This window comes from Bombina bombina, chromosome 1 (assembly GCF_027579735.1).
Source record: "Bombina bombina isolate aBomBom1 chromosome 1, aBomBom1.pri, whole genome shotgun sequence".
NCBI classification, from domain to species: Eukaryota; Metazoa; Chordata; class Amphibia; order Anura; family Bombinatoridae; genus Bombina; species Bombina bombina.
In genome coordinates this window covers 1,555,021,290-1,555,162,313 of record NC_069499.1, presented here as the reverse complement: position 1 = coordinate 1,555,162,313, position 141,024 = coordinate 1,555,021,290, and the positions used below count along the sequence as shown (strand labels likewise).

Here is a 141,024-nt window from a genome sequence, read left to right as displayed (position 1 = left end):
TCTCACGCGTCCTATCTTTAGTTAGGTGCAAGAGAATGACTGGATATGACGTAGAGGGGAGGAGCTATATAGCAGCTCTGCTTGGGTGATCCTCTTGCACTTCCTGTTAGGGAGGAGTTATAATCCCATAAGTAATGGATGACCCGTGGACTGACTACACTTAACAGGAGAAATAATAATACATTGTTTTTATATATATGTGAGCGGCCAGAGCGCAGGGTATTAGACTGTCACGGCTACAGTATAGCGCATCTGCATTACAACTGATGAATTAAACTCATCTAAACTATCAATAACATTACAAATTTGTTTATACAAAGAAGAAATGGGGGACCTACAGGAATAATATGCTTAAAGGGACATGAAACACATTTTCTCTTAAGATTCAGAAATCACATGCAATGTTAAACAATTTACTTCTATTATCTGGTTTGTTTTGATATCTTGGAATCCTGTGTTTAAAAGCTATCCTAGGTAGGCTCAGGAGCTTCTGATTGGTGGCTGCATATAAATGCCTCATGTTATTGGCTCACCCATTTGCATTGCTGTTTCTTCAACAAAGGTTACCAATAGGATGAAGCAAATTAGATAATAGCAATAAACTGAAAAGTTGTTTCAAAAATTGCATTCTCTATCTGAACCATGAAATAAACATTTGGGTTTTTATATCCCTTTAAAAGGGATACAAAACCCAATTTTTTTTCTTTCATGATTTAGATAGAACATGTGATTATAAACAACTTTAATTTATTTCTGTTCTCTTGGTATCTTTTGTTAAAAAGCAGTGATGTAAGCTCAGGAGCCAGCCCATTTCTGGAGCACTATTCGGCACAATTTAGCAAGATTGTAATCCATTTGCAAGAACACTAGAGGGCAGCACTATTTCCTGTCATGTAGTGCTCCAGATACTATCTAGGTATCTCATCAACACAGAATATCATGGGAACAAAATTTTATTTTATAATAGATGTAAAATTGGAAACTTTTTTTAAAATTGTATGCGCTAAACCACGAAAGAAAAGGTTTGTGTTTTAGATTTCTAAGTCATTCCAATACCAAACTTGATATATACATCTTGCTTACGATTTCAACTTTGATTTCATAAATGTTTCCATGAAATTTAAGGACTATTTTTAATGGAATAATATAAATTAACAATTTGCAGTAAGTTTTTAAAACACCCATTTGGATATGAACAGTTAATACAAATTTTTATGCGTAATATGAATCCGGTTTTAACAGCGTACATTAAATAGGTTTTGAAAATGCTTAGTTTATCGAGTTTTTTCCTGCTTGTATATATCTTGCTATTGCACAGCTCAAAGTATAAAATGTGTCTTTAGATCATAGTGTCAGACTTTATAGCACTCACTGATTATTTTTAGATCATATTGAGCAGAGAGCATTCTATCATCCAGTCCAATGACCTGCACTCACCTTATTGCTAAGAGCGCCACCAAATACGATGTTAACTAAAGGTCTAACGCCAAAAAAATAAACCCACAACTCTTTTATATGAGAAAAACAAAATTTATGTTTACCTGATGAATTTCTTTCCGGATATGGAGAGTCCACGACGTCATTCCAATTACTAGTGGGAATATTACGCCTGGCTAGCAGGAGGAGGCAAAGAGCACCACAGCAAAGCTGGTAGGTGTCACTCCCCTACCCATAGTCCCCAGTCATTCGACCGAAGGGAAATGGAAAAACATAATTTATGTAAGAACTTACCGGATAAATTCATTTCTTTCATATTAGCAAGAGTCCATGAGCTAGTGACGTATGGGATATACATTCCTACCAGGAGGGGCAAAGTTTCCCAAACCTCAAAATGCCTATAAATACACCCCTCACCACACCCACAAATCAGTTTAACGAATAGCCAAGAAGTGGGGTGATAAGAAAAAAGTGCGAAGCATAAATATAAGGAATTGGAATAATTGTGCTTTATACAAAATAATCATAACCACCACAAAAAAAGGGTGGGCCTCATGGACTCTTGCTAATATGAAAGAAATGAATTTATCAGGTAAGTTCTTACATAAATTATGTTTTCTTTCATGTAATTAGCAAGAGTCCATGAGCTAGTGACGTATGGGATAATGACTACCCAAGATGTGGATCTTCCACGCAAGAGTCACTAGAGAGGGAGGGATAAAATAAAGACAGCCAATTCCGCTGAAAATAATCCACACCCAAAACAAAGTTTAAATCTTATAATGAAAAAAACTGAAATTATAAGCAGAAGAATCAAACTGAAACAGCTGCCTGAAGTACTTTTCTACCAAAAACTGCTTCAGAAGAAGAAAACACATCAAAATGGTAGAATTTAGTAAAAGTATGCAAAGAAGACCAAGTTGCTGCTTTGCAAATCTGATCAACCGAAGCTTCATTCCTAAACGCCCAGGAAGTAGAAACTGACCTAGTAGAATGAGCTGTAATCCTTTGAGGCGGAGTCTTACCCGACTCGACATAAGCATGATGAATTAAAGATTTCAACCAAGATGCCAAAGAAATGGCAGAAGCCTTCTGACCTTTCCAAGAACCGGAAAAGATAACAAATAGACTAGAAGTCTTTCGGAAATTCTTAGTAGCTTCAACATAATATTTCAAAGCTCTAACTACATCCAAAGAATGCAATGATTTCTCCTTAGAATTCTTAGGATTAGGACATAATGAAGGAACCACAATTTCTCTACTAATGTTGTTAGAATTCACAACCTTAGGTAAAAATTTAAAAGAAGTTTGCAACACCGCCTTATCCTGATGAAAAATCAGAAAAGGAGACTCACAAGAAAGAGCAGATAATTCAGAAACTCTTCTGGCAGAAGAGATGGCCAAAAGGAACAAAACTTTCCAAGAAAGTAATTTAATGTCCAAAGAATGCATAGGTTCAAACGGAGGAGCTTGAAGAGCCCCCAGAACCAAATTCAAACTCCAAGGAGGAGAAATTGACTTAATGACAGGTTTTATACGAACCAAAGCTTGAACAAAACAATGAATATCAGGAAGATTAGCAATCTTTCTGTGAAAAAGAACAGAAAGAGCAGAGATTTGTCCTTTCAAGGAACTTGCAGACAAACCTTTGTCCAAACCATCCTGAAGAAACTGTAAAATTCTCGGAATTCTAAAAGAATGCCAGGAAAAATGATGAGAAAGACACCAAGAAATATAAGTCTTCCAGACTCTATAATATATCTCCCTAGATACGGATTTAAGAGCCTGTAACATAGTATTAATCACAGAGTCAGAGAAACCTCTTTGACTAAGAATAAAGTGTTCAATCTCCATACCTTTAAATTTAAGGATTTGAGATCCTGATGGAAAAAAGGACCTTGAGACAGAAGGTCTGGTCTTAACGGAAGAGTCCACGGTTGGCAAGAGACCATCCGGACAAGATCCGCATAAAAAAACCTGTGAGGCCATGCTGGAGCCACCAGCAGAACAAACGAGCATTCCTTCAGAATCTTGGAGATTACTCTTGGAAGAAGAACTAGAGGCGGAAAGATATAGGCAGGATGATACTTCCAAGGAAGTGACAACGCATCCACTGCTTCCGCTTGAGGATCCCTGGATCTGGACAGATACCTGGGAAGTTTCTTGTTTAGATGAGAAGCCATCAGATCTATTTCTGGAAGACCCCACATTTGAACAATCTGAAGAAATACCTCTGGGTGAAGAGACCATTCGCCCGGATGTAACGTTTGGCGACTGAGATAATCCGCTTCCCAATTGTCTATACCTGGGATATGAACCGCAGAAACTAGACAGGAGCTGGATTCCGCCCATACCAGAATTCGAGATACTTCTTTCATAGCCAGAGGACTGTGAGTCCCTCCTTGATGATTGATGTATGCCACAGTTGTGACATTGTCTGTCTGAAAACAAATGAACGATTCTCTCTTTAGAAGAGGCCAAGACTGAAGAGCTCTGAAAATTGCACGGAGTTCCAAAATATTGATCGGTAATCTCACCTCCTGAGATTCCCAAACCCCTTGGGCTGTCAGAGACCCCCACACAGCTCCCCAACCGGTAAGACTTGCATCTGTTGAAATTACAGTCCAGGTCGGAAGAACAAAAGAAGCCCCCTGAACTAAACGATGGTGATCTGTCCACCACGTCAGAGAGTGTCGTACAATCGGTTTTAAAGATATTAATTGAGATATCTTTGTGTAATCCCTGCACCACTGGTTCAGCATACAGAGCTGAAGAGGCCGCATGTGATAACGAGCAAAGGGGATCGCGTCCGATGCAGCAGTCATAAGACCTAGAATTTCCATGCATAAGGCTACCGAAGGGAATGATTGTGACTGAAGGTTTTGACAAGCTGATATCAATTTTAGACGTCTCTTGTCTGTCAAAGATAGAGTCATGGACACTGAATCTATCTGGAAACCTAAAAAGGTTACTTGAGTCTGAGGAATCAAAGAACTTTTTGGTAAATTGATCCTCCAACCATGATGTTGAAGAAACAACACAAGTCGATTCGTATGAGATTCTGCTAAATGTGAAGACTGAGCAAGTACCAAGATATCGTCCAAATAAGGAAATACCACAATACCCTGTTCTCTGATTACAGACAGAAGGGAACCGAGAACCTTCGTAAAAATTCTTGGAGCTGTAGCTAGGCCAAACGGCAGAGTCACAAACTGGTAATGCTTGTCTAGGAAAGAGAATCTCAGAAACTGATAGTGATCTGGATGAATCGGAATATGCAGATATGCATCCTGTAAATCTATTGTAGACATATAATGCCCTTGCTGAACAAAAGGCAGGATAGTCCTTACAGTTACCATTTTGAATGTTGGTATCCTTACAAAACGATTCAATATTTTTAGATCCAGAACTGGTCTGAAGGAATTCTCCTTCTTTGGTACAATGAAGAGATTTGAATAAAACCCCAGTCCCTGTTCCAGAACTGGAACTGGCATAATTACTCCAGCCAACTCTAGATCTGAAACACATTTCAGAAATGCTTGAGCCTTCACTGGGTTTACTGGGACACGGGAAAGAAAAAATCTCTTTGCAGGAGGCCTTATCTTGAAGCCAATTCTGTACCCTTCTGAAACAATGTTCTGAATCCAAAGATTGTGAACGGAATTGATCCAAATTTCTTTGAAAAAACGTAATCTGCCCCCTACCAGCTGAGCTGGAATGAGGGCCGCACCTTCATGTGGACTTAGGAGCTGGCTTTGATTTTCTAAAAGTCTTGGATTTATTCCAGACTGGAGATGGTTTCCAAACTGATACCGCTCCTGAGGATGAAGGATCAGGTTTTTGTTCCTTGTTGTGACGAAAGGAACGAAAACGATTATTAGACCTAAATTTACCTTTAGATTTTTTATCCTGTGGTAAAAAAGTTCCTTTCCCTCCAGTAACAGTTGAGATAATAGAATCCAACTGAGAACCAAACAATTTATTACCATGGAAAGAAAGGGAAAGCAGAGTAGACTTAGAAGACATATCAGCATTCCAAGTTTTAAGCCATAAAGCTCTTCTAGCTAAAATAGCTAGAGACATATACCTGACATCAACTCTAATGATATCAAAGATGGCATCACAAATAAAATTATTAGCATGTTGAAGAATAATAATGCTATGAGAATTATGAACTGTTACTTGTTGCGCTAAAGCTTCTAACCAAAAAGTTGAAGCTGCCGCAACATCCGCTAAAGATATAGCAGGTCTAAGAAGATTACCTGAACACAAGTAAGCTTTTCTTAGAAAGGATTCAATTTTCCTATCTAAAGGATCCTTAAAGGAAGTACCATCTGCCGTAGGAATAGTAGTACGCTTAGCAAGAGTAGAGACAGCCCCATCAACCTTAGGGATTTTGTCCCAAAACTCTAATCTGTCAGATGGCACAGGATATAATTGCTTAAAACGTTTAGAAGGAGTAAATGAATTACCCAAATTATTCCATTCCCTGGAAATTACTTCAGAAATAGCACTAGGGACAGGAAAAACTTCTGGAATAACTACAGGAGATTTAAAAACCTTATCTAAACGTTTAGATTTAGTATCAAGAGGACCAAAATCCTCAATTTCTAATGCAATTAGGACTTCTTTAAGTAAAGAATAAATAAATTCCATTTTAAATAAATATGAAGATTTATCAGCATCAACCTCTGAGACAGAATCCTCTGAACCAGAAGAACCATTATCAGAATCAGAATGATGATGTTCATTTAAAAATTCATCTGAAAAATGAGAAGTTTAAAAAAGACTTTTTACGTTTACTAGAAGGAGGAATAACAGACATAGCCTTCTTAATGGATTTAGAAACAAAATCTCTTATGTTATCAGGAACACTCTGAGTATTAGATGTTGACGGAACAGCAACAGGTAATGTAACAGTACTAAAGGAAATTTTATCTGCATTAACAAGTTTGTCATGACAAACAGTACAAACAACAGCTGGAGGAACAGATACCATAAGTTTACAGCAGATACACTTAGCTTTGGTAGCTCCAGCACCAGGCAGCGATTTTCCAGAAGTATCTTCTGACTCAGTTTCAACGTGGGACATCTTGCAATATGTAATAGAAAAAACAACATATAAAGCAAAATTGATCAAATTCCTTAAATGACAGTTTCAGGAATGGGAAAAAAATGCCAGTGAACAAGCTTCTAGCAACCAGAAGCAATAAATAATGAGACTTAAATAATGTGGAGACAATAGTGATGCCCATATTTTTTAGCGCCAAAAATGCCGCCCACATTATTTGGCGCCTAAATGCTTTTGGCGCCAAAAATGACGCCACATCCGGAACGCCGACACTTTTGGCGCAAAAGAACGTCAAAAATGACGCAACTTCCGGCGACACGTATGATGCCGGAAACAGAAAAAAATTTTGCGCCAAAAAAGTCAGCGCCAAGAATGACGCAATAAAATGAAGCATTTTCAGCCCCCGCGAGCCTAATAGCCCACAGGTGAAAAAGTCAAATTTTAAGGTAAGAAAAAAATGGATTTATTCATATGCATTATCCCAAATATGAAACTGACTGTCTGAAATAAGGAATGTTGAACATCCTGAGTCAAGGCAAATAAATGTTTGAATACATATATTTAGAACTTTATAAAAAAAAGTGCCCAACCATAGCTTAGAGTGTCACAGAAAATAAGACTTACTTACCCCAGGACACTCATGTACATGTTGTAGAAAGCCAAACCAGTACTGAAACGAAAATCAGCAGAGGTAATGGTATATAAATAAGAGTATATCGTCGATCTGAAAAGGGAGGTAAGAGATGAATCTCTACGACCGATAACAGAGAACCTATGAAATAGACCCCGTAGAAGGAGATCATTGAATTCAAATAGGCAATACTCTCCTCACATCCCTCTGACATTCACTGCACGCTGAGAGGAAAACCGGGCTCCAACCTGCTGCGGAGCGCATATCAACGTAGAATCTAGCACAAACTTACTTCACCAGTTTGTAAAACTGATTTGTGGGTGTGGTGAGGGGTGTATTTATAGGCATTTTGAGGTTTGGGAAACTTTGCCCCTCCTGGTAGGAATGTTTATCCCATACGTCACTAGCTCATGGACTCTTGCTAATTAAATGAAAGAAAAGTAATAACAAGGTGTAGAGGTGCCTTAGGTTTAGTCAAAAATAACGGTCTTAATTAAGGGTGGGGTCGTGGACTCTCCATATCCGGAAAGAAATGTATCAGGTAAGCATTAATTTTGTTTTCTTTCCTAAGATATGGAGAGTCCACAACGTCATTCCAAATACTAAAGGGAACCAATACCCAAGTTAGAGGACACAATGAACAGGGAGGGAGAACAAGACAGGCAGACGTAAACAGAAGGCACCACCGCTTGAAGAACCTTTCTCCCAAAAGAATCCTCAGCTGAGGCAAAAGTATCAAATTTGGAAAAAAGTATGCAGAGGACCAAGTTGCAGCCTTGCAAATCTGTTCCACAGAAGCTTCATTTTTGAAAGCCCAAGAAGGAGACAGCCCTTGTGGAATGAGCTGTAATTTTCTCAGGAGGCTGCTGACCAGCAGTCTCATAAGCAAAACGAATTATACTTCTCAACCAGAATGAAAGAAGTAGCAGTAGCCTTCTGACCTTTATACTTTCCTGAGAAACAAACAAACAGGGCAGAAGACTGGCGAAAACCCTTAGTCGCCTGTAGGTAGAATTTAAGAGCATGCACAACATCCAAGTTATGCAACAGACGTTCCTTATGAGAAGGAGGATTAGGACAGAAAGAAGGAACAATAATTTCCTGATTAATATTTTTATCCAAAACAACTTTAGGGAGAAACCCCAATTTAGTATGAAGAACCGCCTTATCCACATGAATGATAAGGTAAGGCGAATCACACTGCAAAAGTGGAGAGTTCCGAAACTCTCTGAACAAAGGAGATAGCAATAAGAAACAAAACCTTTCAAGATAGCAACTTAATTTCTATGGAATGCATTGGCTCAAACAGAGCCTGCTGCAAAACTTTAGGAACAAGATTAAGGCTCCAAGGAGGAGCAACAGGTTTAAACACAGGCCTGATTCTGACCAGGGCTTGACAAAAAGATTGCACATCTGGCACATCCGTCAGACGCTTATGTAAAAGAATAGATAATGCAGAAATCTGACCTTTCAGAGAACAGACTGACAATTTCTCCAGACCTTCCTGGAGAGAAGACAAAATTCTAGGAATCCTGACCCTACCCCAAGAGAAGCCCTTTGAGTTACACCAATAAAGGTATTTATGCCATACCTTATGGTAAATGTTACGAGTTACAGGCTTGCAAGCCTGCAGCATGGTCTTAATGACTGACTCAGAAAACTCACACTTAGCCAGAACTAATGGTTAAATCTCCAAGCAGTCAGCTTCAGAGAAACAAGATTTGGATGGAGGAATGGACCCTAAGTTAGAAGGTCCTTCCTCAGAGGTAACCTCCAAGGTGGTAGAGATGACATCTTCACTAGGTCTGCATACCAGATCCTGCGAGGTCATGCAGGAGCTATTAGAATCACCTATGCTCTCTCCTGTTTGATACGAGCAATGACTCGTGGAAGGAGCGCAAACAAATATGCTAGACCCAAATACCCAAGGAACCGTCAGAGCATCTATCAAAGCGGCCTGCGGATCTCTTGACCTTGAACCGTACCTTGGCATTCTGCTGAGACGCCATCAGATCCAACTCCAGTACCCCCCCCCCCCACTTGAGGGTTAACCAAAAGAACACCTCCGGATGGAGAGCCCACTCTCTGGGATGAAGCGTCTGTCTGCTCAGGAAATCTGCTTCCCAGTTGTCCACTCCTGGAATGTGGATGGCAAAAAGATAATTGTGAGCTTCCGCCCACTGAGTAATCCGAGTCACCTCCTTCATGGCTAAAGAACTCAGATTTCTTCTCTGGTGGTTGATGTAAGCCACTGAGGTGATGTTGTCCGACTGGAACCTGATAAACCGGGCTAAGGACAATTGAGGCCAATCCATCAAAGCATTGTAAATCGCTTTCAACTCCAAGATATTTATGGAGAGAGCAGACTCCTCCCGAGTCCATAGTCCCTGCACCTTTAACGAGTCCCAGACTGCTCCCCAGCCAAGCCTGCTGGCGTCCGTGGTCACAATCACCCAGAAAGGTCTCCGGAAACATGTGCCCCGAGACAGATGGTCCTGAGTAAGCCACTACGGGAGAGTCTGTCGACTGGTCTAGATCTATCCTCAGACAGATCCGAATGGTCTCCGTTCCATTGTCTGAGCATGCATAACTGCAGAGCACTCAAATGAAATCGAGCAAAAGGAATGATGCCCATGGAAGCGACAATCAGACCAATTATCTTTATACTTTGAGCCACTGATGGCCGAACAGTAGACTGTAGAGATAGGCAAGAGGAGAGAATTTTGGATATTCTGACCTGCATCCAAATTTTTTTTTATAGATATGGAGTCTATTATGGTCCCTAAAAAATACCCTTGTAGCTGAAACAAGGGAACTCTGTTTCCAGATTCACTTTCCATCCGTGGGAATGTAGAAAAGTCCTGGTAGGGCGCCACTGCCATACCCAGAAACCTGATCACTGTCAAAAGAGCCCCCAGAACCTTTGAGAAAATTCTGGGAGCTGTGGCAAGGCCAAACGGAAAGTGCTTGCCTAGAAAAGCAAATCTCAGGAATTTGTGATGATCCCTGTGGATGGGAACATGAAGATATGCGTCCTTCGGGTCTATAGTCATCATGAACTGACCCCTCTTGGACCAAAGGAAGAATGGAACGAATGGTTTCCATTTTGATGAACGGTAGGTACCCTGAGAATTTTGTTGACACACTTCAGGTCTAAAATGGGTCGAAAAGTTGCCTCTCTTTTGGGAACCACAAACAGATTTGAATAAAATCCAAGACCCTGTTTCCTTACTGGAACAATCACTCCCAGGGAGGAAAGGTCCTGAACGCAGTTCAAGAATGCCTCTCTTTTTACCTGATCTGCAGATAGTCTTGAGAGGTGGAATCTGCCCCTGGGAGGGAAAGATTTGAATTCTATTTTGTAACCCTGAGATACTATGTCCACAGCCTAAGGATCTGGGACATCTCGTATCCACGCTTGACAAAACAGGGAAACTCTGCCCCCCACTTAAACCGATCCTGGAACGGGGGAAGATCCTTCATGCTGACTTAGATTCAGCTGAGGGTTTCTTTGGTTGCTTCCCCTTGTTCCAAGACTGATTGGGCTTCCAAGAAGACTTGGACTGCTCCTGGAAGAGGAAGACTTTTGTCCTTTGAAGTTACGAAAGGAATGAAAATGTCCTTTAGGTCTGTTCTTCTTGTCTTGAGGTAAAAAGACCCTTTTCTACCCGTAATATCAGAAATTATTTCTGCCAGACCAGGTCCAAACAAGGTTTTACCTTTGTAAGGAAGAGCAAGAAGCCTGGACTTGGAGGTAACAACAGCTGACGAAGACATTAGCCACAATGCCCGGCGGGCTAGGACAGTGAAACCAGACATCTTGGCTCCCAGTCTAATAACTTGCATGTTGGCATCAGAAATAAAGGAATTGGCTAGTTTGAGAGCCTTAATCCTATCGCTCTCAACTCCAAGATGTTTATGGGGAGAGCAGACTCGTCCATAGTCCCTGGCCCTTTAACAAGTCCCAGACTGCGATAACAAGATCTCTGTATGAGATTTTGCTTGTTGAAAAGATGGCACCTGAACCATTATGTCGTCCAGGGAGGGCGTCACTGCAATACCCTGAGAACTGATCACTGTCAAAAGAGCCCCCAAAACCTTTGAGAAAATTCTGGGAGCTGTGGCAACATCAGCTGACCAAGACTTTAGCCACAATGCCCAATGGGCTAGGACAGTGAAACCAGACATCTTGGCTCCCAGTCTAATAACTTGCATGTTAGCATCAGAAAAACATAATTTATGCTTACCTGATAAATTCCTTTCTTCTGTTGTGCGATCAGTCCACGGGTCATCATTACTTCTGGGATATAACTCCTCCCCAACAGGAAATGCAAGAGGATTCACCCAGCAGAGCTGATATAGCTCCTCCCCTCTACGTCAGTCCCAGTCATTCGACCAAGAATCAACGAGAAAGGAGTAACCAAGGGTGAAGTGGTGACTGGAGTATAATTTTAAAAGATATTTACCTGCCTTAAAAAACAGGGCGGGCCGTGGACTGATCGCACAACAGAAGAAAGGAATTTATCAGGTAAGCATAAATTATGTTTTCTTCTGTTATGTGCGATCAGTCCACGGGTCATCATTACTTCTGGGATACCAATACCAAAGCAAAAGTACACGGATGACGGGAGGGATAGGCAGGCTCATTATACAGAAGGAACCACTGCCTGAAGAACCTTTCTCCCAAAAATAGCCTCCGAAGAAGCAAAAGTGTCAAATTTGTAAAATTTGGAAAAAGTATGAAGCGAAGACCAAGTTGCAGCCTTGCAAATCTGTTCAACAGAGGCCTCATTCTTAAAGGCCCAAGTGGAAGCCACAGCTCTAGTGGAGTGAGCTGTAATTCTTTCAGGAGGCTGCTGTCCAGCAGTCTCATAGGCTAAACGTATTATGCTACGAAGCCAGAAAGAGAGAGAGGTAGCAGAAGCTTTTTGACCTCTCCTCTGTCCAGAATAAACGACAAACAGGGAAGAAGTTTGTCGAAAATTTTTAGTTGCCTGCAAGTAGAACTTGAGGGCACGAACTACATCCAGATTGTGTAGAAGACGTTCCTTCTTTGAAGAAGGATTTGGACACAAGGATGGAACAACAATCTCTTGATTGATATTCCTGTTAGTAACTACCTTAGGTAAGAACCCAGGTTTAGTACGCAGAACTACCTTATCTGAGTGAAAAATCAGATAAGGAGAATCACAATGTAATGCTGATAACTCAGAGACTCTTCGAGCCGAGGAAATAGCCATTAAAAACAGAACTTTCCAAGATAACAATTTTATATCAATGGAATGAAGGGGTTCAAATGGAACCCCTTGTAAAACGTTAAGAACTAAGTTTAAACTCCATGGCGGAGCAACGGCTTTAAACACAGGCTTGATCCTAGCTAAAGCTTGACAAAAAGCCTGGACGTCTGGATTTTCTGACAGACGTCTGTGTAACAAGATGGACAGAGCTGAAATCTGTCCCTTTAATGAACTAGCCGATAAACCCTTTTCTAAACCTTCTTGTAGAAAAGACAATATCCTAGGGATCCTAACCTTACTCCAGGAGTAACGTTTGGATTCGCACCAGTATAGGTATTTGCGCCATATTTTATGGTAAATCTTTCTGGTAACAGGCTTCCTAGCCTGGATCAGGGTATCAATAACCGACTCAGAAAAACCACGCTTTGATAAAATCAAGCGTTCAATTTCCAAGCAGTCAGTTTCAGAGAAGTTAGATTTTGATGTTTGAATGGACCCTGTATCAGAAGGTCCTGTCTCAGAGGTAGAGACCAAGGTGGACAGGATGACATGTCCACTAGATCTGCATACCAAGTCCTGCGTGGCCATGCAGGCGCTATTAGAATCACAGATGCTCTCTCTTGTTTGATTTTCGCAATCAATCGAGGAAGCAGCGGGAAGGGTGGAAACACATAAGCCATCCCGAAGTTCCAAGGTGCTGTCAAAGCATCTATCAGAACCGCTCCCGGATCCCTGGATCTGGACCCGTAGTGAGGAAGTTTGGCGTTCTGGCGAGACGCCATGAGATCTATCTCTGGTTTGCCCCAACGTCGAAGTATTTGGGCAAAAATCTCCGGATGAAGTTCCCACTCTCCCGGATGAAAAGTCTGGCGACTCAAGAAATCCGCCTCCCAGTTCTCCACTCCCGGGATGTGGATTGCAGACAGGTGGCAAGAGTGAGACTCTGCCCAGCGAATTATCTTTGATACTTCCATCATTGCTAGGGAGCTTCTTGTCCCTCCCTGATGGTTGATGTAAGCTACAGTCGTGATATTGTCCGACTGAAACCTGATGAACCCCTGAGTTGTTAATTGGGGCCAAGCTAGAAGGGCATTGAGGACTGCCCTCAATTCCAGAATGTTTATTGGAAGGAGACTCTCCTCCTGATTCCATAATCCCTGAGTCTTCAGAGAATTCCAGACAGCGCCCCAACCTAGCAGGCTGGCGTCTGTTGTTACGATTGTCCAGTCTGGCCTGCTGAATGGCATCCCCCTGGACAGGTGTGGCCGATAAAGCCACCATAGAAGAGAATTTCTGGTCTCTTGATTCAGATTCAGGGTAGGGGACAAATCTGAGTAATCCCCATTCCACTGACTTAGCATGCACAATTGCAGCGGTCTGAGGTGTAGGCGTGCAAAAGGTACTATGTCCATTGCCGCTACCATTAAGCCAATCACCTCCATGCATTGAGCTACTGACGGGTGTTGAATGGAATGAAGGACACGGCATGCATCCTGAAGCCTTGTTAACCTGTCTTCTGTCAGGTAAATCTTCATTTCTACAGAATCTATAAGAGTCCCCAAGAATGGAACTCTTGTGAGAGGAAAAAGAGAACTTTTCTTTTCGTTCACTTTCCATCCATGCGACCTTAGAAATGCCAGAACTAACTCTGTATGAGACTTGGCAGTTTGAAAGCTTGAAGCTTGTATTAGAATGTCGTCTAGGTACGGAGCTACCGAAATCCCTCGCGGTCTTAGTACCGCCAGAAGGGCACCCAGAACCTTTGTGAAGATTCTTGGGGCCGTAGCCAATCCGAATGGAAGAGCTACAAACTGGTAGTGCCTGTCTAGGAAGGCAAACCGTAGATACCGTTGATGATCTTTGTGAATCGGTATGTGAAGGTAAGCATCTTTTAAATCCACTGTGGTCATGTACTGACCCTTTTGGATCATAGGTAAGATTGTCCGAATAGTTTCCATTTTGAACGATGGAACTCTTAGGAATTTGTTTAGAATCTTTAAATCTAAGATTGGCCTGAAAGTTCCCTCTTTTTTGGGAACCACAAACAGGTTTGAGTAGAACCCTTGTCCTTGTTCCGACCGCGGAACTGGATGGATCACTCCCATTAATAACAGATCTTGTACACAGCGTAGAAACGCTTCTTTCTTTATCTGGTTTGTTGACAACCTTGACAGATGAAATCTCCCTTTTGGGGGAGATAATTTGAAGTCTAGAAGGTATCCCTGAGATATGATCTCCAGCGCCCAGGGATCCTGAACATCTCTTGCCCAGGCCTGAGCGAAGAGAGAAAGTCTGCCCCCCACTAGATCCGGTCCCGGATCGGGGGCTCTCGGTTCATGCTGTCTTTGGGGCAGCAGCAGGTTTCCTGGCCTGTTTGCCCTTATTCCAGGACTGGTTAGGTTTCCAGCCTTGCCTGTAACGAGCAACAGCTCCTTCCTGTTTTGGTGCAGTGGAGGTTGACGCTGCTCCAGGTTTGAAATTCCGAAAGGGACGAAAATTAGACTGTCTAGCCTTAGCTTTGGCTTTGTCTTGAGGTAGGGCGTGGCCCTTACCTCCTGTAATGTCAGCGATAATTTCTTTCAACCCGGGCCCAAATAAAGACTGCCCCTTGAAAGGTATATTAAGTAATTTAGACTTAGAAGTAACATCAGCTGACCAGGATTTTAGCCACAGTGCTCTACGTGCCTGTATGGCGAATCCAGAGTTCTTAGCCGTAAGTTTGGTTAAATGTACTACGGCCTCCGAAATGAATGAATTGGCTAGTTTAAGGACTCTAAGCCTGTCCATAATGTCGTCTAGCGTAGATGAACTAAGGTTCTCTTCCAGAGACTCAATCCAAAATGCTGCCGCAGCCGTAATCGGCGCGATACATGCAAGGGGTTGCAATATAAAACCTTGTTGAACAAACATTTTCTTAAGGTAACCCTCTAATTTTTTATCCATTGGATCTGAAAAAGCACAGCTATCCTCCACCGGGATAGTGGTACGCTTAGCTAAAGTAGAAACTGCTCCCTCCACCTTAGGGACCGTTTGCCATAAGTCCCGAGTAGTGGCGTCTATTGGAAACATCTTTCTAAATATTGGAGGGGGTGAGAACGGCACACCGGGTCTATCCCACTCCTTAGTAACAATTTCAGTTAATCTCTTAGGTATAGGAAAAACGTCAGTACTCGCCGGTACCCGCAAAGTATTTATCCAACCTACACATTTTCTCTGGTATTGCAATGGTGTTACAATCATTGAGAGCTGCTAAGACCTCCCCTAGTAATGCACGGAGGTTCTCCAATTTAAATTTAAAATTTGAAATATCTGAATCCAATCTGTTTGGATCAGAACCGTCACCCACAGAATGAAGCTCTCCGTCCTCATGCTCTGCAAGCTGTGACGCAGTATCAGACATGGCCCTAGTATTGTCAGCGCACTCTGTTCTCACCCCAGAGTGATCACGCTTGCCTCTTAGTTCTGGTAATTTAGACAAAACTTCAGTCATAACAGTAGCCATATCATGTAATGTTATCTGTAATGGCCGCCCAGATGTATTAGGCGCCATAATATCACGCACCTCCCGGGCGGGAGATGCAGGTACTGCCGCGTGAGGCGAGTTAGTCGGCATAACTCTCCCCTCGCAGTTTGGTGAAATTTGTTCACATTGTACAGATTGACTTTTATTTAAAGTAGCATCAATACAGTTAGTACATAAATTTCTATTGGGCTCCACCTTGGCATTGGAACAAATGACACAGATATCATTCTCTGAGTCAGACATGTTTAACACACTAGCAATAACTTGCAACCTGGTTATAATCTTTTTTAACAAAAACGTACTGTGCCTCAAAGAGGTACTTAAACGATTAAATGACAGTTGAGATAATGAACTGAAACAGTTATAGCATCAAGTTTAAAATAACACAACTTTTAGCAAAGGTTTGTTCCCATTAGTAAATAACTAAATTTGACATAAAAAGAGTAACGTTTTTATTCACAGTCAATAAAAATTCTCACAGCTCTGCTGAGAGAATGTACCTCCCTTCAAAGAAGTTTGAAGACCCCTGAGATCTGTCAGTGAACCGGATCATGCAGGAAATATAATAGTAGCTGACTGGAATTTTTTGATGCGTAGCAAAAGAGCGCCAAAAACGGCCCCTCCCTCTCACACACAGCAGTGAGGAGAAACGAAACTGTCACAATTTAAAGCATACAACTGCCAAGTGGAAAATAATGCCCAAACATTTATTTACTCAGTACCTCAGCAATGTAAACGATTCTACATTCCAGCAAAAACGTTTAACATGACAATATTTATTAAAAGGATTAGTGACCTTTAACAGAGTAGTTCCGGTGAAAAACCATTCCCAGAATACTGAAGTGTATACATACATGTCATTATAACGGTATAGCAGGATTTTTTCATCAATTCCATTCAGAAAATAAAAACTGCTACATACCTCAATGCAGATTCATCTGCCCGCTGTCCCCTGATCTGAAGCCTTTACCTCCCTCAGATGGCCGAGAACAGCTATATGATCTTAACTACTCCGGTTAAAATCATAGTAAAAAACTCTGGTAGATTCTTCTTCAAACTCTGCCAGAGAAGTAATAACACGCTCCGGTGCTATTGTAAAATAACAAACTTTTGATTGAAGTCATAAAAACTAAGTATAATCACCATAGTCCTCTCACACATCCTATCTAGTCGTTGGGTGCAAGAGAATGACTGGGACTGACGTAGAGGGGAGGAGCTATATCAGCTCTGCTGGGTGAATCCTCTTGCATTTCCTGTTGGGGAGGAGTTATATCCCAGAAGTAATGATGACCCGTGGACTGATCGCACATAACAGAAGAAAAAGGAATTGGCTAGTTTGAGAGCCTTAATCCTATCTTGGATCTCCAATAAACGGAGTCTCTACTAAAATAGATTCAGAAAAGGCATCGCCCCAATAAGATGCAGCACTTGCTACTGTGGCAATACAAACTGCAGGTTGCCACTTTAGACCCTGATGAACATACATCTTTTTCAAATAAGCCTCCAGCTTCTTGTCCATGGGATCCTTAAAGGAGCAGCTATCCTCTATAGGGATCGTAGTTATCTTAGCCAGAGTAGAAATAGCCCCTTCTATTTTAGGCATTGTGCGCCATGAATCTTTATTGCAGTCAGTAACAGGAAAGATCTTTTTAAAAACGGGAGAAGGGGAGAAAGGTATCCCTGGCTTCTCCCATTCCTGTGAAATAATCTCCGTCACACGGTCTGGAACAGGAAATACTTCCACAGAGGAAGGAACATCATAGTATTTATTAAGTTTACTAGATTTCTTAGGGTTGACAACAACAGTATCGGAGTAGTCCAAAGTAGCCAATACCTCCTTTAACAATACACAAAGGTGTTTAAGTTTAAATCTGAAGTTTACTTCTTCAGTATGAGATGAAGGAATTATGCTGTTCGAATCTGAAATTTCACCCTCAGAGACTTATGAGGGAGGACAAGCTGCGTAGCAGCAGACGGAACACCTTACACTCTGAATTTTTTTTAGATTTCCTCTTGCGCTTCCCCAACATGGGAAAAGCAGATAATGCCGCAGATATCGCAGAAGATATCTGTGCTGCAAAATCTGATGGCACAAAAACTTCTCCAGGAGGCTGAGAGAATTGCAGGGCACTATATGGTGTAACCATTGAGGCTTGGGACGTTTGTTGAGAAAGCTGTGGCATTGCCTGAACAGCATCATCCTGAGAAACATGAGGCTCAATAAGTTTATCTTTACATTTTAAAGTCTTTTGTAAACATGAGGAACAAAATTGCATAGGGAAAACAATTTGGGCCTCAAGAAACAATAAGCATTTATCCATAGGAGCAGTCAACTGATACATGTCCATGAGAAAAATAATGCCCAATTAATTGGAATAACCAGAAACTAAAATGACACTGCATCTTTAATCTTTTTTTTTTTTTTTTAACTTCCTCAGAAAAAGATCACAGAAAATTGATTAGTTTATTCGTTATCTTACAGATAAAACAGTACCTCTACACCTCAGATTGACTGAGGTGCCCTACTTGACCCTTTGATCTTAACATAGACCTCTCACCACCAAGAAAGAGCTGAATAAATGATCCGACATTCAGAAGCAGCTTAAAATGGCGACGCTCCGTTCAGGAACTAAGCAGGGTGAAAGGGGAGGGTCACGTGACCGGCAAAATATTTTTTTAAAAAATGCACAGTTGACAGAGCTAAATATAACGATCTTGCCCAAATAACGGTCCCAAAGTTTAAAAGTCTTATTTTTAATTCCTCAGACTAATTAAAACTTATATAGACAGCCTCAGGGGAAATATCCCAAAACGTATGAAAATGAACCCCTTAGTCTCACACATATACCAAGTGCCTGCACACAGCCAATTATAAAATCCTTTCTAAAGGATTTATACGTCTTAATAAATACTGTAGTAAAACTTCTCAGTGCAAGTCTCCATTGACACCTAGAAGACCAAAGGCACTTACCTGCAGGAAGACAGCTCACAACCTGTGAAAGGACACATACGCCTCCTTACAGAGACCTGTAGAAAAAATAAAGAACAGAGTATCCAACTCTGGCTTTTTATAACTAGGGCAGCGATATGTTAGGAAGTTGTGAGGTGGTCCTTACTTTGTTTCCTAACTGCTTAAAAGCCACCACTATTCTACTGAAGACATTGACGTGGACTAAGCTAATCCCAAATCCTTGCTTGCAGGAAAAAGAACCCAAAAAAGGAATACATTTCTTCCGACATCAATTGTCACCTCCTCCATTGACAGAGGCAAAGACAATGACTGGGGATTATGGGGTAGCTTTGCCTCCTCCTGCTAGCCAGGAGTGATATTCCCACTAGTAATTGGAATGACGTTGTGGACTCTCCATATCTTAGGAAAGAAATATTCAACTAAAATATTTAAGATTAAAATCAGAGGATTTACAGCAGGAAAAGTGAAGATTGGTGTGGTGGTCAGTGGCTTACTGTTAGTTTTAAGTAACAAGTTTCATATAAATTGAGCAGAGACATAATTTTAATTTATCAAGCCTGCAAAATTGTTTAAACATTAAATTAGCAGAAAAAAAAATATATATAAAAAAAATAATATATATAAATTCACATAGCACTATACACATTTCAAAAGCACCACAATTTTACAGCATTTTGGTTCCGAAAGATTCATTCCCAGCAGTTAAATACTGTACAAATCTGTCAGGCAATGACCATGTATATGGTTCATGCCTTGCTTTTAACCCCTTCTGCCCTGAGAAATTTCATGGAGATTAGCAAGGGTATAAGAAGAGGGAAATTAAGCACAAAATAACTACAGTTTTTCCAACTTCTGGAGCAGATAATGCACTTAAATAATTTGGTATAGGAGGGGGCAGGAGGGGAAATATTATCCATCAATATAATAACGTCCAGCTGCAGAGACATATCATCAGAATGTGCTGCAGAGGATTCTGTTACTTGCATAAAGGGAGTTTGGTGGTGGCAAGTTATTAATACCAAATATCTAATGATGTTCACATAGGAAAGTTAATTTTATTTTTTGTTTCCATGAAATTAACACAGGCCTGGATAGGTCGCAATATCAGGGGGAAAGGGGTTAAATATTTTTTTTCTTTAATAAATAAAAAGAGAAATCAGAGCATTTTATACATAGTTTAACCTCTTGAATGCCAAATCAATCACTCCATAACATCTGGTTCTCATAAGCATTTATAGTCACACAGCCTAGTCTAAAGGCCCACTCATGCGCTCATCTCTGCACCTTTTGTAAATAGTTTATTATGCATTATTTAAATATTACATACAGAAGAGATACGACAGGGATAGTAAGGGGGCAGGTCATAACCCTCCTCCTGTATTTATTTCACATTATTGATGAGGAGGAGGTGGGGATGGAAGTAAATTGTAAACATGCCTAAGTGTAAGGCAGCGTGTGGTGCGGTGGTGGCAGGAAAGGGTTAAGTAACAAGGCTTGGATACATGTAGCCTTGAGGTCCTGCATCTGCATGGCAGTGTGTCGCCTATACACATTATACAGTCATGTACACAAGTATGTGTGTAAGGTTGCGTAAGGATGATGCAAGTGACGCGATAGGTTCTGCTTAAATCAATGCACTAATATTCAGGATATGAAGATGTACCACTGTACGCTGTCCCTTTATGTCACTGTATTCACATAAAAATAAAGAGGTATAGCTGTCCACAGATCTGTAATCATTGTTGCCGATAGTAACCTGCATTTCACAGCACTCCTGGAAAAGAGACTGTTCTTTAACACAAGGACCTAAAAAACATAATTAAAGCTAGTATGTGCCAAGGCTACGCTTATAACCAGCTCATCCTTTTATGTGGAACACTTTCTTTTGAAAGCCCATATAAATTAACATGTCTGCAAAGTTCCGATTGAGACAAGGGTCAGATCTACTAAATTATGCTAAACTTCATTTAACGAGTGAGGGGTTAAAATTAGAGCCTATATGCTTTTTAAAAAGGGACATTCTAATGTAAAAATAAAATTGCTCTAATTAAATCACACTGAGTTTACTCACCAGCTTCAAAGCATGACACAGCTGGAAAGCCAATTAGGAATAGCATATGCACGTATCTACTAATCACAGAACTTTAGTGTGCTCTAACAAATGAAATAGTATGTTTTTATTAGAATGTCCATTTAAAGTGACAGTCCCCAGAATGAGCTTAAGATAACATTACGATAAACTGGTAGAAGGGTTTGGAGTTTACTAATTGGTGGTTCAGACATTTAGTATTTTTATTGGAGGCTTTTACATAGCTACACTATATTGCCTTTAACCACAAAAAAAGCCAAATAAACTGCTTTTAGTAATAAAATGAAAAACCTTTATGGTCGGGCCAAAAGCAGTGACTAAATCGTGAATTCAGGCTAAGTTAAATTTAATGCAGGTACTTAATAACAGACCTTAAACTGTTCCAATTTGTGTGTGTGTGGGGGGGTTCCTTACAGAAACTGCCCAATTTAACAGTAGCTTGTAGTGATTACATATTTTGTCTACATCTTTTCTTGCACTTTGCGTTACAACTAAAGAAGCACTTCATGATCCGTTCCCCTGCATCATACTGTGACGCAGTATAACAGACTTGCAGTAAAGGTTAAAGGGAGTTGCTCTACAGTACATCGCAGACCCCTTTAATTGAAAAAGGTACACAGGAATTCCTAGATCACTAGGAAGGGCAATGCAAAGCAAAACACTCCATCCCATAGCAGCAAGGCACGCTCCAAACCAAGATATTAGGAGCCAGGAAACCAAAAGGAAATAGCACAATAGGGATTTGGGGGACATTTCAGCCCTGATTACTAACAGAATTACAATCTTGTTCTGTCTCATTATCTACCGAAGAGGCTAAGTTTTGCAGGGTCCATTTGTACTAGACCCTATTTTGTGGGACCCTCCTGGCAGCTGAAAAGTTCAGGAGGTTTGTATAATATGCATGAGCTGGGGCAGATGGGAGTGGAATGCAGCACATGCCCCAAGCTGCTCTTTTCTTGTCCTTACAATGGAAGTGATAGTTTCCCTTCACGGGGCTCCAAGATGCCAGCTTCTAGCAGTGAGGCCCTGTAATGCCGTAGTACACCATGCATGCTTTTTATAAAGCCTTTCGACAAAGGAAAAAGGGGGAAGCCAATGTCAGGGTAGCCCCTTTTGTCAGGCAGGAAGCTACGATAGCTCTTTCTGCGTTTCTTTGGTTTAACGCTGGGCTGTCCTCCACCTACCGCTCCCCTGTGCTCCTCCACAGGGCTGCTTACAGCCATCATTCCCTTGCCTGTGCTCTCAGAGTCAGAGTATTGCTGGGTATCCCCAGGTGCCAGGGTTGAAGCACCACATCCTGAATCATCCAAGTCCTTAGAATCCAGAGTTGGATCCGGCGTGCAATCTGGCTCAGTGGGGCTGTAGGGTACAATGCATGGGTGGTCCTGGCCATTGGACAGCTCACCTCCCTTCTCTACTATCGAATTAGTCTCCAACCATGTTTCTATACGATGTACCAGACGCCAGCCATTAGCTTGGAAGTGTTCCCGGATCTCTTGTTCAAAGACCTCAACTGGCTTTCGCAGCAATTGTGTCATGGACTGAACTACACGGATCAATGCCATCTCATTGTAGCAGCGGCTATTCTCGTAGCCTTCCTGTAGGCCTCTGTCACTGTCGAAACCAGCTTCATTATAGTACGGTTCATTTACCAAAATCAGACCTGAGTAGGGGTGGAAAGAAGAGAATTTGATCAAGATAAAAGTGAACAACAACTGCACAATTCCAAACTGTGCAGCAGGTACCACTGAGAAAAGGGTAAAGTGATTGGGTCAAAAGTTAAACTAACCTTGAATAGAAATCAACACTTGGAGCAGACTGGACTTGCTGGTCCATCTTTCAGTGCCCTAAATGAGAAAAAAAAAATATTACATTAGATGAGGCCTCTGATTAAATATGCACTTACGATAACATTTTACATTCTGGAACATGCACAAGTATCTAATTCTGAAACAAAGCACACATATGTGAATTTAGCACATATCAAGTATCATGTGGAGTCCTCCTGTAGACCGGTCAATTAAACCCATACACCTCCCACTATCAAAAAAACTCTCAACACTTAGTACTGTAGTGCTAAAGCTGCGGACATTGTTATTTACAAACCGCAACCCTGCAGAACACAGCAATCTCATCCCAAGCTTCAGAGACCAATATAAAAAGGTCAATTTAAAATGCAGCCCTTATTAAGACTGGGATTTGTTTGGTCAGTATAAAATGAACCTGCTTTGGGTCTCTTGGTAAAGACAAAATGGGCAGTCTCATGACAGACGATCAGACAAAATGAGGCCAGTAGAGTAAATATTGCTTGCAAATGTATAATTTCTGAGTGATGAAGAAGTGGTTAAAAGGGCTCTTTCCACCTAAAGTTTTTAGTGGAGATTTCAATGAGTGACTATGTCTACACAAAACCAATGTTCACCAAAAGCTGCATGAGATTACCAAGGAGGATAACCACAACAATTTGAATGGCACAAGTCTAACAGTAACATTTACAATCAAGAGCACAAACCTCATTGCCCATTATAGAGATGCCATTCAATATGATGGCTGAAGCAGTAGAAGTTAGTAGAGAAATTGCATTTGCCACAACATCACCAGCAACTGGCATCCAAGTAATAAGTGGCACTGAAGGCTGAATGGCATCTTACCTTGCCTATCCAGGTGCCCAGCAGGCTAACGCACACTTTGCCATTGTCATAGAGGTTGGGATTGAGCCTCCCGCTGCACTGGGACAAGTAACGGAAGAGAGGAGGCACCGCAGGGTAGATGTTAGGGAGCTGGATGTCAAAGAGGAACAGTCCATCTTCATAAGGAGTTCTTGTGGACCCTTTAATAAACGCAGAGAAGAGATCCTAAAAAATTGGAGAGGGGAGATAAAAGATGCCCCCTATTATAGATGACTTGCCAGTGTGGTGCAGGAAAATGGCTACTTAAAAGCTTTGATTCAAAATATCTGTTCAATGCATTTTGAAAAAATAAAAATGAAACAGTGTACTAAATGAATATATTACAATACAACGATAGGATTATCATAAGTTTGTCATTAGTTTTGTTCACATCTACACAAGAGGCAGATAAAATATATAAAATGGAAGTTACCATACGGTCTTCAAAAGTCTTCACCATGATCCCGTCGGGCAGGGATGTCGCTAGCAGGGCCATTTCCTTGCGCACAGTGCTGAAGAACTTTTTGGCCTCTGGCGGCTGGAACTCCAGCTTCTTGAAGGCATGGCTCTCTAAGTAAGAAAACGGAGAGGTCAGGAACCTTGACCATGGCTGCAGGAATATGAAAACCACCTACCCAGTGTTTACATTTCCCCAAATGTGTTAAAAAATCCAAACCATAATATATGTATGCCTTGGGCGATTGTTTAAAGCTACTTTTATCACAAGCTTTTATAGTACCGGTAATTTGTTTCCTTCTGTGCCTCAGATTCTTTAACTTATAAATAGGACTTTTATGCAACCCCCCCCCAGAAGTCAGTATTCATTTTGAAACCCCAAAGCAATTGTGCAAGTGGCTTGTGTGTAGTGAAGTATACTGTAAGGTACTCTGGGTAAAGCTAAAAGAAGGCTGACTCTGCAAATCTATTTCTGCAGTGCCCCACTTGTGGGGCATGCAAAAATAGCGCAATCTCGCTATTTTGAGCGAGATCGCGGCAGAGAGAAACCCAGGACTGCAGCGACGTACAAGAGCACTGGATGGCAGCATTATTTCCTGTCATGTAGTGCTTCAGGCATGTGCATGCTACCTACCTAAGTATCTCTTCAACAAAGAATAACATGAGAATTAAATAAATTTGAAAAAAGAAGTAAATTGGAAACTTTTTAAAAATTGTATTCTCTATTTGAATTATGAAAGAAAAAATTTGGGTTTAATGTCCCTTTAAGCACTAGAGGCACTGTGCCAGTGTTAATGTAATTCAAGTTAATCAATTAAAACATTTATAAATATTGAAAGCAAACAAATATCAAAGCAGGTTGTGAAGAGAGGGCTATGTAGATCTGGGGCTAACTGGACAAATCATTTCTTCAGAAGAGATTTGCCTGGCATTTTGGGACTCGCCTGTCTTTTTGGGTGGGATCAATAGTAATATACTAGAGGAAAGATTTCTTATGTGAAAGGCATACGTGGGCTAGACAGTAGCATGAGTGGCTACCATAGGGCAAGCTCTTTTCAACCCCAGCTGAGTGCTTCCCTTTACTAGTTGTGATCTCTAGATAAAGCAGACTTCGCAACAGAGGAGACAATCATCTCCTGCCATTTTAGATTTGCCTCCTTTAAGATGATTCAGGTACAATTCTTTTTATATTCCAGTATTTATAAAAATAAGAGAATAAAGATTAACAAAAGGACACACAGACTCACCGGGTGCGGAGTCCAACACAGAGAAAACTTCCCCTTTGGCGCTTGTGAAGATGACCCCAGGTTTGCCCCCGCTCTGCTGGCACAGCACAGGTGTATCACTTGGCCACTCAGATCGCGCTTGAGCTTGTGATTCTGCCTTATCCTCTCTCTCTGCTTCAGGAGCAGATTCCATCTTTTCTTCTTCCACAATGGCTACGTTATCCAGAGTTTTCTTCAAATTTTCCTGCAGCTTTTTGATGTCATCAAGGAACTTTTTCTCCCGTGTGAATTTCTCTGGTTCAACAGTAGGGGAGGTTGGTGAACCAGTAAGCAGCTGTTCAACTGTCATGTTCTTAAGACTTTCCAGTATCTTGATAGCTTCTTTTAGCTCCTTGAAGCTCTTTGCAATTCCTTCTTTCCCAGCCACTTTCTCTGCTAATCCTGGAAGGGACAAGACCACAGCTGCTGCCGCTGTGGCATTCTGCTCTGCCTCATCTTCGGCTGGTTTCTGCGCCTGTTCTGCTGTGGTCGACTCACTTTGTGCCGCTGAGGCTTCATCCACTGAGGACTTCAGGAGTTCATCCTCTGTTAAAGCATTGTCCGTCTCCCAGCTGTCACTGTCATCCTCCCACTCATCTGAGGATGCGCCACTGGAGCTGCTGTCCACAGAGTCATAAAATGATTCTTCTAGTTCTGATTCCACATTGTACAGATGCTGAATGTGAAGAGAACACATGAAAACATCTGAGCGTGGGTAGGTGTGAGGTGCAAGCAAGGATATAAAGCCAGGAGTCACAAAGGAGGTAAAGATCACAACATACTGCAATAATGAACACTACAGTCAACATATCTAAAGAAAGAAAAAAAACGCACAACAAGTGGGAGAACACAACAGTATTAAAGTATATTACAGCTATAAAGAGACAACAAAATAAAAAATAAAAAAAGTGAATATAAAATACTTTTCTAAACCAATTTATTTAAAGGGACACTCAAGTCAAAATTAAACTTTCATGACTCAGAGAGAGCACACAATTTAAAAAATATGTTAAAATTCACTTCCATTATCTAATTTTGCACAATTTATTTATATTCACCTTTGAGGCACCAGCTCCTACTGAGCATGTGCACAAGTACACAGGGTGTATGTATACTAGTCTGTGATTGGCTGTCACATGGTACAGAGGGCTGGCAAATGGGAGGGAAACAAATTGCCAGAAAAAATAAATAAATCAGCGTTATTGCAGTCTTTTTATAATGCACTTGTTAATTATGCAATTCTACTTTAATTTAGTGGTCCTTTAATAAGGGTAAAGAGATCTACGCCTTAAAGGGACATGAAACCCAAAAAATGTATTTCATGATTCAGATAGAGAATACAATTTTAAAACAACTTTCCAATTTACTTTAATTATTTAATTTGCTTCCTTCTCTTGTTATCATTTGCTGAAATGTTTATCTAGACAAGCTCAGGAGCAGCAGAGAACCTAAATTCTAGCTGTTGATTGGTGGCTGCATATATATATTGAATGAGATTGGCTCACCCATGTGTTCAGTTAGAAACCATTAGTGCACTGCTGCTCCTTCAACACATGATACTAAGAGAATGAAGCAAATTAGGTAATAGAAGTAAATTAGAAAGTTGTTTAAAAACAGAATTTATGTTTACCTGATAAATTACTTTCTCCAACGGTGTGTCCGGTCCACGGCGTCATCCTTACTTGTGGGATATTATCTTCCCCAACAGGAAATGGCAAAGAGCCCAGCAAAGCTGGTCACATGATCCCTCCTAGGCTCCGCCTACCCCAGTCATTCGACCGACGTTAAGGAGGAATATTTGCATAGGAGAAACCATATGGTACCGTGGTGACTGTAGTTAAAGAAAAAAATTATCAGACCTGATTAAAAAAACCAGGGCGGGCCGTGGACCGGACACACCGTTGGAGAAAGTAATTTATCAGGTAAACATAAATTCTGTTTTCTCCAACATAGGTGTGTCCGGTCCACGGCGTCATCCTTACTTGTGGGAACCAATACCAAAGCTTTAGGACACGGATGAAGGGAGGGAGCAAATCAGGTCACCTAAATGGAAGGCACCACGGCTTGCAAAACCTTTCTCCCAAAAATAGCCTCAGAAGAAGCAAAAGTATCAAACTTGTAAAATTTGGTAAAAGTGTGCAGTGAAGACCAAGTCGCTGCCCTACATATCTGATCAACAGAAGCCTCGTTCTTGAAGGCCCATGTGGAAGCCACAGCCCTAGTGGAATGAGCTGTGATTCTTTCGGGAGGCTGCCGTCCGGCAGTCTCGTAAGCCAATCTGATGATGCTTTTAATCCAAAAAGAGAGAGAGGTAGAAGTTGCTTTTTGACCTCTCCTTTTACCGGAATAAACAACAAACAAGGAAGATGTTTGTCTAAAATCCTTTGTAGCATCTAAATAGAATTTTAGAGCGCGAACAACATCCAAATTGTGCAACAAACGTTCCTTCTTTGAAACTGGTTTCGGACACAGAGAAGGTACGATAATCTCCTGGTTAATGTTTTTGTTAGAAACAACTTTTGGAAGAAAACCAGGTTTAGTACGTAAAACCACCTTATCTGCATGGAACCCCAGATAAGGAGGAGAACACTGCAGAGCAGATAATTCTGAAACTCTTCTAGCAGAAGAAATTGCAACTAAAAACAAGACTTTCCAAGATAATAACTTAATATCAACGGAATGCAAGGGTTCAAACGGAACCCCCTGAAGAACTGAAAGAACTAAATTGAGACTCCAAGGAGGAGTCAAAGGTTTGTAAACAGGCTTAATTCTAACCAGAGCCTGAACAAAGGCTTGAACATCTGGCACAGCGGCCAGCTTTTTGTGAAGTAACACAGACAAGGCAGAAATCTGTCCCTTCAGGGAACTTGCAGATAATCCTTTTTCCAATCCTTCTTGAAGGAAGGATAGAATCCTAGGAATCTTAACCTTGTCCCAAGGGAATCCTTTAGATTCACACCAACAGATATATTTTTTCCAAATTTTGTGGTAAATCTTTCTAGTTACAGGCTTTCTGGCCTGAACAAGAGTATCGATAACAGAATCTGAGAATCCTCGCTTCGATAAGATCAAGCGTTCAATCTCCAAGCAGTCAGCTGGAGTGACACCAGATTCGGATGTTCGAACGGACCCTGAACAAGAAGGTCTCGTCTCAAAGGTAGCTTCCAAGGAGGAGCCGATGACATATTCACCAGATCTGCATACCAAGTCCTGCGTGGCCACGCAGGAGCTATCAAAATCACCGACGCCCTCTCCTGATTGATCCTGGCTACCAGCCTGGGGATGAGAGGAAACGGCGGGAACACATAAGCTAGTTTGAAGGTCCAAGGTGCTACTAGTGCATCCACTAGAGCCGCCTTGGGATCCCTGGATCTGGACCCGTAGCAAGGAACTTTGAAGTTCTGACGAGAGGCCATCAGATCCATGTCTGGAATGCCCCACAGCTGAGTGACTTGGGCAAAGATTTCCGGATGGAGTTCCCACTCCCCCGGATGCAATGTCTGACGACTCAGAAAATCCGCTTCCCAATTTTCCACTCCTGGGATGTGGATAGCAGACAGGTGGCAGGAGTGAGACTCCGCCCATAGAATGATTTTGGTCACTTCTTCCATCGCCAGGGAACTCCTTGTTCCCCCCTGATGGTTGATGTACGCAACAGTTGTCATGTTGTCTGATTGAAACCGTATGAACTTGGCCCTCGCTAGCTGAGGCCAAGCCTTGAGAGCATTGAATATCGCTCTCAGTTCCAGAATATTTATCGGTAGAAGAGATTCTTCCCGAGACCAAAGACCCTTAGCTTTCAGGGATCCCCAGACCGCGCCCCAGCCCATCAGACTGGCGTCGGTCGTGACAATGACCCACTCTGGTCTGCGGAATGTCATCCCTCGTGACAGGTTGTCCAGGGACAGCCACCAACGGAGTGAGTCTCTGGTCCTCCGATTTACTTGTATCTTCGGAGACAAGTCTGTATAGTCCCCATTCCACTGACTGAGCATGCACAGTTGTAATGGTCTTAGATGAATGCGTGCAAAAGGAACTATGTCCATTGCCGCTACCATCAACCCGATCACTTCCATGCACTGAGCTATGGAAGGAAGAGGAACGGAATGAAGTATCCGACAAGAGTCTAGAAGTTTTGTTTTTCTGGCCTCTGTCAGAAAAATCCTCATTTCTAAGGAGTCTATTATTGTTCCCAAGAAGGGAACCCTTGTTGACGGAGATAGAGAACTCTTTTCCACGTTCACTTTCCATCCGTGAGATCTGAGAAAGGCCAGGACAATGTCCGTGTGAGCCTTTGCTTGAGGAAAGGACGACGCTTGAATCAGAATGTCGTCCAAGTAAGGTACTACAGCAATGCCCCTTGGTCTTAGCACAGCTAGAAGGGACCCTAGTACCTTTGTGAAAATCCTTGGAGCAGTGGCTAATCCGAAAGGAAGCGCCACGAACTGGTAATGTTTGTCCAGGAATGCGAACCTCAGGAACCGATGATGTTCCTTGTGGATAGGAATATGTAGATACGCATCCTTTAAATCCACCGTGGTCATGAATTGACCTTCCTGGATGGAAGGAAGAATAGTTCGAATGGTTTCCATCTTGAACGATGGAACCTTGAGAAACTTGTTTAAGATCTTGAGATCTAAGATTGGTCTGAACGTTCCCTCTTTTTTTGGGAACTATGAACAGATTGGAGTAGAACCCCATCCCTTGTTCTCTTAATGGAACGGGATGAATCACTCCCATTTTTAACAGGTCTTCTACACAATGTAAGAATGCCTGTCTTTTTATGTGGTCTGAAGACAACTGAGACCTGTGGAACCTCCCCCTTGGGGGAAGTCCCTTGAATTCCAGAAGATAACCTTGGGAGACTATTTCTAGCGCCCAAGGATCCAGAACATCTCTTGCCCAAGCCTGAGCGAAGAGAGAGAGTCTGCCCCCCACCAGATCCGGTCCCGGATCGGGGGCCAACATTTCATGCTGTCTTGGTAGCAGTGGCAGGTTTCTTGGCCTGCTTTCCCTTGTTCCAGCCTTGCATTGATCTCCAAGCTGGCTTGGCTTGAGAAGTATTACCCTCTTGCTTAGAGGACGTAGCACTTTGGGCTGGTCCGTTTCTACGAAAGGGACGAAAAACAGAATTTATGTTTACCTGATAAATTTCTTTCTCCAACGGTGTGTCCGGTCCACGGCGTCATCCTTACTTGTGGGAAATTCTCTTCCCCAACAGGAAATGGCAAAGAGCCCAGCAAAGCTGGTCACATGATCCCTCCTAGGCTCCGCCTACCCCAGTCATTCGACCGACGTTAAGGAGGAATAATAGCATAGGAGAAACCATATGGTACCGTGGTGACTGTAGTTAAAGAAAATAAATTATCAGACCTGATTAAAAAAACCAGGGCGGGCCGTGGACCGGACACACCGTTGGAGAAAGAAATTTATCAGGTAAACATAAATTCTGTTTTCTCCAACATAGGTGTGTCCGGTCCACGGCGTCATCCTTACTTGTGGGAACCAATACCAAAGCTTTAGGACACGGATGAAGGGAGGGAGCAAATCAGGTCACCTAAATGGAAGGCACCACGGCTTGCAAAACCTTTCTCCCAAAAATAGCCTCAGAAGAAGCAAAAGTATCAAACTTGTAAAATTTGGTAAAAGTGTGCAGTGAAGACCAAGTCGCTGCCCTACATATCTGATCAACAGAAGCCTCGTTCTTGAAGGCCCATGTGGAAGCCACAGCCCTAGTGGAATGAGCCGTGATTCTTTCGGGAGGCTGCCGTCCGGCAGTCTCGTAAGCCAATCTGATGATGCTTTTAATCCAAAAAGAGAGAGAGGTAGAAGTTGCTTTTTGACCTCTCCTTTTACCTGAATAAACAACAAACAGGGAAGATGTTTGTCTAAAATCCTTTGTAGCATCTAAATAGAATTTTAGAGCGCGAACAACATCCAAATTGTGCAACAAGCGTTCCTTCTTTGAAACTGGTTTCGGACACAGAGAAGGTACGATAATCTCCTGGTTAATGTTTTTGTTAGAAACAACTTTTGGAAGAAAACCAGGTTTAGTACGTAAAACCACCTTATCTGCATGGAACACCAGATAAGGAGGAGAACACTGCAGAGCAGATAATTCTGAAACTCTTCTAGCAGAAGAAATTGCAACTAACAACAAAACTTTCCAAGATAATAACTTAATATCAACGGAATGTAAGGGTTCAAACGGAACCCCCTGAAGAACTGAAAGAACTAAATTGAGACTCCAAGGAGGAGTCAAAGGTTTGTAAACAGGCTTGATTCTAACCAGAGCCTGAACAAAGGCTTGAACATCTGGCACAGCTGCCAGTTTTTTGTGAAGTAACACCGACAAGGCAGAAATCTGTCCCTTCAGGGAACTTGCCGATAATCCTTTTTCCAATCCTTCTTGAAGGAAGGATAGAATCCTAGGAATCTTAACCTTGTCCCAAGGGAATCCTTTAGATTCACACCAACAGATATATTTTTTCCAAATTTTGTGGTAAATCTTTCTAGTTACAGGCTTTCTGGCCTGAACAAGAGTATCGATAACAGAATCTGAGAAACCTCGCTTCGATAAAATCAAGCGTTCAATCTCCAAGCAGTCAGCTGGAGTGAAACCAGATTCGGATGTTCGAACGGACCCTGAACAAGAAGGTCTCGTCTCAAAGGTAGCTTCCAAGGTGGAGCCGATGACATATTCACCAGATCTGCATACCAAGTCCTGCGTGGCCACGCAGGAGCTATCAAGATCACCGACGCCCTCTCCTGATTGATCCTGGCTACCAGCCTGGGGATGAGAGGAAACGGCGGGAACACATAAGCTAGTTTGAAGGTCCAAGGTGCTACTAGTGCATCCACTAGAGCCGCCTTGGGATCCCTGGATCTGGACCCGTAGCAAGGAACTTTGAAGTTCTGACGAGAGGCCATCAGATCCATGTCTGGAATGCCCCAAAGTTGAGTGACTTGGGCAAAGATTTCCGGATGGAGTTCCCACTCCCCCGGATGCAATGTCTGACGACTCAGAAAATCCGCTTCCCAATTTTCCACTCCCGGGATGTGGATAGCAGACAGGTGGCAGGAGTGAGACTCCGCCCATAGAATGATCTTGGTCACTTCTTCCATCGCTAGGGAACTCCTTGTTCCCCCCTGATGGTTGATGTACGCAACAGTCGTCATGTTGTCTGATTGAAACCGTATGAACTTGGTCCTCGCTAGCTGAGGCCAAGCCTTGAGAGCATTGAATATCGCTCTCAGTTCCAGAATATTTATCGGTAGAAGAGATTCTTCCCGAGACCAAAGACCCTGAGCTTTCAGGGATCCCCAGACCGCGCCCCAGCCCATCAGACTGGCGTCGGTCGTGACAATGACCCACTCTGGTCTGTGGAATGTCATCCCTCGTGACAGGTTGTCCAGGGACAGCCACCAACGGAGTGAGTCTCTGGTCCTCTGATTTACTTGTATCTTTGGAGACAAGTCTGTATAGTCCCCATTCCACTGACTGAGCATGCACAGTTGTAACGGTCTTAGATGAATGCGCGCAAAAGGAACTATGTCCATTGCCGCTACCATCAACCCGATCACTTCCATGCACTGAGCTACGGAAGGAAGAGGAACGGAATGAAGTATTCGACAAGAGTCCAGGAGCTTTGTCTTTCTGGCCTCTGTTAGAAAAATCCTCATTTCTGAGGAGTCTATAATTGTTCCCAAGAAGGGAACCCTTGTTGACGGGGATAGAGAACTCTTTTCCACGTTCACTTTCCAGCCGTGCGATCTGAGAAAGGCCAGGACGATGTCCGTGTGAGCCTTTGCTCGAGGGAGGGACGACGCTTGAATCAGAATGTCGTCCAGGTAAGGTACTACTGCAATGCCCCTTGGTCTTAGCACAGCTAGAAGGGACCCTAGTACCTTTGTGAAAATCCTTGGAGCAGTGGCTAATCCGAAAGGAAGCGCCACGAACTGGTAATGTTTGTCCAAGAATGCAAACCTTAGGAACCGATGATGTTCCTTGTGGATAGGAATATGTAGATACGCATCCTTTAAATCCACCGTGGTCATGAATTGACCTTCCTGGATGGAAGGAAGGATAGTTCGAATGGTTTCCATCTTGAAAGATGGGACCTTGAGAAATTTGTTTAAGATCTTGAGATCTAGGATTGGTCTGAATGTTCCCTCTTTTTTGGGAACTATGAACAGATTGGAGTAGAACCCCATCCCTTGTTCTCTCAATGGAACAGGATGAATCACTCCCATTTTTAACAGGTCTTCTACGCAAAGTAAGAACGCCTGTCTTTTTATGTGGTCTGAAGACAACTGAGACCTGTGGAACCTTCCCCTTGGGGGAAGTCCCTTGAATTCCAGAAGATAACCCTGGGAGACTATTTCTAGCGCCCAAGGATCCAGAACATCTCTTGCCCAAGCCTGAGCGAAGAGAGAGAGTCTGCCCCCCACCAGATCCGGTCCCGGATCGGGGGCCGATATTTCATGCTGTCTTGGTAGCAGTGGCAGGTTTCTTTGCCTGCTTCCCCTTGTTCCAGCCTTGCATTGGTCTCCAAGCTGGCTTGGCCTGAGAAGTATTACCTTCTTGCTTAGAGGACGTAGCACCTTGGGCTGGTCCGTTTTTACGAAAGGGACGAAAATTAGGTCTATTTTTTGCCTTGAAAGGCCGATCCTGAGGAAGGGCATGGCCCTTACCCCCAGTGATATCAGAGATAATCTCTTTCAAGTCAGGACCAAACAGCGTTTTCCCCTTGAAAGGAATGTTTAGTAGCTTGTTCTTGGAAGACGCATCAGCCGACCAAGATTTCAACCAAAGCGCTCTGCGCGCCACAATAGCAAACCCAGAATTCTTAGCCGCTAACTTAGCCAATTGCAAAGAGGCGTCTAGAGTGAAAGAATTAGCCAATTTGAGAGTATTGACTCTGTCCATAATCTCCTCATAAGGAGGCGAGTCACTATCGAGCACCTTAATCAGTTCATCAAACCAGAAATATGCGGCTGTAGTGACAGGGACAATGCATGAAATGGGTTGTAGAAGGTAACCCTGCTGAACAAACATCTTTTTAAGCAAACCTTCTAATTTTTTATCCATAGGATCTTTGAAAGCACAACTATCCTCTATGGGAATAGTGGTGCGTTTGTTTAAAGTAGAAACCGCTCCCTCGACCTTGGGGACTGACTGCCATAAGTCCTTTCTGGGGTCGACCATAGGAAACAATTTTTTAAATATGGGGGGAGGGACGAAAGGAATACCGGGCCTTTCCCATTCTTTATTAACAATGTCCGCCACCCGCTTGGGTATAGGAAAAGCTTCTGGGAGCCCCGGCACCTCTAGGAACTTGTCCATTTTACATAGTTTCTCTGGGATGACCAAATTTTCACAATCATCCAGAGTGGATAATACCTCCTTAAGCAAAATGCGGAGATGTTCCAATTTAAATTTAAAAGTAATCACATCAGATTCAGCCTGCTGAGAAATATTCCCTAAATCAGTAATTTCTCCCTCAGACAAAACCTCCCTGGTCCCCTCAGATTGGGTTAGGGGCCCTTCAGAGATATTAATATCAGCGTCGTCATGCTCTTCAGTAACTAAAACAGAGCATCCACGCTTACGCTGACAAGGGTTCATTTTGGCTAAAATGTTTTTGACAGAATTGTCCATTACAGCCGTTAATTGTTGCATAGTAAGGAGTATTGGCGCGCTAGATGTACTAGGGGCCTCCTGAGTGGGCAAGACTCGTGTAGACGAAGGAGGGAATGATGCAGTACCATGCTTACTCCCCTCACTTGAGGAATCATCTTGGGCATCATTATCATTATCACATAAATCACATTTATTTAAATGAATAGGAATTCTGGCTTCCCCACATTCAGAACACAGTCTATCTGGTAGTTCAGACATGTTAAACAGGCATAAACTTGATAAGAAAGTACAAAAAACGTTTTTAAATAAAACCGTTACTGTCACTTTAAATTTTAAACTGAACACACTTTATTACTGCAATTGCGAAAAAACATGAAGGAATTGTTCAAAATTCACAAAACTTTCACCACAGTGTCTTAAAGCCTTGAAAATATTGCACACCAGATTTGGAAGCTTTAACCCTTAAAATAACGGAACCGGAGCCGTTTTAAGCTTTAACCCCTTTACAGTCCCTGGTATCTGCTTTGCTGAGACCCAACCAAACCCAAGGGGAATACGATACCAAATGCCTTCAGAAGTCTTTTATAAGTATCAGAGCTCCTCTCACATGCGACTGCATGCCATGCCTCTCAAAAACAAGTGCGCAACACCGGCGCGAAAATGAGACTCTGCCTATGCTTTGGGAAAGCCCCTAAAGAATAAGGTGTCTAAAACAGTGCCTGCCGATATTATTATATCAAAATACCCAGAATAAATGATTCCTCAAGGCTAAATAAGAGTTAATATCAATCGATTTAGCCCAAAAAATGTCTACAGTCTAAATAAGCCCTTGTGAAGCCCTTATTTACAATCGTAATAAACATGGCTTACCGGATCCCATAGGGAAAATGACAGCTTCCAGCATTACATCGTCTTGTTAGAATGTGTCATACCTCAAGCAGCAAGGACTGCAAACTGTTCCCCCAACTGAAGTTAATGCTCTCAACAGTCCTGTGTGGAACAGCCATGGATTTTAGTTACGGTTGCTAAAATCATTTTCCTCATACAAACAGAATTCTTCATCTCTTTTCTGTTTCTGAGTAAATAGTACGTACCAGCACTATTTGAAAATAACAAACTCTTGATTGAATAATGAAAAACTACAGTTAAACACTAAAAAACTCTAAGCCATCTCCGTGGAGATGTTGCCTGTACAACGGCAAAGAGAATGACTGGGGTAGGCGGAGCCTAGGAGGGATCATGTGACCAGCTTTGCTGGGCTCTTTGCCATTTCCTGTTGGGGAAGAGAATTTCCCACAAGTAAGGATGACGCCGTGGACCGGACACACCTATGTTGGAGAAATTAGGTTTATTTTTTGCCTTGAAAGGCCGATCCTGAGGAAGGGCGTGGCCCTTACCCCCAGTGATATCCGAGATAATCTCTTTCAAGTCAGGGCCAAACAGCGTTTTCCCCTTGAAAGGAATGTTAAGTAGCTTGTTCTTGGAAGACGCATCAGCCGACCAAGATTTCAACCAAAGCGCTCTGCGCGCCACAATAGCAAACCCAGAATTCTTAGCCGCTAACCTAGCCAATTGCAAAGTGGCGTCTAGGGTGAAAGAATTAGCCAATTTGAGAGCATTGATTCTGTCCATAATCTCCTCATAAGGAGGAGAATCACTGTCGACCGCCTTTATCAGCTCATCGAACCAGAAACATGCGGCTGTAGCGACAGGGACAATGCATGAAATTGGTTGTAGAAGGAAACCCTGCTGAACAAACATCTTTTTAAGCAAACCTTCTAATTTTTTATCCATAGGATCTTTGAAAGCACAACTATCCTCTATGGGTATAGTGGTGCGTTTGTTTAAAGTGGAAACCGCTCCCTCGACCTTGGGGACTGTCTGCCATAAGTCCTTTCTGGGGTCGACCATAGGAAACAATTTTTTAAATATGGGGGGAGGGACGAAAGGAATACCGGGCCTTTCCCATTCTTTATTAACAATGTCCGCCACCCGCTTGGGTATAGGAAAAGCTTCTGGGAGCCCCGGCACCTCTAGGAACTTGTCCATTTTACATAGTTTCTCTGGGATGACCAACTTGTCACAATCATCCAGAGTGGATAATACCTCCTTAAGCAGAATGCGGAGATGTTCCAACTTAAATTTAAATGCAATCACATCAGGTTCAGCTTGTTGAGAAATGTTCCCTGAATCAGTAATTTCTCCCTCAGACAAAACCTCCCTGGCCCCATCAGACTGAGGTAGGGGCCCTTCAGAAATGTTAATATCAGCGTCGTCATGCTCTTCAGTATCTAAAACAGAGCAGTCGCGCTTACGCTGATAAGTGTTCATTTTGGCTAAAATGTTTTTGACAGAATTATCCATTACAGCCGTTAATTGTTGCATAGTAAGGGGTATTGGCGCGCTAGATGTACTAGGGGCCTCCTGAGTGGGCAAGACTCGTGTAGACGAAGGAGGGAATGATGGAGTACCATGCTTACTCCCCTCACTTGAGGAATCATCTTGGGCATCATTGTCATTGTCACATAAATCACATTTATTTAAATGAATAGGAATTCTGGCTTCCCCACATTCAGAACACAGTCTATCTGGTAGTTCAGACATGTTAAACAGGCATAAACTTGATAACAAGTACAAAAAACGTTTTAAAATAAAACCGTTACTGTCACTTTAAATTTTAAACTGAACACACTTTATTACTACAAATGCGAAAAAACATGAAGGAATTGTACAAAATTCACCAAATTTTCACCACAGTGTCTTAAAGCCTTAAAAGTATTGCACACCAAATTTGGAAGCTTTAACCCTTAAAATAACGGAACCGGAGCCGTTTTGAACTTTAACCCCTTTACAGTCCCTGGTATCTGCTTTGCTGAGACCCAACCAAGCCCCAAGGGGAATACGATACCCAATGACGCCTTCAGAAAGTCTTTTCTAAGTATCAGAGCTCCTCTCACATGCGACAGCATGCCATGCCTCTCAAAAACAAGTGCGCAACACCGGCGCGAAAATGAGGCTCTGCCTATGCTTTGGGAAAGCCCCTAAAGAATAAGGTGTCTAAAACAGTGCCTGCCGATATTATTATATCAAAATACCCAGATAAAATGATTCCTCAAGGCTAAATATGTGTTAATAATCAATCGATTTAGCCCAAAAAAAGTCTACAGTCTTAATAAGCCCTTTTTTGAAGCCCTTATTTACAATCGTAATAAACATGGCTTACCGGATCCCAGAGGGAAAATGACAGCTTCCAGCATTACATCGTCTTGTTAGAATGTGTCATACCTCAAGCAGCAAGAGACTGCTCACTGTTCCCCCAACTGAAGTTAATTGCTCTCAACAGTCCTGTGTGGAACAGCCATGGATTTTAGTGACGGTTGCTAAAATCATTTTCCTCATACAAACAGAAATCTTCATCTCTTTTCTGTTTCTGAGTAAATAGTACATACCAGCACTATTTCAAAATAACAAACTCTTGATTGAATAATAAAAACTACAGTTAAACACTAAAAAACTCTAAGCCATCTCCGTGGAGATGTTGCCTGTACAACGGCAAAGAGAATGACTGGGGTAGGCGGAGCCTAGGAGGGATCATGTGACCAGCTTTGCTGGGCTCTTTGCCATTTCCTGTTGGGGAAGAGAATATCCCACAAGTAAGGATGACGCCGTGGACCGGACACACCTATGTTGGAGAAATTGTATTCTCTATCTGAATCATGAAAGAAAAATTTTGGGTTTCATGTCCCTTTAAGTGACGGTAAATTTGACACGATAAAGTCAGGTATTCTGAAAGCTCCTGACCTAACTAGCACATCAATATGCTTTTTGCATTACAGAGTCAAATCTACTGTTAATAATGAACGTTTTTTGTCCTGCTCCGTTACTTGATGAAATGTAGCCTCTCTTACCGTTTTTCTATTTGGCTTATTTGACTGGCAGGTCTTTCAGCCAATCAGAGCCTCAAGTATGCATAATAAGTATTCACAGCACGGTCCCGTGCTTGTAACACTGTCTGCAAGAAGAACTGCGCATGCGCAACTCACTACGCTATTTGCGCAACAGAAACAGTGAGACTGCTTACTGTTAACAGTTGCGCAAAAAGCATATCAATATGCTAGTTAGGACAGGAACTTTCAGAATATGTGACTTTAAGGTGGCAAATTTACCATCACTTTTATGATCAATAGCAGCTGTGTCAGTTCCCCAACACTATCTAAAACCATGGAGCAACTAATTGTTTATGTTGCATCATGAAGAAAATACAGTCTAACAGCGAACCTTGGCACTCCAGATGTTTCAGAACTACATTTCCCATAATGCTTAGGCACTATGATGTCAAGCATATATATATATATATATCTATCCATATCCAAGCTAAGGTTACAAAAAATAAAAAAAAATTACAGAAAAAAACAAAAAGGTATCCAAAATAAAAAATGTAAAACTAAACAAAAATACCTAAAATAAACTATAAAATACACCTATAAAAAAAATAAACCCTAATCTAATACTAAAACTACCAATAGCCCTTTAAAATGGCCTTTTGTAGGGCATTGCCCCAAGTTAAACAGCTCTTTTACCTCTAAAAAATACTAAATCACCCCTAACAGTAAAATCCCCCACCCACCAAAGCCCCCAAAATAAAACTAACACTAAACCCCCCCCCAAAACTACTTATTGCCTCTAAAGGGGCATTTGAATGGGCATTGCACTTAAAAGGGCAATCAGCTCTTTTTCAAACTCAAAAAAAGCCTAATCTAAAACAAAAACCACCCCAAAAATTAAAATAAAGCCTAAACCTAAGCCCCAAATAGGTACTCACTGTTCCTGAAGTCCGGCAGAGAAGGTTTTCTTCCAGATGGATCTATCATCTATCTTCATCCGGAGCAAAGGTAGTGCGGAGCTGTCTTCCCGATGCCTGGATCCTCAGTGGCGGTCCTTGGCGGCATTGAGGCTCCACTTCATCCGATGTCAGTCGTAGACTGAAGATTGAATGCAAGGTACCGCAATCAATTTAGGGTACCTTGCATTCCTATTTGCTGACATTTTGAAATCAGCCAATAGGATTAGAGCTACTGAAATCCTATTGGCTGTTCAAATCAGTCAAGCTTTCATTAGCTCTCATTCTATTGGTCGATTTTAAAATATAGCCAATAGGAATGCAAGATACCCCAAAAAATATGGGGTACCTTGCATTCAATCTTCAAGTGCGGCGGACGATCTCATGAAAAGGAGCCTCCACGCCGCTGAGGAGCACCGCCGCCGAGGAACGCCACATCTGGGAAGACTGCTCCGCACCTCCTTTGCTGTGGATGAAGATAGAAGATGATGGACCCGCGTGGAAGAAGACCTTAGTCGACGAACTTCAGGAACCGGGAGTACCTATTTGGGGCTTAGTGTTAGGGTTTTTTTTTTTTTTTTTTAAAAATAGGGATTTGGGCGCTGTAAAAGAGCTGAATGCTTTTTAAGTGCAATGCCCATACAAATGCCCCTTTAGGGACAATGGGTAGTTTATGTTTTTTTAGCGTTAGGTTTTTTTTTTTTTTGGGGGGGAGTTTGGTTTATTTTTAATATAAAAGAGCCGATTTCTTAAGGCAATGCCTTACAAAAAGCACTTTAAGGGCTATTGGTAGTTTATTCTTAGATTAGGGGGTGTTTTTTTTTCATGGGGATTAGGTTTAATTTTTTTATTTTGGATACTGTGGTTTATTATTGTGTAATGTTTATTTTCTGTGATTTTAGATTAGTTTAAACTTAGTTTTCTTTATTTTAATTTATGTAATGGGGTTAATTTAGGGGGTGTTAGGTTAGGGGGCTTAGCGACATACATACACACATATATACACAAAAGCAGGCAACCAGCACTCTTTTTTACTTTATACAGCTGCCGGGGTGCGCTTACAAGCCTTAAATATTCACATAACAAAGAAGGCACTCTCCGTTTACATATGCCGTTTATTAATAAACGGCATATGTAAACGGAGAGTGCCTTCTTTGTTATGTGAATATATATATATATATATATATATATATATATATATATATATATATATATATATATATATATATATATATATATATATATATATATATATATATATATATATATATATATATATATATATATATATATATATATATATATATATCCATCCGGTTTTGGAGTGTAGTCCCCTTTCCGTGTTTTGTATGTTGCTGGGTGATTACATATACCTGTGCACCCCTCCCTTGTTCCCAGTTTGTCTGGCTTTGAGAGCCTGCATTGTGTGGCTGTGTTAGGGACTCAGGTGTTGGAAAGGACCTTGACGTGGTGCCTGAGCTTGTCCCATTTGGCCAGATGCGGTGACTAACCTTTCCATTTTAAATCTTAGCTGTGAGCTAGCTGGTGAGTGCTGGGTTTCCTTTATGTTTTGTATTTGTTTTGTAATCCCCCATGGTTCTTGCACCCACTCCTGTCTGGGGTTAACTGCCTATGACTCTGGTGACGGTACAGCTTTTTGTGAGTGCTATTTAGCACCCAGGGCTGGCATGTTGCTGGGTCATCGGATGTGTACCTGGTCCAGTTTTGGAGTGCAGTCCCCTTTCCGTGTTTTGTATGTTGCTGGGTGATTACATATACCTTTGTGCACCCATCCCTTGTTCCCAGTTTGTCTGGCTTTGAGAGCCTGCATTGTGTGACTGTGTTAGGGACTCAGGTGTTGGAAAGGACCTTGACGTGGTGCCTGAGCTTGTCCCATTTGGCCAGATGCGGTGAATAACCTTTCCATTTTAAATCTTAGCTGTGAGCTAGCTGGTGAGTGCTGGGTTTCCTTTGTGTGTTGTATTTGTTTTGTAACCCCCCCATGGTTCTTGCACCCACTCCTGTCTGGGGTTAATTGCCTATGACTCTGGTGACGGCACAACTTCCTGTGAGTACCCGTGAGCACCCAGGGGTGAGCATGTTGCAGGGTCATGGGATGTGTACCCGGTCCGGTATGAGAGTGCAGTCCCCTTCCGTGTTTTGTATTTGTCTAGGGTGATTACATAAGCCTGTGCACCCTTCCCTTGTTCCAAGCTTGCATTGTGTGGCTGTTTTAGGGTCCCAGGTATTGGAAAGGACCTTGACGTGGTACCTGGGCTTGTCCCATTTGGTCAGATGCGGTAACTAACCTTTCCATTTTTGCTTTTAAATCTTAGATAGAGATATATATATATATATATATATAGATATATATATAGATATATATATAGATATATATCATAATTTATGTAAGAACTTACCTGATAAATTCATTTCTTTCATATTAGCAAGAGTCCATGAGCTAGTGACGTATGGGATATACATTCCTACCAGGAGGGGCAAAGTTTCCCAAACCTTAAAATGCCTATAAATACACCCTTCACCACACCCACAATTCAGTTTAACGAATAGCCAAGAAGTGGGGTGATAAAAAAGTGCGAAAGCATATAAAATAAGGAATTGGAATAATTGTGCTTTATACAAAAAAAGCATTACCACCACAAAAAAGGGTGGGCCTCATGGACTCTTGCTAATATGAAAGAAATGAATTTATCAGGTAAGTTCTTACATAAATTATGTTTTCTTTCATGTAATTAGCAAGAGTCCATGAGCTAGTGACGTATGGGATAATGACTACCCAAGATGTGGATCTTTCCACACAAGAGTCACTAGAGAGGGAGGGATAAAATAAAGACAGCCAATTCCTGCTGAAAATAATCCACACCCAAAATAAAGTTTAATAAAAAACATAAGCAGAAGATTCAGACTGAAACTGCTGCCTGAAATACTTTTCTACCAAAAACTGCTTCAGAAGAAGAAAATACATCAAAATGGTAGAATTTAGTAAAAAAATATGCAAAGAGGACCAAGTTGCAACTTTGCAAATGTGATCAACCGAAGCTTCATTCCTAAACGCCCAGGAAGTAAAAACTGACCTGGTAGAAAGAGCTGTAATCCTCTGAGGCGGAGTTTTACCCAACTCAACATAGGCAAGATGAAATAAAGATTTCAACCAAGATGCCAAAGAAATGGCAGAAGCTTTCTGGCCTTTTCTAGAACCAGAAAAGATAACAAATAGACTAGAAGTCTTTCGGAAAGACTTAGTAGCTTCAACATAATATTTCAAAGCTCTAACAACATCCAAAGAATGCAATGATTTCTCCTTAGAATTCTTAGGATTAGGACATAATGAAGGAACCACAATTTTTCTACTAATGTTGTTGGAATTCACAACCTTAGGTAAAAATTCAAAAGAAGTTCGCAACACCGCCTTATCCTGATGAAAAATCAGAAAAGGAGACTCACAAGAAAGAGCAGATAACTCAGAAACTCTTCTGGCAGAAAAGATGGCCAAAAGGAACAAAACTTTCCAAGAAAGTAATTTAATGTCCAATGAATGCATAGGTTCAAACGGAGGAGCTTGAAGAGCCCCCAGAACCAAAATCAAACTCCAAGGAGGAGAAATTGACTTAATGACAGGTTTTATACGAACCAAAGCTTGTACAAAACAATGAATATCAGGAAGATTAGCAATCTTTCTGTGAAAAAGAACAGAAAGAGCAGAGATTTGTCCTTTCAAGGAACTTGCGGACAAACCCTTATCTAAACCATCCTGAAGAAACTGTAACATTCTCGGTATTCTAAAAGAATGCCAAGAAAAATGATGAGAAAGACACCAAGAAATATAAGTCTTCCAGACTCTATAATATATCTCTCTAGATACAGATTTACGAGCCTGTAACATAGTATTAATCACAGAGTCAGAGAAACCTCTTTGACCAAGAATCAAGCGTTCAATCTCCATACCTTAAAATTTAAGGATTTGAGATCCTGATGGAAAAAAGGACCTTGCGACAGAAGGTCTGGTCTTAACGGAAGAGTCCACGGCTGGCAAGAGGCCATCCGGACAAGATCCGCATACCAAACCTGTAAAGCCATGCCGGAGCTACCAGCAGAACAAACGAGCATTCCTTCAGAATCTTGGAGATTACTCTTGGAAGAAGAACTAGAGGCGGAAAGATATAGACAGGATGATACTTCCAAGGAAGTGATAATGCATCCACTGCCTCCGCCTAAGGATCCCGGGATCTGGACAGATATCTGGGAAGTTCCTTGTTTAGATGAGACGCCATCAGATCTATTTCTGGAAGTTCCCACATTTGAACAACCTGAAGAAATACCTTTGGGTGAAGAAACCATTCGCCCGGATGCAACGTTTGGCGACTTAGATAATCCGCTTCCCAATTGTCTACACCTGGGATATGAACCGCAGAGATTAGACAGGAGCTGGAATCCGCCCAAACCAAAAAAAAAATCGAGATATTTCTTTCATAGCCAGAGGACTGTGAGTCGCTCCTTGATGATGTATGCCACAGTTGTGACATTGTCTGTCTGAAAACAAATGAACGATTCTCTCTACAGAAGAGGCCAAAACTGAAGAGCTCTGAAAATTGCACGGAGTTCCAAAATATTTATCGGTAATCTCACCTCCTGAGATAACCAAACTCCTTGTGCCGACAGAGATCCCCACACAGCTCCCCAACCTGTGAGACTTGTATCTGTTGAAATTACAGTCCAGGTCGGAAGCACAAAAGAAGCCCCCTGAATTAAACGATGGTGATCTGTCCACCACTTTAGAGAGTGTCGAACAATCAGTTTTAAAGATATAAATTGAAATATCTTTGTGTAATCCTTGCACCATTGATTCAGCATACAGAGCTGAAGAGGTCGCATGTGAAAAACAAGCAAAGGGGATTGCGTCCAATGCAGTAGTCATAAGACCTAGAATTTCCATGCATAAGGTTACCGAAGGGAATGATTGTGACTGAAGGTTTCGACAAGCTGAAAACAATTGAATCTATCTGGAAACCCAGAAAGGTTACCCTTGACTGAGGAATCAATGAACTTTTTGGTAAATTGATCCTCCAACCATGATCTTGAAGAAACAACAGAAGTCGAATCGCATGAGATTCTTTGAATGAGAAGACTGAGCAAATACCAAGATAATCGTCCAAATAAGGAAATACAAAAACCCTATTCTCTGAATACAGAAAGAAGGGCACCGAGAATCTTTGAAAAAAATTCTTGGAACTGAGGCTAGGCCAAACAGTAGAGCCACAAAACTGGTAATGCTTGTCTAAAAAGAGAATCTCAAACACTAAAAGTGATCTGAATGAATCGGAATATGCAGATACACATCCTGCAAAACTATTGTAGACATAAAATGCCCTTGCTAAACAAAAGGCAGAATAGTCCTACAGTAACCATCTTGAATGTTGGTATACATAACGATTCAATATTGATAGATCCGGAACTGGTCTGAAGGAATTGACCTTCTTTGGTACAATGAAGAGATAAAATAAAACCCTAGCCCCTGTTCCAGAACTGGAACTGGCATAATTACTCCAGCCAACTCTAGATCTGAAACACATTTCAGAAATGCTGAGCCTTGCTGTGTTAACTGGGACACGGGAAGAAAAAAATCTCTTAGCAGGAGGCCTTAACTGAAGCCAATTCTGTACCTTTCTGAAACAATGTTCTGAAACCAGAGATTGAGAACGGAATTGATCCAAACTCCTTTGAATAAAACTTAATCTGCCCCATACCAGCTGAACTGGAAAAAAGGGCCGCACCTTCATGGGTACTTAGGAGCTGACTATAGGTTTCTATAAGGCTTGGATATATTCCAAACTGGAAATAGTTTCCAAACTGAAACCCCTCCTGAGGATGAAGGATCAGGCTTTTGTTCCTTATTATGAGAAAAAGAACGAAAAAATGATTATTACCCTGGAAAGAAAGGGAAAAACAAAGTTAACTTTAGAAGACATATCAGCATTCCAAGTTAAATCCATAAAGCTTTTCTAGCTAAAATAGCTAGAGACATACCTGATATCAACTCAAATGATATCAAAAGATGGTATCACCAATAAAATTATTAGCACGTTATAGAATAAAAATAATGCTATAAAATTATGATCTGTTACTTGTTGCACTAAAACTTCTAACCAAAAAGATGAAGCTGCAGCAACAACCGGTAAAAATATAGCAAGTCTAAGAAGATTACCTAAACATAAGTAAACTTTTCTTAGAAAGGATTCAATTTTCTTATCTAAAGGATCCTTAAATTTAGTACTATCTGCCGTAAGAATAGTAGTACATTTAAGCAGGAATAGAGACAGCCCCAAACCTTAGGGATTTTGTCCCAAAAAACTCTAATCTGTCAGATGGCACAGAATATAATTGCTTAAACGTTTAGAAGGAGTAAAAGAATTACCCAAATTATTCCATTCCCTGGAAATTACTTCAGAAAAAGCATCAGGGAGATTAAACACTTCTGGAATAAATACAGGAGATTTAAAAAAACCCTATTTAAACGTTTAGATTTAGTATCAAGAGGACCAGAATCCTCTATATCTAAAGCAATTAATACGTCTTTAAATAAAGAACGAATAAATTCCATCTTGAACAAATAAAAAGATTTAACAGCATCAACCTCTGAGACAGAAACTTCTGAACCAGAAGAACCATTATCAGTATCAGAACGATGATGTTCATTTAAAAATTCATCTGAAAAAAATTGAAGTTTTAAAAGACTTTTATGTAAACTAGAAGGAGAAATAACAGACATAGCCTTCTAAATGGATTTAAAAAATAAAATCTCTTATGTTTATCAGGAACACTCTGAAAATTAGATGTTGACGGAACAGCAACAGGTAATATAACAGTACTAAAGGAAATTTTATCTGCATTAATAAGTTTGTCATGACATGCAATACAAACAACAGCTGGAGAAACAGGTACCAAAAATTTATAGCAGATACACTTAGCTTGGTAGCTCCAGCCCCGGGCAGTGATTTTCCTCAAGTAACTTCTGACTCAGTTGCAACGTGGAACATCTTGCAATATGTAATAGAAAAAAAAACAACATATAAAGCAAATTGATCAAAATCCTTAAATGACAGTTTCAGGAATGGGAAAAAATGCCAGTGAACAAGCTTCTAGCAACCAGAAGCAATAAATAATGAGACTTAAATAATGTGGAGACAAAAGCGACGCCCATATTTTTTTAGCGCCAAACAAGACGCCCACATTATTTGGCGCCGAAATGCCTTTTTGCGCCAAAATGACGCCACATCCGGAACGCCGACATTTTTGGCGCAAAATAACGTCAAAAAAATGACGCAACTTCCGGCGACACGTATGGCGCCGGAAACGGAAAAGAATTTTTGCGCCAAAAAAATCCGCGCCAAGAATGACGCAATAAAATGAAGCATTTTCAGCCCCCGCGAGCCTAACAGCCCACAGGGAAAAAAAAAGAGTCAAATTTTTGAAGGTAAGAAAAAATGATTAATTCAAATGCATTATCCCAAATATGAAACTGACTGTCTGAAAAATAAGGAAAGTTGAACATTCTGAGTCAAGGCAAATAAATGTTTGAATACATATATTTAGAACTTTATAAACAAAGTGCCCAACCATAGCTTTAGAGTGTCACAGAAAATAAGATTTACTTACCCCAGGACACTCATCTACATGTTTGTAGAAAGCCAAACCAGTACTGAAACGAGAATCAGCAGAGGTAATGGTATATATAAGAGTATATCGTCGATCTGAAAAGGGAGGTAAGAGATGAATCTCTACGACCGATAACAGAGAACCTATGAAATAGACCCCGTAGAAGGAGATCACTGCATTCAAAATAGGCAATACTCTCCTCACATCCCTCTGACATTCACTGCACGCTGAGAGGAAAACCGGGCTCCAACTTGCTGCGGAGCGCATATCAACGTAGAATCTAGCACAAACTTACTTCACCACCTCCATCGGAGGCAAAGTTTGTAAAACTGAATTGTGGGTGTGGTGAGGGGTGTATTTATAGGCATTTTAAGGTTTGGAAAACTTTGCCCCTCCTGGTAGGAATGTATATCCCATACGTCACTAGCTCATGGACTCTTGCTAATTACATGAAAGAAATAGATAGATATATAGATATATAGATATATATATATAGATATATAGATATATAGATATATAGATATATAGATATATAGATATATAGATATATAGATATATATATATAGATATATATAGATATAGATATATATAGATATAGATATATATAGATATATAGATATAGATATATATATATATATATAGATATATATATATATAGATATATATATATAGATATATATATATAGATATATATATATAGATATATATATATAGATATATATATAGATATATATATATATAGATATATAGATATATAGATATATATATATATATATATATATATATATATATATATATATATATATATATATATATATATATATTTATTATTATCAGGTTATTATCAGGTATTTGTAGAGCGCCAACAGATTCTGCAGCGCTGTAAACATAGTCGGTGTACAGGATAGCTTTTGTAGGGGTCTAGTGGGTAGAGGGCCCTGCCGAGAGTTTCACTGTTGTAGTAGTTTCTTATGAAGCGATCTGTAAAAAGCTGGGCCCATAGGTTTACAATCTAAGGGGTTCAAGGGGAAAGCAATGGCGTTAGGTTAGTGTTGGTTGTAAGCATCCCTGAATAGTAAAGTTTTAGGGAGTGCTTGAAGCTGTTAAAACTAGGGGAGAGTCTTATGGAGCAAGGCAGGGAATTCCACAAGATGGGGGCCAGTCTGGAGAAGTCCTGTAAACGTGAATGTGAGGAAGTAACAAGAGAGGAGGAGATCTTGAGCTGATCGAAGGGGACGGGAGGGAGAGTATCTAGAGACAAGTTCTGAGATGTAGGGGGGAGCAGTGCAGTTGGGAGCTTTATATGTCAGGGTGAGGATTTTATGTTTAATCCTAGAGGCAAGTGGAAGCCAGTGAAGGGATTGGCAGAGAGGTGCAGCAGATGAAGAGCGACGAGTAAGGAAGATGAGTCTGGCAGAGGCATTCATTATGGATTGTAAAGGAGCTATGCTGCAGCTAGGTAGACCAGAGAGGACGGAATTGCAGTAGTTGAGGCGGGAAAGATTAAAATCTTGGTTGTATCTTGTGTAAGGAAATGTCTAATTTTAGCAATGTTTTTAAAGGTGGAAGCGGCAGGCTTTAGCCAAGGACTGGATGTGAGGAGTGAAGGAAAGATCTGAGTCAAGTGTGACCCCAAGATATCGGGCGAGCGGGGTAGGGGTAATGATGGAATAATCAACAGTTATAGAAATTTTGGGGGTGGAGACATTGGAAGAATGGGGAAAAATAAGGAGTTCAGTTTTGGAGAGATTTAGCTTAAGGTAGTGAGAGGACATCCATGATGAGATGTGAGAAAGACAGTTAGTGACACGGGTTAGTAAGGAAGGAGGTAGTTCTGGTGCAGAGAGGTAGATTTGGGTGTCATCGGCATACAAATGGTATTGAAACCCATGGGACTTTATTAAGGAACCTAGTGACGACGTGTAGATTGAGAAGAGAAGGGGACCAAGGACAGAGCCTTGAGGTACCCCAACAGAAAGTGGTAACGGGGCAGAGGATGCTCCAGAGAAAGCTACACAAAATGTACTGTTAGTCAGATAGGAAGAGAACCACAGGAGAGCTGTGTCACAGATGCCGAAGGATTGGAGGGTTTGGAGCAGAAGAGGGTGGTCTACAGTGTCAAAGGCTGCAGACAGCTCAAGGAGGATAAGCAGAGAGAAGTGGCCTTTGGAGAGATATATATATATATATATATATATATACATACATACATACATATATACACACACACACACACACAGCAGTTGTCTTTGTAAGGTGAGAGTGCAAATCCATTTTGTGACATACATACATATTTATATTTCTCAGAGTGAATCCACCCTCCTGGGCCAACTGTCTGGGTGCAAATATGGAGTGTATACGAAGCGAAGAAGATGCACTCACAAGACTTATTCAAACAGTGTGTCAAAAATGTATTGACGTTTCGGGGATTAAACAATCCCCTTCTCTGATGGAGGGGATGGTTAAATCCCTGAAACGTCAATACATTTTTGACACACTGTTTGTTTATTACATTAGATCTAGTATATATATATATATATATATATATATATATATATATATATATATATATATATATATATATATATATATATATATATATATATATATATATATATATATATATATATATATATATATATATATATATATATATATATATATATATATATATATCTCAATTGCGATTGGCTCACCCATGTGTTCAGTTAGAAAGCATTAACGCATTGCTGCTCATTCAAACGATACCAAGAGAATGAAACAAATTAGATAGAAAGTTGTTTAAAAATTGTATTCTCTATCTGAATCATGAAAGAAATTTTTTTTTTTTTTAACTACAAAAATCATCAGGTAAACTGCTCTAAAAGGATTGTGATCAACCCCAAAGTCAGGAAACGGAACCCAATCTTTTGATGTATTCTTGCTGTATAGATTTTATTACAGATGCTCAAGGCATGAATTATGTTCTGCTATATGGTACCTGTGGAAGGACTATGGACCTAGAGTTATCTGCCCAGATAACTTCCACCTTGCTGCTGACATCGACACGAGCAACTTGTCCCACAGACGGCTGCAAAACAGGTAAACAGATTAGATTTAAAGGGCTTTGCACCAAACCTCTAGATTTAATGACTTTGGTGTAATAAGGTTCCTACAGTGAGCTGACGGTACTCACCCGGCTGTCGTCAGAATTAGCTGTAGGTTCTGAGCTCCCAATGCATATTACTATGTCTGTTGATCTGAAGCGGAAATCTGGGTGGTCTGCTATATCATACACACTGACATCTTCCTCTTCTCCTATAACCTGAACGGGTGAAGCAAACATGGTTAGCTGGAGTAAGCTAAGGAAGATTTACACATGTTTACCTAGCACAACCATCAAATGTGCACATTCTGCTTATCACTCAGTTATCTTACAAATCCTCACCTATACCCTGGGACTGGGACAGCATGTGGAAGGGGTTACACTGCAGGTATCTCAAGGAGAGTTGCGGCACATGTACAAACACATCACTAGAATGCAATATTCCTATATAACTAATAACATTCTTGAGAATAACATGACCTACCCTTACTTACCAGTTTCTCTAATTCATTGTGAGCCCAGTAAGTCACCAATAAGAATCAAGCTTCTCAAATCTATCTTTACGCCAATAATAGCATGGCGAAAAATTCTTTCACTGCTAGGACTTAAGACTCATATCTCTAGATATCAAACAATCCTGGGAAATCCAGAATCCCAAGATGGCTCTCAGTCAAAAGTCTTTCAGACATGGAGAGAACTAGGATTGTGTAGGATTGTCCAGCTATTAGATTTGGAGAAATCCACAATTAAGACATTTAGTACACTGAGGCAGGAATTTAAACTAGAGAATAAATATCTCTATGCATACTTACAAACTAGACACTATGTTTATACACTTATTAAGGATTATGAGTGGAGTTGGAATTGGGGAGATCTGGAGAACTGGATTGCGATGGTTAAAAATGGATTCTTTTCAATATCCACGGGATATCAAATAATTTCTAGATTGAATGATTCCAACTTTAGAGAGATATCTCAGCAGTGGAGTAAGTTAACTTCGGGTGTAGAGATAAGTATTCCTCATATAAAAAGATCCATAGAATTGGTAAACCAAAGCACATTATCCTCAACTTGGATTGAATCCCATGTGAAATTGCTATACAGAACTTATTATACCCCAGAAAAGGGGTTTAAATGGGGTAACTTAGCATTTCAGTTGTGTCCAAAATGTTCCTACCTAAGGGCCAACTTGATACATATGATATGGAAGTGTCCTAAAATGTATCAGATTTGGCAGAAAGTTGCTTTCTGGGCATCTAAATCTTTGAAGCTTCCCATTGGGAACCTTAATATAAGACAGATAGTTTGTCTTTGGGATGAGGCACAAAACCTTCAACATAGGAAGTTAATTAATGCAATTATTCTGGCCGTCAGAAATCTGATATTTAGGAAATGGAAGGCAACAGATACTCCTAGTTTAGCAGAAGTTAAAAACTATTTGAAAAAACAATATGTACTTGAACAATATAATGTAGATATGAACAGTGAGCAAGATATTTGTGCGTATTTAAAAAATGGGCATCGTTTATTAAAGGTTTTCCTGTGAATGAGAGAGAATATCTTATTTTTCCCTTTAGAAATACTGAGATAGTTTTATTAGGGATTTGGAAGGTAGGGAGAAGTGGGCCAGAAGAGAGATGGTTATATCTCAGATTCTTCTTCTTTTTTTTTTTTCTTCCCCCCTCCCACCCACTATAGAGTAAAAGTCTGAGGTATAGGCCCCAAAGGTTTGGGCCTATAGGCAATAATGAAGTAACACAATTTAATTTAACAATGGCATCATGAGTAAATGTTTTGGGTACATTTTTCAACATGACATAATAGTATTGTATAGATGCCAGGCGCCCCTGTACGCCTCAGCTCGCCTGTGGCGGGGCGATATTACCCGCAGGTATTTGGTATTACACACGAGCGCAATTTTGCGCTCGCGTGCAATCCCGCCCCCTGCCCGCGCACAGCCAATTACGCGCGGGCAGGAGCTGTCAATCTCCTCAGTCGGACTCGACAGAGGAGATTGAATTTCGCCAGTTTAGAGGTGGCGAAGAGTTTAGGGAAGCAGCGGTCCGATGACCGCTGCTTGATAAATCACGGTCAGCAAGTTCTTGTGAGAACTTGCTGCCGTAGGGGCTTGATAAATCTAGCCCTTTTTGGGTTGTCTTCTAAAAAAAAATAAAAAATATATACATGTCAAGGGATATTCAGGGATACCTCACAAATATCAGTGTTCTAATGTAACTAGCGCAAATTTTGAAAAAATAAATGGTTTGGAAATAGCAAAGTGCTACTTGTATTTATTGCCCTATAACTTGCAAAACAAAAGCTAAGAGCATGTAAACATTGGGTATTTCTAAACTCAGAACAAAATGTAGAAACTATTTAGCATGGGTGTTTTTTGGTGGTTGTAGATGTGGAACAGATTTTGGGGGTCAAAGTTAGAAAAAGTGTTTTTCCCCAGTTTTTTTCCATCATATTTTATCATTTTTTTATGGTAAATTATAAGACATGATGAAAATAATGGTATCTCTAGAAAGTCCATTTAATGGTGAGAAACACAGTATATAATATGTGTGGGTACAGTAAATGAGTAAGAGGAAAATTACAGCTAAACAAAGACACAGCAGAAATGTAAAAATAGCCCTGGTCTTTAAGGGAAAGAAATTGAAAAATGGCCTTGTCCTTAAGGGGTTAAGGTATAAAAGAGAACCAAGTGTGTATATGTTGAGACATGACTAAGGGCTGATTGTAGGCCCGAAACGTTGTCCGTTATACTTTGGACCCTGCCATGAAACTAAGCTCTATTTTTAATAAAATTTGGCACCTGGAACGCATTTATTTTCTTGTGTACAATCTCAAGGTGGCTGAACCAGGGTTCCGTGCTCTACACAAAGTGCTGTTTTCCAAACCATTTGAATTTGGCTGGTAATTATTTGCCAGACACTGTATAAGGCCTTAATACACATAAGAGCCACTCACCTCAACATCATCCCCTTCAGCATTCAGCTTTATCCACTTCACTACGCAAGTGCGACCTAAGTGATCACCAGACTGCACCACCCCATATATGTTGGGGTCCTGCACTGCGTGGGCTAAGGACAGACAGAGTCAGGTGACTGTGCAACAGTACAGATGATATATGCATCATGTAAATTTACAGATACATGCTTGAAACAAAAGCACAGATTTAAATGCACGCCATCACAGGTAAAACAACTGTCTGGTGTAATAGCAGATCATTATCTCAGGTTTAATAGGCAAGTGACACAGAAGGTCACAGGTTTTAGTAAGGAGCTTATGAGGAGTACTCACCTCTCTTGTCAACAACAAAGTCCCCAGGACAGAATTCATTGTTATCCAGGTGCTGGATGGGCAGCAGCTCATTGGAACGGATGTTTGACTCTACACTCCCATCCTGCCACATGACATCTGCTGTTGTCACAGTAGTGATGACTTCCACGGCCACCCTGCATAAAGGCAGACGGTACAAAGTACAAGTCACAACATATAAGCAAAAGCATAAAGACCTTTTTATTGCACCAACAAAGTATATGTAGTGGCAGATCAATATCAAGGTGCTACGGAGCCCAGCAGTAAGGGGCCAACAGGTTACCACCCTGCCACCCTTGAGGTTTTACTGAAATCATTTACAATGTGGATCCGTTCTCTGGGCCCCTAGAGTGGGTTGTTATGAAATGACCGGGCAGTAAACCTATAAGTATTTACTCCTATAAGTAACATGGGAGCATAAGCCCTATTAAAAACACCAAAACCAGAGAATAATTTATTACAACATAGTTAATCGTGAAATATTATATTATGAATAGAAGGGGATACACATCTAAAAACCACAGCTGGTAGAAATAATAAAAAATAAAATCTATAATGCCTATGAAAAGCATGACTTAAAAAGGTTAATATATACAATAAAGAAGAGGTGCGAGTCATGAGCCCTGGGAGCCAGACATCTACGCACTATGCCCTGGCTCTCTGCTCCTGCTGCAATAACGCGCTTCGCGGGCTAGTGGCTGAGACTACAGCATCTGTGTGCCTTGCAGGAGAGAAAGCCCAGGAATGAGAGGGAAATGTAGCTTAGACGTTTTTTGAGTATGTCGAGCTCTGGACTGTATATATAAAAACATAGCTGCATTTTCTAATGCTGGAAATCTATACTAAAAATGCTATGAATCTTGCAGCAATGTGGTCATCTTCAGTTGATCCCTTTCTACATCATTAGTAATGTAGGGGAACAAATGTAGCTTGCACAAGCTGTTCTCTATTAATAATTAAGATTAATGGGAAGCTATAAAGCAACACAGCAAATCTCATCCAATGAAAACGCATGCATTACAGAACTTAAACAAAGACGATCTCCATGGAATGTGGTTGAAAACCACAATCATTACGTAGGTAAAAATGCAACGATTATGACCAACGCATAATTTTTTTATCCATGGGGCAGATGCAACAAAGCTTACTGGGGCATCAAGCGAGCAGCTTGTAGGTCCCTCTGATGGGACGCAGTAATAGTAAACTATGAAAGTCATTTCCCAAATGAAACTTGGCAACACCCGGCACTCTAGGTATAAAACGAATGCAACACAAAATAATGTTGGTGCAGTTTAACACAGAATTACTTTTTTTGTGCAAACTTTAATTTGCCAGTTCAGACATTTTGTATCATGTTAAAAAGCAGCCCTGCAAACACAGCAATTACAAACCTAAGACTAAAAAACACAATTTATGCTTACCTGATAAATTTCTCTCTTTCCGGGCATGGAGAGTCCACAACGTTATTCCAAGTCGGATATTCAACTCCTGGCCAGCAGGAGGAGGCAAAGAGTACCCCAGCAAAGCTGCCAAGTGTAACTTCCCTTACCCATAATGCCCAGTTATTCAGCTGAAGGAAAATGGAAAAAGAAGAAACTCAAGTGTATAGAGGTGCATGAGGTTTACTAAAAAAAAACTGCTGAATTATAATTTAAAGAGAGGGCAGTGGCGTTGACTCTCCATGCCCGGAAAGAAATAAATGTATCAGGTAAGCATAAATTTTGTTTTCTTTCCTATGACATAGTCCACAACGTCATTCCAATTACTAGTGGGAACCAATACCCAAGTTAGAGGTCCAGCAGTCTTATAAGCAAAAAGGAAATTTATGCTTACCTGATAAATGTATTTCTTTTACGATATGACGAGTCCACGGATTTCATCCTTACTTATGGGATAACGCCTCCTGGTTAGCAGGAAGTGGCAAAGAGCACCACAGCAGAGCTGTATATAGAGCTCCTCCCTTTCCTCCCACTCCAGTCATTCGACCGAAGTTAGGAAGAGAAAGGAAAAGCCAAAGGTGCAGAGGTGAATGAAATTTAAAAAAAATAAATACCTTTTTTAGAAATGACGACAGGGTGGGCCGTGGACTAGTCATATCGTAAAAGAAATAAATTTATCAGGTAAGCATAAAATTTCCTTTTGTTTTACAAGATATGACGAGTCCACAGATTTCATCCTTACTTATGGGATACAATACCAAAGCTATAGGACACGAATGAAAGGGAGGGACAAGAATGGAACCTAAACGGAAGGCACCACTGCTTGAAGAACCTGTCTCCCAAAACCAGCCTCAGATTAAGCAAAAGTGTCAAATTCATAAAATTTGGAAAAAGTGTGAAGAGACGAAGACGAAGTTGCAGCCTTGCAAATCTGTTCAACAGAAGCCTCATTTTTAAAGGCCCATGTGGAAGCCACAGCTCTAGTAGAATGAGCTGTAATCCTTTCTGGAGGCTGCTGGCCAGCAGTCTCATAGGCTAAGCGGATTATGCTTCTTAGCCAAAAAGAAAGAGGTTGCCGAAGCCTTTTGACCTCTCCTCTGTCCAGAGTAGACAACAAACAAAGCAGATGTTTGACGAAAATCTTTAGTAGCTTGTAAGTAAAACTTTAAAGCACGAACCACGTCCAGATTGTGTAATAGACGTTCCTCCTTTGAAGAAGGATTAGGACACAAAGATGGAACAACAATCTCTTGATTGATATTCTTATTAGATACCACCTTAGGTAAAAACCCAGGTTTGGTACGCAGGACTACCTTATCCGCATGGAAGATCAGATAAGGAGAATCACACTGTAAAGCAGATAACTCAGAGACTCTACGAGCCGAGGAAATAGCTACCAAAAACTGAACTTACCAAGATAAAAGTTTGATATCTATGGAATGAAGAGGTTCTAACGGAACTCCTTGAAGAACCTTAAGAACCAGATTTAAGCTCCATGTCGGAGCAACAGGTTTAAACACAGGCTTGATTCTAACTAAAGCCTGACAAAATGCCTGAACGTCTGGAACATCTGCCAGACGCTTGTGCAAAAGAATAGACGGGGCAGAAATCTGTCCCTTTAAGGAACTAGCTCACAATCCTTTTTCCAAACCTTCTTGTAGAAAGGATAATATCCTAGGAATCCTGACCTTACTCCATGAGTAACCCTTGGATTCACACCAATAAAGATAGGTGGAAAGGATGACATGTCCACTAGATCTGCATACCAGGTCCTGTGTGGCCACGCAGGCGCTATCAAGATCACCGATGCTCTCTCCTGCTTGATCAGACGAGGGAGCAGAGGAAACGGTGGAAACACATAAGCAAACACCTCCGGATGGAGCTCCCACTCCCCCGGATGAAAAGTCTGTCGACTTAGAAAATCCGCCTCCCAGTTCTCTACACCTGGGATATGGATAGCTTATAGGTGGCAAGAGTGAATCTCTGCCCAGCAAATTATCTTTGAGACTTCTAACATCACTAGGGAACTGCTTGTTCCCCCTTGATGGTTGATGTAAGCCACAGTCGTGATGTTGTCCGACTGAAATCTGATGAACCTCAGAGTTGCTAACTGAGGCCAAGCCTGAAGAGCATTGAATATCGCTCTCAGTTCCAGAATATTTAAATTTCAAAACTTTCTCTCTTACTACCTCCATGCTTGTTGAGAGTTGCAAGAGAATGACTAGATATGGCAGTTAGGGGAGGAGCTATATGGACAGCTCTGCTGTGGGTGTCCTCTTGCAACTTCCTGTTGGGAATGAGAATATCCCACAAGTAATGGATGATCCGTGGACTGGATACACCTTACAAGAGAAATTTGTCCCTTTAAGGAACTTGCTGATAACCCTTTCTCCAATCCTTCTTGGAGAAAAGATAAAATCCTGGGAATCCTAACTCTACTCCATGAGTAGCCCTTGGATTCGCACCAATAAAGATATTTACGCCATATCTTTTTTTTCTCTGGGTGTTTCAGTTTAGGTGACATTTTAGGTTGGGTAAGATATCTATCCATGTATAAAAATGTCCACTCTATTTAATCACCTGAGCTTTATTACAGAGTTAAAATACAGATTTCAGGGGAGATAAGTATTTCTCTTTCAAATACCCACTCACACATAGGTTGCTCTCACACATGCCCCACTGAATTCTACTAGTGTCGACTGTTTAGCAGATGTTTATCAGTGTGTTACCAGTGTTATACACCCAAAAGAGAAAGGAGGAAAAACAACACTGTAAAGTTTGGTAATTAGAAATCAGGCTTCAAATTCCTGTCGCAGTTGCAGAGAGTTCATCAAAACAATACACAGTCATATAGCTGATGATTTTTTTTTGTATTTTTTCAAACAGGACGCCTCAATGCAATCCAGTATATCTCAGTCCTGAACCATTAAGCCAATAAATGCACATAAAGCACTTCAGACAGTCCTTAAAACAGTAAGCAGGCAGGTAGAGATTCATATAATCATTTTCTATATAGCAGTCAGCGGTTTCCTACCTTCTCCAAGTGTTACACTTTACTTTCCCTTTATGGGGGGTGAAGACCTCAATAGAGGCTATCCTGTGGCTACAGGGCGTCCACCTCCAACCTCTGAAACACCCCACAGTCACAGCAATGGTCGGCAGCTCACCTTACCAGCAAGTGGCTCCTAGACCCTCCTTGTGATGCTGCTCTTACAGCCCGCACGGTCTCCCGTGCCTTAGCGCTCACCCCTCCTGCTTCCTCCGATCGGGAGATGCCGATCTAGCTGGCTCTTTTCCTTGCTATGCAAGAACTCTCCTTCGGCTTCTAGGAAATCAGCAGGGCTTCTTAACTCCCAGTCGTGGCAGACGCGGTCACCTCTGTTCCGCTATTGCTGTCTCCCCTCGTCCTGGGTTTCGCGCTTCACGTGCTGCGCATTGATGTAGCAGCATACACACCCCCATTTACGCCATATCTTATGGTAGATCTTTCTAGTGACAGGCTTACGTGCCTGAGTCAAAGTATCAATGACCAAATCAGAGAACCCCCGCTTAGATAAAATCAAGTGTTCAATCTCCAAGCAGTCAGCTGCAGAGAAACTAGATTCGGATGTTGGAAGGGTCCCTGAATGAGAAGGTCCTGCCTCAATGGAAGCTTCCACGGCGGCAGAGAGGACATGTCCACTAGATCAGCATACCAAGTCCTGCGAGGTTTGATCCGTGCAATCACCCGGGGAAGGAGAGCAAACGGTGAAAACACATAAGCTAGGTTGAACCACCAAGGCATCAGTTCGGCCTGAGGATCCCTTGACCTAGATCCGTATCTTGGGAGCTTGGCATTCTGACGAGACGCCATCAGATCCAATTCCGGTATGCCCTATCTGAGAATCAGAGTGGCAAAGACCTCCGGATGGAGTTCCCACTCCCCCGGATGAAACGTCTGTCTGCTTAAAAAGTCCGCTTCCCAGTTGTCCGCTCCTGGGATGTAGATTGCTGACAGATAACAAGAGTGAGCCTCCGCCCATCGAATTATCTTGGATACTTCTGTCATCGCTAAGGAACTCCTTGTTCCTCCCTGATGATTGATGTAAGCCACAGTCGTGATGTCCGACTGAAAACGGATGAATTTGGCCGAAGCCAACTGAGGCTAAGCCTGAAGCGCATTGAATATTGCTTGCAATTCCAGAATATTGATTGGAAGTAGAGACTCCAACTGAGTCCACACACCCTGAGCCTTCAGGGAATTCCAGAATGCACCCCAACCTAGTAGACTGGCGTCCGTTGTCACTATCACCCATGAGGGTCTCCGGGAGCACGTCCCTTGGGACAGATGATCCAGCGACAACCACCAAAGAAGAGAGTCTCGTGTCTCCTGATCCAGATCTATCTGAGGAGACAAATTTGCATAATCTCCATTCCACTGCCTGAGCATGCATGAAAACGAGCAAACGGAATGATGTCCATTGCCGCCAACCTCAATCCAATTACCTCCATGCACTGAGCCACTGATGGCCAAGGATTGGATTGAAGGGCTCGGCATGTATTCAGAATCTTTAACTTTCTGACCTCCGTCAAGAAAATTTTCATGGATAAGGAATCTATTAGAGTTCCCAAGAAGGGAACCCTTGTCTGTGGAAGTAATAAACTCTTTTCTAGATTCGCCTTTCACCCGTGAGACTTCAGAAAGGACAGAACCATGTCTGTATGAGATTTTGTCAGATGGTAAGACGACACCTGGATCAGAATATCGTCCAGATAAGGCGCCACTACAATGCCCCGCGGCCTGAGAACCGCCAGAAGTGACCCTAGAACCTTTGTGAAGATCCTGGGTGCTGTGGCCAACCCGAAGGGAAGAGCCACAAACTGAAAATGTTTGTCCAGGAAGGCAAACCTTAGGAACTGGTGATGATCCTTGTGGATAGGAATATGAAGATATGCATCCTTTAAGTCCACGGTAGTCATATATTGACCCTCCTGGATCAATGGCAGAATTATTTGAATAGTCTCCATCTTGAAAGATGGGACTCTGAGAAACTTGTTTAGACTTTTTAGATCTAAAATAGGTCGAAACGTGCCCTCTTTTTTGGGGACCACGAAAAGATTTGAGTAAAACCCCTGCTCCTGTTCCAGTATTGGAACAGGACAAATTACTCCCATAGTAGAGAGGTCTTTTACACAACGTAAGAACGCCTCTCTTTTTATCTTGTCTACAGACAATTGTGAAAGAAGAAACCTCCCCCCTGGGAGAGAATTCTTGAATACCAGTTGATACCCTTGGGACACTATTTCCAGTGTCCAGGGGTCCTGAACATCTCTTACCCAAGCCTGGGCAAAGAGAGAGTCTGCCCCCTACTAGATCCGGTCCCGGATCGGGGGCCGCCCCTTCATGCTGTGTTGGTAGCAGCAGCGGGCTCCTTGGGTTGTTTACCCTTGTTCCAAGCCTGGTTGGGTCTCCAGACGGACTTGGCCTTAACAAAATTTCCTTCTTGTTTAGCGGAAGAGGAGGAAGAAGAGGGGACTCCTTTGAAGTTCTGAAAGGAACGAAAATTATTTTGTTTACCCCTTAGTTTATCTGTTCTATCCTGAGGAAGGAGATGACCCTTACCTCCCGTAATGTCAGAAATGATTTCTTTCAAGTCAGGCCCGAATAGGGTTTTTCCTTTGAAAGGAATAGCCAAAAGCTTTGACTTAGATGACACATCAGCAGATCAAGATTTTAACCATAAACGCTCTACGAGCTAAAATGGCAAATCCGGCATTCTTAGCCACCAATTTGGCAATCTGAAAGGCGGCATCCGTAATAAAAGAATTAGCCAGCTTAAGAGACTTAATTCTATCTAAAATTTCCTCTAAAGTAGTATCAGTCTTAAGAGACTCTAAGGCGTCAAAACAGAAGGCTGCCGCAGTGGTAACTGGTACAATGCAGGCCGTCGGTTGTAAAAGGAAACCCTGATGAATAAATAACTTTTTTAGAAGACCCTCCAATTTCTTATCCATAGGGTCTTTGAAAGCACAACTGTCCTCAATAACAATAGTTGTACGCTTAGCCAGGGTAGAAATAGCTCCTTCCACCTTAGGGACTGTTTGCCAAGAGTCCCGAACAGTGTCAGATATGGGATCCAATTTCTTAAAATTAGGAGAAGGTGAGAACGGGATACCTGGTCTTTCCCATTCCCGCGTAATAATTTCCGAGATTCTCTTAGGAACCGGAAAAACATCAGAGTAAGCAGGCACCTCTAAGTATTTGTCCATCTTACACAATTTCTCTGGTGGTACAGTCATCCAGAGTCGCTAAAACCTCCCGAAGTAACAGGCGGAGGTGTTCAAGCTTAAATCTAAAGGACATGACATCCAAATCCGTCTGAGGTAACACTTCCCGAATCGGAAAGTTCCCCCTCAGACAGAAGTTCCCTGACCCTTAATTCAGATCCCTGTGAGGGTACATCGGAAATAGCCAACAAAGCATCAGAGGTTGCAGTGTTCAAATTGACTTCTGTCCTGCTGCGTTTGCCCTGTAACACTGGCAACTTAGATAAAACCTGTGTAAGGGTAGATGACATAACAGCAGCCATATCCTGCAGAGTAAATGAAGTAGACGCGGTTGAAGGTTGTGACGCTTGGGGAGAAAGTAGCGGCATACCCTGATTCTCATCAGACTGAGAAGCATCCTTAGACACACTTTCCTTAAAGAAAATCTGCTCTTTACATTGTAAGGCCCTTTCAGTACATGAGGGACAAAAAGTAAGAGGGGGTTCCACAATGGCATCTAAATACATAGAACAAGTAGTTTCCTCAAGTTCAGACATGTTAGACTAGCAATAGCAATAATAGTCGTTCTTTACTTGATATATTGAACTCTGAAGTCAAAACATATACTCAAAAACTTTGAACTAAAAAGCGTACTGCACCTTTAAATAATAAAAGAGCAACAATTTTTCTGTTATTAGTCAAAACAACATCTGCGGCAATAAAAAATGCCCTTATGTGCCCAAATTAGCTTAACAATGTTGCACCGCTTGTTTGGTAAAGTTATATATCAATTTTATCAGTTTTATCAATTTTTTATCAATTCAGGCCCCTGCACCTCGCCACAGCTCTGCTGCGGCGCCTACCTGCCCCCAGTTCACACTGATTCTGTTTAAGAAGCGCTCCTAAGTCTCTTCCTTCGTGTACAAAAACAACTTAGGCCCCACCGGAGCCCAGGACCTTACTGCCGATCCGGATGAGTACTGCGCAGCTGAGCGCGCGAAATTAGGCCCTGCCCACCGTGGGCGTAACTTGAGCTGTACCGAGACCCGCATGGGAAGTAAACCAACATGTCTGTTTTCCACATAAAATGTTAAAAGCCATGTGCCCCTCTATACATACACTTGAATAATAAAGCTCACTTCATTAAAAACTGCACTCTCTCATGCCAGCTATAGTGACACGATAGCCCTTAGACAGCAAACCGCATCTCCCAGCGTCAGCCCACACTGAATACACATAAGTGAAACATACTGATAAGTAATCAACATAAAAGGGAATTCCAAGTACACCATTTCCATAATATAGTGCATACTGATTACCCCTCCCCGGATAGGGAATAATGTCAGCCTTTTCTGATGTATCAAGTCTCCCCAGAAACAAATGACTGAACATACCTCAATGCTGCTTGTAGCATGACACGGTTCTCCACACTGAAGATATTTCTTTACACTACCTTCAACTGCTCTGTGGAAACCAGCAGGATCTTAGATAATGTTTGCCATGATCATCATCATCATAATCATCATGGCAGAAAAATAAGATGTCTCCACTCCTCTTAGGAATAAGTGATTGACGAATTCTCCCTGAGAAAAATAGTACTCACTGGCACCATTTTAAAATAAAAAAACTTCTTGATTGAAGAATATAAACTAACACCTCCACTTTACCTCTTCCTATCACTAACACAGGCAAAGAGAATGACTGGGGTGGGAGGGAAGGGAGGAGCTATATATACAGCTCTGCTGTGGTGCTCTTTGCCACTTCCTGCTAATCAGGAGGCGTTATCCCATAAGTAAGGATGAAATCCGTGGACTCGTCATATCTTGTAAAAGAAAAGAATCATACTTCTTAACCAGAGGGAAAGAGTAGTAGAAGAGGCCTTCTGACCCTTACACTTTACAGAGGAAACAACAAACAGGGCAGGAGATGAAAAGTAATGTACAGAGAATCTCACTGCACAGCTCTTGTGCGAGCAGGGGGCGTGTTAAGGAGGCTATATCTGTGTGTGCAGCATGAGCATATGAGCAGTTCATTCACTAATCTCTCTCAAACCCAGTGTTCTCCTATGGCTCTGGTTCACGGAGGTATCAGGGAGCTCTTTGCCCAGTGCCTAGTCACAGCTCTCTATCCAGTGCCTTGTCTCAGAAATATGTTTTGCTATAATAAATTCCATAAACCATTTGTGTCTTATGCTCTGAAAGGGTTCCACTTTATAATGTTTTTCACATCTTAATTGTAGGTATGTATCATAGTCTTACCCAAAAATTGTACCCGGTGCCCATGTCAGAGCTACAGATAAGATATGCACAGCGTGTACCCACCAGTCAGCATCTCTGTATGCTTGCCCATGGGCATCTGGTGTGTGCCAATCTCTGTGATGCCCAAACATTCTGCATGTTCCTGGTGCCCATGTCAAAGCTATATAGAAGCTGTGCAGTAACCACTTTTAAAAGTACCAAAATAATAAAACTGAGCCTGCTGCAGAACTTTAAGAACTAGGTTAAGACTCCGAGGAGCAACAGGTTTAAACACAGGCCTGATTCTGACCAAGGCCTGAACAAAAAGCTTGAATATCTGGAAGATCTGCCAGACGTTTGTGCAAAATAATAGATAGTGCAGAAGTCTGACCCTTCAGTGTACTAACTAACCTTTTCGCCAGGCCATCCTGAAGAAAAAACAAAACAAAATGCGGGGAATCCTCACCTGGCTCCAGAGAACTCTTCTCCAGATTCACTTTCCAACCGTGGGAACATAGAATAGACCATTACAACTTACAAAAAGAAAGTAAGGCATCTGAACCAAGATATAGTCCAGGACAAATGCCACCGTAATTCCTTAACATCTGGCTTGTGCCAGAAGAGCCCCATCGAACCCAGTAAGATTCGAGGAGTAGAGGCCAAGTCCAAAATTTAGGGCTACAAATCGGAAGTGTTTGTCCAAAAGACAAAACAGAGAATGGCACGATTAAAAAGAGAATAGAATATATAAGATAAGCCGGGAAAGACTTATAACATAACCTCTAATCATCTACCGTAGGAAAAGGACAAAAAAAAAAAAAAAAGGTTAAGAATCCCTAGAGCATACATTAAAAAAAAAAAAAAAAAAAAAAAATGTATCGAGCAATTATGTTGCTTATAACAATAACGGTATATACCTACCTATACTGAATCATAATGAATCAGGAAAGAGACAAATCAAATAAATGTTGATAATCCCTAAACCCATACTATAAATGAGATAGTCATAATGACTCACTTATATACTATAGCCTGCTTATGTAGACTTCCCCTAAATGCCATAGCATTGCTGAAGGATAGCTAGGGCTAAAACAGGAATCCAGCTGGTAGATTGGAGTCTTACCCACTGAATAACAGATGAGGGGAGAAACCCTTCAAATGTGGTCACTGCTATCTAGCATCTTACTAATAAAGGAGCATGCATTAGCCAGCGCCGTATTATGCATGCGCCATAACCGAGTGCTGCGTCAGGAGTGTAATATAAGACTTGCAGGTTCACGGGGGAAACCTTTTAGTCAGTGTATTGGTGCTTATTGAGATTGCCTAAAATAGCACTGCCAGAGAATATTTTCTAAAAAAGGCCGGCGGTAGCCTCCTCTCATCTAGCAGGAGAAGCAGATAATGGCGTGCATCGATTTTATAAAAATATAAGCATAACAGTCAGCCGTAGCCTTCTCTACTGAAGCCTGAGGTGCCGCTGCTGTAAATGAGGAACATACCAGCTAAAGGAGCTAGAGTGTAGATGCTACATTATAAACGATCCACACAAATAAAAGCCTCAACCCCGTGTGTCATTTTTAACTGTAAACAAAACTATGAGTGTAGTTGAGTTATGTCAGAGGGAAACACAGAAGAATGAGTGAACCGGAGCCTGTTTAAGGAGATGTCGGTAGATCCAAGCTGCTCAAATAACTGATATCCCCAACCGGGGATATAATTAAGGTTTCCAGACCCATCTAAGAGAGCAATGGAGGTGCCAGTTGGTCACACTTCAAAGTCCTCCCTTTCCCTGAGGACAGTAACCGTTATAACTGCCAAGGGAAGGGTTTAAATAAGGATATAAAAACAGACTTACCCTCCAGGATCTTCTGCTGTGGAGCAGACACAGTACTTCCCAGTCTGTCAGCCTCAATCGACCGCTGGCAGGGACATAGAGAAAAAACATAATTTATGTAAGAACTTACCTGATAATTTCATTTCTTTCATATTAGCAAGAGTCCATGAGCTAGTGACGTATGGGATATACATTCCTACCAGGAGGGGCAAAGTTTCCCAAACCTCAAAATGCCTATAAATACACCCCTCACCACACCCACAATTCAGTTTAACGAATAGCCAAGAAGTGGGGTTATAAGAAAAAAGTGCGAAAGCATAAAAAATAAGGAATTGGAATAATTGTGCTTTATACAAAAAAATCATAACCACCACAAAAAGGGTGGGCCTCATGGACTCTTGCTAATATGAAAGAAATGAATTTATCAGGTAAGTTCTTACATAAATTATGTTTTCTTTCATGTAATTAGCAAGAGTCCATGAGCTAGTGACGTATGGGATAATAAATACCCAAGATGTGGAACTTCCACGCAAGAGTCACTAGAGAGGGAGGGATAAAAATAAAGACAGCCAATTCTGCTGAAAAACAATCCACACCCCAAAATAAAGTTTCAATCTTATAATGAAAAAAACTGAAATTATAAGCAGAAGAATCAAACTGAAACAGCTGCCTGAAGTACTTTTCTACCAAAAACTGCTTCAGAAGAAGAAAACACATCAAAACGGTAGAATTTAGTAAAAGTATGCAAAGAAGACCAAGTTGCTGCTTTGCAAATCTGATCAACCGAAGCTTCATTCCTAAACGCCCAGGACGTAGAAACTGACCTAGTAGAATGAGCTGTAATCCTTTGAGGCGGAGTTTTACCCGACTCGACATAAGCATGATGAATCAAAGACTTTAACCAAGACGCCAAAGAAATGGCTGAAGCCTTTTGGCCTTTCCTGGAACCGGAAAAGATAACAAATAGACTATAAGTCTTTCGGAAATCTTTAGTAGCTTCAACATAATATTTCAAAGCTCTAACTACATCCAAAGAATGCAACGATCTTTCCTTAGAATTCTTAGGATTAGGACACAATGAAGGGACCACAATTTCTCTACTAAATGTTGTTAGAATTCACAACCTTAGGTAAAAATTCAAATGAAGTCCGCAACACCGCCTTATCCTGATGAAAAATCAGAAAAGGAGATTCACAAGAAAAAGCAGATAACTCAGAAACTCTTCTAGCAGAAGAGATGGCCAAAAGAAACAAAACTTTCCAAGAAAGTAATTTAATATCCAGAGAATGCATAGGTTCAAATGGAGGAGCTTGTAGAGCCCCCAGAACCAAATTTAAACTCCAAGGAGGAGAAATTGACTTAATGACAGGTTTTATACGAACCAAAGCCTGTACAAAACAATGAATATCAGGAAGATTAGCAATCTTTCTGTGAAAAAGCACAGAGAGAGCAGAAATTTGTCATTTCAAGGAACTTGCAGACAAACCTTTGTCTAGACCATCCTGAAGAAACTGTAAAATTCTAGGAATTCTAAAAGAATGCCAAGAAAATTGATGAGAAGAACACCAAGAAATGTAAGTCTTCCAGACTCGATAATATATCTCCCTAGACACAGATTTACGAGCCTGTAACATAGTATTAATCACTGAGTCAGAGAAACCTCTATGACTAAGTATTAAGCGTTCAATCTCCATACCTTCAAATTTAATGATTTGAGATCCTGATGGAAAAAAGGACCTTGAGATAGAAGGTCTGGTCTTAACGGAAGAGTCCACGGTTGGCAAGTAGCCATCCGAACAAGATCCGCATACCAAAACCTGTGAGGCCATGCTGGAGCCACCAGCAGTACAAACGAACGCTCCTTTAGAATCTTGGAGATCACTCTTGGAAGAAGAACTAGAGGCGGAAAGATATAGGCAGGATGATACTTCCAAGGAAGTGACAATGCATCCACTGCCTCCGCCTGAGGATCCCTGGATCTGGACAGATACCTGGGAAGCTTCTTGTTTAGATGAGAAGCCATCAGATCTATTTCTGGAAGTCCCCAGATTTGAACAATCTGAAGAAAAACTTCTGGGTGAAGAGACCATTCGCCCGGATGTAACGTCTGGCGGCTGAGATAATCCGCTTCCCAATTGTCTATACCTGGGATGTGAACCGCAGAAATTAGACAAGAGCTGGATCCCGCCCATACAAGTATTCGAGATACTTCTTTCATAGCCAGAGGACTGCGAGTCCCTCCTTGATGATTGACATATGCCACGGTTGTGATATTGTCCGTCTGAAAACAAATGAACGATTCTCTCTTCAGAAGAGGCCACGACTGAAGAGCTCTGAAAATCGCACGGACTTCAAAAATGTTTATTGGTAATCTCGCCTCCTGAGATTCCCAAACCCCCTGCGCTGTCAGAGACCCCATACAGCTCCCCAACCTGTCAGACTCGCATCTGTTGAGATCACAGTCCAGGTTGGAAGAACAAAAGAAGCCCCCTGAACTAAACGATGGTGGTCTGTCCACCACGTCAGAGAGTGTCGTAAAATCGGTTTTAAAGATATTAACTGTGATATCTTTGTATAATCCCTGCACCACTGGTTCAGCATACAGAGCTGAAGAGGTCGCATGTGAAAACGAGCAAAGGGGATCGCGTCCGATGTAGCAGTCATAAGATCTAGAATTTCCATGCATAAGGCTACCGAAGGGAATGATTGAGACTGAAGGTTTCGACAGGCTGAAACCAACTTCAGACGTCTCTTGTCCGTCAGAGACAAAGTCATGGACACTGAATCTATCTGGAAACCTAAAAAGGTTACCCTTGTCTGAGGAATCAATTAACTTTTTGGTAAATTGATCCTCCAACCATGTTCTTGAAGAAACGATACAAGTCGATTCGTATGAGATTCTGCTAAATGTGAAGACTGAGCAAGTACCAAGAAATCGTCCAAATAAGGAAATACCACAATACCCTGTTCTCCGATTACAGATAGCAGGGCACCGAGAACCTTTGTAAAAATCCTTGGAGCTGTTGCTAAGCCGAACGGCAGAGCCACAAACTGGTAATGCTTGTCTAGAAAAGAGAATCTCAGAAACTGAAAGTGATCTGGATGAATCGGAATATGCAGATATGCATCTTGTAAATCTATTGTGGACATATAATGCCCTTGCTGAACAAAAGGCAGAATAGTCCTTATAGTTACCATTTTGAATGTTGGTATCCTTACATAACGATTCAATATTTTCAAATCCAGAACTGGTCTGAAGGAATTCTCCTTCTTTGGTACAATGAATAGATTTGAGTAAAACCCCAGACCCTGTTCCAGAACCGGAACTGGCACAATTACTCCAGCCAACTCTAGATCTGAAACACATTTCAAAAATGCTTGAGCCTTCACTGGATTTATTGGAACGCGAGAACGAAAAAATCTTCTTGCAGGTGGTCTTATCTTGAAACCTATTCTGTACCCTTGTGAAACAATGTTCTGAATCCAAAGACTGTGAATCGAATTAATCCAAATTTCTTTGAAAAATCGTAATCTGCCCCCTACCAGCTGCGCTGGAATGAGGGCCGCACCTTCATGTGGACTTGGGAGCTGGCTTTGGCTTTCTGAAAGGCTTGGATTTATTCCAGACTGGAGATGGTTTCCAAACAGAAACCGTTCCTTTAGGGGAAGGGTCAGGCTTCTGTTCCTTATTCTGACGAAAGGAACGAAAACGATTAGCAGCCCTTTATTTGCCTTTAGATTTTTTATCCTGAGGTAAAAAAGTTCCTTTCCCCCCAGTGACAGTTGAAATAATAGAATCCAACTGTGAACCAAACAATTTATTACCTTGGAAAGAAAGGGAAAGCAAAGTTGACTTAGAAGACATATCAGCATTCCAAGTTTTAAGCCATAAAGCTCTTCTAGCTAAAATAGCTAAAGACATATACCTGACATCAACTCTAATGATATCAAAGATGGCATCACAAATAAAGTTATTAGCATGTTGAAGAAGTTTAACAATGCTATGAGTATTATGATCTGACACTTGTTGCGCTAAAGCCTCCAACCAAAAGGTTGAAGCTGCAGCAACATCAGCCAAAGATATAGCAGGTCTAAGTAGATTACCTGAGCATAAATAAGCTTTTCTTAGAAAAGATTCAATTTTCCTATCTAAAGGATCCTTAAAGGAAGTACTATCTGCCGTAGGAATAGTAGTACGTTTAGCAAGAGTAGAGACAGCCCCATCAACTTTAGGGATTTTGTCCCAAAACTCTAATCTGTCAGATGGCACAGGATACAATTTTTTAAACCTTTTAGGAGGAGTAAATGAATTACCCAGATTATTCCATTCCCTAGAAATTACTTCAGAAATAGCATCAGGGACAGGAAAAACTTCCGGAATAATTACAGGGGGTTTAAAAACCGTATTTAAACGCTTAGATTTAGTATCAAGAGGACTAGATTTCTCCATTTCTAATGCAATTAAGACTTCTTTAAGCAAAGAACGAATAAATTCCATTTTAAATAAATATAAAGATTTATCAGAGTCAATATCTGAAACAGAATCCTCTGAACCAGAAAAATCATCGTCAGAAACAGAATCAGAATGATGATGTTCATTTAAAAATTCATCTGAAATATGAGAAGATTTAAAAGACCTTTTACGTTTACGGGAAGGAGAAATAACAGACATAGCCTTCCTAATAGATTTAGAAACAAAATCTCTTATATTAACAGTAACACCCTGAGTATTAGATGTTGATGGAACAGCAACAGGTAATGGAACATTACTAATGGAAATACTATCTGCATTAGCAAGTTTATCATGACATTCATCACAAACTACAGCCGGCGGGACAGTTACCACAAGTTTACAACAAATACACTTAACTTTGGTAGAGCCAGCATCAGGCAGCGTTTTTCCAGAAGTAGCTTCTGATCCAGGGTCAATCTGAGACATCTTGCAATATGTAAGAGAAAAAACAACATATAAAGCAAAATCTATCAAATTCCTTAAATGACAGTTTCAGGAATGGGAAAAAATGCTAATGAACAAGCCTCTAGCAACCAGAAGCAAATAAACAATGAGACTTAAATAATGTGGAGACAATAATGACGCCCATATTTTTTAGCGCCAAAAATGACGCCACATCCGGCGACGCCATTTTTGGCGCAAAACGTCCAAAAAATTACGCAAATACTAACAACTTCCGGCGACAAATATGACGCCGGAAATGCCAAAGAAAATTTTTTGCGCCAAAAAAGTCCGCGCCAAGAATGACGCAATAAAATGAAGCATTTTCAGCCCCCGCGAGCCTAACAGCCCACAGGGAAAAAAGTCAATTTTAAGGTAAGAAAAATTAATTATTCATATGCATTATCCCAAATAATGAAACGGACTGTCTGAAATAAGGAATATTGATCATCCTGAATCAAGGCAAATAAATGTTTAAACACATATATTTAGAACTTTATATAAAAGTGCCCAACCATAGCTTAGAGTGTCACAAAAAATAAGACTTACTTACCCCCCGGACACTCATCTACATATAGCAGATAGCCAAACCAGTACTGAAACGAGAATCAGTAGAGGTAATGGAATATTAGAGTATATCGTCGATCTGAAAAGGGAGGTAAGAGATGAATCTCTACAACCGATAAGAGAACCTATGAAATAGATCCCGTAGAAGGAGACCATTGAATTCAAATAGGCAATACTCTCTTCACATCCCTCTGACATTCACTGCACGCTGAGAGGAAAACCGGGCTTCAGCCTGCTGCGAAGGGCATATCAACGTAGAATCTAGCACAAACTTACTTCACCACCTCCACGGGAGGCAAAGTTTGTAAAACTGAATTGTGGGTGTGGTGAGGAGTGTATTTATAGGCATTTTGAGGTTTGGGAAACTTTGCCCCTCCTAGTAGGAATGTATATCCCATACGTCACTAGCTCATGGACTCTTGCCAATTACATGAAAGAAAAAGAAAAACAGAGTAACCAACCCTGGTTTTCTATATAGGAGTAGCATAAATGTTAGAAGGAAAGCAAAGACTACCTTTCCGCCTTCTAACTGCTAAAAGCCACCACTACTCTTACTAAAGAGATTGATGTGGACACAGCTAAACCCCAAACCTTACTTGGAGGGAAAAGTACCCATTAAAAGGATTAAATTCTTTAGACACCGACTTCGTATATCCTCCATTGACAAAGGCAAAGAGAATGACTGGGTATTATGGGTAAGGGAAGTTACACTTAACAGCTTTGTTGGGGTGCTCTTTGCCTCCTCCTGCTGGCCAGGATTTGAATACCCCACTAGTAATTGGAATGACATTGTGGACACTTCATGCCATAGGAGAAAATAATAAATTCTCCATTGATTAGGATTTACCCATTACAAACCATATGTAGCTAGATGGGAAGACAACATATGAAATCATTGTGATTACAGGTTCTTGCACAGCCTCCCCATATGACCATTAAAGTAACAAGCCTACAAATACTCACTCTCTATAATTTCAGGGTTTATTAGTTCCAGCCCTCAGCAGGTACTCATTATTAGCTCTGCATCTTTCTTTTCCAGCCTTCTATAGTTCTTGTGAGAGCATAAGTCAGTACTCTAATAGTATTATATTACTTTGTACTCTACATGCAGGAAACAAAAGCTATAGATGGCCAATAATTAAATAGATGGGCCTCAGTTATACTGGAGCATATAAATAATAGAGGGATAGGGCTGCACCTCACTGACAAGGCCCACAGAAGCCAGAAACGATCATCTGGGGCTTTTTTAAAAAGGCAAAATAATTTTTTTAGCAAGTGTTATTAGAACTCGTTCATGCATGATAAAAATTGGAGCTTAAAGGGCGGCTGCAACGCATTGCTACAAAAGCTTAACACATTATAGTAAGGAAGATCAGGTTTAAGAAAACATTGGATCATGCAGGTACAATTTAACCTCTATTACTGACCTGTCCCCGGGTTTGAATTCTCGATAAACCTTGTTTTTTTTCTTCTTTTTGTGCTTTCTCTTTAAGTTCCGGATGGAAAGAGGGATGCTCTTCTTGCGTCCAGCACCACTGCCACTTTGTGAGGATGCTGTGGAGCTGGCAGAGGAGGTCACAGAACTGGTGTCATCTGTATCCCCAGTGGCCTCATCATCTGCATCCTGCTCAGTATGCAACTGGAAGTCTCTAAACATCTCCCGAAAATTACTAAATGTCTGATCAGTGGCAGGAACATCCTCAGGGGTTGCAGGGACCCTCTGTGCTCCATCCTGTTCATCCGTCATTGTTTCTACCTCTGCGTCTCTCTCAGGGAGGGACCCTGGGACTGGGGTCGAATTCCTTTTCAGCACCTCTGCCGGGTTAGAGATATCACGGGTACAAATCTTCACTATCTGTTTCTCTCGTAATTTTTCAATCTGCTGAGATTTAAACAAGAAATACTAAGGATCATATGTTTTATCTCACACAGTTTAGAAATATACAGTAAAACTGTGCCCATTTCCCAGAAAGTGTAAAGCATTTTAATACACTGTCATTTATACAGATACTGTATAGCAGGCTAATCAGGGTTCAGCCCTTACATCAGTCTGAGACTCTAACGCTCCTAGAGAATAATGTCTCACCTTCTTAGTGATGGCGACCTCCCCAAGCAGACAGTTTTTCTCCAAGCTCTCACATAAGACTTTTGTGTGTTCTACTTTACTGGGAAATATGCACAAGCACCGCTCTCCAAGGTGTCTCTGCGTGTGATCAAAGGATCCCAGACGCTTTACCCTAAGGGGTGGTGTGAACAGCAGGAAGAAAGATGTTTACTACAGACATGACATTTGTGGAGTAAATTATTAAAAAAAAAAAAAAAAAAGACAGAAGAAACTCATTCTCAGCTTTCCCTCCTACATGTCAAGCTGAAGTATATTAAAAAATAATCTGCTCTATAAAGCTTTATTTTGCACACCCCCTCATCTCCTAACCAACAGCTTCTGAGCAGAGAATCCATGGGTATGTCAATGGGATGTAATATTATTTGCACATAATTACTTATTACAGGGGAATAGACATTATCTAATGGATTTATATAGTAGATTCTTATTTTACTACAATTAACCTTTAAAAATAAAGATGGTAGAGCATAGAATTAATTAGGGATGAAGAATTTTCAGATTAAAGTGTAAATTGCAAAGAGGCAGCAAAATAAGTAATAGTTTAATAAACGTTATCAATCAATTTATGAGAATGTAACATCCATTCAAAGGCTTCTCAGTAAGTGGGGCTACAGGCGTCAACTATTTGGAAAGACAGAGTCTCTTCTAAACGTTTGTGAAAACTTTAAATATCCTGCATAACTATTTTTGTGTTACCGCAGCGCCACAACTGCAACAATCATCCCTGTGCAACCAGTAACAAATGCCCAGTACACTGTGTCACGCCCTTTACAATAGGTAGAACTCACTCTCCTATAACCGCTATGACAAGCTTCCTGTTCAGACTCACCTAGGAAGGCTCTCCTGGGTTATAACAGATGATGGTGGATCCATAGAGTCTGTGCCACCCAAACAAAAACTTTTTGTTATCCACGTCACTCGAAGTTCAGTTACTTGCACCTGTGAATAGAGCACAGACATTAAAGGGACAGTATACAATCAGTTTCATATAACTGCATGTAATAGACACTACTATAAAGAATAACATGCACAGATACTGATATAAAAATCCAGTATAAAACTGTTTAAAAACTAACTTAGAAGCTCTCAGTTTAGCTCTGTTGAAAAGGTAGCTGGAAAGCCCACTGCAAGTGGATAATAAGACACTCCCCCCTCCCCCTTCTTTTGCATATGAAAATACCCTTTACACAAACAGGATCAAGCTGGAGAAGGTATCTGATGGCATTATCCTAAAACTTTGGGGCCTGGTTAGGAGTCTGAAAATCAGAGCAATGTTATTTAAAGGGACAGTAAACCTTAAAAATAATATTATATAATTCTGCACATAGTGCAGAATTATATAACATTATTTAGGTGCTATAGCCATAAAAGCATTTTTTACCGTTTTAATTTGCTAAAATACGGCGCTTTTACAGACCCGCTCTCTGCTGAGCGGGTCTGTTATTTTTAGTCAGCGCATCGGGCCAGCTGTATAGTCACAGCCCGGCCCGACTACGCCATAGCACTAAGTGCAGCTCGCTCCTGTCACAGGAGCGAGCTGCACTTAGTCTTATGGCGCGGTCGGGCCGGGCTGTGACTATACAGCTGGCCCGATGCGCTGACTAAAAATAACAGACCCGCTCAGCAGAGAGCGGGTCTGTAAAAGCGCCGTATTTTAGCAAATTAAAACGGTAAAAAATGCTTTTATGGCTATAGCACCTAAATAATGTTATATAATTCTGCACTATGTGCAGAATTATATAACATTATTTTTAAGGTTTACTGTCCCTTTAAAAATAAGCAAAACTATACATATCTTTCTAATGACACGGATCATCATCAATTACTGTTGGGAATATCACTCCTGGCCAGCAGGAGGAGACAGAGCACCCCAGCAAAGCTGTTAAATATAACTCCCCCTACCCACAATCCCCCAGTCATTCTCTTTGCCTGTAGTGCAAGGAGGAGGTGAAGTTTAGGTGTCTGATGAGAAGTTTTCTTCAATCAAGATTTTATTATATATTTTTAGCAGAGTAAGCTTACCCTGTTCCTTTCTGGGGTCTAGCCAAGTCCACATCAGTCTCTTCAGTAGGGCAGTGGTGGCTTTTGAGCACTTGAGGTACAATCCTCACTGCATTTTCTCAAGAATCTGCTGCCCTAACTAGAAAACCTGAGTAGGTTTACTCAGTTTTTCTCTCTTCACAGGTCCATGCGAGGTGCTGTACCCTCTCAAACAAGGTGAGCTGTCCTGCTGCCGGACAGCACTTTCAGCCAAGTGCCATTTTAATTTTCTTTTGCAAGAAGATTGCTGGCACTTGTTACAGCTAAAAGCTGTCTTATTTAATATGGGACTTTATTAAACCTTCATGTTTGGGGTTTCTTTTTGGCAGTTTGGGCATTGAGACTGAGGTGATTTATGGTGGCTCAGTGTGTTATAGTAGTTTTTAGACTTTAACTTTTGGTCATGGAGATTACTGTTGTAAGCCGTTTTTTTAGGCAGTTAGGGTTCTGTAACCGCTCTGTATTTGAAAAGGGGATGGTTTCTTCTGTGAGGGAAGTCCCTCTATGCGCTGCAGGACAGGTAGGCACCTCAGTAAAGCTACTGAGGTGTATAGGTAGCCTGAGGTCTATTTGGTTTGTTGCGCTAACACACATTTCTATTTAAAGACACAGTACACATTTTTTTTATTTACAAATAATTTTTACACGTTATCCTTATTTATTACATAAGATGGATCAAAAGGCTTTTCAAACCATTATCCCAGGCAAAGTTGCTGCTTGTCAGTTATGTTTTTTTTTTAAATATATTTTTTTATTGAAGTTGCGAGAAAATACAGCAAACAAATCGAATTAGTCCAGAAACAAGAATTACATGGAAATAGAACGTTCACTGTCATTACATAAACAGCATAATGCAGATAATAGTTTACCCTTTGAAACCTCAGTACTGTGCCCCAAAATAACACGATGCATATATCATTAGTGGTGGGGCCAAAATCCAAATATAAAACTATGTCTGACATCTTGAGTTCTTGTGTGGGAATATAGAAATTGTCAGGAACCAAGCCTCCAGATTAAAAAGAAAAAGAAAAGGTCTGGGAGGCATTCTGCTAAGAGGGGCTGTGTGGGGATTTGAACCTGTGGCTCTGTGGTTGCTATTTCTGTTTGCTTACATGTTGAGCCACAGCCAGTTCTAGCAATAGCATGGATCTTAAAAGATCTGATAAATAACTATTTGCCTTACTTGTTATTACACCTGTGCAACACACAGGTGTTCTCAATTCTGGAATTAATCAGAACCAACCCTGTGCAAAACCTCCCTATTTAAGGATGGCTTTTAGTCTGCATTTTTGTCTTCACATTGGATCTGTTTTGTCAAGTCAGAACCTGTTTCCTGTACTTCTTTGGAGAAAGATTTCCTTTGCACCTGTTTACAAGGTATTACCAGGAGAAAGCCTTTACCTTTAAACCTGTTACCAATCTTCAAGTTTGTTTCCTGCTTTATGCAAATTCCTGCACTCAGCTATTGCCAGGAGAAAGACTTCACCTTTGCACCTGTTTACAAGGTATTACCAGGAGAAAGCCTTTACCTTTAAACCTGTTACCAATCTACAAGTTTGTTTCCTGCTTTATGCAATTCCTGCACTTGGCCATTGCCAGGAGAAAGATTTCCTTTGCACCTGTTTACAAGGTATTACCAGGGCAAAGCCTTTACCTTTAAACCTGTTACCAGTTTGCAAGTTTGTTTCCTGCCTTCAGCAATTACAAGGAGAGAGACTTTACCTTTAAACCTGTTACCAGTTTGCAAGTTGTTTCCTGCATTGTGCAATTCCTGCACTCAGCAATTACAAGGAGAGACTTTACCTTTAAACCTGTTACCAGTTTGCAAGTTGTTTCCTGCATTGTGCAATTCCTGCACTCAGCAATTACAAGGAGAGAGACTTTACCTTTAAACCTGTTACCAGTTTGCAAGTTGTTTCCTGCATTGTGCAATTCCTGCACTCAGCAATTACAAGGAGAGAGACTTTACCTTTAAACCTGTTACCAGTTTGCAAGTTTGTATCCTGCCTTGTGCAAATCCTGCACTCAGCAATTAGTAGGAGAAAGACTTTCCTTTTTGAATCTGCATCTCTGCTTACTTTGTTTGTTTATTTTCACTCCTGCTGTATGTGGTCTTAACATACCTGAGTAGCATATTTAAATATTCTGCAAGTATTTGCTTAAACAAAGTATTCTGTTGTTTAAATAAATTTGTTTTCATTTTCAATCAGTATGGCTTCTACTAATCTTCCTTTAAAGCAACTGTTCCAGACAATGAGGCTCTCACATGATATCCTGAGACAGAACATGACAGAATGTGAAGACCCTAAAAGAGAGCCCTCTGGGATTATTGCTGTATTGGATTCAGTGTTAAAGTTTATTAAGGACATACTCATTAACTTTATGGAGCTGGTGGAAATGTTATCTCTCCCAACCGAAACCTTGTCTAAAGTTACCTCCCAAACAAGGAAAGGTTTTAAAGAACCCTTAACAGAAGAGGAGAAAATTCGGCGAAGACAACTTAACCTCTGTTTCTATTGTGGGGGACCTGGTCACCGCATCACAGGGTGTCCAGTAAGACCTCCTAGAGGATCAAGTCAAGATACAGCCAAGTTGAAAATGAACTCTGATGTTAAGGGAACAAATTATACTTCCACTAGCAAACTGTATGATACCCCTGGAGATGACCCAGCTATGGAGAATACATCTATTCTACAAACAACCGTTTCTAACACACTTCAAGAAATGGTACCTGATTTGAAACAGATGGTCATTGGGAGTACAACTCCAACTACATCCATTACCCATACCACTGCGTCTGTTTCTGCATCAACCACATTGGGGAACTCTGCAAAAATACCTCCTGGAAATCCTGCACATTACCTTGTTTCTGCCCTGGCTGGAGATCCAGCTAACAAAAGTCACTCATCAGACATAAAAGTGACAAACCTTCCAGCTGAATCAGACTCTGCCAATTCTAAAGATCCACACCTCCTTGTACCACCTTCACCCAGCTACTCATTGACTGAGAAAGAATTGGATGAGATGGTTGAATTGGATATAAATGACACAGAAAATGAATTCCTGGACTCTGAAGGAGAGGTCATACCTTACCCGGAGGTACTCTACCCATCAGGCAGATATGACCCAGATAACGAATTCCTTGACTCTGAAGGAGAGGTCTTTTCCTACCCGGAGGTACCCTGCCCATCAGCCAGTCCATTGCAAGCTGCTGGGTATAATCAGGAACCTCTAAATCAAAACTGTCTTGGTTTTTCAGCTCTTGTTATGCCTACAGGGATATCTTCTAAGGGTCCCCAATCTCAGGCAGCTGTTCCAAGCAAAGAATCCATTCCGTCTGATTGTATTAGGACTTCAAATGGAACACTTGTTAGTAAATCCCACCTTCAGATGTTTGAACAGGCTTTGAGCGCCCAGAGTGCGCTCTTTGGAGGGGGCATCTGTCAGGAACCAAGCCTCCAGATTAAAAAGAAAAAGAAAAGGTCTGGGAGGCATTCTGCTAAGAGGGGCTGTGTGGGGATTTGAACCTGTGGCTCTGTGGTTGCTATTTCTGTTTGCTTACATGTTGAGCCACAGCCAGTTCTAGCAATAGCATGGATCTTAAAAGATCTGATAAATAACTATTTGCCTTACTTGTTATTACACCTGTGCAACACACAGGTGTTCTCAATTCTGGAATTAATCAGAACCAACCCTGTGCAAAACCTCCCTATTTAAGGATGGCTTTTAGTCTGCATTTTTGTCTTCACATTGGATCTGTTTTGTCAAGTCAGAACCTGTTTCCTGTACTTCTTTGGAGAAAGATTTCCTTTGCACCTGTTTACAAGGTATTACCAGGAGAAAGCCTTTACCTTTAAACCTGTTACCAATCTTCAAGTTTGTTTCCTGCTTTATGCAAATTCCTGCACTCAGCTATTGCCAGGAGAAAGACTTCACCTTTGCACCTGTTTACAAGGTATTACCAGGAGAAAGCCTTTACCTTTAAACCTGTTACCAATCTACAAGTTTGTTTCCTGCTTTATGCAATTCCTGCACTTGGCCATTGCCAGGAGAAAGATTTCCTTTGCACCTGTTTACAAGGTATTACCAGGGCAAAGCCTTTACCTTTAAACCTGTTACCAGTTTGCAAGTTTGTTTCCTGCCTTCAGCAATTACAAGGAGAGAGACTTTACCTTTAAACCTGTTACCAGTTTGCAAGTTGTTTCCTGCATTGTGCAATTCCTGCACTCAGCAATTACAAGGAGAGACTTTACCTTTAAACCTGTTACCAGTTTGCAAGTTGTTTCCTGCATTGTGCAATTCCTGCACTCAGCAATTACAAGGAGAGAGACTTTACCTTTAAACCTGTTACCAGTTTGCAAGTTGTTTCCTGCATTGTGCAATTCCTGCACTCAGCAATTACAAGGAGAGAGACTTTACCTTTAAACCTGTTACCAGTTTGCAAGTTTGTATCCTGCCTTGTGCAAATCCTGCACTCAGCAATTAGTAGGAGAAAGACTTTCCTTTTTGAATCTGCATCTCTGCTTACTTTGTTTGTTTATTTTCACTCCTGCTGTATGTGGTCTTAACATACCTGAGTAGCATATTTAAATATTCTGCAAGTATTTGCTTAAACAAAGTATTCTGTTGTTTAAATAAATTTGTTTTCATTTTCAATCAGTATGGCTTCTACTAATCTTCCTTTAAAGCAACTGTTCCAGACAATGAGGCTCTCACATGATATCCTGAGACAGAACATGACAGAAATTTAGAGATTGAAACACATATAAATATGAAGACCATTTCCATGCATTGTTAAAGTGTCATAGAAAAAATAGGACTAAATCTATAGGAACTTCAGTTTTAGTATATAAGGGGGTGGGGGGGGAGTCAACGGGCAGGAGCCGTTCAAAAAGGTAAGGAGGGAAGTAAGGGGGCGAGGCTCTAAGTTGAAGTAAGGTTGTAATTAATACTATGAGGGGGACATGTTCAATCTAAGGAGGTGGAGGGAGATATAAATATATAATTGCTTCTTCCGTCAGCTATACTGATTGAGCTTAATACTAAACGATCTTCCAAGTGTCTTTATGGCTTGGGGCATGTAGGGCTGGGGTTAGCGGGAACTAGCCCAAGAAGGGCATTGAAATTTCACTATGAGGATAGTTAGGACTAGAAACATATACTATATAAGGCAGGCAAACAGTGTTATATACATTGAAGGGGGTTATACAACAAACTAGTGTGTTCAGATAAAATTGGGCTAACAGTGGTACCGAGATATGTTACCAAACAGATAGATCAAACATGACCTAAAGGAGAACTTTACATGTTCTTATAGCAGAGTCCCCTGCAGCCGGTGTATAACCTATGATGTATAGTGTAGGTCTGCCACAAAAGTTCCTATCTGCTATAAGATAATAACAAGAGTGTGACTTAGGATTCTATATTGAGCCTTGTGAGTTGCAACTTTAAAATCAGGAAAAACGAAGGGCAAAGTGTGTGGTGTTCCTGTAGATATCCTCATCTATAGCTATATAGTTGTAAGACACTTCAACAGTACTCTTCACTAGCATATGGGTATCAGAACATTGTGTACCACAGGGCAGCTTCTCCATGGTGGGTGGCCTACAGACAAAGTCTATACAGAGCAAGTGAGGGTTATTATATAGATCTATAAAAAAAACTATGTACAGAAAAAAAAATAGATCAAACATGAGCTGGAGCTATACTCTGTATATTCTAAAACGTGTGTCCCTTACAGTAGGTATATAGCATAAAATGTATGGGCTATAGATGCTGTCACTGTAGCTCCTATCTATGAAAAGATAGTGAAAAACCTAAGTGAGCAGTTTAAATCGTGCCTTAAGGGTTATAGCAATAAATTGGAAGGTATGAGGGACCGTGTATGGAGTTTTCCAACAGCCATAAACTTCTATACGTAAGAGTTAATCAAGCAATACAAAATATATACATTACAACTAGCGCATTTATCTAGTGTAATGCTATCAATATACATTACAGAAAGATTAGGTCAAACTGGAACTAGGGCTATACTTTACATATACTAATACATTTGTCCCACATAATAGGTATAGAGCACATAATGTATAGTGCGTGAGTTCTGTCATTCTAGTTGATATCTGTAAGAAGATGATGAAAAACATGAATGAACAATTTATGTTGTGCCTTATGAATTGTAACGGCCAATTGAGGAGAATGAGGGACAAGGAATGGAGTTCTCCAACAGCAAAACCTCTAGGTTTAAGGTTTTATCAGGCATTGCAGAACATATCTATACAGTCCATGTTTCTCAGAACCGGGAAGAAGCTGCTTTAACCAAGAAGGGACGTTGTAGGGGTTGTGGACACAATCTCCGTCGACCCCAGCTGCCTATAACAAAGCAAGAGTTTAGCCAATACCAGTTCTCCTCAGATGCTTGCCCCAATCATCGAAGTAAAGTTCTCCCCAGCGAGTCGCAGGGTGTGAAGGCCTTAATCTGTGCGCTATGAGAGAGAGAGTGGTGCCTGTGATCCTGTGACTTACGTCCTTCGTGAGGGCCTCCATTTGTCTAAGAGTAGTTGTGTACCTCGATGGAGCTACAAGTGCTATTAGTGAGCCGATAGTTCCATGTGGGGTGTAGGCAGACGTGTCGCTATGTGAGGGTATAGTTGCGGGTATGACGGCTACCAACCCCGCCCCGATCGGCCGCTTCGGAGCGAGGTCTTGGGCAACAGCAACAGTGTCCAAAGTAACGGCGGGCTTGCTTTGCGGAATAGTAAGGACTCCATCCTGAGGGTCCGAGTTGGTAGGCCTCACCTCCATTTTAGGTAGATTGGCTGAGCGGTAAGTACACAGAGGGGTCTCCTGTGGACAGGTAACCGTGTAAGGCGATTTTCCAGGCACACACTCTGAGGTGGTTGTGGTATCTCCCCGGCCTAGGGATAAGCAGTGGAGAAGCGAGCTGAAGTGGGCATCCATCCGGCTCTCAAGTGCAGTAAGTGCGTTGAGGATCTCTTTATCCATCTTAGTTGCGGGCTATAGAGCTGTCGCTCGCTTCAGTGATACAAAAGCACTCAGCTCAAATATTTTAAGGAATTTAATAAAATGTTAGTGCCGTTGCCGCTTAACCCATGTGGCCGGGGGGAGGGTGGTAAATATCTTTGTTAGGCCGTCTGCTGGAAAAGTTCCATAAAAAGCAAAAAGAGTAATAATCCGTCAAGATGGTTATAGCATTCTGTTCAGTGGATGAGTAGGCTTTAGTGTATAGTTATATGAACATGAAATGCTAAACATTTCAATAGATATACGATGGATTATTGGGTCTTCTATTGGAGCCTTAGAAATTGCGACCGGCCATATTCCATGCTTAGCCACGCCCCCCGTCAGTTATGTTTTAATGCTCAGGTGGAACCCCCAGTTCTTTTTTGTTCCTTATACATTGAGAAAACTTTAAGTTAATGCTGTTCAGGTGTCTCCTGTTGCAGATATGCCGCAGCTTTCTCCTCAAGCGTCCCAACTTTTTCAGTCTCCACATACAGTGCCCTGTGTTTCCTCTTGCAATCCTGTAGGATTTTCTCTACAAGACATTGCTTCCCAGGTATCCCTTGTGGTATCTGAGGCCTTGTCAGCTTTCCCCATGTTGCAGGGAAGGCGTAAAAGGAAATTTAAGGAAACAGTAATGTTTCTGATCAAGTTCTGGCTATCCAGAGTGTCCCTTCCCATAAGCCTGAGGAAGAAGACATGTCGGTAGCATCTGAGGGGAAAATCTCAGACAGAGTAATTCCTTCTTCTGATGCTGAAGTGGTAGCCTTTAAATTTAAGCTAGAACACCTTTGCTTATTACTTAAGGAGGTTTTGGCTACTTTGGACGACTGCGACACAATTATCGTAGTCAATCCTAAAAAGTCTAGTAAATTGAACAAATACTTTGATGTTCCCTCCACGGTAGAGGTATTTCCGGTTCCCGACCGTGCTGCAGAGATTATTGCTCGAGAATGGGAAAGACCTGTTATTCCTTTTTCTCTATCTCCTATTTTTTTATTATTGAGGTGGAAAACAGGATACAACATACATGCTATGTTTAAAAAAAATGCGCAAATACAGGAGAAAAAATAAATAAATCATATCTAATATACTTTTGATGGTATAGAGTCATATCCATTGTATCACAGAAACATTTAAACATACATAAGAGATACCTCACATTTTCAAATTTTGTCCATCTCCTATTTTAAAGAAAATGTTTCCTATAGCGGATTCTATTAAGGAGTCGTGGCAGACTGTTTCTAAGGTTGAAGGAGCGATCTCCACTTTTAGCCAAGAGGATTACCATTCCCATAGAGGATAGTTCTTTTAAAGATCCAATGGATAAAAAATTGGAGGCTTTACCAAAAAAAGATGTATGTCCACCAGGGTCTAAAATGGCAACCTGTGTGTATCGCCACTGTTACCAGTGCAGCGACTTACTGGTTTGATGCGTTGTCCGAATCTCTTCAGAAGGATACCCCTTTTGATGAGATCCAAGTCAGGATTAAGGCTCTCAAGTTAGCCAATTCCTTCATTACAGATGCTTCCTTACAGGTTATTAAACTGGGAGTCAAAATTTCTGGCTTTGTGGTCCTAGCCCGCAGGGCCTTGTGGTTGAAGTCCTGTTTTGCGGATGTTTCATCTAAATCTAAGCTCATGGCTATTGCTTACAAGGGTAAGACCTTGTTTGGCGGAAATTATCTCAGATATTACTGGAGGGAAGGGTTCTTTTCTTCCTCGAGATAAAAAGAATAAGCAGAAGGGACGTCAGAGTAATTTTCGTTCCTTTCATAACTTTAAAAAGCCAAGTCTTCCTCCCTTTCCTCTAAGCAAAATCAAGCCATGCCTTCCTGGAAGCCCAACCAGTCCTGGAATAAGGGAAAGCAATCAAAAAAGCCTTCAGCTGATTCCAAGTCAGCATAAAGGGTTAGCCCCCGATCCAGGAGCAGATCTTGTAGGGGGCAGACTCTTTTTTCCCCGGGCATGGATAAGATATGTACCGAATCCCTGGGCGGTGGACATGGTCTCCCAGGAACACAAAATAGACTTTAAATCTTTTCCGCCCAGAGGCAGGTTTCTCCTCTCCAGATTATCTGTAGACCAGATAAAAAGGAAGCGTTCTTACATTGTGTCAAGGACCTTGCCGCCCTGGGGGTAATAGTTCCAGTTCCCTTTCAGGAAAGGGGTCTAGGATTTTACTAAAATCTGTTTGTAGTTTCCAAAAAGGAGGAGGAAACTTTGACCAATCCTAGATCTAAAATGTTTAAACAAGGTTTCTCAGAGTGCCATCCTTCAAGATGGAGACTATACGCTTCATTCTTCCCTTGGAAGAAGAGGATCAGTTCATGACAACCATAGACCTAAAGGATGCATACCTTCATGTTCCCATTCACAGGGACCATCACAAGTTTCTGAGATTCGCCTTTTTGGACAATCATTTCCAGTTTGTTGCCCTTCCATTCGGCCTTGCCACAGTTACCAGAATTTTTTTCAAAGGTTCTGGGGGCTCTTTTAGCTGTGCTTCGATCTCGGAGCATTGCAGTGACACCTTATCTGAACGACATTCTGGTTCAGGCGGCATCTTTTCAACAAGCAGAATCTCATACTGAGATCTTGTTGTCTTTTCTTCAATCCCACGGATGGAAGGTGAATCGAAAAAAAAAAAAAGAAAAAAAGTTCTCTGGTTCCAGCTACAAGGGTCGTATTTTTGGGGACCATAACAGACTCCCTGTTATTGAAAAATTTTCTGACAGAGGTCAGAAAAAAAGATTTTTGACTCTTGTCTTGCCCTTAAGTGGCTCAATGTATGGAGGGTAATCGGTCTGATGGTGGCTTCCATGGACATCATTCCGTTTGTTCGGTTCCATCTCAGACCTCTGCAGTTATGCATGCTCAGACAATGGAACGGGGACTATACGGACCTGTCTCCGCGTGTAGATCTAGATCAGGCATCAATAGTCTCTTCCGTGGTGGCTCTCTCAGGATCATCTCTCCCAGGGTACTTGCTTCCGCAGACCCTCCTGGGTTATTGTGACCACGGATGCCAGCCTTCTAGGTTGGGGAGCAGTATGGGGCTCGTTGAAGGTCAGGGCTTATGGACCCAGGAGGAGTCAGTCCTGCCCATAAACATCTTGGAGCTGAAAGCAATCTTCAATGCTCTTCTGGCCTGGCCTCAGTTAGCCCCTGCGTGGCATCGCAGGATTTGGTATGCAGACCTAGTGGAAATGTCATCCTTTCCACCTTGGAGACTGCCTCTGAGGAAGGACCTACTTCAGGGTCCCTTCCTTCATCCAAATCTCGTTTCTCTGAAGCCGACTGCTTGGAGATTGAATGCTTATTTTTATCCAAGTGTGGATTTTCAGAGTCTGTCATTGAGACCTTGAGTCAGGCTTGTAAGCCTGTGACTCGCAGGATTTACTATAAGATCTGGCGTAATTACTTGTATTGGTGAAACCAAAGGATACTCTGAGTAGAGTAAGGATTCCTAGGATTTTGTCCTTTCTCCTGGATGGTCTGGAGAAGGATTTGTCGGCAAGTACTCTAAAGGGTCTGATTTCGGCATTGTCTATTTTGTTACATAAGCGCTTGGTGGATGTGCCAGACGTGCAATGATTTTGTTAGGCATTGGTTAGAATTCGGCCTGTGTTTAAACCGGTTACTCCTCCATGGAATCTTAACCTTGTTCTTAAAGTTTTACAACAGGCTCCGCTTGAGCCTATGCTTTCTTTAGATATAAAGATGTTATCTTGGAAAGTTTTGTGTTTCTTGTTGCCATTTCCTCTGCTGGGAGAGTTTCTGAACTCTCTGCTTTACAGTGTGATTCCCCTTATCTTACACTTTGATAAGCTGGTTCTGCGTACTAAGTTTGGTTTCCTGCCCAAGGTTGTTTCGGTCAAGAATATTAATCAGGAAATCGTTGTACCTTATTTGTGTCCTAATCCTTCTTCTCAGAAAGGACACTTGTTACATAATCTGGATGTTGTGCGAGCGCTAAAATTTTATTTGCAGGCAACTAAGGACTTTCGTCAGTCTTCTGCATTGTTTGTTTGCTTTTCTGGGAAACACAAGAGTCAGAAAGCTATGGCTACTTCACTTTCCTTTTGGCTAAAGAGAGTTATTCACTTGGCATATGAGACTGCTGTACAGCAACCTCCTGAGAAAATCACAGCTCATTCCACAAGGGCGGTTTCTTCTTCCTGGGCCTTCAAAAATGAAGCTTCTGTGGAACAGATTTGCAAGGCAAATTTGCAAGAAAGGATGTAATTGACACTAATGGCAACTTGTCCCACAAAAAAATCTCAGGTGACATATATATGCAGAACAGCTAAGAGAGTGAGGAATGGAAGGTTGGTAAGGTACACATACTCTCAATAACACAACACACATGCACTAACATACAGTCATAGAGGTTGGTGTTTGGAATCTATATTTCAATATAACTATGCTTTAAGACTGAGTGAAAAAGGTGTGAACCACTACACTAGAAAAGGAAGAAGGGGGTTCGGTGCACACACACACTAACATATAGGACACGTGTTTCTGCAAGTGAAAACCTTTCCTTCTTAGCTGATGAGAGTCCATAGCTTCTTAACATGTGGGAAATATTCCAGCCTATCAGGAGGAGGTCAAGAACCCTTAAAGAGCTTTAGCCTTTTCCACCTCCTCTCCCTTTCCAGTTTGTTCTTGGCCTCAGAGGAGAGAGTTTTAAGATTTCAGAGGCGCTCTGCTATCAAGAGTTTATAATTTTTTCATACCATTTGTGGGCTCAGTCCTGGCCTGGGACCCAGTACCACTAGGCAACTTCACTCCAAGTAGCTTTAAGTAGACTGAGTGAAAGAGTTATCCCAGTTATCTCAGTTTGACAAATGCTTAGACCTAAAGATCAGGGGCTTCTCTGACTCGTATATCTATACTTTGCTTTATGCGAGTAAGCCAGTTAAGCATATAATTTATCATAGCATCTGAAAAGCTTACTTTCTTTAATGTTCTTCTTGAGGGTTTTTTCTTTGAAATCCTTTAAAACAATTCCAAGAATATTTCAGTTCCCTCAGGATGGACTAGATAAGGGCCTATCAGCTAGTACTCTAAAGGGTTAGATATCAAATAAACTGTTCTGTTTCACAAAAAGTTAGATAAGTTGTCAAAACTTTTGTTCAAGCCCTGGTGAGAATTTGTCCTGTTAGACCAATTTCTCCTCCATGGAACTTGAATTTAGTTCTCTCTGTTCTGCAAGGGTCTCGTTTTTAACCTATGCATATTTTAGACTTTAAACTGGTGCCCTAGAAGTTCATTTCTTCTTCCTGTGGAGCAAATATATGATTTTCTTCCGAAGTTGGAATCTTCGGATAAAAATCATGAATTGGGCGTTTGTTATTTTTGTCCAAAGCCTTCTAATCCAAAGGGAAAGATTACTTCACAACCTAGATGTTGTACTATATTCAGGCTACTTAAAGACTTTAGACAAACTTCCAGTATATGTTTCTACTACTCTGGTCCTAGGAAGGGTCAGAAAGCTATGGTGGTGGCCCTGGCATCCTGACTCACGCAGATTAGTCGTAACACTTACTTGGTTGTGGTAAATCCCCCAACGAAAAGGGTAACTGATCACCCTACAATATAAATGATCTACTTTCAGGGATTTTTTTTTTTTTTGAATATTTTTTTTTATTGAGGTGATAAAAAAAACTTATAAAGCAAAAACCATGTTACAATGTAATTAAGGACATAAACATATGTCTACACATTGGTAGGTCTGTCAATAGGTTCACAGGATAGTCATGCAGAGCTACATCAGAACAGCACTAGTAAATTATAGTAAATAAATACATTTAGACATAGACTACCAATTTGAAAATAAATAACTATCAAAGTCAATGTCCAACCTCCTTTGTAGGTATAGTAGAAAGGTATCTTGCCCTCCTCAAGCTGGAGAGACCACTCTTGGGTCTCATTAGACTAGACAAAAAATATATGTAGGAGGGAATTCTAGCTCATCATACCAAAATGCTAGATTTAACAAGATATATTCTCTTCACTTGGAGCTTGAACTGAAATGTGTTTACCTAGCTGAGAACATAGAACATTTATATTTTACAATGGACTGAAAAGGGATATTATAAAAGTAATTTGCTCACCTCAAGCTGGAGAGACCACTCTTGGATCTCAGACTAGACAATGTTTACATATATGAGGGAAGACTTTCCAATCATGGCAAAAACATAACATTTAACAGGTTAAGATGCTTTCACTTGGAGCTTGGACTGAAACCTATGTGACTATCACATGTCTGGCAAATGAAAGTGTGCTGTAGAGTCAGCTATACATAGATACCTATCCCAATATTGCCCAAACTATCATCCAACGATATATAAAATAATTAACTGTTTTTATCCCTTCTACTCCAGCTATTTATGGTCACTCTCAATGTATAGGCAGCAAAGGTACTTACATCACAAGTGGGCTGGTATTCTATAGTGCTACTGGGAGCTATTTCTGCAATCTAATTCCTTCTCTGAAAAACGTATCACCAAAAGGATAGAGACCTTCCTGGCATACTAAGCAGAAATGTGGTTTTACTCCCCTCTAGTGGACAGAGCTGGTATATATGTAAAAGAGATAACTTAGAACTCTACCATCGGCACAGGTGCATAAGTTGTACCACTTAGAAAAGTAAAGATAGGTATATACTATTGTTACGGTACCAACTGTGTACCAAGGGTTAACCCCAGATGAACAATGTCCTGCATAGACAATCAGCAATTCACAACCCAGCCAGTTTCAGGTTTAAAACAGAATGACAACTTTATTTGAAGGCAGCACACAGATTTATACAGGTTTTTGACCCCCCCCTCAGATGGGGGTTGAAAGAATGTTGTACATTAGATAAAAGGGAGAAGCGCCCTTGACATGATACAATAGAATTATATTACTTAAATACTTTACTTAGGCAGATAACAACTTAAACACATTTGGCTTGTCTTATCACCTAGCGTCTGTTCTCTGAGGGTGATTAAACAATGGCCTGTTTATTACTTAAATGTAATTATAGCACACAATAGTTGAGGCCAGAAAACCTGTCTTTAGAAATTAGATTCTTAAAGCTAAACACAGTTAACTCTTTCAGTCCTGACAGAAGGGTCTGTCACATAGCTCCCCCCTTGTGGAACACTCCGGCAGACCCGGCTTGACCCTTTTGCGGGTCAACCTGGGGATGACCGGACTAGGAGGTGGTAGGCATGTCAGTTTGCTGGGACAATCCATCTGTATTCCCGTTATGAGAGAGAATCCCTGTCTGTATAAATAAGGGTTCAACCTCTTCAGTGCCCCGACTAGGGCTAAACAGTCCTTCAAAATATCATCGGCTTCTTTACGTGGTTTTTGTACCTGCTCTTTATAGGTATCCACAATCCCTTCATACTGACATAGGGTGCCCTTGAGTTGCTGCACCTCCCTATGAGCCAGTGTCAGCTTCTCCTCCAGTGTCACTAAGTTTGTCCTTAATGTTTCATGTTCCACTCTCAAGCTGGTGTTTTCTGCAGTCTGTCGGTGCAGCTTGTCTAGCAGAGATTCCTGTTCTAAACGTGCTTTTTCCTCTGCACTCCTCTTCTCTCCCGCTAGCACTGTTACATGATTATTTAACGTGACCATTTTATCCTCTACGTGACTCTTCTCCTTCATCAGCGCATTGTAACGTGACTCCCACATATCAATAGCGGATAGAGATTTACTGAGCTCAGCGTCCTGGGGCTTAGCAGCAGGGGGGTCAGTCTCTGCTGCACGGATCTGAGCACGGGTAGTCACAGGGTTAACATCAGCGGGACCCATGGGAGCATAGGCAGAAACAAGGGGGACCAAGGTATTTCCAAGGAGAACATCAGCTGGTAAATCCTTCATGACCCCCACATTCACAGGTCTAGCGCCCCCTCCCCAATCCAAATGCACCCTGGCAACAGGCAGGCGGAACACAGTGCCCCCTGCTACCCTCACAGCCACAGTGTCTCCTGTGTGCTGTTTCTCAGACACCAAGTTCTTTCGAAGCAAGGTCATGGTAGCACCAGTATCCCGTAGACCACTGACCTCCTTCCCATTCACTTTAACCAGTTGCCGGTTATTCCGGTGGGCAGCTTGCACAAGGTCTGCCTCATGTAGGATGCCCCAGCATTCTTGCGCCTCTACGTAGCGGGCCGCAGGCTGAGGATTACGTGGGATTCCGCTAGCGGGTCTTCTCCAGGACTGTGCTTGGTTCGCTGCGTTTAGGGGACACTCTGGTCTTTTGTGCCCTAGTTGCTTACATCCAAAGCACCGAATAGGTTGTGAGTAGCCCCGCGAATTGAACCAGGCTCTCTGAGGGTAGTTCGTGGCCCGAGACCGTGTGGTATAGCGGTGCGCTGGGGGTTGGTAACTGGCAGGTGCTGGGGTGACTGGGGGTCTGTACTCCACTCTGGCAGGGGGCTTAGTGGTAGCAGTGTCCAGTTTGCGGGCATCCGTATACTCATCTGCCAAGCGAGCCGCTTCATGCAGGGTGGAGGGTTTACGGTCCCGAACCCACTCTCGAACTCCTGCGGGTAACTTGTCGAAGCAGTGTTCCAACAGGAATAGCTGCAGCACCTCTTCCCCAGATACGGCTTGGCACCCCGTGATCCAGTGAGCTGCTGTGCGGTGCACCTTACATGCCCACTCAAGGTAGGAATCACCAGCTAATTTAACAGTGTCTCTGAACCGCCTCCGGTATAACCGCATACCTGGAGAGCAGAGCCTCTTTTACAGTATTATAATCCCCGACTTCCTCATCTGGAATGGCCCGAAAAGCCTCACTGGCCCGGCCGGATAATTTTCCGGCTAATATCGTGACCCAGTCCTCTGCGGGTACCTTGTGTAGTGCACATTGCCTCTCAAAATCTGCAAGGTACCCATCAATCTCTCCTTCTGTTTCCAGGAAGTTTTTAAAAGCTGCAAAATTTACTTTTCTCTTTTCCACTGGGTTTGCTGTGACTTGGGCTGCTGCAGCGCCGCTTTGGCGAAGTAGGTTGGCCTCCACAGCTGCTATGACCCGGTCGATAATTTCGGCAGATGGGTTGGGGCCATAATATGCCAGTCTTATTTTAACCGCCCGATCAAAGCTTGCTTCTTCAGGGGTTCTGTCTGATATGCTGGGCCCATTGGTTCCTTCTGTCCCTGGTACTCTTTCCATCTTAGTCAGTATTGTAATAATCCCCCTCTTCCTGAGGTTACTGGCTTGTGTAGTTGCTCTTCTGGGCGATAAGGATTATCCCACCGCTGCCACCAATGTTACGGTACCAACTGTGTACCAAGGGTTAACCCCAGATGAACAATGTCCTGCATAGACAATCAGCAATTCACAACCCAGCCAGTTTCAGGTTTAAAACAGAATGACAACTTTATTTGAAGGCAGCACACAGATTTATACAGGTTTTTGACCCCCCCTCAGATGGGGGTTGAAAGAATGTTGTACATTAGATAAAAGGGAGAAGCGCCCTTGACATGATACAATAGAATTATATTACTTAAATACTTTACTTAGGCAGATAACAACTTAAACACATTTGGCTTGTCTTATCACCTAGCGTCTGTTCTCTGAGGGTGATTAAACAATGGCCTGTTTATTACTTAAATGTAATTATAGCACACAATAGTTGAGGCCAGAAAACCTGTCTTTAGAAATTAGATTCTTAAAGCTAAACACAGTTAACTCTTTCAGTCCTGACAGAAGGGTCTGTCACAACTATGTCACGATCTATTAAGGTTTTATATACTTATGAGCTGAATTCCCATACTTGAGCATGAATATACCCTTGGATCTAATTGCACTTATCATGGGAAACATATAGATGGGAATTAGCACTAATCTAAGCAGCAGAGTTAGATTTGTGTTTGCATGAAATCTGGCCGCAAATCTTAATGTCTACACAAGCAGTTCTTATTAGTGAGCAGAATCGTCCAAATGATTAAGTGGAGTGACTGATTGACAGATTAATGCAGTCCCTTTGAAAATGGATGCAGCATAATATCTCACCCTATACCGGAGCTCAGGAACTCCTGCCACGAAAGTAGTCTGTTCTTAATAAATTAGATAGGGTAGGAGGCTCTGAACCAAAAGCCAGTGGTGCTAGTTAACAGAGACTCATTTCTAAGTTATGTACATCAATAACAATCCGGTGTCCATGTAACGTACTCTCAAGCACACTGCTGTCATAATGTTTAGGACATCGCTACTTCACTAAAGTTCATGAGCTCCCACCTTAAGTAATCGGTTGTGGTGATGCAGCATCTACTCAGCCTATTCCTCTTTTGCCAAGGGCCAGTGCAGGGTCAATAGAATTTATGTAGAGGAGCACGTACATAATGTTGTACTCAGGTGACTGTTGTGGCATCTTAACATCCAGCTGCACGAGACAAACTTTCTCACTGCCGCTTGCCATGTTCACTGTGTCGCTGCTCAGAAGCCGTTGCTGCGATAGTCTGCCAGATGGCGTTGTTTGTAGATGGGCAGCTCCCTGGTATGTCAAGGCTAGTGCCTTTACGTAGCTCGCCGCCTTAGGAGTGATCCAATCCCCAAGTTGCATATATCCGATAGCGGGGACAGCCTCCCTGAAATTCAGCAACGTTGGGGCATCTATGGCGTCCGGAAAGACCATAACCTCCGCTGCTGCATCCCCTGAAGTCCCGGTGTGGCCTCCAGCAGAGTTCTCTTTCTCCAGCTTTGGGTCATGGGGGATCTCCAACACCCCAGTTAGCTGCTCCTCTCCCCGTGGCTGGCCAGCATGTGTCAACATTTTCAGGTTAGTGGTGCCACCGAAGCCCCTTTTAATTAATAGGTGAAGGTTATGAAAATGTTCCTCAAGCATGCATAGCAGGGTTTTCACAGGTATCTGCAACTCCATTGCAGAAGGGGATAACTCAGCTCTTAGTGGTTGCGTGAGTGAGAATAGCTCACTCTGTACCCGCGTGAACGGGGTGGGTGTTGAGGCCTTCCCTATTCGGGCCGCCCAAGTCTCAACGGTCTGGACTAGACTGCAGGCAATACAGAAATAGAGGCATCAAACGATGCAGTGATCTTGATAGAATCTAAGCAAAATGAAATAGGTACAGGTTGTCAGATAATACTCTTAATACACGGCGGATAGTATTGTTCCAATGCTCAGCAGCTAGTATTGCGACCGATCATGGCCGCTGCCCGGACACGCCCCCTACTTTCAGGGATTTTAAGGATGATGCCTCCTTGGAATAGATTTGCAAGGTGGCATCTTGGTCTTCCCTTCAAACTTTTTCAAAATGTTATAATTTTGACATTTATGCTTCTTCTGCAGCTTTTGGCAGTAAAGTCCTTCAGGCCGCAGTGTTCAGCAAATAGGAACTGCCTACTTATGTCCCACCCTTTCTTAACATGGACTCTCAGCTTGGGTATTGCATCCCACGTTATAAAGCTATGGACTTATCAGCTAAGAAGGAAAACAGAATGTATGCTTACAGATAAATTTATTTCCTTCGGGCTGATGAGAGTCCATAGCCCCTAACCTTTTTTTCTGTCTCTCCTCCGCTTGGCTATATGTAAACTGGAGAGGAGGTGGGAGGGGCTAAAGCTGAGGGTTCTTGACCTCCTCCTGATAGGCTGGAATATATCCCACGTTATGAAGCTATGGCCTCTCATCAGCCCGAAGGAAATACATTTATCGGTAAGTATAAATTCTGTTTTTTGTAACTCTGTAAACTCTTTATTTGGGCAGATTTTAATTAAAGCTCTCTCTGGTAAAGAAACAAATGTCTGGTAAATCATTAGCCTGGAATTACTATTAGGAAAAGTCTCAGAGATATTGCCACTATACTAAAGGAGCACTACATATAATATTAAGCTGGGAATAGTGGTAATGAGTTAATTGTGTACAAGTGTGTGGTGAGTTGACACTAGCGGTTATTACATTCATTACACAATGCAGGAGGGTATTATCCCTAGCATATCTAAAGTGTATTTATTGAAAGTCATCCTGGTGGACTTGGAGAAATACTTGTACAAACCTGAGCTATTTGTGCTTTGTTGAAAGTTTATTTAACCCTTTAACAACCTCCGATGTACAGGGTACAGTTGATATAGCCCCTTATGTGGCCTCAGAAATAGCCCAGGTTTTGCCGATGGCGGCAAGACCACACTATAGCTGCATGCCCCCGGAAGTAAGGCATGCAGTACTAGCGCAGTTTCACTGCTGTCGGCAAAGTTGAACCAGTCACAAGACCGTGAGTTGGTTGTTAAGGGTTTAAAAGTATGATTTCTAAACTAAATGCAGGACAAAAAATATTTTGATATCCTTCATATACCAAAGATAAGTCAGAACTATGGTAAATAATTTAAAGCATATTAGCTAAGGCCAGAAATGTCTTGTATGCAAAAAATAAAAGACAGCTGGTGGTAGATTATGGGCAGTACTAACCTCTTCAACCATCACCCTGAATTTGCTCTTGGTACTCAGTACCGGCTTCACCCCAGACAGCCACTGGACATTTGAGAAGACCTTGGCAGGTCCGATCAGTTCTTGACCAGGATAGAATCCATAAGAGTCATCAAAAAACAGACCCTGAGGGGAGAATAAATACTTTATTCAACCTTATTTTTTAAAATGATTAGGTTTAAATAGTTATGATACCCAAACATTTTCTTTTGTGATTCAGACATATACAGGTTCAGAGTATACACTTTTTAAACAAAGTTTCCAATTTACTCGATATTCTTTGTTGAAAAGATATCTAGGTAGGTGTCTGGAGCACTACATGACAGGAAATAGTGCTGCCATCTATTGCAAAACTGCTGCCATATAGTACATATATGATCCAAACACGTGCATGCTACTGAGCTTACGTCCCTGCTTTTCAACAAAAGATAACAAGAGAACAAAGCAAATAAGTGAAATAGGAAGTTGTTTAAAAGTGTATGTTCTATCTGGATCATGAAAGAAAAAAAAGTTGGGTTTCATGTCCCTTTAAGAACTAATAGCAATAGCAACAGAGTGATAAATATTAAGCAGAGTATTGGGACAAGGCCATTTCCTAAGGTTTAAAAAGCAGGCATTACCGAATCACTGGCATGGGGACAGACATCATACAGTTTAGATGCATCCTCTGTGCTCATGGAACACCTGAAAAAAAAAAAAAGGAAGCAATGAGCACTAAATTTATCCTGGTCTCTAAAATGTTTCCCACAAAGAAAAAGGAATTCAATACGTTATTAGCAGTGTTCTCTCTAGGACCAATTTAAAAGGTACAATAACATTAAACTTTCTGGATTCAGAACATGCAATTTTCCAATTTACTTCTATTGTTCAATAGGCTTCATTCTCTTGGTGTCCTTATTGAAAAGTATAGGTAGGCTCATGAGCAGCGATGTTCTACTGGGAGCTATTTGCTGATTGATGGCTGCACATATATATGCCCCTCGTCATTAGCTCCTCAGATAGCTCTCAGTAGTGTTGTACTACTTTAAAAAAAAAAAAAAAAAAAAAAATACTTTTTGGTGGGGCCCATAATCATCCTTTGTGCTGAAAAGATGGCGGCAGAGCAACGGCTGGAAAACCGGGATGGATGAGAATAAGACAAGAACGAGTGTCCGGTTGCAGGAGTAAAGCAGGGGCTGGAAATAACCCAGATTATTAAGGAATTGTAGCAGCTAAATGGACAGTTTCATTGGGATTTCCAATGGTAAAAGGGATATTGCTCACGCTGCCTGAGACTTAAAGGGAAAGGAAAGTCAAAATTTAAATGTGCAAGATTCAGATAGAGCATGTCATTTTAAGACACTTTTAAATTCACTTCTATTTTCAAATGTGCTTTGTTCTCTTAGTATCCCTTGTTAAAAAATGAATACGCACATATCATACACTAGTGGGAGCTGCTGCTAATTGGTGCCTGCACAAATTTGTCTCTTGTGATTGGCTAACTAGATATTTTCAGCTTCCTGTCAGTAGTGCAATGCTGTCCCTTCAGCAATGGATAACAACAGAATGAAGAAAAATTTATAATAGAAGTAAATTGGAAAGTTGTTTAAAATTGTATGTTCTATCTGAATCATAAAAGAAAATGTTGGGGTTTACTATCCCTTTAAGAAAAACATTGAATTTCAATATGGGAAATAGGCATAAGTTTACTGTGGAAAAAGTAAGTTGAGATGCTAGTGCCTGTGAGGCTCCACCCACATGGTGACTTCTTAATCTTGTGTCGGCGTTATGTTGAACATGGGACTATTTTACCTCATGAATGAATGACAAGGACATGTAACATGACGTGGTATCATGTGATGAATGCATAATTATGGTCACCACGTGGGAACAATGCGTATCTCATATTAGGCTACTGAGTGAATGTAGGTTAGAATTACTAAGACGATTGGTGGTTTAACCTGATTTATACTCGACAGATCTGGGAGCGGCTCGCCTTTGATAAAGCTTCAGCAAAACGTACATCAGGCATTTCAGAGCTGCTTCCTGATGTTAAAGTGAATGTGCTAAGGGCTACTTTGCCCCTACATTGAGGTTTGATTGATCTTATGAACTATAATTGCTATGCATACATGTCATTTTTTTTTTTAGGAGGCTTATGTCACGGATACCAGACAGCTAAGGCTACCCCCCCCCCCCCCTACAACCTGTTGTTTCTCAGTGGTTTTGGGCTCCTCAGAGCAGCCACAATCTCTGGAAGCTTTTGTTTGCTTGTTTTGTGAAGTGTGTATAAAAGGTCAAGAGCTGTGGCAACTATCAGAGGGGAGCTCCTTTAGGAACCGGGGGTTTTGGACACCCCTAACCCCATAACTTCAATAGACTAACTCCAGTCCCCAGTAACAAATCATGCTGATTTTTGGCATCTGGGCACCAAGAGCTTTAAAATTACACCCTGGAAGTGCCGCCGCTCCACCGGGATCACCCTGAAACCGCCACCCCTATGTATTGGGATTATGTGGGACTGTGGCTCCTATGGAGGTGCCGGGTTGTCTGGAGGGGCAGGAATGGCGGGAAAATAGTGGGATTGTCCAGGGTCTTATCAATATGAGCTGTCTGTATAAAAGGAGTGTGTGTTTTCAATAAAATCAGTTCTATTTTTCACCTGAATGCTAGTCTGTCTAGTTATTTGGGTGGGCTCCTGCTAGAATCACTTTCCTGTGCTACATAGCCACTTGTTCTAGGCAGAGGAAGGACCCGGTCGACGGCGCTACCCAGTCGGGGTAGCGGGGTATCCGTCACAGCTTAGTACAGGGACACCCAGTTCTTTTTAAATAATTGGTGCAGCTGTACAGCATGAGGGTAGATAGTGCCCGTCCTCATTTGCTCCTTTGGGGGGGTTTAAAGCAATTTCTACAGACATTTATAGGGATCTTTTTATTTTGCTGTACGTACACCAATGGGGATAGTTCCCATTTTGTACAGGGCTCGGATTAACTTCACAGGGAGTAGAATTACTTTTACTTACGTTTTTTTGTTCCCTTTTAATTCAGGTTAAATGTGAAGTTTTAGCATTATACCCAGATGGTTGAGTAGTAGATTGGGGTGTGATATATGTAGATTTGTATAAGTGCTGTGGAGTCTGTTGGCGCTCAAATAACTAATACTAATAAGCACCTGGGGTCAACCGTTTCTTTTCTTTATCATGAAAAAAAAAAATAGGAGGTTCTGATCACCCAGACAAGTGCCAAGCAGGCTGCTACGATGAGCGAGATTGAGTGGAGAGGACATACTATGCTTGTTAAGATAGACCGTGTGCAGATTTTCCTGCATGGGTTGGCAGATACCAAGGCTGCCTTTGCAAAGGCTGAGAATGTAGAGACCAAGGAACACTTGTCTGTGTTAAGTGAATGCAGAGATCACTAAGGCATGCGTGAATAGCTTAAAAGCAGAGCAGATGGAGAGAGATGCAATTATAGATGGAGAGATCAGGAGTGTGTCCAACTTACAGTACCGGCAAGAACAGCTTAAAGGGACACTAAACACAAATATTTTCTTTCATGATTCAGATAGAGCATGCAATTTTAAGCAACTTTTGAATTTACTCCTATTAATTTTTCTTCGTTCTCTTGCTATATTTATTTGGAAAAAGCTGGACTCTAAGCTAAGGAGCTGGCCCATTTTTGGTTCAGCACCCTGGATAGCGCTTGCTGACTGGTGGGTACATTTAGCCACCAATCAGCAAGCGCAACCCAGGCTCCTAAGCTTACAATCTTGCTTTATCAGATAAAGATAGCAAGCGAACAAAGAAAAAATAGGAGTAAATTAGAAAGTTGCTTAAAATTGCTGCTCTGAATCTTGAAAGAAAAAAAAAAATAGGGTTTAGTATCGCTTTAAAGGAGCCGCCAGATGTTCAGAAATGTATCATGCAGGTGAAATAATTTTCTGTACCATAGGGAACCCTCCCATTCCTCCCTCTCTAGCGATGGGCTAACCACCTGACTCCCTCTCTCCCCCACGGCACCACCATAGCAGATACAGTGACAAAGTGATCTGGCTTCATATGGTGAAAGAAGCATGATCAGTACCCCCTTACCCTATGAAGGCAGATGCCTTCTGCCCCCGGCTGCAATCTCGGCTGTCTAAACTGACCATGTTGGATGTAGGTACTATATCACACAGTTATTTGCCCAGTGTGTACTGTTGAAAAAGTACCTACGTCCATATGGCACTGAAGGGGAAGAGAAATAAAATAAAAAAAAATTCTAAAAACAGAATTTATGCTTACCTGATAAATTACTTTCTCCAACGGTGTGTCCGGTCCACGGCGTCATCCTTACTTGTGGGATATTCTCTTCCCCAACAGGAAATGGCAAAGAGCCCAGCAAAGCTGGTCATATGATCCCTCCTAGGCTCCGCCTACCCCAGTCATTCGACCGACGTACAGGAGGAAATATGCATAGGAGAAACCATATGATACCGTGGTGACTGTAGTTAGAGAAAATAATTCATCAGACCTGATTAAAAAAACCAGGGCGGGCCGTGGACCGGACACACCGTTGGAGAAAGTAATTTATCAGGTAAGCATAAATTCTGTTTTCTCCAACATAGGTGTGTCCGGTCCACGGCGTCATCCTTACTTGTGGGAACCAATACCAAAGCTTTAGGACACGGATGAAGGGAGGGAGCAAATCAGGTCACCTAAATGGAAGGCACCACGGCTTGCAAAACCTTTCTCCCAAAAATAGCCTCTGAAGAAGCAAAAGTATCAAATTTGTAAAATTTGGCAAAAGTGTGCAGTGAAGACCAAGTCGCTGCCTTACATATCTGGTCAACAGAAGCCTCGTTCTTGAAGGCCCATGTGGAAGCCACAGCCCTAGTGGAGTGAGCTGTGATTCTTTCAGGAGGCTGCCGTCCGGCAGTCTCATAAGCCAAACGGATAATGCTTTTAAGCCAAAAAGAAAGAGAGGTAGAAGTTGCTTTTTGACCTCTCCTTTTACCAGAATAAACAACAAACAAAGAAGAAGTTTGTCTGAAATCTTTAGTGGCCTCTAAATAGAATTTTAGAGCACGGACTACGTCCAAATTGTGTAACAAACGTTCCTTCTTTGAAACTGGATTCGGGCACAAAGAAGGTACAACTATCTCCTGGTTAATATTCTTGTTGGAAACAACTTTCGGAAGAAAACCAGGCTTAGTACGCAAAACCACCTTATCTGCATGGAACACCAGATAGGGCGGAGAACACTGCAGAGCAGATAACTCAGAAACTCTTCTAGCAGAAGAAATTGCAACCAAAAACAAAACTTTCCAAGATAATAACTTAATATCTACTGAATGTAAGGGTTCAAACTGAACCCCTTGAAGAACTGAAAGAACTAGATTAAGACTCCAGGGAGGAGTCAAAGGTCTGTAAACAGGCTTGATTCTAACCAGAGCCTGAACAAACGCTTGAACGTCTGGCACAGCTGCCAGCCTTTTGTGAAGTAAAACAGATAACGCAGAAATCTGTCCCTTCAGAGAACTTGCAGATAATCCCTTCTCCAAACCCTCTTGTAGAAAGGATAAAATCCTAGGAATTTTTATCTTGTTCCATGGGAATCCTTTAGATTCACACCAATAGATATATTTTTTCCATATCTTATGGTAAATTTTTCTAGTTACAGGCTTTCTAGCCTGAATCAGAGTATCTATTACAGAATCTGAAAACCCACGCTTTGATAAAATCAAGCGTTCAATCTCCAAGCAGTCAGTTGGAGAGAAACCAGATTCGGATGTTCGAATGGACCTTGAACAAGAAGGTCCTGTCTCAAAGGTAGCTTCCATGGTGGAGCCGATGACATATTCACCAGGTCTGCATACCAAGTCCTGCGTGGCCACGCAGGAGCTATCAAGATCACCGAAGCCCTCTCCTGGTTGATCCTGGCTACCAGCCTGGGAATGAGAGGAAACGGTGGGAAAACATAAGCTAGGTTGAAGGTCCAAGGTGCTACTAGTGCATCTACTAGAGTCGCCTTGGGATCCCTGAATCTGGACCCGTAACAAGGAACCTTGAAGTTCTGACGAGACGCCATCAGATCCATGTCTGGAATGCCCCATAATTGAGTTATTTGGGCAAAGATTTCCGGGTGGAGTTCCCACTCCCCCCGGATGGAATGTCTGACGACTCAGAAAATCCGCTTCCCAATTTTCCACCCCTGGGATGTGGATTGCAGACAAGTGGCAGGAGTGATCCTCCGCCCATTGAATTATCTTGGTCACTTCCTCCATCGCCAGGGAACTCCTTGTTCCCCCCTGATGGTTGATATATGCAACTGTCGTCAGGTTGTCTGATTGAAACCTTATGAATTTGGCCTTTGCTAGATGAGGCCAAGCTTTGAGAGCATTGAATATCACTCTCAGTGCCAGAATGTTTATCGGGAGAAGAGATTCTTCCCGAGACCATAGACCCTGGGCTTTCAGGGGTTCCCAGACCGCGCCCCAGCCCACCAGACTGGCGTCGGTCGTGACAATGACCCACTCTGGTCTGCGGAAGCTCATTCCCTGTGACAGGTTGTCCAGGATCAGCCACCAACTGAGTGAATCTCTGGTCCTTTGATCTACTTGAATCGTCGGAGACAAGTCTGTATAATCCCCATTCCACTGTTTCAGCATGCACAGTTGTAATGGTCTTAGATGAATTCGTGCAAAAGGAACTATGTCCATTGCTGCAACCATCAATCCTATTACTTCCATGCACTGCGCTATGGAAGGACGAAGAACAGAATGAAGAACTTGACAAGAGCTTAGAAGTTTTGATTTTCTGACCTCTGTCAGAAAAATTCTCATTTCTAAGGAGTCTATTATTGTTCCCAAGAAGGGAACTCTTGTTGACGGGGAAAGAGAGCTTTTTTCTATGTTTACTTTCCATCCGTGAGATCTGAGAAAGGCTAGGACGATGTCCGTATGAGCCTTTGCTTTTGACAGAGACGACGCTTGAATCAGGATGTCGTCCAAGTACGGTACTACTGCAATGCCCCTTGGTCTTAGAACCGCTAGAAGGGACCCTAGTACCTTTGTGAAAATTCTCGGAGCAGTGGCTAATCCGAAAGGAAGTGCCACAAACTGGTAATGCTTGTCCAGAAAAGCGAACCTTAGGAACTGATGATGTTCCTTGTGGATAGGAATATGGAGGTACGCAGCCTTTAAATCCACCGTGGTCATAAATTGACCTTCCTGGATGGTAGGAAGGATCGTTCGAATGGTTTCCATTTTGAATGATGGAACCCTGAGAAATTTGTTTAGGATCTTGAGATCTAGAATTGGTCTGAACGTTCCCTCTTTTTTGGGAACTATGAACAGGTTGGAGTAAAATCCCATCCCTTGTTCTCTTATTGGAACTGGATGAATTACTCCCATCCTTAACAGGTCTTCTACACAATGTAAGAATGCCTGTCTTTTTATTTGGTTTGAAGATAATTGAGACCTGTGGAACCTTCCCCTTGGGGGTAGTTCCTTGAATTCCAGGAGATAACCTTGAGAAACTATTTCTAGTGCCCAAGGATCCTGAACATCTCTTGCCCAGGCCTGAGCAAAGAGAGAAAGTCTGCCCCCCACCAGATCCGGTCCCGGATCGGGGGCCATCCCTTCATGCTGTTTTGGTAGCAGTGGCAGGCTTCTTGGCCTGCTTACCCTTGTTCCAGCCTTGCATCGGTCTCCAGGCTGGTTTGGGTTGAGAAGTATTACCCTCTTGCTTAGAGGATGTAGAAGTAGAGGCTGGTCCGTTTCTGCGAAAGGGACGAAAATTAGGCTTATTTCTAGCCTTAAAAGACCTATCCTGAGGAAGGGCGTGGCCCTTTCCTCCGGTGATGTCTGAAATAATCTCTTTCAAATCAGGACCAAACAGTGTTTTGCCCTTGAAAGGGATGTTAAGCAATTTTGTCTTGGAAGACACATCCGCTGACCAAGACTTTAGCCAGAGCGCTCTGCGCGCCACGATAGCAAACCCAGAATTTTTCGCCGCTAATCTCGCTAATTGCAAAGCGGCATCTAGAATAAAAGAGTTAGCCAATTTAAGTGCATGAACTCTGTCCATAATCTCCTCATACGAAGATTCCTTATCGAGCGACTTTTCTAGTTCTTCGAACCAGAAACACGCTGCCGTAGTGACAGGAACAATGCATGAAATTGGTTGAAGAAGGTAACCTTGCTGAACAAACATTCTTTTAAGCAAACCCTCTAATTTTTTATCCATAGGATCTTTAAAAGCACAACTATCTTCTATGGGAATAGTAGTGCGTTTGTTTAGAGTAGAGACCGCCCCCTCGACCTTAGGGACTGTCTGCCATAAGTCCTTTCTGGGGTCGACTATAGGAAATAATTTCTTAAATATAGGGGGAGGCACAAAAAGGTATGCCGGGCCTTTCCCATTCCTTGTTTACTATGTCCGCCACCCGCTTGGGTATAGGAAAAACATCGGGGGGCACCGGAACCTCTAGGAACTTGTCCATTTTACATAATTTCTCTGGAATGACCAAATTGTCACAATCATCCAGAGTAGATAATACCTCCTTAAGCAGTGCGCGGAGATGTTCTAATTTAAATTTAAATGTTACAACATCAGGTTCAGCTTGTTGAGAAATTTTCCCTGAATCTGAAATTTCTCCCTCAGACAAAACCTCCCTCCTGGCCCCTTCAGATTGGTGTGAGGGTATGTCAGAAGCGTTATCATCAGCGTCCTCTTGCTCTTCAGTGTTTAAAACAGAGCAATCGCGCTTTCTTTGATAAGTAGGCATTTTAGATAAAATATTTGCAATAGAATTATCCATAACAGCCGTTAATTGTTGCATAGTAATAAGTATTGGCGCACTAGATGTACTAGGGGCCTCTTGTGTGGGCAAAACTGGTGTAGACACAGAAGGGGGTGATGCAGTACCATGCTTACTCCCCTCATCTGAAGAATCATCTTGGGCACTATTATTATCTGTGGCATCATTTTCCCTACTTTGTTTGGACACCATGTAACAATTATCACATATATTTAAATGGGGAGACACATTGGCTTTCATACATATAGAACATCGTTTATCTGATGGTTCAGACATGTTAAACAGGCTTAAACTTGTCAACAAAGCACAAAAAACGTTTTAAAATAAAACCGTTACTGTCACTTTAAATTTTAAACAGAACACACTTTATCACTGAATATGCGAAAAAGTATGAAGCAATTGTTCAAAATTCACCAAAATTTCACCACAGTGTCTTAAAGCCTTAAAAGTATTGCACACCAAATTTGAAAGCTTTAACCCTTAAAATAACGGAACCGGAGCCGTTTTTACATTTAACCCCTATACAGTCCCAGGAATCTGCTTTGCTGAGACCCAACCAAGCCCAGAGGGGAATACGATACCAAATGACGCCTTCTATAAGCTTTTTCAGTGGATCTTAGCTCCTCACACATGCATCTGCATGCCTTGCCTTCCAAAAACAACTGCGCATTAGTGGCGCGAAAATGAGGCTCTGCCTATGACTAGAGAAGGCCCCCATCTGAAAAAGGTGTCCATACAGCGCCTGCCGTTTTTTTAACAACAATCCCCAAGATTATAATAACTATAAAGCGCTATAATCTGTCAAATATGCTTAGCAAGTAATCGTTTTAGCCCAGAAAAATGTCTACCAGTTTTTTAAGCCCTTATAAAGCCTTTATTCTTATACTTAATCTAAGAAAATGGCTTACCGGTCCCCATAGGGAAAATGACAGCCTTCCAGCATTACCAAGTCGTGTTAGAAATGTGGCCAGTCATACCTCAGGCAGAAAAGTCTGCCAACTGCTTCCCCCAACTGAAGTTACTTCATCTCAACAGTCCTGTGTGGAAACAGCAATCGATTTTAGTAACGTTTGCTAAAATCATCTTCCTCTCACAAACAGAAATCTTCTTCTCTTTTCTGTTTCAGGGTAAATAGTACATACCAGCACTATTTTAAAATAACAAACACTTGATTGAAGAATAAAAACTACATTTAAACACCAAAAAACTCTTAGCCATCTCCGTGGAGATGTTGCCTGTGCAACGGCAAAGAGAATGACTGGGGTAGGCGGAGCCTAGGAGGGATCATATGACCAGCTTTGCTGGGCTCTTTGCCATTTCCTGTTGGGGAAGAGAATATCCCACAAGTAAGGATGACGCCGTGGACCGGACACACCAATGTTGGAGAAAGATAGTTTTATATTTAAGATATATTAAAAGCCAAAAGGTTATTCCCCCTGAAATAAGGATTTATGTTTATGTAGCAACAGGGCTGCAATTATTTTTTTGGTAAATTAATTAAATTAGCCCATTCACAATGCCGCCTCCCCCAGAGGAGCATTTTCTTTTCGGTCTAGAAGATATCACATACTCTTTGTTTTGTAGTACGTAAAACTGAGTATGTGTCTGCAGAGATAACGCGCCTCTTCTTCACAGCAAAACATACAGAGTTGAGAAATAGATCTTAAAGGATCTCAAAAACCCCAAATGTTTCTATTATGATTTAGATAGAGAAAAACAGGTTTTCAGATTTAGTTCTGTTATTAAATGAGCTTCATTGTCTTGGCATCCTTTGGGTGAGCCAACAACAAGAGGCATATATCAGCAGCCACCAATCAGTAGCTAGATTATAGTGGTGCATAGCTGCTCCTGAGCCTACCTGTGTGTGCATTTCAGAATACTAAGAGAATGAAGCATATGATAGAAGTAAATTGTTAAGTAATTTTTATGCCATTGCTCCCCTGCAAACCTTTGTACACAGCATAAACCTTTAATAAGTTTCAAGAAGCTCAATGAATACAATATTGAATGGAGTGGAACTGATCTGCACAAGGACCTAAGTGTGAGGAGGGAGGGGCAAGCATTAAAGGGACACTGAACCCAAATTATTTCTTTTGTGATTCAGATAGAGCATGCAATTTTAAGTAACTTTCTAATTTACTCCTATTATCAATTTTTCTTCGTTCTCTTGCTATTTTTTTATTTTAAAAAGAAGGCATTTAAGCTTTTTTATTAGTTCAGACCTCTGGACAGCACTTTTTTATTGGTGGATGAATTTATCCACCAATCAGCAATAATAACCGAGGTTGCTAACCAAAAATGGGCCGGCATCTAAACTTACATTCTTGCATTTCAAATAAAGATACCAAGAGAATGAAGAAAATTTGATAGGAGTAAATTAGAAAGTTTCTTAAAATTTCATGCTCTATCTGAATCACAAAAGAAAAAATATGAGTTCAGTGTCCCTTTAAAATGAAAGTAAAAACTATAATGATATTGTTTTAGTTAAATAATGGATTGCTGTTAATAATTTGATTATTTTTCTTTAGTTAAATAAAACTAGTTCAATTATAATTTAAAAAGTAATGATTTTTTTTCTCCAATTAATAAAGAATGATTAACCTATTAAACTGGAGAAAGTTCAACTCCCAATAACGTCATTCATTCCAATGTACCAGGCAGTCCATTAAGTACAAGATGGGTTCTGTAGGTTTGTTCTTAAATTGAATTTGTTTGTAATTTGGAACAGGCACTTTTTTTTTTTTTTTTTTAGGTGAAACTCTAGCCAAACATTTTTTTACTTTTGGATATCATAGGGAAAAGTTTGTTTTGCTATCTGTGCCCCTGTTCAGAAAATGTCACATCACTTTCTTTCCTTGTGACAATTGGATTTTGAATATTTTGGGTTATCGTGAAAAGGATTGGCGATAAAACTCTATTTTATTTGTAAGTATGAGTTGTACTTAAAGGGACAGTCAACACCAGAAATGTTGTTGTTTAAAAAGAAAGATAATCCCTTTATTACCCATTCCCCAGTTTTGCATAACTAACACAGTTATATTAATATACTTTTTACCTCTGTGATTACCTTTTATCTAAGCCTCAGCAGACTGCCCCCTTATTTCAGTTCTTTTGACAGACTTGAATTTTAGCCAATCAGTGGTCACTCCAGGGTAACGTCACATGCATGAGCTCAATGTTATCTATATGAAACACATGAACTAATGCCCTATGGTGGTCAAAATGCATTCAGATTAGAGGCAGTCTTCAAAGTCTAAGAAATTAGCATATGAACCTCCTAGGTTTAGCTTTCAACTAAGAATACCAAGAGAACAAAGCAAAATTGGTGATAAAAGTAAATGGGAAAGTTGTTTAAAATTACATGCCCTATCTGAATCATGAAAGTTTATTTTTGGACTTGACTGTCCCTTAAAATGGACAGTCAAGTCCAAAAAAAACCCCTCATCTTTCCAATAGGGCATGTAATTTTAAACAACTTTCCAATTTAATTTTATCACCAATTTTGCTTTGTTCTCTTGGTATTCTTAGTTGAAAGTTAAACCTAGGAGGTTCATATGCCAATTTCTTAGACCTTGAAATGCATTTTGATAGTTTTTCACCACTAGAGGTCATTAGTTCACGTGTTTCATATAGATAACAATGAGTTCATGCACGTGAATTTACAATGGAGACAGCTCTGATTGGCTAAAATGCAAGTCTGTCAAAAGAACTGAAATAAGGGGGCAGTCTGCTGAGGCTTAGATACAAGGTAATTACAGAGGTAAAACGTGTAAAATTATAACTGTGTTGGTTATGCAACACTGGGGAATTGATAATTAAGGGATTTATCTATATTTTAAAACAACAAAAATTCTGGTGTTGACTGTCCCTTTAAGTCTTTTTTAAATTATATTTATTTTGGTTATTACCATGTCTGTAACCTGGGGACTGCCTGTATTTCGAATGGTAATAACCAAATAAATTAATTGTCTGGCATAACTGGAAAACTAATATAAAAAGTTATAATATTAAAAATGAAACCTTTATGTAGAAAACCATTATTTAAATTGAGTCTTACGGATTAGTGATTTAAAGGGACAGTCAACACCAGAATTTGTGTTTAAAAGGATAGATAATCCCTTAATTACCCATTCCCCAGTTTTGCATAACCAACACAGTTATATTAATACACTTTTTACCTCTGTAATTACCTCTGCAGACTGCCCCCTTATCACATGACATATTATTTATTATCTATTGACTTGCATTTTAGCCAATGAGTGCAGTGTCTGCAACAAGCCACGGGCGTGATCACAATGTTATCTATATGGCTCACATGAACTAGCTCTCCCCTGTTGTGAAAAGCAAATAAAAAAGCATGTGATAAGAGGCTGCCTTTAAGGGCTTAGAAATCATGAGAGCCTTCCTAGGTTTCAACAAAGAATACCAAGAGAACAAAGCAAAATTGGTGATAAAAGTACATTGTAAAGTTGATTAAAATTACATGTCCTATTTGAAACATGAAAGTTTTTTTTGGACTCGACTGTACCTTTAAATAGTAATTTAAATCAATTTGACTTAAACTAAATCCACCCTGCTGTGATCAATCAATTTAAAAAGAAGGGAAAAGGTACCTGGAACCATTAGACAGCTTGAGGATAACTTGGTTCTTGAGGTCATACACCTTGCCCAGCCAGCAGTCGTATGCAACATAATCTCCATACATTATGGGCTAAATAGATAATAAGCATTAAGTCAGTATGTACAGGAACAAATCAGCCAGAGACGAGAAATGTTTCTCATCCCGCCGTCACACGCACAGCCCAGATCCCCCACACCTAGATATGGCACGGCAGCCCGCCGTCACACGCACAGCTCATATACCCCACACCTAGATATGGCAAGGCAGCCCGCCGTCACACGCACAGCTCATATACCCCACACCTAGATATGGCACGGCAGCCCGCCGTCACACGCACAGCCCAGATCCCCCACACATAGATATGGCACGGCAGCCCGCCGTCACACGCACAGCCCAGATCCCCCACCCCTAGATATGGCACGGCAGCCCGCCGTCACACGCACAGCCCAGATCCCCCACCCCTAGATATGGCACGGCAGCCCGCCGTCACACGCACAGCCCAGATCCCCCACACCTAGATATGGCAAGGCAGCCCGCCGTCACACGCACAGCCCAGATCCCCCACACCTAGATATGGCACGGCAGCCCGCCGTCACACGCACAGCCCAGATCCCCCACACCTAGATATGGCACGGCAGCCCGCCGTCACACGCACAGCCCAGATCCCCCACACCTAGATATGGCACGGCAGCCCGCCGTCACACGCACAGCCCAGATCCCCCACACCTAGATATGGCACGGCAGCCCGCCGTCACACGCACAGCCCAGATCCCCCACACCTAGATATGGCAAGGCAGCCCGCCGTCACACGCACAGCCCAGATCCCCCACCCCTAGATATGGCACGGCAGCCCGCCGTCACACGCACAGCCCAGATCCCCCACCCCTAGATATGGCACGGCAGCCCGCCGTCACACGCACAGCCCAGATCCCCCACCCCTAGATATGGCACGGCAGCCCGCCGTCACACGCACAGCCCAGATCCACCACACCTAGATATGGCAAGGCAGCCCGCCGTCACACGCACAGCCCAGATCCCCCACACCTAGATATGGCAAGGCAGCCCGCCGTCACACGCACAGCCCAGATCCCCCACACCTAGATATGGCAAGGCAGCCTGCCGTCACATGCACAGCACGGTGCCCTCACACACAGCGCAAGATAAGCCACAGCATGGTTCCCTCACAAATGCCAGGATGTACTGCAGCCTGTACAACACCACAACCCATCTTTACACGCACACAGAGTGCAGATATGAGCCATCACACACACACAGTGCAGATATGAGCCATCACACACACACAGTGCAGATATGAGCCATCACACACACACACACACACACACACTGCTGATATGAGTCCATCACACACACAACAGTGCAGATATGAGCCGTAAACACACACACACAACACACAAAGTGCAGATATAGGCCATCACCCACCTCACAGTGCAGATATGAGCCATCACAACACACACACACACATTGCAGATATTTGAGCCATCACACACACACACAGTGCAGTATATGAGCCCATCACACACACACACACACTGAGTGCAGATATGAGCCATCACACACACACACACAGCTGCAGATATGAGCCATACACACACACACACACACAGTGCAGATATGAGCCATCACACCACACTCAACACTCAGTGCAGATATGAGCATCCACAGCACACACACACACAGTGCAGATATGAGCCATCACACACACACACACACAGTGCAGATATGAGCCATCACACACACCCACACACAAGTGCAGATATGAGCATCCAACACACACACACACACAGTGCAGATATGAGCCATCACACACACACAACACAGTGCAGATATGAGCATCACACACACACAGTGCAGATATGGCCATCACACACACACAGTGCAATATGAGCCATCACACACACACAGTCAGATATGAGCCATCACAACACAGTGCAGATATGAGCCATCACACACACACAGTGCCAGATATGGAGCATCACAGTGCAGAGCACACACACACACAGTCAGATATGAGCCATCACACACACACAGTGCAGATATGAGCCATCACACACACACAGTGCAGATATGAGCCATCACACACACACAGTGCAGATATGAGCCATCACACACACACAGTGCAGATATGGAGCCATCACACACACACAGGTGCCGATATGAGCCCATCACACAGTGAGCCATCACACACACACACACACAGTGCAGATATGAGCCATCACACACACACACACAGTGCAGATATGAGCCATCACACACACACAGTGCAGATATGAGCCATCACACACACACAGTGCAGATATGAGCCATCACACACACACAGTGCAGATATGAGCCATCACACACACACAGTGCAGATATGAGCCATCACACACACACAGTGCAGATATGAGCCATCACACACACACAGTGCAGATATGAGCCATCACACACACACAGTGCAGATATGAGCCATCACACACACACAGTGCAGATATGAGCCATCACACACACACAGTGCAGATATGAGCCATCACACACACACAGTGCAGATATGAGCCATCACACACACACAGTGCAGATATGAGCCATCACACACACACAGTGCAGATATGAGCCATCACACACACACAGTGCAGATATGAGCCATCACACACACACACAGTGCAGATATGAGCCATCACACACACACACAGTGCAGATATGAGCCATCACACACACGACACAGTGAGATATGAGCCATACACACACAACACACAGAGTGCAGATATTGAGCCATATCACACACACACGCACACAGTGCAGATATGAGCCATATCACACACACACACAGTGCAGATATGAGCCAATAATCACACACCACACACAGTGCAGATATGAGCCATATCACACACACACACACACAGTGCAGATATGAGCCAACACACACACACACACAGTGCAGATATGAGCCATCACACACACACACAGTGCAGATATGAGCCATCACACACACACACACAGTGCAGATATGAGCCATCACACACACACACACAGTGCAGATATGGCCATCACACACAGTGCAGATATGAGCCATCACACACAGTGCAGATATGAGCCATCACACACACACACAGTGCAGATATGAGCCATCACACACACCACAGTGCAGATATGAGCATCACACACACAGTGCAGATATGAGCCATCACACACACAGTGCAGATATGAGCCATCACACACACACAGTGCAGATATGAGCCATCACACACACACACACAGTGCAGATATGAGCCATCACACACACACACACACAGTGCAGATATGAGCCATCACACACACCCACACACACAGTGCAGATATGAGCCATCACACACACACACACACACAGTGCAGATATGAGCCCATCACACCACACACAGTGCAGATATGAGCATCACACACACACACACAGTGCAGATATGAGCCATCACACACACATACAGTGCAGATATGAGCCATCACACACACATACAGTGCAGATATGAGCCATCACACACACATACAGTGCAGATATGAGCCATCACACACACACACAGTGCAGATATGAGCCATCACACACACACACAGTGCAGATATGAGCCATCACACACACACAGTGCAGATATGAGCCATCACACACACACACAGTGCAGATATGAGCCATCACACACACATACAGTGCAGATATGAGCCATCACACACACATACAGTGCAGATATGAGCCATCACACACACAGTGCAGATATGAGCCATCACACACACAGTGCAGATATGAGCCATCACACACACACACAGTGCAGATATGAGCCATCACACACACATACAGTGCAGATATGAGCCATCACACACACATACAGTGCAGATATGAGCCATCACACACACACAGTGCAGATATGAGCCATCACACACACAGTGCAGATATGAGCCATCACACACACATACAGTGCAGATATGAGCCATCACACACACACACACAGTGCAGATATGAGCCATCACACACACACACACAGTGCAGATATGAGCCATCACACACACACACACAGTGCAGATATGAGCCATCACACACACACACACAGTGCAGATATGAGCCATCACACACACACACACAGTGCAGATATGAGCCATCACACACACACACACAGTGCAGATATGAGCCATCACACACACACACACAGTGCAGATATGAGCCATCACACACACAGTGCAGATATGAGCCATCACACACACACACAGTGCAGATATGAGCCATCACACACACACACACACAGTGCAGATATGAGCCATCACACACACACACACACAGTGCAGATATGAGCCATCACACACACACACACACACAGTGCAGATATGAGCCATCACACACACACACACACAGTGCAGATATGAGCCATCACACACACAGTGCAGATATGAGCCATCACACACACACACAGTGCAGATATGAGCCATCACACACACACACAGTGCAGATATGAGCCATCACACACACACAGTGCAGATATGAGCCATCACACACACACAGTGCAGATATGAGCCATCACACACACACACACAGTGCAGATATGAGCCATCACACACACACAGTGCAGATATGAGCCATCACACACACACACACACAGTGCAGATATGAGCCATCACACACACACAGTGCAGATATGAGCCATCACACACACACAGTGCAGATATGAGCCATCACACACACACAGTGCAGATATGAGCCATCACACACACACACAGTGCAGATATGAGCCATCACACACACACACAGTGCAGATATGAGCCATCACACACACACACACACACACACACAGAGTGCAGATATGAACCATCACACACACACAGTGCAGATATGAGCCATCACACACACACAGTGCAGATATGAGCCATCACACACACACACACACAGAGTGCAGATATGAGCCATCACACACACACAGTGCAGATATGAGCCATCACACACACACAGTGCAGATATGAGCCATCACACACACACACACACACAGAGTGCAGATATGAGCCATCACACACACAGAGTGCAGATATGAGCCATCACACACACACAGTGCAGATATGAGCCATCACACACACACACACACACAGTGCAGATATGAGCCATCACACACACACACACAGTGCAGATATGAGCCATCACACACACACACAGTGCAGATATGAGCCATCACACACACACAGTGCAGATATGAGCCATCACACACACACAGTGCAGATATGAGCCATCACACACACACAGTGCAGATATGAGCCATCACACACACACACAGTGCAGATATGAGCCATCACACACACACACAGTGCAGATATGAGCCATCACACACACACACAGTGCAGATATGAGCCATCACACACACACAGTGCAGATATGAGCCATATCACACACACACACAGAGTGCAGATATGAGCCATATCACACACACACACAGTGCAGATATGAGCCATATCACACACACACACAGTGCAGATATGAGCCATATCACACACACACACACAGTGCAGATATGAGCCATATCACACACACACACACACAGTGCAGATATGAGCCATCACACACACACACACAGTGCAGATATGAGCCATCACACACACACACAGTGCAGATATGAGCCATCACACACACACACACAGTGCAGATATGAGCCATCACACACACACACACAGTGCAGATATGAGCCATCACACACAGTGCAGATATGAGCCATCACACACAGTGCAGATATGAGCCATCACACACACACACAGTGCAGATATGAGCCATCACACACACACACAGTGCAGATATGAGCCATCACACACACAGTGCAGATATGAGCCATCACACACACAGTGCAGATATGAGCCATCACACACACACAGTGCAGATATGAGCCATCACACACACACACACAGTGCAGATATGAGCCATCACACACACACACACACAGTGCAGATATGAGCCATCACACACACACACACACACAGTGCAGATATGAGCCATCACACACACACACACACACAGTGCAGATATGAGCCATCACACACACACAGTGCAGATATGAGCCATCACACACACACACACAGTGCAGATATGAGCCATCACACACACACACACACAGTGCAGATATGAGCCATCACACACACACACACACAGTGCAGATATGAGCCATCACACACACAGTGCAGATATGAGCCATCACACACACACACAGTGCAGATATGAGCCATCACACACACACACACACAGTGCAGATATGAGCCATCAGACACACACAGTGCAGATATGAGCCATCAGACACACACAGTGCAGATATGAGCCATCACACACACACAGTGCAGATATGAGCCATCACACACACACAGTGCAGATATGAGCCATCACACACACACACACACACACACACACACACAGTGCAGATATGAGCCATCACACACACACACACAGTGCAGATATGAGCCATCACACACACACACACAGTGCAGATATGAGCCATCACACACACACACAGTGCAGATATGAGCCATCACACACACACACACAGTGCAGATATGAGCCATCACACACAGTGCAGATATGAGCCATCACACACACACACACAGTGCAGATATGAGCCATCACACACACACACACAGTGCAGATATGAGCCATCACACACACACACACACACACACAGTGCAGATATGAGCCATCACACACACAGAGTGCAGATATGAGCCATCACACACACACACACACAGTGCAGATATGAGCCATCACACACACACACACAGTGCAGATATGAGCCATCACACACACACACACAGTGCAGATATGAGCCATCACACACACACACACACACACAGTGCAGATATGAGCCATCACACACACAGAGTGCAGATATGAGCCATCACACACACACACACACTGCAGATATGAGCCATCACACACACAGAGTGCAGATATGAGCCATCACACACACAGAGTGCAGATATGAGCCATCACACACACACACAGTGCAGATATGAACCATCACACACACACACAGTGCAGATATGAGCCATCACACACACACACACACACACACAGTGCAGATATGAGCCATCACACACACACACACACACAGTGCAGATATGAGCCATATCACACACACACACACAGTGCAGATATGAGCCATCACACACACAGTGCAGATATGAGCCATCACACACACACACACAGTGCAGATATGAGCCATCACACACACACACACACACACACACAGTGCAGATATGAGCCATCACACACACAGTGCAGATATGAGCCATATCACACACACACACAGTGCAGATATGAGCCATCACACACACACACACAGTGCAGATATGAGCCATCACACACACAGTGCAGATATGAGCCATATCACACACACACACAGTGCAGATATGAGCCATATCACACACACACACAGTGCAGATATGAGCCATCACACACACACACACAGTGCAGATATGAGCCATCACACACACACAGTGCAGATATGAGCCATCACACACACACAGTGCAGATATGAGCCATCACACACACAGTGCAGATATGAGCCATCACACACACACACACAGTGCAGATATGAGCCATCACACACACAGTGCAGATATGAGCCATATCACACACACACACAGTGCAGATATGAGCCATCACACACACACACAGTGCAGATATGAGCCATCACACACACACACACACAGTGCAGATATGAGCCATCACACACACACACAGTGCAGATATGAGCCATCACACACACAGTGCAGATATGAGCCATCACACACACACACACAGTGCAGATATGAGCCATCACACACACACACACAGTGCAGATATGAGCCATCACACACACACACACAGTGCAGATATGAGCCATCACACACACACACACAGTGCAGATATGAGCCATCACACACACACACACAGTGCAGATATGAGCCATCACACACACACACACAGTGCAGATATGAGCCATCACACACACACACACAGTGCAGATATGAGCCATCACACACACACACACACAGTGCAGATATGAGCCATCACACACACACACAGTGCAGATATGAGCCATCACACACACACACACAGTGCAGATATGAGCCATCACACACACACAGTGCAGATATGAGCCATCACACACACACACACAGTGCAGATATGAGCCATCACACACACACACACAGTGCAGATATGAGCCATCACACACACACACACAGTGCAGATATGAGCCATCACACACACACACACAGTGCAGATATGAGCCATCACACACACACACACAGTGCAGATATGAGCCATCACACACACACACACAGTGCAGATATGAGCCATCACACACACACACACAGTGCAGATATGAGCCATCACACACACACACACACAGTGCAGATATGAGCCATCACACACACACACACACACAGTGCAGATATGAGCCATCACACACACACAGTGCAGATATGAGCCATCACACACACACACACAGTGCAGATATGAGCCATCACACACACACAGTGCAGATATGAGCCATCCCACACACACACACACAGTGCAGATATGAGCCATCACACACACACACACACAGTGCAGATATGAGCCATCACACACACACACACAGTGCAGATATGAGCCATCACACACACACAGTGCAGATATGAGCCATCCCACACACACACACACAGTGCAGATATGAGCCATCACACACACACACACAGTGCAGATATGAGCCATCACACACACACACAGTGCAGATATGAGCCATCACACACAGTGCAGATATGAGCCATCACACACACACACAGTGCAGATATGAGCCATCACACACAGTGCAGATATGAGCCATCACACACAGTGCAGATATGAGCCATCACACACACACACAGTGCAGATATGAGCCATCACACACACACACAGTGCAGATATGAGCCATCACACACACACACAGTGCAGATATGAGCCATCACACACACACACAGTGCAGATATGAGCCATCACACACACACAGTGCAGATATGAGCCATCACACACACACACAGTGCAGATATGATCCATCACACACACACACACAGTGCAGATATGAGCCATCACAACACATCACCAGTGCAGATATAGCCATCACACACACACACAGTGCAGATATGAGCCATCACACACACAGACACACAGTGCAGATATGAGCCATCACACACACACAGACACACAGTGCAGATATGAGCCATCACACACACACACAGACACACAGTGCAGATATGAGCCATCACACACACACACACACAGTGCAGATATGAGCCACACACACACACACACAGTGCAGATATGAGCCATCAAACACACACACACACAGTGCAGATATGAGCCATCACACCACCACACACACAGTGCAGATATGAGCCATCACAACACACACACACAGTGCAGATATGAGCCATCACACACACACACACACACAGTGCAGATATGAGCCATCACACACAAACACACAGTAGCAGATATGAAGCCATCCCTCAACACCAACACACACAGTGCAGATATGAGACCATCACACACTCACACAAGTGCAGTATGAGCCCAATCACACACACACACACAGTGCAGATAATGAGCCCATCACACACTCACACACAGTGCAGATATGAGCAGCACACACACACACACAGTGCAGATATGAGCCATCACACACACACACACACAGTGCAGATATGAGCCATCCCACACACACAGTGCAGATATGAGCCAATCACACCACACACAGTGCAGATATGAGCCAAGCACACACACAACCACACAGTGCAGAATATGAGCCATCACACACACACACAGTGCAGATATGAGCCTATCACCACACACAGTGCATGATATGAGCCAATCACACAGACTCACAGTGCAGATATGAGCCATCAACTCAGACACACACAGTGCAGATATTGAGCCATCACACAGAACGCACCAACACAGTGCAGATATGAGCCATCACACACACACAGTGCAGATATGAGCCATATCACACACACACACAGTGCAGATATGAGCCATCACACACACACACACAGTGCAGATATGAGCCATCACACACACACACACAGTGCAGATATGAGCCATCACACACACACACACAGTGCAGATATGAGCCATCACACACACACACAGTGCAGATATGAGCCATCACACTCACACACACAGTGCAGATATGAGCCATCACACACACACACACAGTGCAGATATGAGCCATCACTCACACACACACAGTGCAGATATGAGCCATCACACACACACACAGTGCAGATATGAGCCATCACACACACACACACAGGTGCAGATATGAGCCATCACACACACACAGTGCAGATATGAGCCATCACACACACACACACACAGTGCAGATATGAGCCATCACACACACACACACACAGTGCAGATATGAGCCATCACACACACACACACAGTGCAGATATGAGCCATCACACACACACACACACACAGTGCAGATATGAGCCATCACACACACACACACACACAGTGCAGATATGAGCCATCACACACACACACAGTGCAGATATGAGCCATCACACACACACACACACACAGTGCAGATATGAGCCATCACACACACACACACACAGTGCAGATATGAGCCATCACACACACACACACACACAGTGCAGATATGAGCCATCACACACACACAGTGCAGATATGAGCCATCACACACACACACACACAGTGCAGATATGAGCCATCACACACACACACACACAGTGCAGATATGAGCCATCACACACACACAGTGCAGATATGAGCCATCACACACACACAGTGCAGATATGAGCCATCACACACACACACACACAGTGCAGATATGAGCCATCACACACACACACACAGTGCAGATATGAGCCATCACACACACACACAGTGCAGATATGAGCCATCACACACACACACAGTGCAGATATGAGCCATCACACACACACACAGTGCAGATATGAGCCATCACACACACACAGAGCAGATATGAGCCATCACACACACACACAGTGCAGATATGAGCCATCACACACACACACACACAGTGCAGATATGAGCCATCACACACACACACAGTGCAGATATGAGCCATCACACACACACACACAGAGCAGATATGAACCATCACACACACACACACACACAGTGCAGATATGAATCATCACACACACACACACACACAGTGCACATATGAGCCATCACACACACACAGTGCAGATATGAACCATCACACACACACAGTGCAGATATGAGCCATCACACACACACAGAGTGCAGATATGAACCATCACACACACACACAGTGTAGATATGAGCCATCACACACACACACACACAGTGCAGATATGAGCCATCACACACACACACAGAGTGCAGATATGAGCCATCACACACACACACAGAGTGCAGATATGAGCCATCACACACACACACACAGTGCAGATATGAGCCATCACACACACACACACAGTGCAGATATGAGCCATCACACACACACACAGTGCAGATATGAGCCATCACACACACACAGTGCCGATATGAGCCAACACACACACACACACACAGTGCAGATATGAACCATCACACACACACAGTGCAGATATGAGCCATCACACACACACACAGAGTGCAGATATGAACCATCACACACACACACAGTGCAGATATGAGCCATCACACACACACACACAGAGTGCAGATATGAACCATCACACACACACACACAGTGCAGATATGAGCCATCACACACACACAGTGCAGATATGAGCCATCACACACACACAGTGCAGATATGAGCCATCACACACACACACACAGTGCAGATATGAGCCATCACACACACACACACAGTGCAGATATGAGCCATCACACACACACACACAGTGCAGATATGAGCCATCACACACACACACACAGTGCAGATATGAGCCATCACACACACACACAGTGCAGATATGAGCCATCACACACACAGTGCAGATATGAGCCATCACACACACAGTGCAGATATGAGCCATCACACACACACACAGTGCAGATATGAGCCATCACACACACACACAGTGCAGATATGAGCCATCACACACACACACAGTGCAGATATGAGCCATCACACACACACACAGTGCAGATATGAGCCATCACACACACACACAGTGCAGATATGAGCCATCACACACACACACAGTGCAGATATGAGCCATCAAACACACACAGTGCAGATACGAGCCATCACACACACACACACAGTGCAGATACGAGCCATCACACACACACACACAGAGCAGATATGAACCATCACACACACACACACACAGTGCAGATATGAATCATCACACACACACACACAGTGCAGATATGAATCATCACACACACAGTGCAGATATGAGCCATCACACACACAGTGCAGATATGAGCCATCACACACACAGTGCAGATATGAGCCATCACACACACAGTGCAGATATGAGCCATCACACACACACAGTGCAGATATGAGCCATCACACACACACACACACAGTGCAGATATGAGCCATCACACACACACACACACAGTGCAGATATGAGCCATCACACACACACACACACAGTGCAGATATGAGCCATCACACACACACACAGTGCAGATATGAGCCATCACACACACACACAGTGCAGATATGAGCCATCACACACACACACAGTGCAGATATGAGCCATCACACACACACAGTGCAGATATGAGCCATCACACACACACAGTGCAGATATGAGCCATCACACACACACAGTGCAGATATGAGCCATCACACACACACAGTGCAGATATGAGCCATCACACACACACAGTGCAGATATGAGCCATCACACACACACACACACACACACAGTGCAGATATGAGCCATCACACACACACACACACACACACACAGTGCAGATATGAGCCATCACACACACACACACACACACAGTGCAGATATGAGCCATCACACACACACACACACACAGTGCAGATATGAGCCATCACACACACACACACACACAGTGCAGATATGAGCCATCACACACACACACACACACAGTGCAGATATGAGCCATCACACACACACACACAGTGCAGATATGAGCCATCACACACACACACACAGTGCAGATATGAGCCATCACACACACACACAGTGCAGATATGAGCCATCACACACACACACAGTGCAGATATGAGCCATCACACACACACACACACACACAGTGCAGATATGAGCCATCACACACACACACAGTGCAGATATGAGCCATCACACACACACACAGTGCAGATATGAGCCATCACACACACACACACACACACACACACAGTGCAGATATGAGCCATCACACACACACACAGTGCAGATATGAGCCATCACACACACACAGTGCAGATATGAGCCATCACACACAGATTCTTGTCATTATAGATGTATCCCCTGAAACAGTTCTATAATACAGGGGTCACCATTTTCCCCACTTACCCAAATGTGCTGCAAATCTTTGCTGTTGACTGGGTGCAAGAAGCAATTGGTTCCCACTAGTTTAACCACACAGTCTATATTCACATCAATCACAGTGCCACACTGACTATCCTGCAGAGATACAACACAACGTTGTTAGAGGATTAAACTACAACTCTCGAAAAGAGGAACGTTATGGAAAGGTAACAAACCTTTGTGCTCATTCGCCGTACAACATCTCTGGGCACAAGTGACCGGTCTTCCAGCTTTAACTGTAAGAGAACAGGAAGTAGCTTTATTAAGTGGTTACACAAGAAAACATCACTGGATACTTCATATAGACTAGTAATGTAGAGTTAAAGGACTACTAAATACAGTAGAATTTCATAATCAATACATAACCTGAATTTAAAAATAGTAGATTTGCGATCTATTTCTTTGCCCCTTGTAACATGTGACAGCCATCACCCAATCACAGACTAATATGTATACACTGAACTCTTGCACATGCAGTCACGAAACGTTGCTCTATCTTTTGTCAATAAAGATACTTTTTAAGCAAGTTGTGCTGTGGACATTTCCATGTTTCATATTGCCATAGTGGAATTGGGCAGATTTCCACGGTCGTCACGAGCACAGTATTTGCCTGGCAGCTGTTCTATACATTGTTGAGGGCACATGCTTGGTAGGAGCTGGTGCTTTAAAAGTGCACTTATAAAAAGATTGTGCAGTTTCAGAAAAGGAAGTAAATTGGAAAGGGTTTTTTTAATCTTTTTTTATTTTGCATGCTAGGTCAGAATCATAAAATCTTAATTTTGACTTTAGTGTCTCTTTAAATCAAAATATTCCTTTATTTACCACCTACATGAAGGGAATAACAATAAATACACAATCATGAAATAGAGGGTTGGAGAGACACTACACATCCCTAATCCACTGGGTCTATGCTTGAGCAGACTGACAAACAGACACAAAGGCTGGAAGATTGCTAGAAAAGATATGAACTTTACTAAATGATAGAAACGACAAGTTTGGAATGGTTTTAAAGTACAATTACACATTATTCCTGAGACATCACCATAGGAGGACAGTCGCAAAATCCTCCAAAGATTCCAAGAACACAGATATCTTGGAGCCAGCACCTATTTACACTAATTTGCGCCAAGCTACAAAACAAAGCTTGATAGGCCCCATGATGAGGTTATTACAGAGAGAAAGAACTGGGTCTTAGCAAATTAAACAGGTGATCGAGTCTAGTATTATTGAGTTCTTTTCTCTAGAAGTGCTGACTTATGAATTCCACTGGTGTGAGCTTTGACATGTTTTTCCAGCATTGAACATACCATCAAACTACCAGAATACTCCTCAAATACAATACAGAATTCTGCACTCTTGTTCCCAGCCTGTAGCATCACCCCCCCCCCCACCCTTCCCAGCATGACTCTGCAGAATAAGACCGAACACTCCACACTGAAAGATGTACTTTACTGACATCAAAATTAGAAACAATCATCATATATCTCTTTCCAAAAAATGCATATGTCAACCACTGCAGTAATCTTTTAACCAAATAAACAATGTGAGACCATAGAAAAATCATCACTTTACTTTTTATTAACCACATAGATATATTTTGTACAAAGTGTGCTTAGGCAAAGAGAGGAGTGTCTGGGGGGGGGGCTTCTAAATTGGGTGACACTCAGACACAACCCACCCAGATGAAGCAGCTGCTATTAATAGGATTATCAATTTTTCATCTCTCCTCTGAGATTAGCTATGGACAGCCCACAACTAATCAGGCCAGGATATGAAGTGATTATTTGCTTGATGCTGCCTCATGGTGCACAAACAGTTACTGCAGCACAGCCTGGTCCCAGGTGCAAACACGTGCTAACCATGCGGCAACAGTTCAGTAACCGCTGGAATTTTCCTGTAAAGATACTGGCAAGAGAAGATGCATCAATTGCTTATCAGTAAGAGAAACCTGAGGTTATAAATTCAATAGAATCTCTTTCTGCAGTAAGATTTGGTACACAGCCAATATGACAGTCTCACAGGTATTGTGCCCGTGGTAAGGGACAAGCTACGATAAATATTTATAAACTGGCAACAACTTGCCAAGTTATTGGTTTGTGTCATACAAATATTGCAAAGAAATGTCTGGCAAAATTATCAATACAATATAGTGTATAAATTGGGTCCCAGACAGCTCACTACCTCGTTTCTATGTAAAAATGTTTTTATTTTTTTCTAAAGACAATTAGTTCTGGTACCATATAAAACTTTTCACATCCCTTAAATATCGCTACAGGATATGGACATAAAATAACACCAAGGGCAACTAGTGTGCAACAAACAGTAGCTAACATCAAAAGATAGGTTGAAATGCATGCTTATTTAACTCTCTTGCCAACCCTCTGGACAACCATGCTATGGGTATTTAGGCCATGTTTAGGAGTTACATGAAATGATTAACAATTGAATAAATTGTACTTTGGGCCTTGTGATCAGGTGTGTATGTCCGAACGTACACACAAAATCTAATGCTTACGCTCAAATGAATTAAATCTGTCATTTTGACTGATCATTAGTGCCTAGCCTGTTGGCAACTTTAGGGGCTCCATGCTGAATCCTCAAATATTTCTGTACCTCTGTCATTTCATAATTTATTTGTTTTTTCTATTGCTGTGTTAAAGGGTGACAAAAGTCAACATTAAATTTACTTCATGATTTAGACAATGTGCAATTTAAACACATTCCTGCTTATGTCTTATCAAATTTGTTTGGTTTTCTTGCTACCCTTTGTTAAAAAGTTAACCTAGACAGGGTCTTAGAAGCACAGGTGTGAGCACGTGCCTTCAGCAACCTATAACAATGTTTCAATCTAAGTTATACACTGTTGCCAGAGTGCTGAAGACATGTGCATGCTCCTGATGTCCTATGTACCCAAAGGATACCAAAAGAACAAAGCAAAATTGATAATATAAAAGTTTAAAGTTATTTAAAATTGCTTGCTCTATCTGTATCAAGAAACTATAGGAATAACAAATTGCAAGTTAAAGGGACACTAAACCCAAATTTTTTCTTTCATGATTAAGATAGAGTATGCAATTTTAAGCAACTTTCTAATTTACTCCTATTATCAAATTTTCTTCCTTCTCTTGGTATCTTTATTTGAAATGCAAGAATGTAAGTTTAGATGCCGGCCCATTTTTGGTGAATAACCTGGGTTATTCTTGCTGATTGGTGGATAAATTCATCCACCAATAAAAAAGAGCTGTCCAGAGTCCTGAAACAAAAAAGAAGCTTAGATGCCTTCTTTTTCAAATAAAAATAGCAAGTGAATGAAGAAAAATTGATAATAGGAGTAAATTAGAAAGTTGCTTAACATTGCATGCTCTATCTGAATCCTGAAACAAAAAAATTGAGTTCAGTGTCCCTTTAAAGGAGATAGATGTACAGATCATTTAGTTTGTTACAGCAACAAGGCTACAGATGTATCTGGGTCAAAGACTGTTTTGTAATAAAGTATTTCTTACATTATTCTACAGTAAGTATTTAACATTATAGCAAGATATATATATATTTGGACTATAACCTTTTGGCAAAAGGTTACAAGGCCTAGCCTGCTGCTCGGTTCCATCTGTCACAGCCTTGTAACCCAGCTGCTAATACAGAGCACCCGCCCTGTGTCTGCTTTGTCTAATCTGTCATTGTTACCCTTAAAATTGGAGCTACTGAATGGAAACAAAGACTTTGCACTCTAGGATATTTTCCACAAGACATGCAGGGATGCTTTGCTGTAACACACAGATCTCTGTAAATGTCAGACATAAATTATCCCCTCTGGGTTTACAGTCATGTGAAGGTGTCTACAAAAGAGGCTGCAAAAAATGCTGTTAACACAGCCCTGCCATCAGCAAAAGGAAAGACTGCATTAAGTTTAGCACACAATAAGTATTAAAAGGAGACAATTATTGTAACATTTAATAAATAACTAAAAAACTAATTATTCCAACTAGTGTAACAGAAGATCCAAATGATATATTGGTTGTTACGGAGCAGACAGCGAGATAAAGAGTACGTACAGAGTCCCCTATGTAAAAGTAATAATCTCAGACACATTTGTCTGTTTTATCAGTGCAAGGCGCAAATTGCTTTATGCATTAAAATATTGTTATGGGAATGAGGAAGAAGTGTAATTTACAGATAGTGGATTAGACTGTATGCATATCATTAATTTGTGTCCATCCTAACATAATAACTTGTTCACATAATCCCTTTGCTGTCATGATACAGATCTTCCTCATTATGGTTCATCCACACTAATACATCTTTTAGCCAGAACACTCTAAACATGTAAATGCCTCACCACTCTTGCTTTCTAATCATTGTTTCATTGCTCAGCATTATGCATTGTCTGGTACCATCCCATGCTCCAATCACCTGCCAACCCCCAATGTCATGACATTAAAACCCATTATTGCTCATGACTAGTCACATCCCAATTATCGAAACCCCTTTCCCTACCCCATTACCATTTGCTTATGTCACCTGAAAACTAAATGTCCCCAAGCCACCCCCCTTTGTCATACACATAAACCTTAGCGCAATCTCTCCAAAGAAATATCCCTAAATATTCATTTCACCAAGAATAGTATACCCACAATGTCTGTTTTATACATGCCATTCCCAGATCAACTCCAAAATAAATGCCTGACGTCTCCATTTGAAAGAAGAAAAAAAAAAAAAAAAGCATTACTGTTTTCAGAGGTGTCAAAAACCCAACCTTAAAAAAGGGACGTAAAACACATTTTTTTTCCTTTATGATTTAGATAGAACATAACAATTTAAACAACTATCTAATTTACTACAATTACCATATTTTTTTGTTTTTTGTTATCCTTATTTGAAAAGCAGAAATGTAAGTTCAAGAGTGTGCACGTGTCTGCAGCACTATATAGCAGCAGTTTGGCAACAATGTTATACATTAGCAGCAGCACTATTTCCTGTCATGTAGTGCTTCAGGCATGTGCACGCTACCTACCTAGGTATCTCTTAAACAATAACATGAGAATGAAACATTTTTGATAACAGAAGTAAATTGGAAAAACTTTTTAAAAATTGTATTCTCTATCTGATTCATGAAGGAATTTTTGGGGGTTTAATGTCCCTTTAAATGCAGCCAGCAGCCAAAAGGTTCAGTACCTATAAGCTATGGTCAGGTGATATATAATCCAAATAGTTAAAGGGGCCATTATAGTCAAAAAAGTACATGCTCTAATTTGTTAGAACATGTCATTTTAAGACTAGCAACTCTTTGCCTGTGTGTTTAACCCCAGAAAATGGTGTAAAAGTAAATAGTAAAAGTACCACTTGGGACACACAGAGCACTGCTAGTCCCAGGATAAAGTTCCACTGACCCAATCAACAGCGCTAGTCACACTGCTGGATTGTGCAGTTTCTACTCTGGACCTGCAGTTCTCTGCATTTTCTTTTTTTTCCCCCCATTTAGGTGGAAAAGAGACAAAATGAAAGCACAATGTTCCTTTAAGCTGATAACAATATCTTGGTCAGGTGGAGATTTTAACATTTTGGTAGGTTAGCAGTTGTAAAGGAATGGATTTGAAGTATCTTACTGTATGTATAACGAAAACCCAATTTACTCTCTTACAAAAATGCCCCCCATCCCTAAACCATCACAGACCCACTCTTATGTATTCCCATTCCTATTTTCCTCTAGATGCTAAAAAAAAAAAAAAAAAAAGTAGTATATTAAATATATTTGCACACTATTCCAATGAAACAGTAGATCTATGACCATATTACAATGCATAGAGCTATGAAGACACTATTTAACTCCCAATTCTGGTCTCCTGTGTTAACAAAATATAACCAAAAAACACCATCTGCTTCAGTCCCATTTCAAATAACCCTAATAGATCTACCCAAACACTTTTATAAAACTATGTAGTATCTGATATCAACATACCAGTCACTCTCTCCCATCTAGCCTCACAATCTGGTTCCCATTATACTCACACCATCATTCATTCCACCACCCTCCTCCATCTAATTTCACAACCTGCAGCATATCTAATGGCCAATTGCAGTCATCATCAACAAAGCATCTTCACTGGATCTAATAACCTATTCAGTGCACAAGTTGTATAACTGATAGGAATAGCTTCCCTGTGCCCCTCATGCATCACCACATCCCGGCCTCCCATGCAATAAGCACTTTAATTCCCCCCATCATTAACAGCTGGAAGTCGTATTTGACATTCTATGCAGCTGTCACACTAACAGGTTACCTTAGTTTCCCTGACGTCTTGCTTGACGCCCTCCGGGTACCACTGCACTCGCACATATCCCCTCTTGAGCGGACCGAACCTGCTGGCCTCCCTGGCGGGCTCAGAGCCAGGGCTTCCCCGATCTCCCACTCCACCTGCCCCGCTTCCTGTCTTCTTACGACTAGCCTCCTCTTCCTCCACAACCTCCTCATCCTCTTCAGAGTCTGAGTCCTCTCCGTGGATGAGCCGCACGAGGCCGAAGCGGGTCTGACCTCGGTACGTGCCAACCACCAAGTCGTGTGAAAATAGCAAGCGCTGGCAGCCGTCGGTACCGGGTGGGGGAGGCCCTAGAAGTGAGCTGGGGGGCACCGTGCCCGCCGGATCCGCCATTCTGGTTGTCCGGAAGAGAACAGAGCAGCAGCCGCCAGCCGGGGCGGTTACCAAGGAGAGGACGGCGTATCTGCGCGATGACGTCACTACGCTACACGTCGTTGTTAGGGCTCGGGATGCTGTTGCTAGGGAAACCTTGAGAACCCTGTTGCTAGGGAGGGTACTCGTGGTCCACTCCGTAGCCATTCTTTGTTATTACTATTCATTGTTAGTGAGTGATTTGTGGTAATAACATCCTAAATACAACTATTAATAATTCTATATGATCATCATGGGACCTTCAGAAAACAATGATATACCGTATAATATAGTAAAAATATATATCTGCAGGCTTATTGCAACATTACATGATCACTAAAGTAAAAATGTAATGATTCAGATACAGCTAGTAATTTTATACAACTTTCTAATTCACTTCTATTATCATAATGGACACAATCTTTTTGCACACTTTCTGAATCACCAGCTCCCACTTAGCAGTATACAAATTCAAAATCTATACTTATTGGCTGATGAATGTCACATGAATTGAGAGGAAGGAAAATGGGACTAACTTTGAAATTTGTGGGGGGAAAATGTTCTACTCATTTAAAATTCAGACTAAGTGCTTTCATGTAATTGGCAAGAGTCCATGAGCTAGTGACGTATGGGATATACAATCCTACCAGGAGGGGCAAAGTTTCCCAAACCTCAAAATGCCTATAAATACACCCCTCACCACACCCACAATTCAGTTTTACAAACTTTGCCTCCTATGGAGGTGGTGAAGTAAGTTTGTGCTTAGATTCTACGTTGATATGCCCGATTCCTCTCAGAGTACAGTGAATGTCAGAGGGATGTGAAGGGAGTATCACCTATTAAATGCAATGGTTTTCCTCACGGGAGATCTAATTCATAGGTTCTCTGTTATCGGTCGTAGAGATTCATCTCCTACCTCCCTTTTCAAATCGACAATATACTCTCATATTCCATTACCTCTACTGATAACCGTTTCAGTACTGGTTTGGCTATCTGCTATATGTGGATGGGTGTCTTTTGGTAAGTAGGTTTTCATTACCTAAAACACTCTCAGCTATGGTTTGGCACTTTATGCATTAATATAAAGTTCTAAATATATGTATTGTACTTATATTTGCCATGAGTCAGGTTTTTGTTTATTTCCTTTTGCAGACTATCAGTTTCATATTTGAAAGAAAAACATATTTAGGAAAATATTTTTCTTTTTTTTTCTTACCTGGGGTATAGTCTTTTTTCAATTGACTGATTTTTCATTAAATTTCACAGGCAAAATTAGGCTTGCGAGGGCGCAAAATGCGGTTCCTTGCACAAGGTTGCGTCTTCAATGATGCAAGTGTGTCATTTCTGGAAGTTGTTAGCGCCAAAAAAAAATTCAGTTTGCGTTGTGCGTCATACTTTTTTTCTATATCAGAGGGCTATGCTGTTTGCATTTTTTCCCCATTCCTGAAACTGTGATATAAGGAAATTGATAATTTTGCTTTATATGTTGTTTTTTCTCTTAAATTTGCAAGATGACATGTTAGTCTAGATTACTATCTATTTCTTTCAAAGGTAATAAGTTATTTGGTTCTCAGCTGGATTCGATTATTTCAACTGTCACTGGGGGGAAAGGAGTTTTTTTGCCTCAGGATAAAAGACCTAAGGGTAAATCTAAAGCTTCTAACCGCTTTCGTTCCTTTCAACAAAGTAAGTGTCAGGGTTTTTCCCTGTTTTGTTTGCCATGTGCTGCTGGCAGCCATTTTACTCACCTCTCTTCCTGACTATGGTGCATTGTGGGGGATGCTGCTCATTTACTGCACTTCCTTTTATGGCCAGACTGGTGTGCATCATCCATGTGAGACAGGATGCAGTCTCAGAATTGTGATGTCATCATTTATTATTTAAAGGGCTTCTGTTCAGTATGCTTTGCCTTTGCGTTGTCTCAGACCTGTTTGTGAGAGCTCCTGTGTATTAACTGGCTGCCTGTCGTCTATCTATCTATCTATTGGGTTCTTGTAAAGTGCGGCTATTCACCCGTAAGGGTCTCAAGGCGCTGAGGGTTGCCGTTCAGTCGAAGAGCCAGGTCTTGAGGTCCTTTCTGAACTTAGTTAGGGCGGTAGCTTGTCTGAGGTGCAGTGGGAGGGTGTTCCAAGTTTTGGCTGCCAGGTGAGAGAAGGATCTGCCTCCCACTGTGTTTTCCCTGATGCGGGGGATGACTGCGAGGGCTTGGTCGGCCGATCAAAGTTGTCTGGCAGGGGTTTAGAAGGTAACGCAGTGGTTCAAGTATTCGGGACCAATATTGTGGAGGGCCTTGAATGCGTGGGTGAGAAGCTTGAAGGTTATTCTTTTGTTGATGGGGAGCAAGTGCAGGTCCTGCAGGTGATGTGGCATTGATGAGGGATGTCAAGGATTAGTCTGGCCGAGGCGTTCTGGATGCGCTGTAGTCTCTTTTGGAGCTTGATGGTGGTGCCGGCGTAGAGTGCATTACCATAGTCCAGTCGGCTGCTGACGAGGGCATGAGTGACAGTCTTCCTGGTCTCGTTTGGGATCCATTTGAAGATCTTTTGCAGCAGGTGAAGTGTATGGAAGCATGCAGAAGAGACGGCGTTGATTTGCTGGTCCATGGCGAGCGATGAGTCCAGGGTGACGCCTAGATTTCGTGCATGGTCGTTGGGGGTTGTAGGGTGTCCGAGTGCTGGGGGCCACCAGGAGTTATTCCAAGCGGATGTGGTGGGACTGAGGAGGGGGACTTCAGTCTTGTCTGCATTCAGCTTTAGGCGGTTGCAGCTCATCCAGGTGGCGACTGCTGTCAGCCCTTCATGGACGTTTCTCTTGGCGCTGGTAGGGTCACTGGTGAGTGAGATGATTAGCTGGGTGTCGTCGGCGTAGGAGACAATGTTGAGGTTATGTCGTTGGGCGATGGCGGCGAGAGGGGCCATGTAGATGTTGAATAGGGTGGGGCTCAGCGAAGAGCCTTGGGGTACACCGCAGCTGATTTCTGTGGGCTTGGAGGTGAAGGGTGGGAGTCTAACTTTCTGGGTTCTGCCGGTGAGGAAGGAGGTGATCCATTCCAGGGCTTTGTCACGTATGCCGGCATCATGTAGTCGGTTGCGGAGGGTGAGGTGGGAAACAGTGTCGAATGCTGCTGAGAGGTCTAGGAGAATGAGGGCGGCGGTCTCTTCTCGGTCGAGTAGGGCGAGGATGTCATCTGTGGCGGCGAGGAGGGCGGTCTTGGTGCTGTAGTTGCTCCTGAAACCGAATTGGGAGGGGTCCAGGGTGTGGTTGGCTTCGATGTAGTCAACGAGTTGCGCGTTGATGGACTTCTCTATGACTTTGGCCGCAAAGGGGACCAAAGAGATTGAGCGGTAGTTCTTCATATTATTAGGGTCAGCCGTGGGTTTTTTCAGTAGGGGTTTTAATTCTGCGTGCTTTCAGTCATCCAGGAAGGTGCCGGTTTCGATGGAGCAGTTGATGGTGCTGCAGAGCTCGGGGGCGATGGTGTCACCCGCTTTGTTGAAAATGTGATGCGGGCATGGGTCTTTGGGTGCTCCGGAGTGGATCGATCTCATGATTCTGATGCTGTCCTCTGTGGTGAGAGGGCTCCAGATGGTCCATGGGGGGCAGGCGGTGGTGTATTTGGGTGAGGTATCAGTGGTGGGTAGGCGGTGTTGGTTGAGTTCTGGGGCGCAAAGCTGTCATAGATGTCGACGATCTTGCGGTGGAAGTTCATTGCAAGGTTATCGCAGAGGTCCTGGGAGGGCGGGATGTCGGTGTCGCTGTTGGGATTGGAGAATTCCTTGATGACTGCGAATAGCTCCTTGCTGTTGTGGACGTTGGCATTGATTCTATCTTGGATGGCTGTCTTTTTGGTGGTTTTGATGAGGGGGTGGTGGGTAGTGATGGCTTCTTTGTAGGCTGTTTTATTTAAGGGGGTCTTGCTGGATCTCCAGGTCCTTTCCAATCGCCTGCAGTGGCGTTTGGAGTCCTGGTGGGCAGGGGGGAACCAACTAGCCTTGTTGGTGGGTTGGCAGTTGGACGGTTTCTTGAGAGGGGCGAGGGTGTTGGTGCAGTCTGTGAGCCAGTGGTGGAGGTTGCGGGCAGATGAGTTGGCATCTGTGGAGGTAGCTGGGGGGCACTTGTTCAGGGTGGAGTGCAGTTGGTCTTCGGTGATGTTGTTCCAGTTTCTGCGGGGTGGGTGGTGCTGACGGAGATGTGTGGTGGGTTTGTTGAAGGAAAAGTGTATGCAATGGTGGTCGGTCCAATGGAGTTCGGTGATGTGGTTGACTGAGGGTTGCCTGCAGAGAAGATAGGGTCGAGTGTGTGTCCGGCTAAGTGGTTGGCGGTGTTGTGGTCATTGGGGTTGTCTAGGTGGAAGTTGAGGTCACCGAGTAGGATGAAGTCTGTTGAGGGGAGGGCGTGGGGTGCGATGAGGTCGGTGATGGAGTCACAGAAGGCAGGACGAGGTCCGGGAGGTCTGTAGATGAGGGTGCCACGGAGGGTGGTGTTGGGACTGACCTGGATCTTGAAGTGTAGTTGCTCCAGGCCTGGTGAGTGGTAGTCGGAGCTGGTTGTGACGTGGAGGGAGTGTTTGTGGACGATGGCGATGCCTCCTCCCGGTCGGTTGCTGCGGTCCTTGTGGGAGATTTTGTATCCATCGGGGATGACGATGGCGATGTCAGGCATTGATGTGGGGTTCAGCCAGGTTTCCGTAAGGAAGGCAACATCAGGGGAGGTGGAGTTGAGCAGGTTCCAGATTTCAACGGCATGCTTGCGGACGGAGCGGGTGTTGAGGAGGATGCAGTTGAGGTGGTTGCGGTTGTTTTTGTGTGAGGTGACTGGCAGGTTAGTGGTTCGGAGGGAGGAGAAGGCGCAGTTGCGGCAGGTGAAGGGTCCTATGGTGTTCGTCGGGGATGCGTGGTGGTAGGCAGATGATCTACCGGTGTTGAGATGGAGGAGGGTGCTGGCGTTTTAGTGGCAGTGGTTGTAGGAGCCAGGGTTAGTGGCGCTGTATGCAGTCCAGGCACGGACAGGCGCAGACGGGCTTGCCTTTGGCGTGCCTTCGGCGCACCAGCACCACAGTCATGCAGCAACCTCCATTAAATAGGTGCTGGGAGTTGGGAGGGCTGGGAGGTGGGGGGCAGGGCAGTGGCTGTGGCATGGGAGAGACAAGCAGGAAGGAGAGCAGGCTAGAAGAAGCTGCAGTCTCAGAGTAAGGCAGCAGCAACCTCCATTAAATAGGTGCTGGGAGGTGGGAGGGCTGGGAGGCAGGGGGCAGGGCAGTGGCTGTAGAAAGAAAGTTAACAAAGGGAGTTACCTGTGCTGTGCTAGTAGGCGGGGGGCAGTGGCTGTGGCATGGGAGAGACAAGCAGGAAGGAGAGCAGGCTAGAAGAAGCTGCAGTCTCAGAGTAAGGCAGCAGCAACCTCCATTAAATAAGTGCTGGGAGGTGGGAGTTCTGGTAGGCGGGGGGCAGGGCAGTGGCTATAGAAAGAAAGTTAACAAAGGGAGTTACCTGTGCTGTGCTGGTAGGCGGGGGGCAGGGCAGTGGCTGTGGCATGGGAGAGACAAGCAGGAAGGAGAGCAAGCTAGGAGAAGCTGCAGTCCCTCCTGGTTCCTGATCCCTGGCTTGTTCCTGACTCTGCTGTTTTCCTTGTTCCTGATTCCGGCTCGTCTGACTATTCGCTTTGGCTCCTGACTACCAGCTCTGGTTTTGACTCCTGGCTTGTTATTTGACTTGTGGACTTTTTATTATTTTTTGCTATTAATAAAGGTGTGATTATTTTTGCACTTCTCGTCTCAGTCAGATTCCTGCCACCCTGACATTACGCAAAGGCCATGAATCCTGAAGGTGCTAATTATCCACCTTTACCTGCCATCATTTCCAGGATGGATGTACAAGATCACCGCTTGGATCAAACCCTGCAAACCCTGCTGACTCGCACTGCACATTTGGACCAAAGTGTCCCGCAAGTTATGGCTGCTCCTGTTTCCGCTACTGCACCTAGTCCTACCAGGAGCATGTCCAGTTCTGCACCTCTACCTCAGCGATATGGAGGCGATCCTATTCAGTGCAGAGGGTTTTTGAACCAGGTGGGCATTTACTTTGAGATGTTACCTCAGGCGTTTCCCTCTGACAGAGCTAAGGTGGGATTACTCTCTGACACAGCTCTTGCCTGGGCTAATCCCTTGTGGAAGACTAATAAACCTGTGATTTCAAATTACCCTGAATTTGTGGCCTCCTTTCAAAGGGTATTTGATGTTCCGGCTCGTTCCTCCTCTGTTGCTAAACGACTCATGTCCATTCAGCAAGGTACAAGATCTGTTGCTCAGTATGCTATTGAGTTCCGTACGCTTGCCGCAGAGGTAGGTTGGAACAATGAAACCCTTGTTGCCGCCTTCTTTCATGGGCTCTCTGATGCGATTAAAGACGAAGTTGCTGCCAGAGATTTACCAGAGGATCTCGAGGCATTAGTGTCTTTTTTGATCCTAATTGACATCAGACTCAGAGAGAGGCCCTCTTTCAAGGAGCTCTTGTGGAAGCCTCCTGTTCCGTTGTCTCCTACGTGTTCATTCCCACCCATGCCTCCCTCTCCTCCCATGCCTCCTGGTCCCGAGTCACCAGGTACTGCTGAGCCGATGCTGTTGGGATTTACGCGTCTCTTATTATTATTATTATTATTATTATCGGTTATTTGTAGAGCGCCAACAGATTCCACAGCACTATAGTCTCTCCGCGGCGGATAGGGCCTTTAGGAGGAGGGAGGGGCTCTGCCTCTATTGTGGGTTACAGGGCCACCTTTTGAAGTCTTGTCCTACACGACCGGGAAATGCTCACACCTAAGGTCCTGTCGGGGGCAGACCTTGGGTGGTTTATCCTCGTCCCCGGAACCGCTTAAAGAGAAACCTTTGGTCACGGTTGTCCTTTCCTGGGTGGACTCATCCATAGTCATTCAGGCTCTTGTTGACTCCGGTGCTGCGGGCTATTTCATGGACAGTGCTTTTGTATCAAAGTACTCCATTCCTGTTTTGCCTCGGTCTGTTCCGCTTGCTATTGCGGCCATTGATGGCAGGCCCTTCAGCCCGCACACGTTACTCACGAAACTGCTCCGTTGTCCATGGCTGTTGGGGCTCTCCATTTTGAAACCCTCCAGTTCCAGGTGATAAACTCTCCGCATTTTCCGGTTGTTCTGAGTTATCTCTGGCTCCAAAAGCACAATCCCAGTCTCGACTGGCGCAGGTCTGAAATTTTGTTGTGGTCCCCTCAATGTATTTCCACTTGTCTTCGGAAACCAGTTAAAGTCTTGTGCACTTCTTCGGTATCTCAATTGCCAGAGGAGTACCGAGAGTTCCTAGACGTTTTTGACAAGGTGCGTGCCAGTACGTTGCCTCCTCATCGGTCTTACGATTGTGCCATAGACCTGCAACCCGGAGCCATTCCTCCTCGGGGCCGGGTGTACCCTCTGTCTGTTGCAGAGAATTGTGCTATGGAGGAGTATGTTGCTGATGCTCTGTCGTGGGTGATCATCCGCAAATCCTGCTCTCCTGCAGGGGCTGGCTTCTTCTTTGTGAAGAAAAAGGGTGGCGAGTTAAGACCATGCATCAATTATAATAATTATAATAAATCGTCTTACCATTAAGAATGCTTACCCTATTCCGCTTATTACGGAACTCTTTGACTGCCTCAAGGGAGCTACGGTCTTTACTAAACTTGATTTGAGAGGAGCGTACAATCTTGTTAGGATTAAGGAGGGCTAGGAATGGAAAACAGCATTTAACACCAGGAGCGGGCATTATGAGTATCTTGTAATGCCCTTTGGCCTATGTAATGCTCCTGCTGTTTTTCAGGAATTTATTAATGATGTCCTACGAGATATGTTGCAACAGTGTGTTGTGGTGTACTTAGAAGACATCCTCATACACTCACCCTCACGTGAGGCTCATCGTTCTGATGTTACACGGGTTCTTCAGAGACTACGCGAGAATGGCCTGTTTTGTAAACTCGAGAAAAGTGAGTTCCATCAGACTCAAGTAACCTTCCTAGGTTAGGTTATCTCCGTTGCAGGGTTCTCCATGGATCCTGACAAGTTATCTGCAGTTCTGCAGTGGCCTCGACCAGTTGGTCTTCGGTCTATTCAACGTTTTTTGGGGTTCGCCAATTACTATAGAAAGTTTATTAAAAACTTTTCTTCCTTGGTCAAACCTATCACAGACATGACCCGTAAAGAGAATGATCCACTCCATTGGTCACCTACTGCCATTAAGGCCTTTGCATAATGTTAGGGTGCCAGGAATCCGACTGAGACGAGAAGTGCAAAAATAATCACACCTTTATTAATAGCAAAAAATAATAAAAAGTCCACAAGTCAAACAACAAGCCAGGAGTCAAAACCAGAGCTGGTAGTCAGACGAGCCGAGTCAGGAGCCAAAGCGAATAGTCAGACGAGCCGGAATCAGGAACAAGGAAAACAGCAGAGTCAGGAACAAGCCAGGGATCAGGAACCAGGAAGGACGACAGGCAGCCAGGTAATACACAGGAGCTCTCACAAACAGGTTTGAGACAACGCAAAGGCAAAGCATACTGAACAGAAGCCCTTTAAATAATAAATGATGACATCACAATTCTGAGACTGCATCCTGTCTCACATGGATGATGCACACCAGTCTGGCCATAAAAGGAAGTGCAGTAAATGAGCAGCATCCCCCACAATGCACCATAGTCAGGAAGAGAGGTGAGTAAAATGGCTGCCAGCAGCACATGGCAAACAAAACAGGGAAAAGCCCTGACAGTAAGGAACAGAAACCTAATCCTTCCCCCAAAGAATCTGGTTCCAATTGGAAACCTTCTTCAAGTTGGAGTAAATCCAAGCCATTTAAGAAACCAAAGCCAGACCACAAGTCTGCATGAAGGTGCGGCCCTCATTCCAGCCCAGCTGGTATGGGGCAGATTAAGATTCTTCCAAAACATTTGGGCAGATTCTGTCCAAAATCAATGGATTCAGAGTATAGTCTCTCAAGGGTACCGAATAGGTTTCAGGGTAAGACCTCCTGTGAGAAGATTTTTTTCTCTCACGCATCCCAGCAAATCCAGTAAAGGCTCAGGATTTCTGAAGTGTGTTTCAGACCTGGAGCTTTCAGGGGTAATCATACCAGTTCCGTTTCAGGAACAGGGTCTGGGGTTTTATTCAGATCTATTCATTGTCCCAAAGAAAGAAAATTCATTCAGGCCAGTACTGGATCTGAAAATTTTGAATCGTTATGTAAGAGTGCCAACTTTCAAAATGGTGACTACAAGGACTATTCTGCCTTTTGTTCAGCAAGGGCATTATATGTCCACAATAGACTTACAGGATGCATATCTTCATATTCTGATTCATCCAGATCACTATCAGTTTCTGAGATTCTCTTTTCTAGACAAGCATTACCAATTTGTCGCTCTTCCATTTGGCCTAGTGACAGCTCCAAGAATCTTTTCAAAGGTTCTCGGTGCCCTACTCTCTGTAATCAGAGAACGTGGTATTGTGGTGTTTCCTTATTTAGACAATATCTTGGTACTAACTCAGTCTTTACATTCTGCAGAATCTCACACAAATCAACTAGTGTTGTTTCTTCAAAGACATGGTTGGAGGATCAATTTACCAAAAAGTTATTTGATTCCTCAGACAAGGGTCACCTTTTTAGGTTTCCAGACTCTAACAGACAAGAGATGATTAAAATTGGTTTCAGCTTGTCAAAACCTTCAGTCTCAATCATTCCCTTCAGTAGCTATGTGTATGGAAGTTTTAGGTCTCATGACTGCAGCATCGGAGGCGATCCTCTTTGCTCGTTTTTATATGAGACCTCTCCAGCTTTGTATGCTGAACCAATGGTGCAGGGATTATACAAAGATATCACAATTAATATCCTTAAATCCTTAAATCCCAATGTTCGACTCTCTCGGACTTGGTGGTTAGATCACCATTGTATAGTTCAAGGGGCCTCTTTTGTTCATCCAACCTGGACTGTGATCACAACAGATGCAAGTCTTTCAGGTTGGGGAGTTGTCTGGGAAACTCTGACAGCACAAGGGGTTTGGAAATCTCAAGAGGCAAGGTTACCAATCAATATTTTAGAATTTTAGTGCTATTTTCAGGGCTTTTCAGTTTTGGCCTCTGTTGAAAAGAGAACCGTTTATTTGTTTTCAGAAAGACAATATCACAACTGTGGCATATGTCAATCATCAGGGTGGGACTCACAGTCCCCAAGCTATGAAAGAAGTATCTTGGATACTTGCTTGGGCGGAATCCAGCTCCTCTCTAATTTCTGCAGTTCATATCCCAGGTATAGACAATTGGGAAGCGGATTATCTCAGCCATCAGACTTTACATCCAGGGGAGTGGTCGCTCCATCCAGATGTGTTTTCTCACAGGAGGTCTTACCCTGAAACCGTTTATTTGTTTTCAGAAAGACAATATCACAACTGTGGCATATGTCAATCATCAGGGTGGGACTCACAGTCCCCAAGCTATGAAAGAAGTATCTTGGATACTTGCTTGGGCGGAATCCAGCTCCTCTCTAATTTCTGCAGTTCATATCCCAGGTATAGACAATTGGGAAGCGGATTATCTCAGCCATCAGACTTTACATCCAGGGGAGTGGTCGCTCCATCCAGATGATGTGGGGTCTTCCAGAAATAGATCTGATGGCTTTCCATCTAAACAAGAAACTACCCAGGTACCTTTCCAGGTCCAGGGATCGTCAGGCGGAAGCTGTGGATGCGTTAGCTGTTCCTTGGTGTTACTAACCTGCTTATATCTTCCCGCCTCTGGTTCTTCTTCCAAGAGTGATTTCCAAGATCATCATGGAACAATCGTTTGTGTTGCTGGTAGCTCCAGCATGGCCTCAAAGGTTTTGGTATGCGGATCTTGTTCAGATGTCCAGTTGCCAACCTTGGCCACTTCCATTAAGGCCAGACCTAATGGCCTCTAGTTACCAAAGTTATCAAAGTCTGGCGGACTTGATCCGACAGTGCGGATCAGGTCCGCCAGACTTCGCTGAATACGGCGAGCAATAAGCTCGCCGTATTCAGCACTGCACCAGCAGCTCACAAGAGCTGCTGGTGCAACGCCGCCCCCTGCAGATTCGCGGCCAATGGGCCGCCAGCAGGGGGGTGTCAATCAACCCGATCATACTTGATCAGGTTGATTTCCGGTGATGTGTGTCCGCCTGCTCAGAGCAGGCGGACAGGTTATGGAGCAGCGGTCTTTGTGACCGCTGCTTCATAACTGGTGTTTCTGGCAAGCCTGCAGGCTCGCCAGAAACACAGGGCATCAAGCTCCATATGGAGCTTGATACATATGCCCCTATGTCTCAAGGTCTGTTTTTCCATCAGGATATCAAATCATTAAATTTGAAGGTATGGAAATTGAATGTCTAGTGCTTAGTCATAGAGGTTTCTCTGACTCAGTGATTAATACTATGTTACAGGCTCGTAAATCTGTTTCTAGGAAGATTTATTATCGAGTGGAAGACTTATATTTCATGGTGTTTTTATAAATTCTCCTGGCATTCTTTTAGAATTTCTAAAATTTTACAGTTTCTTCAGGATGGTTTGGATAAGGGTTTGTCTGCAAGTTCCTTGAAGGGAACAATCTCTCTTTCTGTTTTATTTCACAGAAAGATTGATAAGCTTCCTGATATTCACTGTTTTGTACAGGCTTTGGTCTGTATCAAGCCTGTCATTACATCAATCTCTCCTTCTTGGAGTCTTAATTTGGTTTTGAAGGCTTTACAGGCTCCTCCATTTGAGCCTATGCATTCCTTTTGGCCATCTGAGTTTCTGAATTATCTGCTCTTTCTTGTGAATCTCCTTTTCTGATTTTATTACAAGGACAGAGACTTCATATTTTGCTTATAACTTTTCTTTACTGCTTAACAGCTTTTTAAAGTATAACATATAAACTGCCATAATTTAAAAGAAAAAACATAAATAACATCCAATGAGAATAGGATAACATAGGACAGTATTTGAATGTCTAGTAAACAGTAATAGGTATAAATAGTCCAAGTAGACAGTTAAACATCCTCTTTTCTTTTGCTGCTCTACAAGATAAGTATTATTATTTTTTGTTCTCATATATGGTTATTAAAAATTAGTTCTTTTCGTTTTTTCAATGCTTATTGTTTACCTTTATACTTGTGTATATGTATTTCAAGGGTGTATTTCATATTAAAGTTTTTATATTACTGCCGTTTTATATTTTGTTTAACATTCATTTTTTCAATTGCTCCGTTTTTTTATTTTCATTGTTAAATGTTTTTACCTTCGTTTTTTATTTTACATAGCGTTTTTCGCTAGATCCGTTTCCTATTATTACCCCTCATAAGTTGTTTCCTTGCTTGCTCTGCTCGTTTGTCCCCTTGTCTGTCTCGAGCTCCGGCCGCCATTTCCTTTGCTTTCTCTTTCTCCTACGTCACGGGACTAATTTTCCCGCCTCCTTCTAGGTTCCCCTTCTCTCACAATCTCCCGCCTCCTTCATTACCTCACTCGGTTACGCCTTGATAAGACTCTGACAGTTTTTTCTGCTGAACAATTTTATTTTGAATAGCAACAATTGTTTCTTTATTTGTTTCTTGAACTATTGTATATTTAATTCAATCG

The 141,024-nt window shown here is 42.4% G+C and overlaps 1 protein-coding gene across 2 annotated transcripts; it reads right to left on the bottom strand.

Moving 5' to 3' along the window:
• Nucleotides 1-19,395: 19,395 nt before the first annotated feature.
• LOC128655677 ((E3-independent) E2 ubiquitin-conjugating enzyme) lies at nt 19,396-128,432 on the bottom strand. 2 transcript variants are annotated; one of them, XM_053709263.1, is made up of 18 exons: nt 128,024-128,432; nt 121,922-121,981; nt 121,731-121,841; nt 108,220-108,317; nt 95,444-95,507; nt 94,806-94,949; nt 74,147-74,256; nt 73,279-73,429; nt 72,620-73,074; nt 53,898-54,052; nt 53,565-53,677; nt 50,682-50,810; nt 50,487-50,576; nt 25,332-26,025; nt 24,062-24,198; nt 23,611-23,814; nt 22,749-22,806; nt 19,396-22,622 (listed from the first exon to the last, which is right to left on the bottom strand). In XM_053709263.1, the coding sequence occupies exons 1-18, from the start codon at nt 128,390-128,392 to the stop codon at nt 21,922-21,924; spliced, it is 3,843 nt and encodes a 1,280-aa protein (XP_053565238.1). In that variant the 5' UTR covers nt 128,393-128,432; the 3' UTR covers nt 19,396-21,921. The 2 variants fall into 2 exon arrangements, with proteins under 2 accessions (XP_053565238.1, XP_053565245.1); XM_053709270.1 differs by having other exon boundaries at nt 72,620-73,071.
• Nucleotides 128,433-141,024: the final 12,592 nt, after the last annotated feature.

Bases quoted from the DNA above. Each gene is read 5' to 3' on its own strand.
- LOC128655677 (XM_053709263.1), bottom strand. From the start codon at position 128,392: ATGGCGGATCCGGCGGGCACGGTGCCCCCCAGCTCACTTCTAGGGCCT. The intron at 74,257-94,805 runs GTTAGTACTGCC...CTCTATTCACAG, and splicing joins TCAGGGTGATGGTTGAAGAG to GTGCAAGTAACTGAACTTCG. The intron at 24,199-25,331 runs GTGAGTCTGTGT...TTTCTTACTTAG, and splicing joins TGTGTTGGACTCCGCACCCG to AGAGCCATGCCTTCAAGAAG.